Genomic DNA, 130,258 nt, shown 5'->3' on the forward strand with positions numbered 1-130,258 from the left:
GGTCTCATGTTTTATAGATGAACTTAAATTATAGCTCGCATTCTGTATTCCTTGTTCCTCTAGTGCGCATCATTTTAATACTGATTTAAGTATTAAAATGATGCGCACTAGTGGCTTCAAGTGAAGACTGACAATGGGAGGCAAACCTGAGCAAAGCAGTCGAATTAATAAGCCGATAACGTGTTACAGTAAAGACTGACATGATACCTTCTCATTTCCCACAGAGATGGCTACTTGAAGATGCGTGTTTTTATCGCCCTCTAGTGGTTACAATGAATGACTAAATTCGTCAAGCCAAAGGTGAGAGCACGTGGACACTTCCAATGACTACCTCCAAAATACAACGACAAAAATCGAGGAAATAAACAAATACGGGAACCTGTCAGCGTGCCTGCTCATTTCGAGGTTTCTTGTGCACCCACACGTCCAGCCGATACATTACGATTTAAAAAAAGAAGAAGAAGCTTATTTAAGCTTCCTGTACCAAAAAAAAAAATCTTATTTTTTCTTTTTTTAAATTATTAAATCACAATACGTAGATATCGATTCATAGAAATTTGTTACAAAATTGCTGAAAACAATATTTTTTTTATGCTAATTGCTCTTTCAAAAGTACAATAAAGTACACACTTTCTTCTTCTTTCCCTGTCATGGATTCTATATCATTTAGTACAATCCATGTATAAATGCTATAAAAAAATTCAGAGGCACAATAAATTCACAGCTCTATGCAGTATAATGCGTTAGTGGTGATTTTTCACCAGCAGGTGGCATACTCACTACATCAGACTCTGATTAGTCTGACTGCTCTAAGCAGGTTCAGCAGTAACTTCCAGATTCTCCCTTAAGCCACAGTTATATTGTATTTTATTATTAAACAAAACAGTGCGATGTGATTAAAGCTAAGCGTGTTTTAATAATACAAAAAAACCTGTCTAATGTAACTGACCATTTTCTAAGAAAAACAAGTTTACAGTGTTCTTGTTTGTTTATATTGTATGAATTCTGATCTGTTACTGTCACAGAGACTCAAGTTAAGATCTGTCCTTCTCCTGTCCAGCCTCGTGAAAACATCCAGGTTCCTATCCCCACCTCTGAGAAAATCTCCCTACACCTCTCGAGGTCCCTCCAAATTCCTGGCCAAATGAGGCCTTTTCTTTGACGAGCGACGCGAGGGCATTCCTCATCAGGGGGACACAATACCCCCTTTCACCGTGGCCTGGCTCTGAAATTTCACAGGTGATGGGAGGAACGGCGGACACTCGATCCTCCCTCCCCTCTCCAGTGTAACACATCAGCCTGAGGAAGCGGGAATGTGGCTGCTGCATGGAGAAAGAGAAAAAATGCGGAGTGTGGAGCACTGACTCAGTATCTGTTGACTGTGCTGAGAGCATTATTTCAGGGACTAAAGATGCAGATTGTTAATAATTTGTGATGAAATCGTGATGTTTGACATATCAGAGGTGGCTCAATCGCACCGTTAATAAAATGCAAGCCCCACCCTACATATGGGTTTTAAGGAAAGAGGTGAAAAGCAGGGCATGGACTACTAAAACTGTAAAAGAGTTTCAGGTAGTGAGAGAGATGAAGATGAAAGGCTGTGGCTGCCTCTGTAAGAAATCTGAGGAAATGACACAATTAGAAAAAGGCCCCTGTCTTTCTCAGTAGGACATTTTAAATGCAGAGAGGCCCCCGTGGGAGATATTGATGCTCCTACTTGTCATTTAGCCAATCCTCTCATCCAGACACACTTACAGCTTTGGGATGCAGAGTAAGATTCTCATTTCAGCCCAAAAGAAAAAAAGCTTAGCAGCCTTTCAGTGATTTATTGGAAAATCAAACAGAGTCATTTGGAGACGTTAAGGCTCAATATAGAAGCAGCATGCTCCTTTTAAGTGGAGGTGTTAGATCTATTATTTTTATTTCCATCACTGCTGCACTGCTTCTCTGTCTCTCTCAGAAAACACAGTATTACTGTTTGTTCTATTTCCAAAGCTCATTTTGATAGTTTTTATGCCTGCTAACTCGACATTTGTTACTACAGCCAGGAAACTGGTTGGTGGAAGCAGTAGAAAGCAATAACAATCATGGCACATGAGCTGAGTTGATCTGGATAGTATATGTCAACTGTATTTCAGTATTTAAAAAAAAAAAAAAAAAAAAAAAAAAAAGCATTGCATATATGAAGGTGTCCACTTAAAGTAACATCCTCTGGAAAAGTGTATGTAAGTTCTTACTGCTGTGCCATCAGTGTGGTATTAAAACATGACAACAAACAACAACAACAAGCCTGTAAATCTCCCAGACTTAATCTGTAGTCTTCTGATTTCCTCTACTTCATGAAATTTCTTGTAGACTTGGCACAAGGTGGGCTCGCTCCCCCCTCCTGCCACACAACAACAACAACAATGCGTTTTGGTCTTTGCACAGAAAAAACTATAAATGCTTTTGTCAGTGCTGAGCAGGACAGGCAGGTGAGGTCTGGTGATGAACAGTGTTGTGGAAATGGTGTTTGACGTGTGATTAAGGCATGAACAAGACCAGAGGCAGGGGTTTTCTATTTGTAATCACTGATATTAAATCCTAAGGAGATATCCTGATTTGGGTAGTTAGCTGAGGCTAAATGAGGCTAATGCGGGATTTGTGGTACTGCGTTTGTGTAGGTATTTGTCAGAATGACCTTTGCAGATGTACTTTTGAGCAGTCCCCCCCCAAAAAAACACGGTGAGTGTCAGGTGTAAGGATTGTGACCAAGATGCCCAAACAGGTGTGTGAAACCTCTTGAGATCTGTAAGTCACGTGACAGTGATCCTGGCTTAGAAAGAGACACGGTGACAGTTTACTGCAAGTTTTTGTTGTTTTTAATACTTTCTTCCTCTTCACTATAAAATAATTCTTTGTATATTCTTCCTTCACTTCATCAGCGGCTGAGCTAAAACACCAACAACAGCAAAAATGTGAAGAAGAGCAGTTTTTGACTCTAAACCCAGTGGTCACAGTGTTGGTCTGCAAAGCTGTGTGTAGGCTTTTTAAGGGACCAGCACACAACCGTGCTGTTCCTGGTACTCAGCTGTGTTGTCAACAGCGGACCAAGAGTTAGGAAGTTCTGGCCTAGTGCCAGTTACCAGATTATGGTTAGGTTTGAGGTGTGAAGATCTGGGCCTGTTTGGGCAAAGAATTAGCACTTTTATCCTTATTTATGGACCAAATATGACCTGAACTGAGCAAAAATGAAATTTTGAAAAATTCGCTAAATTGCTGCTTTACTTAGTCAGATGTTACAATAATAGTTTATAATGCGATATGAAGTGACCTTGCTTAGGTGTTTGTGTTGAATTAATTATGTTTTATGTTGATGTTAATCTACCAGACACAGTTTCTCTCCTGGCTATTTAAAGTGAAGGCACAAGGATTTAGGGGAATGCTTGCAATTCTACTTGCCTCTTCAGTATTGCATCTTTTTTCCCCGAGTTTGCCCACCAAAATACTTTCCTGCGTGGTTCTACCCACACAAGAAAAATACTGGAAACTACACACACCGACTCCTGTTTGTGAGTTTGAGGGACAACCTGAAAAAACAAAAAAAGAAAGAACCTTACAGCATTTCAGCTGGAAGAGCGATCCGAATAAATTCAAATAAACCTATAAGAAAACGCACGCTTCCTTCATATGTGATGAGTGTTTTTGCCCAGAAATTCAAACTAATTTGGGAGCAAAATAATCTCTTCAGGCTCTGCACCTTCAACAGGGTCCTACAGTCCTCATCAACTCCCCATGACCAGTTTTCCCTGACTGGACACACAAGGATTTAGGCTAATACCCCTTAGACAGTAAACTCAGGTCATGCCCAGCCTCTGATGCTTTAAATGGACTCTTTCATGGTTGGGGGCAATGTACAGGGCAAAAGGGGGCTCTGTGGTGGGATAGTGTGTATTTCCAGAACCCATCATGGAAACAGCATTGAAGAACTTAGACTCCACTATAACATGCCTCTATTGTGCTTGTACAAATATGTCACATCAGACTTGGTGGTGCTGATTGAGACATGTCTGTTTGTTTGTTTTTTGAAATTTCCTTTTATACATATTTTTTAAATAGTCTTTGTTACTTTAGTATAGACAGACCTAGTTACCCGTTTCCCAACCCTGGGTTAAAGTATTCTAACTGACTGTCTGCTCTGGCTTCACAATGAAGATGTGACAGATAACTTAACATATTTGCCCAAACGTCAAACTATTCCTTTCACAGTGAGTGCACCTAGCTTTCATTTTGCTAGTTGCATGCAGAGCAGGCAGCTGAATCCCTTCCTCTTCCTGTCTGTCTGTTTGAAACTTTGCATGTGTGTGTTTGACAAAGGCCATCTCTCGGATTGGTGTGGAATGCAAGCACACAGTCTTCGCTCTCCTCTCTCTTAGAGCAGCAATCTTTCGCTCCGGTCATTCATGGTTATAGAAGTGTAGAAGCCACAGTAAATATTCAAACAACAAACATTCACTATTTATATATTTGTGTGTTGTAAGTCGTGACTTTCACAGAGGCACCTGCCAGTAACTAGGACTGATTGTTACTAGAATTTAACTATTGTGTGAAATGGTAATCGCTGAAATAAATAAATAGCAATTTATTATTGCCTGTTAGTCAATACACATTAAACAGACTTCCATGGGACTAAACACGCCTCATGATTCAACAGCTTGTAGAACAACGCTTAACAGTGATATTTATTGCATGTTATCAGTCTCTCACATTGTTGTGGAGGAATTCGGCCACCTGCTCTTTACGGCGTTGCTTCAGTTCATTGAGGTTTGAGAGCATTCATTTGTGCACAGCGCTCTTAAGATCCCACCGCTGCTTTTCAATCAGGTTGAAGTTTGGACTTTTTTCTCTTTCAGCTGTTCTGTAGCAGATTTGTTGCTCATTGTCCTGCTGGATGATTTGAGACAAGCTTTAGTTGTCAGACAGATGGTCTCAACTCTGGAATCCTTTGGTGTACAGTCATCAAGTTAACTCGATGACTGCAAGGTTGCCAGGTCATGTGGACGCAAAACAAGCCCCAATCATCACCCCTCCACCACCATGCCTGACGGCGAGTATGAGGTGTTTGTGCTGATGTTTGAGTTGTTCATTAGCTTTAACAAGTTTAACAAAGTTCCAAAGTTTTTTTCTTTTATAGAGGCGCTCACATTTGCTGATGATCACTGACCAAATACTTGTGATTAATCGCACCTGACTGCTACTTACCCTCTTAATTGCTGTGGAAACAGTAAGGATGTACTTAGTTTTACACATGACTGCACACAGTAACTCTTTTTCACATGACTTTATATTGGTACAGTGGTGGATGCCCTTTAACCATGGCCAAGATTTTCAAATAAAAGGGTCAAATTATGCCCAAGTAAGGCCTGTAAGCCAAAAACTCGGCCTAAAAAATCAGTAAAAAGTTCTGCACAGTGTATCAATGTATTCTTTTAAAATTAAGGAATTTTTTGTAATAATATCCATCCATCCATCCATTTTCTTCCGCTTATCCGGGGCTGGGTCACGGGGGCAGCAGCCCAAGCAGAGAAGCCCAGACCTCCCTCTCCCCAGCCACCTCCTCCAGCTTATCCGGGGGAATACCAAGGCGTTCCCAGGCCTGGGTCTGCCCCGGGAGGATTATTATTAGGATTAGGATTATTTTTGTAATAATAATAATGATAATTACAGACTAATGTAAAGACAGAAAATATTTTCCTTTTCTTTTACCTTAAAAAATATTTTATTTTGTTTTTAGCTTTCATTTTACAGTGGATCACTTTCGGCGAACAAATCTGGTTGTGAACACAGCCTAGAAACAGAAACCAAGGTCCAATATACAGAAGTTTTGAACTGTAAATTATGCAAAACTACTCTAGTAGAGTCCATAGCTGGAAACTAGTATTGTAGTTTCAGCTAACAGAATCATACCAAATCCTTTCATTTTAAAGCATCTGCTAAGTAGTTGCTTACTGCAAACCAGCAATGCTGGTGGTTGCTTCTGCTAGATTCAGTTTCCTTGTGTTTAAGTCATTTAACAAGACAGTCTGTCTTTTGAGACGCCATAAAAACATCCCACAGACATATGAATGATGAACTGAATGTCCCAAGCTGACACTGCATATAAATTATGTTTCAGCCAGTCACAACAGGCACCACATGCTGTTTGTGTTGCGTTTAATTTGTGTCAGAGTGGATTACAAAGTCATTGTGCTGACAGATATAGTGGATCAAGCCATGTGAAAACTGAAGATTCATGTGGCCTGCAGATGTTCCATATTGGAGGTACTATGAAGTTATAATTTGAATGTCATTATAAGTTACGCAACAGTTACTATAGTTTGAGTCTCTTTGTAAGAAATATTCTAGCATAATGTCTGTTTTCCCCTTGAGCCTAAACAATGCTTAGAAAAAGGAGATGTGGCATGTGATATTTAAAGATGCACATTGTGGATCTGGATAGCGCAAGTTGGTAATCATGGCATAGAGTGGTTCTCGGGTACTGAGCTAACCTCTCATTCTCAGGAGTCCTTGCAGCTTATCGGAGTCCGGGCAAAGATGGAAATAACATGAACTGGAGAGCTGTTGTTTAAACAGCATTTCCCAACAAGCATTTGATGGGTGGTGATGGAGAGGAAATGGTAAAGTTCAGCCTACTAGGTTTTACATGATAAGCAGTTTCAGAATCAGCCCAAACATGAGCTTTAAAGTCACAACGATGTAGTGTAACTGTGTGTTAAAACACACCAAAATCACTTTGCCAAAAAGTAAAGCTGCAGTCGTAAAATCTTTCTTTTCTTCTGTTCTGCAGACAGAAGATACTGAAGAACAAATCCCCCTGATTTAGAATCGTGTAAACAGGCTACTTGAGAGATCATTTATGTCTGGCCAGTCCACACACCACTCCAGCCCTCAGCTGTGCTCTGCGATTAATGATAGTACAGGCTGCACTGTCATTGGATAGGCTTAAACAAGCTCACGAGTTTCCTTTTGTCTTCCTGACTATGCAGGGAAAGCCTTGATGAAAGAAGGCAAGAAGCGAGCAGGGGATCAAACACCGCGTCACCCACCGTGGAAGAAGACTGCAAGGGGTGAAGGGAGGTCAGGAATCCAGGGTTGAGGCAGAATGTGAGGAATGTTCCCTCCAGACCTGAACAGTGAAAACCAGCAGCCATAGAGAGATGCTATCTAAGGATTTGCAGAGCAGCAGCAAAGGGGTCAAAGTTAAAGGCTGAGCTATATTAGTGAGGGTCCAGCCCAAATGCATGAAGTCGTGTGAAGGAAGGGCCGTTTGCACCGATGAAGGGCTGCACCTTTTTCAGCAAGTAAAATGAAAACAAGCTGTGCATGACTTTCATGTCCAGGTCACCAATAACTACCACTTAGCAAATTATTATTTCACATTAAAGCACGTAACTCAAAACACGTGCAGTAACATGTCAGTTGAAGCATTTTCTTCCTCCTAGTGGCGTGCTTCGACACCATTACATGATCTTCATCCATGCTGAGGTTTGAGGAAACCACAGAGGGCTCTGGGCATAAGGCTGTTAAGCTGTGGTTTATGCTAGCGCTAGTCAGCTGGTATGGTGACGGATTCTCTTAGCCTGGAATATGACTCGATCAATACAATGAAGACGTGAAAAGTTTTCAAGAAGAAAAGCTGCAATAATGATTTGAATTCCTTTTAAAGTCTACATGATAGTTTTACCCTTCGTTTGAACAGGACTGAGAGTTTATTTATTTATTGCCTCTGTCAGGAAGTAGTTAGTCACAGCAGTGCTTTGAGCGAGTCACTAATGGCAGAATGTTCACAACAACAATGCTGAGATCTGATCTTTAGCAGATGTTTAACACGTTCAACATGATGTTTGTGTTAACATGTTTGCATTCACTGATTAGTGTCAAATACATACAGCTGAGGTTGAATAGCCTTTCTTTAAATCAGGGAGTTACTTTAAAAAATCATTAGAATTGCATATATTAAACTTTAATAATGAAAACATATCAAATGTCACTGATACATTTGGGTCAGGAGATTTCCTCTCCATTGTCACTAAGTGCTTACTCGAGGGAGAAATGTCTCTAAAATACTGTAAGGTCTTTCCCTTGTCATGTAAAATGATCCCATTGCACGATAGTCTCCAGTATACCTTCACCAGCCACTTTTCGATGCAGCTGTTCAACTGCTTGTTAACACAAATATCTAATCAGCCAATCACGGGGCATCAGCTCCAAACATTTAGGCTTGGAGATCTGGTCACAATGACCTGCTGAAGTGTGAACGGAGCATCAGTGATTTAAATGACTTTTAATTTGATGTTCATAGTCACTTAAATCACTGCTGATAGGATTTTCCCACAGAACCATCTGTACGGTTTAAAGAGAATGATCTGAAAAAGATTTATTTATTTTGGGTAAAAATTCCTTGTTGATGCCAGAAGTCTGGAAAATCGTTTTCAACTGGTCTGAGGTGAAAAGCAACAATAACTGACCCCACAAAGCTCGAATGATTTCAGAATCATGGACATGCAGCCAGCAAATCTGCAGCAACTGTGTGATGCTGTCATGTCAATGTGGACCAAAATCTCTGAGGAATGCTTCGAGCATCTTGCTGAATCTATGCGATGGAGATATAAGGCAGTTCAAGGAGGGAGAAGCAACATGTACGTGCACTCAAGTGTCTGGTGAATGCATTACAAGTATATTTGTGCTCTCTGTCACTCAAAATAGGAACCAAAGAAAATAATCCTTAAAATGTCCAATGTTAGCAAATGGTGGGAGCACTTTCTGAATAGAAACCAAAATGTAAACTAGGCCACAGCACTTTGCTCAGCTCAAAGGTCCTTTATTGACAATTTTAGTAAAAAGGTCTTTTACCCTGTATTTTGCTTTGCCATCCTGTTTGATATTTTGTCAGGCCACATCATCCCAATCTGCCCGTTCAGCCTGCGCCCACCCCAAACTGCTAATTATCTCTCTAATGCAAGGGCACCTCCCAGAGTCTGACTGGACCACATTGAGACTGTAAGCGACAGCTGGATTAAAGCAGGCATCTTCCACTTTCTGCAGGCATTTCATGTCCCTTAAAGGTTGTTTCAGCCACAGATTTGTGTCTCGGCGATTGTGTTTCTTTTTTATGTAAAAAGAAACAGTTGTTTTTTTTTATGTAACACAATAATTGAGCATGATTTTATCTTTACTTCACTCTGACATTACCTCAAAGGCTTTTCCCTAAAAAATCAGATTGTCAACACTAGAAAACAGAGAAAAATTTTTGAAAACAGCGATTTCAGTCCCATCAAAAAACTATTTTCCAGAAAGAAAAAAAGAAAAGAAAACAAGAAAAGAAAAGAGCAAAAACCCTCCACATTGATCTGACATAATTTAAACACCTCACAAAATATACCAAGTGAGACTTCCGTGGCATTGGGAACAAAAGGCACATACGGAGACCATTCACAAATCTGATAGATTCCAGATACGGCCTCGCAGCTGTGCTCAAAACCACTGCTGCAGAAAACAGGCGTTGATTTAATGGTAGTACACACACATCTTTCTTCTCATAACATGATCATTTTTTGCTTTGGGACGTTAGACTCATTGTTAAGCTTCAAATGGTCTTATACATTAGCTCTTTTCATGCACTAAAATGCTCTATGCAGCCACGTGTGGGATTGCTGGGATTCACAATCCATAACAGTACTGAAGTGATATGGAAGAGATTTCCCATGCAGTTAAAGTCACAGGGCTATTTAAGGACAGCCGTAATGTGGGAAGGATGGAGAAAGATTCCCACCTCTTTACATGTCGTGCCTGCTAGTCTCCACTAACTCTCTTGTCAGGCTGGAATTCTCCAACTCATAGCTGTTGAAATCCAAATCCAATTTATTTATATAGCACATGTAAAACAGAGGTTGGAGTGGGCACAGTAAAAAGAGTGTCAGTCAACTCGGAAAAAAATCCTGTAAATGATAATCTTTTAAATATCCTGTGATGACTCATCAACCTTACATTACTTATTAGTTTACATAAAATCTTAGATATAAATAAGAGATAATAATAATGATCATTCTCTGCCAGAGAGATATAGTGTACTGTAAAGGGTGACAGAATGAGCGAAAGATTTCTTTTATGCGTCCTCAGCAGAGCTGAATCAGGCTGTTTCAGACTGCTGCCTGTTCAGTAAGTGGTGCAACAGCTGGTCAGGATTCTCCATAAACTAACAGCTTGTCAGTGACCTCCTCTCAATCACAGCTTCAGAAGTGTCCAGTTTGCCACCAATCACAGGGTCAGCCTTTCTGATCATTTATTCAGTCCATCTGATGCTGCTCCCCCAGCAGACCACAGCAAAGTACACTTCCCTCATAACAACTGAATACTAGAAAATCTTAATCATTTTGCGGCACACACTGAAGGACCCGCTCCTCCTCTTTCAGCCTGCTATCAGTGCCCAGGCACCCCATCCATCCATATCCTGTCTCAGGATTAACACAGACTGTGTGGTTATTCTCTTCCCTCTGAAATTAATCATCTCTTTGTTCTTATTCACAGAGGATTTCTTTCAGATCACTTAGTGTTTTTAGTATAATGTGATCACTGTTTTTGTCCTTGTCACATGATCTGTAAATAGTGTCTCTGCATGTTTTTACTAACTTGTGTTTAACACCAACCTGCCAGAGGGTCTGCAGGTGGAAATTAGCCCAAGGCTATAATCTGGCATATTTACATTTGTTAAGATGTTCATTAATATGTATTGCCCCTCTTTCTAAAGAAAATAAATAAAATAAATGTCACAAAATCATCCACTTGTGCTCATACTCCTCCTCCTGCCCATCATTAATGCATCCAACCACTGCAGAATCATCTGAGTATTTCTAAAGATAGCATGATCCGGACTTGTGCTCAAAGTTTAAGGTGTTCCAGGTGAACAGGAATTGAGCTCTCCCTGCTTCTTTACTGCACATCACAAAATCAGGCAGAGCACTTCCTACTTCCACTTATACATCCTGTCTGTCAGGCAGTCAGTGATCCACGAGATAGTGGATGTGTTTAGCTCTCAGTTGCTGCTGGATCATGTTAAATGCATTTGTGAAATCAAAGAAAGCCATTCTCACCATTCACCTGTCACTTTATAGATGGAAAGAAGCTCTTTGCAGCAGGTTGATGGTCATCCACTCTCAGATTTGGTCTGTATGCAAACTATAGAGTGTTGAAAGGTGTTTTTCAACTGTGGTCTCAGGACTAGTCAAGGCTAGTCTCTCCAGCACCTTCTTCACATGTGATAAAAAATGATGGTCCAGGATCAGCATTGAAACTGAGCAGCCACTGAGCTTATGCTAATTAAATCTGGCTAGCAAACTAACATGAGTAACTTATATTGGCTCAATATTTTACCTCAGTTACACTCAAGAGAATGCATATGTAACCGGTGTGTTCCTGCGTTATGTCTGACAATGAAAGGTAAAAGAAAGAAAGACCTCCAAGTAATTAACTTGCCCGCTCCAGCTCCTCTCCCACAGGGGAATTGTAGAAAAGGGCTGCATTTATTTTTACATTTAACATAAAGTACGAACTTGCATGGAACATTTGATATAAGTTTAAAAAAGGACACCAACACGAAATCAGACATAACTGACAATGAAAGGTAAAAGAAAGAAAGACCTCCAAGTAATTAACTTGCCCGCTCCAGCTTCTACAACCAAATACAAACAGTAGGGAAGAGGATTAGCTCAACCCACCACAACTTCCAAGCTAGCCAGAATTATCTATTCATGCTAGCGTTAACTGTGCCTATAACACAGACGCGGCACATACGTACTACACATTTACAGGATCTAGGAAAGACAGGCATAATGATGATAAAATTGAACTAAAAACACAACCAGAAATTTCAGGGTTGCTAAATATACAGTATGTGTGTTTTACAGTGTTGGAAAAGAAATTACACCAACCTCTCCCACAGGGGAAGTGTAGAAAAGGGGAGAGGCCAAAGGGGTACCCTGTATTTATAGGGTTGCACCAAAGAAGAAGAAGAAGAATGAGGAGGGGCTCTAACTGATAATGAACACAACTACACGCTTGGAGGTCCTAAAAGTCAGGTTTAAAAGGAATGGTTTGGGGTCACATTTTGTTTAATTATAACAATATGTAATTTATGACCCAGTTACACATATGTCCACAGTGGATACCTCCAAAGCTAGGCAGTTCACGCTAAAATAACCAAGAAGAATACATTTATATAAATCAGATTTTTCTGACATACTTTTTGCAGCATACCTGAACACTGAAGTGCAGTTGAAGTTTACTCCAAGCTTACCTTGGGGCCCTGTGTTGGATAACTTGCACAGACCCAACAGGGTAAAAGAACGTACAAAACAGACAGCTCTGGTTGGGGTTCAGGATTTGATGACTTGTTTTGATTTTGGGACTTCTTCATCAAACTCTCAGAGGGGTTAAAGGCTAAACAAAACAGGGCAACTAAACATAAAAGCAGCATGATACCTAACATTTCCATCCAACCCTTTTTCATTCAGTTCCTGACAATGAGCTAATAAGTTTGCTGGCCAAAATCACAATTGATTGCCAGGATGACAAATTCAACTCATGGACACTCATTCACCCTCTGAGCTATGATGTAGTCAATAGTTACTTTGTAAAAAAATGTTTTTACATTCATATTTTTTTTTTCAAATTCATGCCAAAATGAAAAAGTAAACATTCAATGCACAGTCCAAATACTGTTCATGCATATACTAAGTAATGTCTTTATTTATTATTTAAAGCATTTGTCGGCATTTGTGTTTTATTGTATTTATTTTAGTTTAAGACTTTTTCTAAAGTGTGCTTTGAATTTGCTGTGATTCCTGTGTTTTCAGCAGCAGCTGGTCACAAGTCATGACTGAGTGGTATGAGCACCAGCTTGCAGAAACGTGCAAGCTGCTTGACATGTCATCCATCACAGTGAAATACAGTGAATGCTCACACTTACTTTACTCTTGGTGTTATCACTGCATTGAAATGTTGATGCCTGAAAGGAGTCGTAGGATTTTCCAGCTGCCTGTGTAACTCGCTACATGGCAACTGCAACGTACGGAAAAAAGACTTTTTATTTGGAATGTAGCATCGAGTGAGTTAGTAGTGGGATAATTATGTGGTCAGTTAACTAGCAGAGGGGTTTTGATCACTTTCTGCTGCTTTGGTGTTAATGAAATAACAACAGGTGCACTAGAGGGCCAACAATGAGACAACCCCCCAAAACAGGAATGGTTTAACAGTTGGAGGCCTCTGACATTTTGTCCCTTGTCATCTTTTCTCAATGTTTTTCGCCTAGTTTCATTTGGCTAATGTCAGTGTCTACTGGCAGAATGAGTTGATACCTGGACCCTAAAGACGTTGCACAGATATTCCAGCTCTTCCAGAATGGCACATCAATACATACCATTGCCAGAGGGTTTGCTGTGACTAACAGCACAGTCTCAAGAGTACGATGGAGATTCCAGAAGACAGGCTGTAGAAGACCCTTAAGCAATCCGGAGGACTTGTATCTCCTTTGTGCAAGGAGGAACAGGATGAACACTGCCAAGGAACAATGAGCAAGTAGTGTGCAGTTAAAATGTCATTTTTTTATCCTCAAATCTCCCATTTTTAAGTAAGATCATTGAAAAAGCAGTTTCTCAACAGCTCAGTTACTTCTTAAAACAGAATAACTGCTACGATGCCTTCCAGTCAGGTTTTAGACAGAACCACAGCACTGAAACTGCTCTGACCAAAGTGTTTAATGACATATGTCTGAATACAGACGGTGGAAAAATGTCAGTCTTAGTTTTACTGGATCTCAGTGCAGCATTTGATACAGTTGACCACAACATATTACTCAAACGACTGGAGAACTGGGCAGGTCTTTCAGGAACTGTACTAAACTGGTTCAAAACATACTTAGAAAACAGGAAATACTTTGTATCAATAGGTAACTTCACATCCGAGCAGACAAGTATCACATGTGGAGTTCCCCAAGGTTCCATCTTGGGACCCCCTCTGTTTAACATTTACATGCTCCCACTGGCACAGATTATAAAGAACAACAAAATAAACTATCATAGCTATGCAGATGACACACAAATATATATCACAATGTCACCAGGAGACCGAGGCCCTGTACAGGCTCTTGGTAAATGCATTGAGGAAATTAATGACTGGTTGTGCCACAATTTTCTCCAACTAAACAAAAACAAAACTGAAGTAATAGTCTTTGGCGCCAAAGAAAAACGATTACAGGTCACCAGAGAACTTCAATCTATACATCTAAAAACCACAAACCAGGCGAGAAATTTGGGTGTAGTGATGGATGCAGACCTAAACTTAGAAAAACACATTAAGGCAATAACAAAGTCAGCTTACTATCACCTCAAGAATATATCAAGGATAAAAGATCTGATGTCTCAACAGGACCTGGAAAAACTAGTCCATGCATTCATCTTTAGTAGGCTTGATTACTGTAACAGCATCTTTACAGGTCTACCTAAAAAATCAGTCAGACAACTACAGCTCATTCAGAACTCTGCTGCTCGAGTCCTCACTAAGACCAAAAAAGTGGACCACATCAGTCCAGCTCTGAGGTCTTTACACTGGCTGCCTGTCCGTCAGAGGATAGACTTTAAAGTTCTGATGCTGGTCTATAAAGCTCTGAATGGTTTAGGACCAAAATACATCAGTGACCTCCTGACCCAGTATGAACCTTCCAGATCCCTCAGGTCATCTGGATCCGGTCTTTTATCAGTTCCCAGAGTCAGAACCAGACACGGAGAAGCTGCATTCAGCTTTTATGCTCCTTATATCTGGAACAAACTCCCAGAAAGCCTCAGATCAGCTGAAACACTCAGTTTATTTAAATCCAGGTTGAAGACTCACCTGTTCTCAGCTGCATTTGAATAAAGCACCAAATCCACACTTTTAAGCTTAAATTTCAAAACTTACACTAACTACTGATTTTATCTACTGTTCTGATTTTATCTGTTTTGATTTTATATACTGTTTTGTTTGTTTGTTTGTTTGTTAAGTGGGTTTAGAGCTCTGGGTAGCTCCCCAACTGGGTCTAGACTGGGTCTAGAGAGTATTTTAAATTCAGGGAATTTAAAATAGAAAGTAGCTCGTCCACAGAAGGACTGGTAGCTCCCCTTACGATAAGGGTTCAGATCGCGCGAACAGGTGTGAAATGTGTGTGTTTAGTTAGTTTGTTTGTTTGCTTGTTTTAATCAATTTTAAATCATGCTTTTTATTTGTTTTTGTTTCTAATGTCTCTGTAAAGCACTTTGAATCACCTTGTTGTTGAATTGTGCTATACAAATAAATTTGCCTTGCCTTGCCTTGCCTCTAAAATGGGCAGAGTGAGTCAGTCATCAGCTTGGTTATTTTTGGTTGATCACTGTTGAACATTTTCCAGAACATCTTTGGGCTTAGCTAAATAACTGAGTTACTCGTGTTTTCTTTAAGTTCATTTTGACAGTTTAAAAAAAATATTCCCATTCCAAAATGTTATGTGACAATCTCATTGGCTTACAGACTGATGATGTCACAAAGACATCATGAAGGATCTTAGACCCTTTGCATGCAGAAAGGAGAGTAGGAATCAGCAATTTTTAGTCAGTTTGTTCACAGCAGTTGTGCTCGTAGCCTTCAAACGTTTGACCAGAGATACATTTGGAAACCTGTGTACAGACTCCAACATGTATCCACAAAAACGCCAACAAAGAAGAAAAGATTACGCCGTCTCTCCTTCCTGGCGTGGCCAGCAAATTAATCATTCAAAGGGCATTACAAAAAAGTAGGAAGGAAAACTACGACCTACAGAACAAAATTAATCAACTAGAGGAGAAGTGCAGACGAATGGAAGCACAAAATAAAGAGCTGGAAGAAAAACAACAATGCCAGCCAGACATAAAAAGAAAACAAGAAAAAGAGTGCTTCAAGACAGAAACGCTACTATTGAGGTGATCCAATGGGATCTCCAAGACATGGAGCAAAACAATCAGATGCTCAGAGGAAAGCTCTATGAAGCGCTGGAAAAAAAATAAAGAAATCCTCCAACAGAAGGAAGAAAAGGACATAAAGCAGAGAGAAATGGAGCGTTAATTCAAAGGCATGGAGGAAGAAAACAGAGTGCTGAAAGCCAGACTTGGTCAAACACTGCGCAACAATGAAGAGCTTCTTCGAGAAAAAGAGCAACAGAAGGAAAGACAGGAAGAAGAAAAACGTATTCTGCAGGACTTTAAGAGGAAAAACCTGCAACTGCAACAATTCTGTGATAAAATGAAGGGCAAAACAAATGAACTTGAAGGAGAAAAGGAAAGACTGGAAAAACGATCCTCAGAGATGCAGCATAGGATCAGTGGAATAGCAAGAAACAACTCACAGCACATTAAGGTGATGTTGTTGAACTACAATGACTTGAAGCGTGAAAACACAGAAATGCAGGCACAAAAGCAACAGCAAGAGAAAATGAATGAAGACCTGCAGCGTACGCTTCAAGAAGTCCAAAGAAGAAATGAGCAGTTGCAAAACGAAGGACACGAGGCAAAATCGAAAGAACTGAAAGAAAAGCTTGAAGAAACACAAGCAGCGTTAGAAGTGAAGCAAAGATACCAGAAACTCGAGAAGCAAAATGCTGAAACAATCGATGAGTTGAAAATCCTCATTCTGGAGAAAAAAGTGTCTGAAAAAGAAGGAAAAAGCGCTTGCACTTGTTCCAAAGGAAAGACATCTCACCCCCAACCAGTCCTGGCAGTTGACTGCCCCCTCCTGAGCCTGGTTCTGCTGGAGGTTTCTGTTTAAAGGCACTTTTTCCTCCCCACTGTCCCCAAGTCTTGCTCAGAGGGGATCGTTGGGGTTTTCTCTCCTCTGTCTTGTTTCTTTATTTACTCGTTTAACTTTTTTTGCTCTTCGTATGTAACAAAATAATAAACCGACTGAATTGCTCCTTTGATTATTTTTCATCTATTCATTACAGAATTTTTCCAAAACAATTTCAAACATTCAGATCTGTCTTTTTTTCCCTGTTGAAGCCTCATAAATGGTGAACTAAAAACACTGGAATTGTTTCAATTGAAACCGGCAAAGTCATACGTACGTGTGTGTGTGTGTGTGTGTGTGTGTGTGTGTGTGTGTGTGTGTGTGTGTGTGTGTGTGTGTGTGTGTAAAAAGAAAGAGAGAGAGACATCATAAGGCCACAGAACTCTTACCCCTGCAAGAACCAAGTTTAGTAGACATGACTGAATATGTTTGGCATAGAAGCTGACTGGCTTGCTTTAAACCCTGACCTTAACCCCATCGAGCACCATTGTGATGGACCGGAATGGAGATTGCAAACATCCAACATCGGTGTCTGACCTAACAAACACTCTTCTGAATGGGCAAAAACAACAACAAAAAATGAAGAAAAAAAAAATCCACAGACACTTTAAAAAATCTTGTAGAAATCCTTGGCTGACAAACGTAAGCCATTAAAGCTGGCAATGGGTGGAGGGGATAAAGAACGTGACATCATGCTGTAGGTGTAATGTGTAGGTGGCCCAATACATGTCTGTAGAACGTATCAAAAAAATGAGTCCATTTAATGTAAGTAAGGGAAAGTCTCTCTTAATGTGCATGTATCAAATTAAAGAGAGTATGGTTACAGTGTTTTGTACCACCCAAAAATTAAATGAGTATACTGAACATTTGCCTGTATAAACATCTGTGATTGTAAGTAGCCCAACCCATCATTTTAAATCTCTTGACAGTATGGGTACAAGTGAACTTGTATAAACTCAATATTTGGGTCTTTTTAGTTTGGGGTGAATTCTTAAGAAGTTCTTCGGAACTTTTAGGAAATGGATAACCATGTACGCAAACTGTGTATTAGCATAAGTGGGGTGGTCATGTTTATATGTGAAAGAAGCTGATAAAACAAACGCTAATGCTCATAAACTCTTTTACAATCATATGGTGGTTGCAGACAGACTTGGATCAAACACTGCATCCAAACTCCACCACATCAAATGCGTATGGTAATGCACACACCCTGTCATTTTGTAACATGAATAGCAAACTATAGTTTACCTCCTACAATTCATCACTCAGCCAGTCTTCCTCATGGGCTTCCATTTAGAGGCTGCAGTATTTTCAGTGCCACCCCTGTGGGTGCGCTCAGTTACAGGGTGGGAGGAGAGAGACATAGTGCATGAAAAGGAGCTCTATGAATGAAGCCTGACTCCAGCTGCCCACAGAGCAAACCCGGAAACACGAGGAAGAATATTTTAGTTGATGCCTGCTAAGAAACCTCTGCTTTGTATTGGTGACATGTGTGCAGCTAAGGCACTTGATGAGCTTCTTATAACTTCATTATTACAGGATTATTACTACTGTTCAGTTAACTCACTCCGGTCTTCACATATTATTACATAGTGATAGATGGTGGCTTCCTCACTGACCTATAAAAATGTTTGTTGCTTACAAACACAAAAAACGCTAGCTAGTTGTGGGCCATCCTCCATTACTTCACAGTAGAGTTGCTATCTTGTGATTCAGCCACAGTGTTCACCTGCTTTCTTCACTCATACTCCAGTCAGTCCAAGTTTGCTTCAATCCTTTGTAAAATGTTCTTCTTTATTCAACTGTTTCGCGTTAGTGTCACAGCACACCTTGCTCCTAGTGTCATGATCTTCACCTTAACACCTGTAAGAAGAATGATGTGCAGTATGTTTTTCCACAGACTTTTACACGCCACGTTTGTGCAACTCTTCTAATCCTCCATTGTCCTGAGGGCTCACTTTGGAAGCGCCCTGATCAGTTGGTGGAAAAATGTGCAGCTCTCTTTTGATTGGCTGAATGTAGCGCTTCTTTTCAGTGAAGGAAACTGTTCAAACTGTCCATCAATATATTAAATGAAGTTATTCTGATGTGCTCTGGTATGTTTTATGGTACGGCTGAAATTTGAAAATGATTTTCTTTCTTTTTTTTTTTTTCTTACTATGGCTCTCTGCGCTTTATGAGCAAAAAGTAGAACAGTATTCTTAAATCACAGGGCTAGCACACTAGAAATGCTGACTACATTTCCGCTCTGTCTTGTGAGACAAACTTACCCGAGATCTGGATCTGAGCTGTTATTACCTGTGGCTCATATAGCATACATAAAATAGTAATTATTAAGCCATCTGAGTTGTGAATATCACAGCACCCTTGAAATTATACTTTTATCAACCGAAGCCATCATTTTAGATGCCTCTTAGCTACAGCGTGCTCAGACGGAAAGACATTCCTGACTTTCTGAGACACATAAATGGCTTGTTGCATGTCTGGCTGCAAAATTGCTGCTTTCTTTCTCTTATGTGCTGTAGCATTGAGTTGCTTCCCATTAAGAACACCTGTAGACCAGGCCAGACTGACTGCAGTTCATTTCTTTTTCTCTTGGCCCAAAATAGTTGACACAGATTTGTGTTTTTTATCCATATAAACAATAGAGGCATGTTTGGAGGAGTTTTTATCTCAGGCCTGCTTAAAACAGAATGTTAAATTTAATAAGCAACACAAACCCCATATAAATAGTTCTCTTGTGCCCAAGAATATCCTTTAGCCAGATTTTTTGTTAATTATTTGTGTGTGTGTGAGAGCGAGAGAGAGAGAAAGTCGTAAAAGATACATATGTTTATATAAATAGAAAGATACATATCTTTATATTTACTGTGCAAAAGTCTTGAGTCGTCTATCATTTCTTCATTTTTGCTTCGAAGGAACCATATGTTCTTGTTCTTTTTTCAAAGTGGTCTTGAGGAATAGTTCTCCAAGCTTTCTAAAGGTCCCTCAGAGTTTTCTTTGGATATTGGCCTGATCATTTTCAGAGGAATGTTTTTTTAAGCCAATTAACACTGACCCATGAATCATTCAACCATAAAAAGGCACCTAACTGGTGAGACAAACCAATATTGTGTCTTTAGGCACATAACAGAAAATTTAGCAAAGAAGTCATTTTAGATTGTGTTTCAAGAGACTTTGTTACTAGCAGCCTGTTGTAAAATCATGTAAAATGCCAAACATAATATAGTTTGATTGGCACAAGATGGCATTTTTTAACCAATAAGATGATTCCCAGACTGCTATTAGCCAAAACTTGGCAAAGCTTGGATTTATTCTGAAAACAAACTATCTATACTAACATATGAACGGTATCTGAACAGCCCACCCTTAAGAAAAAGACAAAAAAAACACCTGACACACGACCTCAGAGGTACATACGCCCCTTCTGTTGATCTACTGTTCACTGAAGCCTAATCAGAAAAGGTCGCTGTGAAAGGGTTGCAGGGACAAAAAAGCCAAATTATACAACAACTGGACTGAAAATCAGTTTCAACAGGTCTTATGAAGCTATGAATCCAAATGTAACATTTTTTCATGTTGTATGTACAAGAGGGAGGACCAACAGTGACTGTCTAAAGCCCTAAGTTAAACACACTGAAGGCTCCATCATGGTTTGAAGTTCCTTTTCAGCCATTGGTGTTGAGGGTTGAAAGTGATGAGTCAGTTTTTCATCATCCAATATCAGCTTGAAACATCTAATTGTCAACAGTTCAATTTTTCAGCATAACAATGACCCCAAACACACTGCCAATGTGGTAAAAGCTCAACTGGATAGAAAAACACAGTACAGACCTTAAAAATGATGGTAGCAGTGTGGAATCATCTCGACAAAGCGCAGAAAAGGCAGAAACCTCCAAAGAAGAGCTTTGAATGTCCTTCAAGAAGCCTGGAGAACTATTCCTGAAGACTACTTAGAGACATTACAAGAAAGCTGTGTAAGAGAGTTCAGGCTGTGATACCACCAAATATTGACTTTCAAGCAAATTAGACTTCAACTTTTGCTTTATATACTGTATTTCCTTATGTTTGCAAAAGTTTCAATAAACTTCCTTCCTTTTCCTAGAAAATAGAAGCTAATGATTGTTGGCTCAAGACTTTTGCACAGTACTATATATATCATTTGCAATACAGTAACAGCCAAAAATAATATTACTGAAGTCAGGGAACCTTTTCTTACTTGTTTTAGACAGAGGACTAGAGTGAGTGTGGAGAAAGAGCTCTTTATACTCGCCTCTGTGCAGTGTGTAAACAGTGACAGACAGTGGCTGGAGGGTGGCTCAAGTTTGCCTGTGAAAAGTGCTTGTGTTTCAATACCATGTCAGGTAAAAGTCAAAGCAGGTTAAAGAACTCTAATTTTTACACTTCTGCTTATATAGTATTTTTATTGCAGGTCTATTTTGCGTTAGAAGGGTTCTGTGTTTTGTGCTTGAAATATCACTGACTGCTGTTCCATATGTTTAAATTAAGGTTTTGACAAATGGCAAAATAGTTGCAAATGATTTGCAATCCTTAACATAGATTTGCATATTTGCCACTTTAGCACATTAACACACAAGCTTGCTTTTATGCAGACTGATTTTTATTCTGACCTTCATTGTATCAACAACACACACAATTTCTTTTATGTCTCTTAACACTCTTAGTTATAAAATAGATTTTTTCCTCACATGAATGAATAAATTATAAATCCCTTTATGTGTTACTCGGTCAAATGTGTCGAAATAGTGATAAATTGCTATCAGTTTGCAATTGAATGCGGTCAAGTTGGCAAATGCATCACATCAGTTTGTAATAATACAGTGAATAACTTTGATAAATAACTTTGATAAATCAACAAAAATTGCAAAATTTCAAATTAAACAAAACCTTATAGATCTGAGACAAAATTCAGAAATTCCTCCACCTTTAGTGACACAGCAGCATGGTGATTGAACTGCATAATGACAGAGGCACTTGGGAACCTTGCTTTTACATACGAATAAAACCAGTATACTGCAAACAGCTGAGTTAAGTCTCCAATTTCAGCGAGACGATTCACAGATGTGTTGCATTCTTTGTTGCAACCTGACAAAACTGGTTGCAACATGCTGGAAATCTGTTTGCATTTTTAAGTTAATATATTTGCAAGCCTTACCAGTCTCGGGGTGATTACTAGAGGTTGCCTTCCTACAGGTGACCTTGGCGACCATGCAGTCACCTAGGAACTGAAAGCAAGGTTGAGAGGGTTGCACGTTCAACCGCTGGACAATCAGCTGCTCACCTCAATAACTTGCAACTGGTTAACAAATACAAAGAAAAATCAGCGCAGTCATCAAGCAACCATCAATTCTTCCTAGCTGCAAGGAGGTTACCGACCTATTATAACTCTATTGTGACTGAGCCATAACACAGCATGCTTGAACTAAACCAGTATTAACTCCTCCTACACTTTTCCTACTGTGACCAAATAATAACTAATAAAAGCATTCTCAGCAGTTTCTGGATATACATGTAATAATGAATATTGAATTGTATAACTGTAAATACCATAACCCCAAAGTTGTAGCAGAGCACTACCCAAACTCTTGTGCAGTTATAGTCTTCATACAGCAATATATACTAATTTTGGCTGTAAGACATAAACACTTATTTACAAGTTGCTGAACAGAATCAGTAATCATTACTGTGGAAATAGTAAGAGACTAAAGCAGATAGCCAGAGAGATTATTCATCACTTCTCTGGCAGCAGTTAGTTGGCTTTGGTTCTTTTGGTTTTAGGGCCATCTCATTAGTGGAGATGGTAATAATTTTGAACAAAGGCTGATTGTTCTAATATTCACAGCTGATAACAGCTACATACACACGCTGGCAGTAATTACGGGAGAATATCTGAGACAGACTATATATCACACTGAAAGAGTTTTTATTTTATAAATAGGGACCATGAAACAGTTAAAACGTCATTAAATGGATGTCAACTCTAAAGTCCACCTCTAATGTGTCACTTTAACTATACATGCATTTTGCATACATTACACCCAACAGATTAGGCACATAAAGCTTTCTGGCACTACTTGTATTTAGCTATCTAATATTTATAACAACATAAATAATCACTAAGTACAATTATTTGGTTGCGCCCTATTTCTAAAACACAGGGGAGAATTTGCTTTACTTATTGTCCAACAGGAAATCAAACCAGCCTTAAGTGTGCCTCAATGTCCCCGGGGCTACCATCTGCTGCTGCTGTCACCCTGGCATCTTTGAACTGTACTGTAGCTGATTCACTCACCCCAACTTTATCTCCTTTGAAGTGCACTTCTGACTCTAAAGCAATAAAAATAAGTGAAAATACACACAAAAATAAGATTCTTTGCCCTGAAAGACTTGCCAATCATGCAAATTTCATTTGACCAGATGTTTTATTAGACCAATGTAGCAAAGTTACGTGCATGATTTACATCTGATCAGGAAAATAACAATAAAAACAGTTAAGATCCTACAAGCTAGATACATTGACACCAAATGTGTCTTAAATTTTTAACTGGAACAATTTCTTATGAACCAAAAAATAAAATTACACTCAGGATTAAGCAGACCTCCAAAAGAACCCATGGACGTCACTGGAGCCCACTTTTCTTGAATGACTGCCCCTGCTCTGTGAACCATGCTAGGATGAGATGTAGTATGAAACCATCTCTGACCAGACAGCTATTCTTCCCAGCCATGGATTCGGTCACTGGGCACTGGGACTAGCATCTGATACGATTTGGCTGGGAGCTGGCTGGGCTGGCCTGGGAGGATGAGCTGGCTGAAAAGACAGAGGCTGATCAGAGCTCTTGCCATCAGTGGAGTGAGCCAAAAGACATACAGATCTGACTCCTAAATCCTGGAATGCTTCAACTTCATTCAATTACAAGTTAAAGTTGTTTAAAAGAAAAAAAAAAACAAAAGAAGGTAACTTGCCTTAGTGTGTTGTGGTCCAAGAAATTGAGGAAGTAACTCTCTGTCTTTCTGTCTTTTTTTTCTTTCCTTTAAAAAAACTTTAAAAGCAAAATGACCTAATCACTGATCTAGAAAGCACAACATAAGGTTTATTGGCTTTGAATAAGAGCATGGTGTAAGTATAAAAAAGCGATAACATTAGCAAATAAAATGAAATGTATCTTCAGGTTTTGTTGTTATTTCTTTTTTTAGTTTAACTACACATCAGGAGAACATTACCCTTCATGACCAAAAACAAACAAACAAACAAACAAATAATATTCTGTTAGCTTGTTGAAGGTCAGTGTATGACTAAAATATTCCGTAGGTCTAGTTGGTCTGGATGTTTATGAGGCATAACATCAAAACATTTATTGATCTCTCATACCCCAAAGCAAAACATCTGCATTCCTCTAATTTATTCAAGTGTTTTCTTTCATTCCACACCCGCAGGACCTTTCAGGATCGGTTTTCTTTTCCTTTTTCATGTTTCTGTCCACGGAAAATCCTGTTGATTAGTATTTGTAGTGATGTAAAATATTGAATCCTCAGTGACTCTGTAGCACTGTCTGGTGTTTTGTTTGATTCAATGGTGCATTATAATTCACTACTATTATTTTTGAATGGTGTATAAGAAAACATTGTGGATAACAAATGATGTAGTCTCTGGTGAATTGTAGATATTATCAATGTTACCGAACATCCTGCGTGCACAGTTTTCCCAGGTCATTATGAGCTGTGTCAGAGTTTTCTTTCATGAAAAGCGCTCTGAAGAGACTTCGGGGGGCGCACAACAAAGCCAATGGGTGGACCCGAAGGAGAATTTCCAGCCCCGTGATTTGCTAATCGGGGGCTGGTTCACTTGTCATTTCCCTGTAATCCTTGCTCTGGTTTGTGGAGCTCGCCCAGCCCTCCTGTCCGTGGACGCACCAAGTGTACCGATTGCACTCTTTGCGTTTTGGATAAAGCCCGACTACCTTCACTGTGAAGGCTGGGCACGGTACAGGAGGATCAGGGCCTCGTTGTGGCTGAGAGAAGAGGCTTAAATTCGTCACATATGGCTTTTTTGTAGGACAGTATCTATCATTACTTGGGATTGTGGAAGGGACGTCAGTAAAAATCACTTAAGTCGCCCAGAAGTTTTATACACTTGTGGGCGCGCGACCATGGAGATGCAAAGGTGGTCCACAAGGTGGAAAACGAAAAGGTGGCTTATGGATTCCACTGTAACCGGATTCATCACTATAACCTTGGTTCTACAGGCTGCTAATGTCAGAGCAGGTAAGATTACTAGGTCCCAAACGCCTCTAATAAACTTTGTATTGCCGAAAAGGGGACGGTGTACGGAACGCCGACTGGATGGCAAACCTAGGTAACTGATGATGGAGATTGGGGGGTGGGGGTGTAACATACTTACCTGGAGAAGGCAGCGTTATGCTCGCATCGCAATTAGACGTGTTTTCCCGTTTCACAAACAAACGAGTCACAATAAGGTGAGACTGCCCCATATTTAGAAGCCGATGAAAGCCGAACCAAAGGCACCGCAAAGGTGTGCCCTGTTACTGCCACTGTGAGAAGAACCGTTAAATACTTTGAGACAGGCGGCGCAGGTAGTGCTCGTGAGGAATCGCTTGAAATGCGTGTATTAGTTGATCAAAATCCCGTTAATTAAAGCAAATTTTACCTCGTGCTACTTTTACGCATGAATGAAAAGCGTCTGCGGCAAATATGAAACACATGGCCTAATTAAATTCATCCTAAGCCGCTGGTATGCACTTATAAAGATCAGGAAACAGAGCATGGTGCTTTTTCTCTCTCTTTTTTGTAAGATTCACTTGGGCAAAAAGAAACCTCTTTGTTTGAACTGTGGTCCCCTAGGTGGATTGGAACACGGTTAGCAGGGTGGGCTTTTCCAGCCAGATGGCACTGGACATTTGTCGGACCCTGGACTTTGTTCACTTGTTTCTTACAACTGTTTAACTGCACCACTCATATCAGAATGCAGTTCTTTACTTCATGCCTGGCTGAAGATATATTCAACAGTGGATTGGTGTTTAACTTTGGCCGTGATCTGATTGCCAGTCTCATATTATACAGTGGGTGAAATTCTAACGTGTGAACGTGTGGAAAGATATTTAATTGAAGGTTCTTGGGCACAAACATTTTGACGTGAAAGTTGTGGTTTGCGGAACAGCAGCAATCGTTTCATGAAATCCGCTTTTATGAAAGGTCTCAGTGGATCTCCGACCTGTCAGAGCAGAGTGCAAATCAACTGTCGGTGTGGGTGCTAATGTGGTCATGCAGGTTCACCCTATCTCCACACTGCCCTGGTCCACACCAAAGCCCAAAAACTGGCCTGTGCATCCCCCCTCCCCCTTGCCACCCACCAACTTTGCACTTAAAGGTTTGGTCAGCTGCAGGACAAGGCTGTGTTGTGTCCGTGGTGGGAATGCTTCCTCTCTAAGTATTGAGCAGTTATTTGATGATGGTCCTTTTTGAGCTTCCCTATGATTTAAGAGCCTTCAAAGAGCAGACCTGCGTATGGGCCTAGCCTACCATTACAGCCATAAGTGACATGGTTCAGGATTACATGGGTCTCACATCTTGGCCGACAACTCTGTAAGGACTCCTTGTTTAAAAAAAGGCTGTTGGAGATAAACATGAACTTCATAGTGATATTTATCCAATACCTGCAGTTTGTCTAGTGGGTTTTCAGTGGTAGACTGAAAGCGTGTTCTGCAAAACAAGAAATAAATGCAGTTTAATTGTTTCACTTGATGTTGTGCAAATGCAGGGGTTCATGATTACGTTGTTGTGCATTTATCTACTTCACACAGCATTTTGGTATCATTTGTTGTGTTAAAGTACTACAGAACCTGTTAAATTTGATGAAAATTACTGAATTTATGGTCTAAATTGAAAATGTACCGTTTAATAACTAAACAACTAGAGACATTTTTATACAATTTAAATATCCTCCTGCAGACTTTGTGCTCTATGGTCCTAATTTCTTCGCCACTCTTTATGGCAGTAGGAGCTGTTCCTGCAGGGTGCCCTCTCCATCTAGCAGTGTACAGACACGTTTTCTCAGCCCCTGGGGCGTAGGCTCAGATGTGCATTCCAGCAGACAAAGCTAGCATTTCCAGAGTCTTCTCCTTAAAATGCCCAACTGTGAACAAGAGCTAATCAGCTCCTTGCTGGACCTTTGTCTGCTGAAGCTGTCACACATTTATTGTTATTGTCAGTTCATTTAGAGATTTAAACACAATGGGGCAAACAAACCCATATTTCCATATGGAGGCATAGTGTGAGGAAAAGTAAAGTGAAGGAAGAGGAGTGGGGGGAAATGCTTTGAAAACTGGGTTGGTCTCAGTGAAGTTTCTTTGGTATGACAGCAGCATAAAGCCGTCTTGTTTTAGCCGGCAGCGTGGTGGAAGTTAAAGGAAGCAGAGAGGGAGAGTGGGGGAGAGGGGCTATATATATAGAAAGAGAGAGAGAGGGAGAGAGACACTCTGAAGATGTTATTAGAGTCTCAGGGAGCTGCAGGTGAAAAGGTCCTCTTCTATTTACCAGCCAATTTTACATTTCTTTACCTTAAAAGACAAAAATGCTGAAAATGAGAAAGTGAGTGTGGGATTTATTATAGGAGTGTTATGTACAGTTTAGTTAGAGTTGAGAGTATTTGGCCTCAGATGTGAATGATGATATCTTTTGGAACATGCAGTTTACAATGATGTACACTTGTGAACATGACAAATAAATTAAATCTGTCCATTTTGATGTCTTATGGCAACAAAGCTTTATATTGCTCCTCCCATTCTCCTCTTTCTCTATAGTTTGCATTATCATCCACGCAAGGAGTGATGGAACAACAGAGTATTTAGCAGCTCAGGTACTGGTTCCTCCTCCACACTAAGGAAGGTCCATCCTGAGTTCTTCTCACAGCTATGTGGCCTATTTACTTAGCCTTGAGGGCAAACACACCAGCTCATCAGATGCACTCTTTTAAAATCTGTGCACACTCATTTGGCCACCTTGATGGATTGGCCAGTATTGACGTTTTCACAGCACCACTGTATGAGGGTCGTAGCCTGGCCAAATTGGCACATCTGGAACATATGAGTCCTGGAGTCTGAACTGAAAGCGACTCTGCGGGAACTCACAATAAGCTCCTCAGTTCACGCTCCAAAATAAGTAGTTGCTTCATCCTCACAAGCTACAAAAATGACCATGTTGTCCTTAGTGAGGGTATTCCCACAGTCACGGCTGATAATGCTCTCAACTTCGCATTTATTTAAGATGTTTTTAGATACTTTGCCTTATCTTCCTTTGAGCGTTTTGTTGAAATGCGAGTGAGTTAATCAGCCAACACAGATTTTTCTTAGAGGGATCTATTAGCGGTTGGTGTTTGTGAACGGCCTTGTGACTTCTTCAGATTTCAAAGTTCAAAGTGCACCAAGTTTAAGGAGATCAGCTCTCTGCTAGCATTTTGACCTGTTGTGACTATCTAATGATCTTATACAAGCCTTCTGTATGAGAGCTGCTAGTGGCACATTCAGTATTCAGTTGTAGATGTTAAGACAGGAGCTTGTTCCCAGAGCACATGCTTCTCCGAATGAATGAAACATGCTCTTTCTTTTCTTTTCCTTGCCATTGCTGGAATGTTAACCAGAAAGTGTTGAGATCGACATCAGTGACTTTTTTTTAACATCCTCTTGTGTCAAGAAGTTAGAGAAATACAAGAGTTATTTGACCTCAACATGCCAACCATAACAGCGGCTTGAGAGCGATCAGAAGAGGCTTACTGATGCTTTCAGGCACCTTTGCATGCTTCCGCTCCAGAAAAACACATTAGTGTTATTACATCCAGCAGTCTGCAGTTGTATTGCCTGATTTATTCAGATACCGCTGTCTGCTTCATGGAGTAAACTGAGCAACTGTCATTTGAGCATATTCAGGAGTTAAACTCATTTGTCTATAAATAACGCTTGCTGAATTTATCCATCAAATATTTCACATTTTTATCAGACCTTGGGCAGGAAAAAAAAATCTTCCAGCTGCTAATGGCCTATATGGCCAATGTTGGTATATATACATATGGTATATGTTGCAGTTGATGTTTTCCCAACCTAATGTTTTATGATGAGACAGTGGTCTGAATAGAAGGCATAATTACAATGCTTTCCCATGGGAGTCCATTTGCACCCACATAGGCTCCTTTATGTAAAGCACATCAGATTGAAGAGTCTTATCAAGGTAAACCTATCCAGGTGTTATAGAGCTCGAATTCTGTTGGTGCATTGTTCATTGGTATGCTTGGCTTAGACATTTCCTGTCAGATGAGATTGTAGAGCCTGGGCAAGGCCACATTTCCTAATTTAACTATTTATTGTAAGAAACTGAACTCCACATTTAACCAGCATAACACACATATTTTTGATAAAAAGCCATAATTTATAAAAATTTAATTTAACATTAGGTAGAAGTCCTGTTAGTGCCCTGCATTTATTTACAAGCACAATGACATGTTTATTTATATAAAAAAAAAATGTTAAAAGCCCCAACACTCATCATTGTTCCCTTAATATCTTTGGACTTTGTTGAGAATGCACCTTCACTTTAGCATACTATCTTGATGGACTGCGTTTTATGTTTCCAACCTGAATCGTTCATGAGGTGGTTATGAAAAGGAAGCGCACCTTCATGTTGCCCACAGAAATTGCTGCAATAACCTGATGTTTTCTTTGCCTTTTAAACAGCAGAGCCAGTGGATGTCCTAAAAGTATTAGCATTTGAAAATTACCCCAAAGGAGTGACAAAAACAACAGGATTTTGCGCAAACCGAAGAGCATCGACGCCAGATACAGCTTACAGAGTTGCCAAGGAGGTCCAGATCAGTGCCCCCACCACACAGCTATTCCCTGGTAAGTACCTTTAACCTTAGACTGCTATGTGCAAACTGCTAGTGACTGCTTTTATCACGACATTAGGTGAGCATGAGAAAAACATACCATGCAGATATGTGTAGATTTCCATGCGCCTTAATATTTTACCAAAATTAAAAGCGAGTAATGTCGCATCATTATAGTGTTATTATTATTGTAATTCACTGTGATAAAATGAGTATTTACTGAGAACGTACTAAAAATATTTATTGGTAGTTATTTATTACTTTTGAAAAGAAAAGTGATGCTGGGCGAAATTAAATTTTATTTATTAGATCATCTCAGTCACATTAACTTTTCTGTTTTGACCATGCAGGTGGTGTTTTTCCTGAGGATTTCGCCATCCTAGCCACAGTGCGTCCCAAATCTGGCATCCAGTCCTTCTTGCTGTCCATTTACAACGAGCAAGGAGTCCAGCAGCTGGGCGTGGAGGTTGGACGCTCACCTATCTTCCTGTATGAGGATCATAATGGCAAGCCAGTCCCAGAGGAATACCCCCTGTTTGATGGTCTTAACCTTGCTGACGGAAAGTACGTCAGATCTCGAACATTCACTCACGTAGTCACGTATTCGAACACATGCACAGGACCTCAGAGGGAATGGGTGTGGAGAGTGAAGGGTGTTAAAATGCAACATGGGGCAAAGGAAACATGCCAGTGCTTTGGCATTTTGCAGCACTGAATAGTTTTGAACAAAGTGATCCAGCATTTATTTATTGGTGCCAGTTTTGCTGGACTATGCGTTCCTATAATGCATTGAATGCTATTTTAATCAGCCTAAAAATAGTTTAATGACCATGTAAAGCTAAATATTTTCTGATTCCCACTGACTTGTTCTTTTTAATAAAAGTGAGAAAACAACCCAGATCTTCCCCTTGTTGCGCTGCAGGTGCTCATCACCGGATTAGCCATCTCATCAGGGGTCTGTGGGCATAGAGACAGGTCAGAGACAGACACTGGATTATTGGGGCACAGCAGGACTGCTATGGACAACCTGACCTCATCTATGAACTCACTGCCTCTGCTATTTTAGAGACAGAGGCAAGGGGCAGTACCAGAAATACAGGCCTCTTAACATTTAGCATAAACCTGATTATCTTCTCCCATGTTCAAAAATCACAAAATGCTCAGTGGGAGTTTTTAGGTCACTGTCAAGAGTCCATGTGCAGGGACAGGCTGGGGATAAATAATCAGAAAGGATGCTGTGCTTTACAGTTTCTTCCAGTGTTATTAAAGGATTTTGCACTTGCTGAACATGCTGAACTTTAGAAGGAAGTCAGAACCCAGTCACAATATTTTTGTGCTCTAAATTGGCTTAAGATGAGTTATAGTATATATGCTGTTATCATAATAGAAATAAGCTTGACAAATCCTTGAAAAGTCAGCAATAATGCTGCTTCGTGAGCATTTTTCAGCAAATGAAAGATACTCTGAGCCGGCTTTGTGCTAGTCTTGTAGGCGGTTTTGCCCATTATGTGCTACTTGCTTTGTTAGAGAGTGCACTGTTTTTGGTGGAGGACTTTCCAGCTCAAGGTCTTCAGTGGCTATAGCTGCATGCATGGATGGATTCACTGGTACTAGCAAGCAGACACTCAGGCTGAATAGGGAGGTACAATGATCTGCTATTAATGAGGTAAAAAGGAGCATTCTTTTATTTAGAAAAATGGATAAGATATGATGCAACTTAGTTTTGCCATAATTACACTTTTTAAATATGATTTATATAATAATATGCTATTTCAAATATAATCTTACCCCTCCGATCAATATGCACTTAAAGTCTGAGAAAACTGACTGAAGTCAACGATTGCTTTTCTGCCACATAAGGTGACAAATAGTCCTTTGTGCCGTAGTGCTTATCCCAGAGAGTGTTGCACATTTATTTTTCTCCAAGCTCCATTTCCTGCCCTGGAATGTGTCTGTATGACTTAGCTGATATTCAAAGACACATTTTCACTTTTGGTAACACAATTGACCACGCAGATAAATGAATTATCAGAAACAGTTATATCTGTGATTAAAAAAAAGGTCTTTGATTGCTATCTTAAGTTAAGATGTTGTCAGGTCTCATCTTCCACCTGTGAACAATGTTTTGACTGTCTGTCTCCTGCTCTGGCAAGGCAAGCCTTCCTGGATCTTGACACACACTTTCCACAATGTTCACAACGTCTGTCATGCTAAGTAACCCAGAAGGAGGATTAAGTTTGGAGTTTAATGAGTGTAATCCCGTGTTAAACAGGGCCAAAGTGTGGGGGCAAGAATGTGGTCCAGTGCTGCCTGGTATGCAATAGCCCTCAAGTGCAGCGCAAATGGTGCAGAGGCAAGGAAGGTGTCAGACTCACGTGTGACCCCAGTTAACCCATTGCATCGATGGCGGTTGCCGATCAAAATATACCATAAACACTGGAGCATGTATTGTAATGAGTATTGTGAATTTCTTTCTCCTTGAGTTGTGTTGTGAAGCAGTCAAAGTGGACTACATACTGTTAAAGTGCTGATGTTGTTTTAGATTATGATTAAATTAAATTAAATTAGATATCCTAATTTGTACTTGACACCTATAATAATATTTTTTAGCAGCTATCTGCTGTGTCAAGGCCTTTTTATTATGTGAGAATTCCCACAGCAACAACATGCAACAACATTTCAAAAATGATTAAATAACAAGCAGTTAACTTATTGAACTTTATAGATGTTTCCTTTTTTTCATTTATTGCTTTTCTCCTTGTGTGTGTCCTTGATTAGGTGGCATCGTGTAGCCATCAGTGTGGAGAACAAAGTGGCCACTATCATTGTAGACTGTAAGAACAAGGTCACCAAAAACCTCCCCAGGAGTGACCATGCCTCCGTCAGCACCGATGGCATTACTGTGTTCGGCACCAGGATACTGGATCAGGAGGGTTTCCAGGTAAGGTTGTCAACGTGGTGGATTGCATATGTACAGTGTTTGTGATTGAGTTTTCTAATCTGCATTTTGACACATTTGCTTTGTATTTTGGCACATTGTTTAGGAACCATGCATCTGCCATCTGTGACTGAAAAAGTAGAAGTTTAATCCATTACTGTGTGTATTAAATGCATTTTTCCCTTGTTTAATTTGAAAGAGTATTTACTGTCTACCCAGTTTTGAAAGTGCGTTGTTTAGTAGGTTATAGTTTAAATCCCGCTGGCACAGATCCTTGTGATCCTGACAACATGCGTATCAGATATGAGATATCTGAGACCATTTGAGCTTTGTCGCTTCTCATTTTCAGTAAAGCTACCTTGTGGCAACTTTAACATTTGCTGTTTTATTTGATCTTCCCACAGAAGAATTTTCCATAACTAAGGGATATTGAATATAAATCGAATACAAATCTGCTTTGTTCTGCTTCAAACTCCCAGACTGTATGAGTAACTGTCTGGGAGTTTGGGTTTGTTACCATTTGTTCGTTCAGTGTGATGTTTGTTCTGCTTTGAGGCGCAGGTCATCCAGAGGTTGATGGTGGCAGTGGGTCAGGCAGACGTAAATAATGACAAACAGAGGCTGAATTGTCATGATATTTATGGTGAAACATAAAGGTCACTGGGTGGCTGCATGAGAACTATTTTGGACTGAGGTTTGCCTAAGTGGTACAGACTAGATTTACTGCCTACTTTTACTTTTATTTAAAAAAGTAACCATTGCAGGTGTATATTAAAGCATATATTTATGTGGATGATTCACTTATGTATTTTAATATATTCCACAAAGATGAGAAAAGATAAAACAAAGACATCAGTGTCTAATATATAAATCCAACATTAAAGACCTTTAAAAGCTCAAATCAGACACAAAGACATAGACAGCACAAACAGTCACACCACTTCATGTTATGAGAACATGTTTGCTTATCCTGTTTACGTTTATAAAGCATTATTTTGCTTTTTATGTTGTATATCCTGATTATTTTTGTGAGAGCCCCTTAAAAAGGATTGTTCATCTCAAGTGAATAATCTTTCTAAAAACATCTAAAAAATGTTTATCAGCTGACAAAACCAGATTGTAGTTTATGATCTATGATGGCCGACTTATTCCTATTTGTTGTACTATTTTTTTAAACGTTTATAAGCAGATTTGCTTTCACATATCCTGTCAGTTTTGATTAGATTTATGGGGGGGGGGGCACTGAGGCCCGTGTTTGTATCAAACAGTGTGTCTAGTCAGAGGCTGGCAGTGGAAGGGCTGAAAATATGAGCCATAAGTCACCTAACAGGATCTTCTCTGTGTAGTTTTTGGAACAGGTCTCCTGTCTGTTCTCTGTCCTTGCGCTCTTCAGATATCCTCAGTGCCCATTGCATGCTGGGATGTACAGTAGAGGGGAAGGAAATACCTCGACCTTTTACATTCATGCCAATTTTTTTATAATGAGAGATGATGTCAGACCTCCCCCTGATGTTTTGATCTTTTTTTTTTTTTGTAAAATTGGTCATTGCTCGAGTTTTATGAGATTTGACCTGGTAAAAATATAACTATGTATAAGAAAATTTAAAAAATGTTTTGAAATGTAAGAAATACAAAATTGCCAGTTTGTCCAAAAGTTTTACTTCTCTGTTAAATGAGTAGTGTTCGATTTATAGGGTTAGATAGCACACATTGCTGTTATGTGTTTCTTTACTCAAATTTTGGAATTTATTTTCCCAACTTCACCTGCATTTTTCATAAATGTCTATTCATGCAGTACCTGCCTCAGGTTTGAGGCGACCACCATGGCAAAGGGATCTGGCTTAGATGAATGGGAGTCTTTCATTGAGCCTTCAGGCCTTCTTAGTTGCTCATCTCCTCCCCTCCCTGCATACTCACCCATGCTCACCACCCCCTCCTCCCACTGTATCCTCCCTAGGTTCAGGCCTCCCTACTGTGTTAAACGAGACTGTCTATTCATGCCTGGTGAAAACACTCACACATATACACACACATATATATATATGTATAAATGCACAGATATATCACTTTGCCTTTTGAGTTCTTTTTCTTACTTGCACATTCTAGTGTTTACTAGGATTATAAATCACATATTGTTGTAATTGTTGTATGAGGCTGTCTAATTACAGCTGACTGTGGTTAGACTTAAAGGTATGTTGCCTTTGGCTACAGTATGTCAAAGGACACATGCTGATGATAAATTTGGCCAGTGATAACTTGCCTCTGTATTTAGAACTTGAAGTAGGACTTTAACTGAGAGAGAAAAACAAACAAATAGCTAACTGTCACAGAAAAAGGTGACATTGCTGCATGCTAATGGTTCAAAAAATAGATGTTATTTCAATATACCTCTCGATTCCAACAATTTTACTATGCGTGGACCTCTTCCATGTTTATTTATATCCCAAGATGCCTTGTGGTTAGGATGAGGTAGAATGTAAAAAAAGATATATGTCAGAATTTGCCCTTTGCAGATCACAAATATGATTATTTTCCAGGTTTATTTCTGTCACTTTGTGCTACATAAAGTATAAGACAGATGCAGTTTTTCCAAAAAAAACAAACATAACTTTTTATTAGCGACTCCTTGACTTAACTAGTACATGTTAACAACGATCCGTGAAATAAACAAAGACATGTTTCAGATAATAATGTAATAACTGGTAAATTTATTTGAAAATTATAATAATGTTCTTCGTAACTGCTTTGACCCTGCTTATCCTGATTAACTAAAATTAGCATAGCTTTAATTTTAGTTACTTTTCCCTTGTTAGATTCTTTAACAGATCCATTGGATGTGTGGGTGAGGGTGATTTAAGTGTCTGATTACATTTGTTATGGTATTTGTTTTTGTGACAACAGATGCGGTTTACATTGGCAAACTTTGTGTCTGCACACACAGTGAAGAGCTTCCATGCTAACGACATGTTAGCATGTGGCTGTGAGTGCTGTGAGCGTGCACACGTGTGGATGTTGCGCATGCCTGAAACAGACCGCCTTGAACAATTTGGAAATCAGTTGATTGTGGTCCCTGGCTGGTTGATCAGTGCATCTCCGTTTCTTAGTCTTGTATTTTGCTTTAACTTCTTTGCCAAAGCCCTTTGTGAAAGTGGATTTTTTTCAAAGGCATTACATAACTTTACTATTTTGGTAGCATGGGATGCTTCACAAGGTGGATAAAGCAGGTATAGAGTAGCAAACTGATTTCTACAAGGACTGACAAGTATCAGCTGTTGATCTTAGTCCCACTGCTCTTATTCATGCCCTCCCTTTTCTTATTGACCTCTAACAGTGCAGTCATTAATGTATAACCTCATGGGCTTGCTTCCATGCTGCACAGATGTATTCTGTAGCCAGGAGGGGCATATTTTGGAGTTCTGGCTTTACTCCAAGTTGCTTTGGCTTTTTTCACCCCTTTTTTTCTCAGCAGTCCACATTAGAAGACAGGCTTAGAACTGTGGTGTAACTCTTCCCAGGTGTTTCCCAGTACAAAACATCTTTTACCATCCCAGCTGCTCTCTCTAAATCCCCGTCTGTCTCTGGAGCCCTCATGGTGTTACTTTCCAGATTTAATATTAGTTTCTCTCTTACCTTGTCTTGGTTTTGTGGTTTGGCTCTTGTTTGTAATGCAGGTCTGCAGCAGTCTTATTATTTACTGGAAAGACATTTTAATGAACCGTTAAAGGAAGAAGCTGTCTGTGGGATTTCGGTTTATACCTGAGAGATGAAAGAAGAACTTGGCAGGTATATTGATGATGAGATGATTCATATAGATTTGCTTCAACATTTATCATCCCAGCAGTCTCCAAGAATAAAATCTTAAATTTAATTTAAAATGTTTTTATCTATTAAAACTTTACTGGTGTTCTTGATTGTGAATGCCCATCTTTGATCATTTTTTTTCTAATTATAACTATTGTTGAATATGTTGGTCATGACGCAGTCAGAAGTTTACTAATTGTGCTGAGCTGGTTTTGAGTGAGAACACCATGTCTCCACAACCTATTTGTGTGCAGAAGGGTGGCTCTCAGACGTGGACTAATTACAGCTGACTCAAATCAGGGTTCAAGCATTCACTGTTGGTCTTATGGTGACACATGTGAGGTAATACATGTCAGCTTGATTCAGGAGAAAGCTTGATCTTACCTTTTTTTATTGAGTCCCCTCCCCCAAAACACTTGGACTGAGGCACACACAAATCTCTTTCCAGGCTTGATTTATAGCTGTTCAATGATCATTATACAAGTAAAATTTTGATTTAATGAACAATATGGCAAATGTCTTCAAATGATAACACAAGTTAATTTTTTATTTGTAAATGTATACACAGACAGGTATGTTAAATCAAACTAAACAAAAAGACATCACCCTTAAGCTTTATAAATGTGTGTTTGGGCTCTGTGTCTGGCATTTTGCTGCTATTGTTTGTCTCCATTTGTGTCCTTAGAGGGAAGAGACCGGACCTTGGTACTGAGTGGTTACTAAAAGCTTAGTTGTGTGGTATCTTTCAGACACTGTGGGTACAGCTATTTAATTGTCCCACTGTGCGATCCAAGAGTGTGGCTACTAAAATGTAATATATGTAGTGTAATGACTTGGCATGAGCAGAAATGTTGTGACTAGCCTAATAAAACAGAAAGTTTGAATTAGGCATGACAGATAAGATCAGATGTTTGGCAGTCCAAGGAATGGAGCAACTGCAGTAGCTAGAAGAACCAGAGACAGAGAAGATGCTTTCTATGGTACATCAGATAGACTTTTGTGTGCAGTTGCAGTGTGTTTAACTTTAAACTGACAGTATGAGGTTTAATTTTTACAAATGCATTCCTACATTCAGAAACATAGGCAGGATTCTCTGGACTGCCAAAGTGATGCAGTCAAACACGATGCGGATGGATCGTTATACACGGAGCAAGCCCTAACACATTGATGTTTATTCTGAGGTACATGTCAAGGATCCATAGATCTGTTTTTTTAACAAAAGGAGAGTTCATGCATGCACACACAAACGTGCACACAGACACACAAACACATTCTCCTGCCAAGTTTCAGCTTCCTTGATTCCTCTTCTGTCTGACTTCCAATACTCTGTTCTGCTCTTCGACCTATAGTGCCTCTGCTGACACAGATATGTTGGGATTGTACCTGTGAGCTGCCTCAGATCCAACACCCTTCACCCAGCCATTGGTTCAGTGGTGGTGTAGCGTGTAGATGCACAAAGTCAGTCTGCAGAGACTCAGTTCAAGCAGTTCTAGACGCCAAAGAAAAAAACTGTTTGATTTGGCTATAAGACCAAGGGCTTGGCAGTGCTGGAGTGGTGTCAAGCGTTGCGGTATCCGGTCACACAGTAAACATTCATAAATCATGTTTGAAATCTACCTTTGTTTGTGTTTTAGGAACTTAAAACTGTGTGCAATACAAATTTTGCTTAATTGGTTGTCTTTATTTAGCGGTCAGCTGAGCTGTAACACAATTGCCTTTCGACACTCACTACAATCGACTTTATGGGTAAACATGTCGTCTTGTGGGTTTGCTAGGCAAATCAGAAAATACTGAGTTTGAGTCAGATAGCTGGCTGACTTGTGAACAAGGATTCGAGGGGAAACAAAGATTCTTGTGTTTGCTTTTTACGTACCCAAAATTTTTGGCAAATATGTTTTTTATTTTTTGAAGTGGTGTAAAAAAGCTGTGTGCTGTGGCAGGATATGAAGTTAGAATTAAATGATCAAAACCACAAATGACACTTAAATTTTATTTTTCTCAATGTATATTCCCTGTGCACATGTGATAAGGCATATGTGGGATAAAAACAGAAATACTGCATTGCCAGGATTGTTTGCATTTCATTTTCTTATCTTTCGTTCACTATAGTTGTTGTACTGAGTATAAAGTCTTTTATATTTATAGTAAAACACACGACTACACCAGGTGTTTCTTGTGTCTTGATGATACTCGTTTATTTATTTTTCCTGAGGTAAAATCCAGTGCTGATAACAATAATTTCCCAGTGTCTGAACTCGGTTTCCTCCCTGCGCCTTGTCGGTGTGGATTCTGTGGTCTGTGCTTCAAGCTGTTTAATCATACAAGACTCTACTCTGCCAGACTCTATAAGTGTCTATAATTTAAGATTTTCATTTATTCCACTTTACACAGTGTGTGTGGATGTTGTGTGAGTCTGTGAGCAAGATGAGGCATGACCCTCATGCCAGTAGGCCTGGGTACAGCATTGCCTTGTCAGGGAGGTAGTGATCAGGTTTCATAATCCTTTAGGGAGTTGTCAGTACTAGTAATATTCATGCAAATTAACATGCAACGAAATAAGGATTTCAGATGTTGACTGTATATTTTTAAAGCTGGCAAAGAAATTCATGTGTGGTAGAAATTTGCTTATTTTTTCTGTTTTTCTGTTTTCTGCAGGGGGACATCCAGCAGCTTCTGATTGTAGAGGATCCCAAAGCAGCATACGACTACTGTGAACATTACAGCCCAGACTGTGACACTGCCCTCAGCGATTCTTTGCAGGCACAGGAGCCAGAAGAGGTCAGGCAACCACCAGGGAGGGTGGTGGAGATTCCACAAATCAACCATAGTAGCTAACATAAAAATAGGAATATAAACTAAACTGTGACAGAGGAGGGGCTTAGATGTTTTAAAGCCTTAATTACCCTTCTTTTTATATTTTAATGTATTAAAATAAATTCGATATTGGGAAATACTCCCCAGGGTAAAGTGCAATGCTTTGACTTGATCTTTCACTGTTTCACAAACCTAAAGGTTTATGATCCTGGAGAATCAGTTCATCATTTGCACTAGAGTGATGCATGCTGACATACCGACAGACATGCAAAGCTGTTAGGATTTAATAATCATGACTAAAACTTCTACTACTACTGCAATGTTGTATTTTTGTTGCAGACTATACAAATAAGGAGTAAAAGAGTACTGATTGGCTGATTTTCCATTTGTGTTCAGTACAATACAGATATATTTATCCAACACATCCATGAATTCTCGGTTATCTGGAGCTGTCCAAAACCTGCCCTTTATTTTTTCACATACTCAGAAAGATGCCATAAATTGCACTATTGATTATTCATTGGTGAATACACAGTCATGTCAGAAGCTGCTGTACATCTGGCCACAGCGATGTCCTGGAAGGTGTATTTGTACCTTAAGGGCCAATATAAGTGTGATCTACCTGTTTTTGATCAATTAGTAACTGCTAAAAGAAATTCTACCTGCCTTAATATTTTAATCATTTAACCATGAAGGCATCATGTTGAGACTGCAAATTAAAGTTCAAAAGTCACCATCACTCCTTAATAAGGAACTGCTATATAATAGTTCCACTTTTATTTTTTTTAATCAGACCAGGTATTCCAGCTGATCTTAGAAGTCCTGTCGTGTATAATTTACATGACTTCTGTGAGAAATTTCTATTACGATGTCCCTGAAATGCTGCTTGTAATTTAGTCTCTGTTGTTTTTCTCTGTTTTATGAGATTTGACACCATCCCCACCTGTTTGCTTGTAGGTCAAACCTGTATTGCTAGATTCAGTATTAGTTTCCTAAAATAAGACTACTATTTAATTTAGCAACTCATTGTTATTTGAAGAGACCATCATAAAAAATATTAGCTATAAAATATACATATAATTTTCATGCATACACTATAATGGAATATAACATTGCATTACATTGTGTGTCTTGTAGCAGTTCAGATAATGCTTAATGTAGTTGAACTGTCAACACCTTACCTCAAGCATATTTTCTAACTGTTTGCTGTTTAAACACATCGGATGATGAAGCTGATTTAAATTATGTGTGTCATTTTCTTGTTGAAAGAAGTTGAAAGAAGATGTGTCTTGCTATTGCTAACATGAAAACCTCTCTCCCTCCTCTGTCATCCTCTCCAGTACACTACTGATGATTTAGATTACTCTGTGTTTGATGAGTATTCAGAGGGAACGACAGAAACCAGTCCAACCTATGATGATTTTGAGCCGCAGGTAAATGGAAAAAGCGAAGGACAAGATGTTTTTGCGCTGTCTCATTTAGATTTTGGTTCTTTCGTGTATTGTCTCCGTGTCCCACTGTTATGTTTACATTCATGTCAAAGCTAAAAAGGTCGACTTGCCCTGCGACATGAAAATATTGAGATCATGCCCTTAGTGTGCAGTACTGCAGGTGTAAATTTGAATGTGGATGCAAACATACACAGTGTGCTAGTCCCGTCTTGTCTGTCTACAGCCTTCTCTTGGAATGCCATCTGCTTTAAGTGAATTTCCAGCATATCTTTGAAAGTACTGTATACACTGTGGAATATCAGCAACTCTGTACTCTTCTGTGGATTTCATATCTATGCATTTATTTATTTGTTTTTTGTGCGCTTGTGCCTGACTGTGTCCTAAAATCGTTCCTGTGTGTCACATGAACAGCTCAGTCCTTGATTGTTGTACAGCACCCTGTTCTACCCAACTGTCACGCAGTAGTATTAACATGATCAGGGCTCCAGTTGCAGCCCTTTTTAGTTGATCTGCATGAACAATATGTAAAGTGATACGTGCAGACCAAGTACTGTGTATCCAGCTGCTTCTGGAAACACAATTGTATTGAAAAAATACTGTACATCAATCAAGGAGTGTGGCTTCAAATCATTTCCATTTTCCATTTTCCATGTTTGGTATTATTTATCACCGTCACCTCTTCCAGAGAAAGAAACGTAGTCTGTCCTCGAAAAAGAAGATGACCAGAAAGCCCCCCAGTAAAACTAAGCCCAAGCCCTTAAAAGCTAAAAAGTATTCCACTAAGAAGAAACATCAGATGCCTGGCTACCAGGCTACAGCACCGGAGCAACACCGAGGCGATATTAGGGTAAAAATTCATTTCGAGATTAGAGAACATCCCATCAAGATCTTCCCGCCCTGAATTCAGAAGGGAAAATCTGTGATGGCAGATTTCAGCCTCGCTAACCTTCTCAGTGTAGAGGTAGCAGCGACTTCAGTCAGCTTGAGAAGACCTCAGCAAATAACCTCTAGTCTGAGCTTTTATGCTAACCTTTATTCTTCTTTGCTTTTTTCAACATGACTCAGATAAACAATTTAGAAGGAGATTACAATACAGACATTGACTACGGAACTGTAGATGGTACTCACACTCAGTCCCCCTTTGCCACGAGTGGACCCTATGAGGTAATTTTCAACTCACTTCTGTGTTAGTTATTTTGGGGAGTATGAACCAGGATTTTACCCAAGGAAGTGCCTGGTATGATATGACAAAGACATGGAGATTCAAGTCAGTGAATCTCTGTCTTTTGACCTTTGAATTGATGGACAGAGGATAATTTTAAATGCTTAAAAACAAAAATACACACACACAAACATATATATACATATATATTAGTGCTGTCAGTGTTGATCTCATAAAAATTACGCTGTAACCGCATTAACGCGGCAAATCTCCATTAGCGAGGATTGCCCCGTTTGTGGGGCTGCACGGCATCAACGGGTTAGCTTAGTTAGCTCGTATATATACATATGTGTGTGTGTGTGTGTGTGTATATATATATATATATATACATATGTGTGTGTGTGTGTGTGTATATATATATATATATACATATGTGTGTGTGTTTGTATGGCAGAAGCTGTGTCATCCAAAAATACTGATTGTAAATTATTTAGCAGAGATTATCTGCTAAACAAAAAATAAAATTTCCTGTTGTCCATCACAACATGAGCCTTGTGTTGGTCACTATTTGTTCTTATTACCTTGAAAAGAACTATGATCAAAAGGCTTAACGCTCACAGCCAGCTATGACTGTGCATTGTATACTGCAGTTTTTGACAAAGTTGATGTGATTATTTTAATGCTTAATTTGCCTAAATGTCCACAGCAAGTGTAATTGCATCCACTTTGTCTTGCTCTAGAACTAAATCCACAGCGATCACCACTGTGTTTGAAAAGCACTATTGTGCCAGGTAATCGTGGTTGTGGTGAAAATCGCTGTGGCTAAAACATTTTAATAGAAATTGATTTGCTAATTTTGATTTTATTTGCGTTTCAGTTACTTCACTTCAAATAATTTGATGTTTTTGCAAGTTGCTGATGTCTTTAGTGACATCTGTTTGAGCCTTTCTTTGCTTTTTGCATCAGTATGCCATTTACAGAACGGCCATACGATGAGAGAGAAAAGCAGGCTCGGATAACATCAAGCCTTTCTTTATATCTATGATTGCCAAACTGATAATGATTATGTTTTGTTATCATGGTAACACTTTATTTATTCCTTTTTTTCTGGTATAACAAGTCAATTTATTGAAATACATATATCACAGTACTTGGCTGTAATGGAGTGATATATTGAAGAGTGAAAAGAGTGTAGTTGTTTTTCTCACATTAAAGATAATCTAAGATTGACAATATGGTATTCAAAATAAGTGAAGTGTTACCATTTCTTTTCTTTTCTGCATTTCCTGTTGAATGAACTTGCAATTTTCTTTAATAACATCTTAAAATGGATTATTTTACCTCAGTCGCTTAACTAACATTGTCATTTCCTTGGTTGCTCACTATTATCCCCACCCCCTTGGCTTGGTTAACACATGAAAGGCTGAGGAGGAAGATGTTGTCGGTGCATATGTCACCGAGGCCACTCACGTTGCTCCAGAGCCCACCGTTGTTGCAGAAGCACAGGACACCTTGGATACTGGTGCGGACGCATATGACTTTAAGGAGTATGACCTAAACCAGTATGACTTGGGCGAGGTTGACAGCAGGTTGTATGATTATGGGGCGTATGATGAGTATGGCACAGCCCTGCCTAAACCTGAGGCGACCTACGATGATGAGGTGGGGCCTGGGGTCGCTGCTGAAACCGATGTTTCGGAGAGTACTGTAAGTATCACACCCGGACCTGGTGACTGACGGGTGTGCGCATGAACAGCATGCATTAGAGACTCTGTGTGTCGTGGTTTCACTTAGTCCTTCAGTGCACGTCTTCTTTGTTTGTTGCTTGGCATGGGAAATGCGTCATTGACACGTTAAGTGTGGAATCAGGTGATCTGCTGCTGTTTCAACAGTGTGTGTCTGGTGATTCAGCGGTCATAGGGACTATGCATGCATCTATTTCGCTATAGTTTTTGTTATTAAGGTGGATTTCTATTTAACATAGCACAGACACTTATTCCATACACATCTTTTAATCAGTGTATGCTGACCCAGCCTACACCCACTGATACCAAACAAGGCCTATTGCACCTCCCTACCCACCTCATCTTTCAGCAGCTGGCTGTGATCCCTCCCTCTGCTCGTCTCACTGTGGACTGCAATTAGCCTATAAATCGTAGGCAGCTGTCTGCATAGTGCACCCACACAGTTGTAAAGAACATGCAGACTTTACTAATCAACAGTTTGTCACAGTATGTTATTTAGTCAGTATAAAGACCATATAAATTAACATAACTCCTCATTTTGTGTCTATGTTGGAAAATTTGGCCCCAACTTTGTGCTAAATGTACACAACCAGACTCCATTAAGTGCATTATGTGTCTGTGCGCCTTTGGGTATTGATACTGTAGAATGTTAAGATGAGGCCTTATATGCCTTTTACTACCCATCTCACACACAGCTCACCCAGACTTGCACCTTCTAATCTCACCACACCTTCTCCACCTCCATAAGGAAGAACTTACTCATATTATACATTTGTTATGTTCAGCTACTCATGTGTATTTGCTAAATTGCAATGTTGGAAAAATAATGGGAAATAAAATATACTAAATTTACATAGATAACCGCTGGTATGTTATATTGGGTGATCATTTATTAACCACACTGCTCAGTGACGATGCAATGACAGCACGACTCCATTTCAAGCATGCAGAGGTCCGTTGTCGCTCATGAGGATTACCCTTCTTCTTTGTTAGTGTTTGTTAATGTCTCGCTTTGTATTATCCATGATTTACTTAGTCTAGTGCTATTTGTACCTGTGGAGAATAACTGCTCCATGGTTTAGCTTTACATTTATAAAACTGCCTCCACTTTTCTTGCTTAACTGCAGGTCGCTGGTTCCGTAGCAGGCTTTGGACAGAAGGGAGAGAAGGGCGAGCCGGCTGTGATTGAACCTGTAAGCTCCAAAAAGTCGATAATTGTCCAAATATTATGACTTATTATCACTTTCCTGGTACACATATTTTTTAGAAAAATGTTATTCTCAGAGCGAGCAGTCTCACTTTTATTAGAACTTTAAATCATATTAAACCCAAACGAAATAGTGACAAACCCAAACCACAGTTTTATTTATATACTTCTTTAAAGATCCCATTGCAGTGCTATCTAAACATCTCCAGAACACAATTTTTTCCTATTATTATCTAATCTGGAACTTATCTATGATACTGCTTTTGCATATCCCACTATTTGTGGTGATAAACACTTTGCTTGTATTTTAAGGGCATGCTAATTGAAGGACCACCAGGACCCCCCGGCCCAGCAGTGAGTATATTTTTTTGGGAAAAAAAGAGACCTAATTATGCGAAATTATCAACTCTTGTCAGAATTTCCTGAGTTGACACTCCGTTGGTCTGCTAACTTTGTTTTGCTTATTCAGGGTCTTCCAGGACCAGCAGGCCTACAAGGACCCCCAGGCACCTCTGGAGATCCTGGGGACAGGGTAGGTTTATCATTTATGTCTCCAAGCTCATAGTTTTTTATGTGGATTTACTCTGAATTCTGAATTCATCTATGTTCTTTCCGGTTATACTCTTTCAGAAAATGAATGTCTGGACAGCTTAATAGACACTCCGAATTAGTGAAATTATTTTGTTATAGGTTCATTTATTGGTAGACTTCATTTACGCGTTGAAGAATAACGATCTGTGTCAGTGTTTTATATGTGAAAGGAAGGCAGTGTGAGGAATAGAAATTTTATAGCACACTAATTGCATTGAAAACTGCATTGAGAATAATACTGAATGAACTGTGTGTAGCTTACCATTAAAAGTTAATATGAATATCAAACACTAGTGATCTTGGGGGCATTACTTGTGCTACACACAGTTCACTGAAATTAAACTTCTTGTTGTAAGAATGGTTAAAAGCAAGTTTTAGCACATTCAAACTCTGACAGTCATTCATTTCTACAATAGTGCACTTGAAAGTGTATTAATAGATTATTGTCAGTAGACAGAAATAGTCTTGAGCTGTTATTTTCACTTCCTTGCTGCTCATCATTAGCATAAGCAGCAATAGCCAAGGTGAGTGAGACTATACCTGAGATGTAAAGTATTGTTATAAAAGTCTTAAAACCAACTGTTCCACAGTTCTGCTGCACGCTCACACATGTGCACAAATACGGCTAAAAAGAAAAGATGGAAAAAAGGTTGTTAGTTTTGGATTGCAGATGGTTGTGTTGCTCACCGATGGACACTCCTAGTATCTGTGCAATTAAGCATTTATGTTAATGATATGAATAGAAATAGCACAATATAAGATTAAAACTTAAACTAAAAAGGAGCAAAAAAAGTAATAAATCACCTGAGTAGAGATTCAGTAGTTTTGTGTGTCCAACATCAAACTAGTCTATATATATTGTAAAGTTGCCATCTTCTTGTTGCCATCTATACACCTAAACAGTGTCCCGAATGTAAATAGTATAGTTTTGATGCTGTCATGACACAGCCTGTCTACAGACATATGGACAAACAAACACGCAGCAAATTGCTGTGAATCCTGGTATAGCAGGTATCTGCGCGTCTGCCTTTTTGCCGTGATGACACACACATACACAGACACATGATTACAGCCACACTAGCTACATCAGTGTGTCGGGTAAAAATTGTAATTTTGTAGCTCAGATAAAGATACTTATTATGTAGTTACAGATGGACAGAAAATGTAAAAAATGTCAAACAGGGCTGTAATCTGGGAAGAGGAAAAAAAGTACTCAGTGAGGGTCAGTGTAACCCATCTTTGACCAGAGCCTTAATCTGAACATGAACTATGCAGTTTAGTTAAAATCTATAGATCGACAGAGAGATATATAAACACCCAGCAAATTAGTAAAGGCAATCATTTTGTTTAAGTGTCAACACACACACATACAGAGTCACAGGGTGCACTGATGAAAGTGCAGAGCATATAGATAATTATGTTTTTACATTTTGTATAAATTTGCTTTCCACCCCCTCGTGTTTGAGTCATTTTAGCGATCTGTACCATCATAAATTCTTGAATTCAGCCAAAATATAAATGGTAGTACATACAAAGATTCAATTCCATTCAATTCAATTTTATTTCTATAGCGCCAAATCACAACAAAAGTCGCTTCAAGGCGCTTTATATTTTTCCAGTAGATCGCACAATAATAGATACAGAGAAAAACCCAACAATCCTATGACCCCCTATGAGCAAGCACTTTGGCGACAGTGGCAACAAAGATGTGACAAAGTCCACAGGAAACTGCCAGAGAGCTTTTGCCACAACTGATTTGCTAATGGTTAGATGTTATAAACATAACCAGCTATGGAAATGTATTTTTTACACTTTTTTCACGTGCCATAATTTGTTTTCAATGTTGATGCTATTAATAATTTTTTGCCTCTTCTGTATCACAGGGTCCTCCTGGACGCCCTGGTCTGCCTGGTGCTGACGGTTTGCCGGGGCCCCCTGGTACCATGCTGATGCTTCCAGTAAGTGCTCATACAGCAGAACTACATTCCATCCAAACTTATCATATATCCATAACCAAGATCATTTTTAGGATATTGCGTAGTGATGACAGAGTGAGCTGAACAAAATGCGCTGTCTGTGTGTGTCCAACAGTTCCGTTTCGGCGGGGATGGTGAGAAGGGTCCAGTGGTGTCGGCCCAAGAAGCCCAGGCGCAGGCGATCCTTTCACAGGCTAGAGTAAGTAGAAACAACATTTTAAAAGCCACAGGGAAACCAAAAGGCTGTGGACAAACCCCTACCCCCTCTTGCTGGCTACATAGAGCTGTAGGGGGAAAGGAGGGGAAGGAAGACAGAGACAGCATTTTGGTGAGGAGGGGTTGTGCTGCATTTTGTTGTCCTTGTGGGGCTAAAAGGAGACATGCCGAGTGGGCTAAAGAGCAACAGCATGAAAAGGCCACTTTGAACAGGTGGACAGGCAGGAGAGACTGTTAAAAATACTTCAGGGGCTCAGCGTCTGTGGGTGGGCTAAGAAACAGGTGTAGTCTTTGCATCTTTGTGGAAGAGGAGATGGGCACTTAGAAAAAGAGACAATTCACTTTAGACCCAATAACTGAACAGGTAAACCGAATAATTGCTAAATCTGATTATTAAATGTTAAAGTCATCACAATGAGACAGCAACTGGAGGATGATAAAGAATGTTTACTGCAGTCCAGATGAGAGGCATCTCAGAATAGGATGTAGTGATCATGTAGTGTGAGCAGCGCCACAACTTTCTTAACCAAGACCAAAAAAAAAAGGATTATTAAGTGCAGACATGCCAGGATACTAGAAAACAGACTATCAAAATATGTAAAATGGGAAGGAAAATTCTGAAAAATGCATAAAGATATGCGTCATGTGCTGTTTATGCAGTTTGCAAAAAGTATTATGAATGTTTTTTTTGCCTCAGTGAAATTTGACCTTGCTCTTGTCTGTGCCCATACCTGCAGCTGGCTATGAGAGGACCCCCTGGGCCAATGGGTTTGACGGGAAGATCGGGGCCAGTGGTGAGTGAGAATTTATCCTGTGGAATTTATGCTGCAACACAGCTCTTCAATCTCTAAATATGTTTATTATTCATAGTTTTGTGTTTATTGTATTCATTAAAGTTGTCATTTACAGCCATTGTATATATCTGGAACAAGTATTCAAGATCAAGTTAATCAAATGCATATTTTTAAAAATGCAGTGTTTTATTAGATTGAATTATAAAATATCTTCTTTTGTTGCTTGTGCATTTTTCTTTGTACTGTTGGTACTAGAAGAAAGTACAATCAAATACAGAGTAGTACGTTTTTTTTGTTGCTCAGTGAAACAGAGGAAAAACACACATGTTAACAGCTGCTTTACATATTGCAACTGGGCAAACTTTTTTTTTCTTGGGCTTGTTGATACAAGATCCACAGCTTATCTCCAGGAAAAGACCCTACAAAAGACTTGCCCAGAGATGAATGCCAGATAAAACACCGATCTATCACTGTACCTGTATGTGTAATCTTAGGCCTCTGGTGCCAGCTAGACCTGGAGCTATCAGGCTAGTCTTGCAAATAAGTTTGAACTCTAACTTGGCACAAAGCGTTTAGAAGCTGATTGTTTGCAGCAAATAAAGATCAGCGTTTAAGCCAGGTGGATATAATCCATGATTCAAAAATCTGATAGGAGTGTCTTGCAGTTTATAATATCATATGTGCCAATTTGTGCTTAAAAATAATCGGTGCAGTGATGTTTATTTTGATGAGCATTGGTATATGGTTTGAGTGCTGTAAAATGTCGCCATCTGCTGTTTTTTTAAAGAACTGTTTTCCATAATCTTTCCTGAAGGAAACTGTGAAAAAAGCTTGAAAAGATGTGTATATATAAGCATGCTTGGTTTGTGTTCTCTTACTTTAGGGTCCACCTGGCATTTCTGGATTGAAAGGTGAAAGTGGAGACCCTGGTCCTCAGGTGAGGGATAAGTTATGACTTAATGAATGAGTGAAAACATTTCACACAAACTGAGAAACAAATAGTGCTGCTGATCACCAAACTGGTCCTCATGTGCTTTTACAGGGTCCTCGTGGCACCCAAGGTCCCCCAGGGCAGCCTGGCAAGGCAGGCAAGCGGGTGAGTGAACTCACTCACCTCCAGCACTCGCACTGCAGTGTGTGTGTGTGTGTGTGTGTGCTTGCATGCCTCTGTGTTTGTTGTGTGGTTGTTTGTACTTGTCGTCTCTCCTCAGTAGCTGAGAAGCTTATTTCCACTCCAACAAACAATTGCTTGAGATGTGCTTAAAGGCCTGTGGTCCCTCCAATCCTCGGATCAATGGCTGGGCAGTTAATCTGTCTGAAAATGCCAAAACATTAACACTGACTATGAATGTAGGGTGCAATTAGTGTCACGGTTCAGTCCCTCTGCAGGGCCAAACATCGTGACCTAATTGGATACTAATAAACATAAACCAGTCATTTGCAAGTTAGTAATACAAGCTTAATTAAAATGCAGGACCTTAGCTGATTTTAATGTCACAAAATGTGATTAAATATTGCTTAATTAAATAAACAGTATGCAAGCTAGTTATGTATGGATGCAGTGGATGAAATGTATCTTGCACTGTCATTTCTAACGTTTTCCCTAAAAACTAGTGAGGCAAGGAGGAGATAGAGTTAATAAGAGAAATGTAAGCTGCACTTCAAAAATGAGTCAAATCTGAAAAATAAACATATTCTTTGGTTTTAATTCATTATTTACTGATTATAACAACCAAACAAATACTCATTTTCTTCATCTATCGGTAAGAATTTGCAACATCCAGGAAGCCAACTGGTTCACAGGAAGAGTAAATCTAAATGAAAAAACAAATATTGACATTTTATCTGATGATATAAATAGAACGTAGTCGCTGGTAGTTTTCTACAGAAATGAAAAAGGAGACTGATACTAAAATACAAAATAGAAAAGTGCGTGTTTTTAAAGCAGATATAACAAAAAAAAATATTATCTTACTTATCTAGAATCCCATAGTTATGTTCTGAACGTCTCCGCGGTATCAAAATCTGTGTTCATATTTTTAATCTCGCTTCTGTTTTAAGGGTCGTGCTGGAGCTGATGGTGCCCGTGGGATGCCTGGAGAATCAGGTTCTAAGGTACAAATGCTGCTACATAACATTTAAAGTTTATTTCACTAGAAAAGAGCAAATAGTGGAAGTGCTCTTGTCCATATAAAGATTGCTTTTGTAATATTGCGTACTGTTTCCTTACAGGGTGACAGAGGATTTGATGGACTTCCTGGGCTGCCTGGTGAAAAAGGACACAGGGTGAGCATAATATGGCACTTCATACGTTAAATCATGTGCAGTCTGCTCCTTTTGCAGAGCTCTCTGATTTAGAATAGCTGTGAGATTTATCCACTGAGAGTAAATATAAAACAGAGCATCGTTTGCCCAAGAAACAACTCTAGATGTTTTTGAGCAGGTGAACAAAACACTGCTTCCTCGTGTGATAAGTCACAAAACTGGCATTAAAACAAACTCTCTCAGTTATACAGGATTAGCCGTCTTAGATTACAATAATAACCAAAGGTTTGGATATCTTGGATCTCTTTTAGTTGGCTGTAGTGGGTGATGTAGTTTGGAATTTCAGTATCTTTCTAAGATCATGTTGAGTAACATCCTTAAATTTCAGTGTGCTGAGTGAAGAACTGTTATGCCAAGAGGGGAAAATGGATTAACAATTTATAATTTGCTACATGGCTTCCACTAATGTACCTGCATTAATCACGCACTGAAGCTCGGTAATTGGTTTGTACATTGAAAAATTACCAATGAAATCACTGTCGAATACGACATCCTGCCTGTCACCTGGTTATTCGAAATCTGTGTTATGATGTCGTATTTGTTTCATTCCGAGCAATGGTTTATAGCATCAAAGGTTTGGTATGAAGGCTTTTACAGTATAGTGAGATGCAGCAGGAAGTGAAAACATAATGTGTTTAGTATGCAAGGATGAAGAAACAAAAAAGTAACCAGTGTTTGAAAGGACACTAATGTAGTTTTCAAATTAAAAGCTCCAACTAGAAAATTCTACAAAATAAATAAAAGAACATCATAATGTGAGATATTAACCTCAACCTGTGTGTCTTTCTGATCTCTTTCTTCTTTTTCTTAGGGAGAACCAGGACCAATGGGACCCCCAGGTGCCCCTGGAGAGGATGGACAGAGAGTAAATGCTTCCTCTTTTATCTCACAAATACCTGCACTCAGCTGAGATGCATCACCAACATACTTATTTAGATCAGATGTGCTTCACCAGCTCAGCCCTCAGGCAGCAGCAGCTGGGTTGAGACTGGGAACTGGGAACGAGGGGAGGTTGTGTCTAACCTTTTCTTCTTATGAAACTACCTTAACCAACTCCTGGCTGTTGGTGCATTCAGTTATGTTTGCAGTGGTTTAACATAAGCTGTAACTGATAGAGGATTTTGAGCACCTAAAATTAAAAGTGATGATTACTAATATATAATGCAAGATGCCACTGTTTACTTCCTGGTCTGGTTTATTTGAATTAATATGATAAACGCTAAAAGTTCAGTAAAGATCATTATATTTCATTTTCTCTGATTATGTCTGTTTCTTCCCTCAGGGCGAGGATGGAGAGATTGGGCCTCGAGGATTAGCTGGAGAGAGTGTAAGGCTCCTGGTTTTATTATATCATGCCATCCCAGATCTATGAAATTACAACAAGCTGCAACATGATCTTCCTTAAGTCATTTAAAAAAGATAACACAAGCATCCAGCAGGGGCAGTAGTGCCCCTCTGACAATTATTCATGAATATTATGACCATAAAACAATTCTCAGTTTACTTGAACTCGTTTGTTCCTCATAGGGTCCAAGAGGTTTGCTGGGACCTCGTGGTCCTCCAGGACCCCCTGGATCACCTGTACGTACTCTGACTTTTACCATGTCCCCATGTAGTATCACTGCCTGCAATTAATATGATCGGTCACGAGTCTTGTTTAATGTGTCCTCTGCAGGGTGTTGCTGGAGTTGATGGTCCTCAAGGTCCAAAAGGAAACATGGTACAAACACAGCTTCCTCATTATTATAGTCACCAACATGTGACCATATCAGCTTTTAGTGCTGCAGATCTTCAGACCCTGGGCTGAACTATACAGATGCTTTTACTCAGTGCGCATTGTTAAAGTTAACTTTTAGGTTGTAGAATGCACAGCTGTGAGATCAAAGGTTCAGTGCTCAGTTGTGAGTCTGCTGTGATCATTATATCTTAAAGATGTGTTAAAAGTTACATTATGTTAAGATAAATATATATAAATAACAACAACTTACAGAAATGTGTTATTAATAAGTTTTGCTGCTTTTGAGAATTAAATGTCCACCAAGAGTATAGCCTCTCTTTCATTTATTTCTGTCCTGGACTCCTAAGTAAACATGCTGCGGTATTTTAGTAAAGAGTGGAATTTTTTGGACTTTGCTTTTGTAACCAAAGTAAAATACATTAAGCTCAGTAAAAAGGCAGCTATATTCCAGATTGGAGTATATGAAGCAGATTGGGAAAAGTAGGCATACCAAAATATTTCAATTAGTTAATTAAACTCTTCTGTAACTTATCCCCTGAGATATCATTGTTTTTTCTTTGTGATCTGGAGAGTAAATAGTCCTGGCGACAGAGCACACCTGTTAACAGTGCCACACTGGGTGTAATTCAACTGCACTGTATTTGTGAGAGTTGCTCCGGGAATAATGTTTCTTGTCTAGTTTTGACAGTCTTCTTTTTTTTTCAGGGACCTCAAGGAGAGCCAGGCCCACCCGGGCAGCAGGGAATCCCTGGGACACAGGTGAACGAATCAATCACGAGGTGTCATCTCTGCACCTGAAACAAGCAAAGACAAGTGCAGTGCAGGGATATTTTCCATGGACTTATCTTAGGAGAAAAACTATTTGTTTGGTTTGGTTTTCATTGTCTTTGTGTTGGTTTAATTCCTGCAAAGCTTCTACAACTGTTGCTTCAAGCTGACACACACCCACACATACACACACATAAATATATAAGCACATATCAGATAGTGTTATGTTGTGCTTCAGTGGAAAACATTATGAGGTCAAAGAAAAGTGTGAGGCAGAATTCATAAGGACCTAGGAAAAGAGAAGTGCAGCGGTCAGAGAATCTCAGACAGCTTAATAATGTGGCAGCGGATGTTGTTGATGTGGTGAAACAGTGTCTCAAAGATGGACTACACAAAATACATCTTAGATGCCTCATGCAGTGTTACTGTGCTGTTACATGCAGGTCTTATGAAAGAGAGAAATCAGTGAAAAATATCACTTTGTTACAAAGGACGGAATTCGGACTCATCATTAAATACAAATAACGTTCACCGGAGAGGTCACCTCTCATTGAAGGTTCAAATTTTATCAGCACGTTTTGGCATCAAATAGAAACGGCACTACTAATGAACATTTAACTGTCACATGTCAGTGATGCTCATTGCAGTTAATGATGTTCATGTATTATGTCGCTATGAATAATGGGAGGGCATTATCTCCTTTCACTTCATAAAAGGATTGGTCTGGTCTATCTACTGCTGAAGGAGGGGATGAAAGAATCACTGGAGCACCTTTCCTTAGTCATTAGAAAATTCATCCAGTTTTTATTAAGGGTTATTATGGCTGCCACTAAGAGAGATTCTGTGTCACTTCCCTCTGTTAGGATTCTTCCTAAGCAAGTTTGACAGTTTGCTTGTAGCCTCTGTATACACTGAGCATTGGTTTAAAAAATGACACACAAGTGGGGAAAAGGGCACATGGGCCGACTGTCAGGCATAGAAGGCAAAGGAGCAAAGGTGGGAAGTAAAAATACAAGACAAATGGGAAGACGAACTTTCACAGTACAACGGAAAGTAACCAAAAGATAAATAACTAATGCTGAAAGACATGAAGACAAAAGCATGGGAAACAAGGACAGAAACACAACCAAACCAACAAATATAAAGGGCAATGGCAGGTAGGGACTCAGAAATGCATATATGGGAGCACATAAACAAATATTTAAGGATTTGCAAGAATGCTAAGGACCAATATACCCCACTTAGAAAGAACAAGCACACTTAAACACACAGGCTTAACATTTCTTTACCAGCTAAACTATTTACAGCTCCAACAAATGCTTCAGTTTATCCAGCTTGCGCATGTGTTTGAGCATGCCTGTTGTTGCTATATCGACTCTCATCTCTATCTGTCTCTTGTTTTGCAGGGTCTTCCTGGTCCTCAAGGCTCCATTGGACCACCTGGAGAAAAAGTGTGTTTATTTCTGTCTTCATTATTTGAAAGCTTATTATTAAAGCATTACGGTTTGTACCTGGTGAATGAAATGTTTGTTGGTACAAAAAAACGTAGTCTTGTGCGAGGAATTATTAAGTTGCCGAATCAGTAAACTGTATTTGATATAAGATATAAAGACCCATGATTTGATGTAACTTTTGCATTATTTGGCAAAATAAGGCAAATTTGGTATCTGCAGGTTAGCAAGATTCATGCTAAGTATGCTATGTACTGCATGCTTCTTTGTCATGTCTCTTTGTTAAGGAAGCTTAGTTGCATTTATCTAACTACAATTTAAAATTTAAATTCAGTTTATTTATTTTTTGTTTATGATAGAATTTCTTTTTCCTTGAGTTTTCTTTCATCAAAACTAAGAATCTATGCTAAAGTCAAAAAGTTGCATTTAGCTTATTTGAACCTGCACGTGACCTTCATAAGAATCCTGGACGTTTTTTAAAATCTGTCTTTTTCTTTTCCTCATGCAGGGACCTCAGGGCAGGTCGGGGTTGCCTGGATTACCTGGAGCTGATGGGCCCCCTGTGAGTGCTCTTGTGACCTAAACACATGCATACTGTATATCAATATTACATACATACATATCCCACAAAAAAGATAATCTAACACCACTTTACTCATTTAATATTCACTAAAATTGTGGGTGCTATTTTTTACTTTTTATTTTGTACTAGTATTAGTAGTAGTTTAGTACTGCCGTTTAAATATGGGGAAATTGTGCACTTTTATATAACCACCAAGTTCAAAGATAGCTGCACAGCTAAAGTACTTACGAGATCATTGAGGATTAGCGAAACAATAGACATGCAAAGTTTAGTTTGTGGACAATCCACTTTGAGAGCCTTTCCTTTATTTGTTTTGCAAAAATAAAGGGAAGTTTTAGTTCCCATAGATTAAGAATTTAACTATGGGTGCTGAGTAGATGAAATGGACATTTTGCTAAAAAATTGTTCTTAAGTATGCAAACAAAAAGTGCAGTCATTAATAAAAAATCAAACCAAAACCCAAGTTAAATTAGTTACATGCTTCCCCTTAAAAGTCAGGAACCATGTCTGGAACATTGTAAAATTGTGGTGGCCATAACTCACACAGATTGAAAATTTACATGTGGAGGTGGTTTTGAGAATATTCGTCTCACACGTCTCACCTGCAAGTTATCAGAAGTTGTGAAAGCAGAAAAAATAAAAAGCTTATACCGTAAAATAAGAACCATTCATTCAAATGACCTGAAACAACAGTATTCTCTATTGAATCCTCTGCATAAACCCACCAAGTGGAAAGTAGATTGCTAAGAAAACAGACAGCGCACACACAGATGCACACATATACAGTGACTCCTTGACTTATTTGTGTTATACCTTCAGTCTGTTGGTAATGATTTTTGGAAATGGCCCGATTTTTTGTTTGTTTGTTTTTCTTGAAATATCTCATATGCATTTGAGACTATAAATGAAGTTGTTGTGCAAGCTATGTGCTTCAAAAAATGCACATGGACAATATTTTGATTTTTATTTAATCCTTTTTGTGCAACATGGCAGAACTGTACCTCAGACATCTCTCGTGGCATTTTCCATCACCAGAAATTTGATAAATAGCCTACGGGATTTGTTATTTCGACCCGTAGTTGTTCATGTCATACCTCCTTCACTGCCCTTACTTGGAGAGGTGTGTAAGTTCAACAGGCAGACAGCCTTAGCTGGCCTCAGGCGCCAGAGCCTGGTGATTTACAGCCCTCTACCTCAATGTCACACTTCAGATCGGGATGTCAGAGGCCAAAGGATCCATTATGTTTGTGGGCAACCTGTCTGTCTGTACGATAAACCTTACTTCATCAGTGGCCATCACACAAATATCTAATTTAATATTATTACTAGAAAAACTTGTACTTGTAGTATATCTGCTAATATACTATGCTATTGTTTGCAAAAAAGCACCATAGAGCACACAAGTTTACCCTTATAATTAATGCAGCATTGTGTGAATGCACTACAATTCAGCTTTGCTCTGAAATAGTAACTCTTTTGTTGGTTTGCCATGTGTTTGAAGGACAACACAAAAGCTAGAAATTGATCTTAATATGAATTCAGAAAGAAACGCTGGGGTTCTTTTTTGTGAAGTTGCTTCAACATCATAAACGGTTGCATCACGTAGCTCAGTGACACACATTAGGTCACAGCATTCACTAAGTTCAATAGTTTTGCAAGTTTTAACCATGTTGTGATGTCTTTGTTTTGTTTTGCAGGGTCATCCTGGTAAGGAGGGGCCACCTGGAGAGAAAGGAGCCCAAGTAGGTGTTTTGAAGTCACAGAATTTTATCTTATTTTTATTTATTTTTTTATTTTTTTCATTTGTTCATTTATTCATTCATTCACTTTTTAATTGTTATTCATATTCAGATCACATAACCTTTTGTTAACTGAGCTTATGTTGTGCCAGTATTTAATATTACAGTTTAGCTTGGTTCAATAATTGACCAACACTGATTGTTTACGATGCAATTGTAATGGCGAACCATCTTAAATTGACACTAATCGGGTATTTAAATATGTAATTACAAGTTATTATTAATGCCATCTGCATTTATCTGCTAAGCGTTAGCCCCAGTAATCATAAACTCTTTCTTTGCTCCAGGGTCCATCAGGTCCACAGGGTCCCATTGGTTATCCTGGTCCTCGTGGTGTTAAGGTATGATGTTTGATGAGGCATGTATTTGATTGTCCAAACGCTTTTTATTATTCTACAGGAGTTTGTCCTGCTAGACATCATTGTCATCATTCTAATCTCTGGCTTCTGTCCTGCAGGGTGCAGATGGTGTCCGTGGTCTCAAGGGATCAAAGGGAGAGAAGGTATATATGTCTTTTTAAAATATATATATTATTTTACACAATTTTTTTTATATAAAATATAAACAAAAATAGCTTAATAATTATACATAATGTATTGCTAAAGTCAAAGTAAAGAACCAAATGGGAGTCAGTTCAATGGGATAACTCCCTTGGTTTCTGTTAAGGAAGTTGGCATAGTGAATTGCAGACTGTCAGTCTAAACTTCATCTTGTGATAAAACTGAAGGCATCAAAAATAATGTTTGGGAACAGCTAGTAGATAGTTGAACGTCACAGGCAGGACCTCTCCAACAGTGGCTGTTTACCAGCACTCCCAGCTTTGGTTTGAGTCCTTTGAGCTGGAGTGGACAGCTGCTGGAGCCTGAATGTAGAGGTCAGTCGATAGCCTTCTTCAGCAAAGACGGAGACTTTCTTAAAGTGACCCTCGATCCACTGTTGAATGTAAAGCTGTCATGCTCTAGAATATTTTTGAAAGCCCACTACAATCAACTCCAAGCAGTTTCTGAAGTGTTGAACTGTGCATGTATCCATGTAGAATTTAAACTAATATTTTTTATATATAGATAGGCATAACTTTTATTCAAGATCAATACAGCTGTGTCACTGTAAAAAAAATCCATTATCTGACTGAGAGATGTTGTTCTTACTACAATGACAGGTATTCATATCATTTTTTATTGAATTATTTATAGCAAGAGATCCAAAAGCCAAAACCTCGAGGAGAAAGCGTTTGTTATGAATAAAGGATGTGCTTTTCTTGAGGTGTGTGCGTGTGGTCTTTGCGATGCGAGTTGGTGGCAACAGACGTGCTCAGTACTGCATTATGCATCAGAGAGTTGAAAACATGGACAAGTGAAAGTTTCAAAGAAAAGGGTAATAAGTTTGGATGAACTCAATCGTGTCCTTCAGTCCATTTATTCACAAAGTCAATAAACCCGAGCATCATTCGGTGTATTGTAGATATACTGAGTGTCTTGTGTCTTTAAAACTAGAGCAAATTATATAATGTTTTCTAATTTGGTACATCGGTATATAAACAGTCACAAATAAAAGTGAATGGGCACTGCTGCAAATGTAGAGGATGAAAATGTCAACAGCTTTACGTTTCCATGCAGGTGCTATTCCACTATCTGACCAGCAGATAGCACTGTCAATCCTGTGATTTACACAGTGAACCTAAGAAGGCTGAAGCTTTAAAAGATTTTCAAAAAATAACTTTTAAAAAAAAGTTTCAGGGAGTTTCTTAGAAAAAATAATCAATTTCAGACAGTTAAACAATGCTTTTAGCAAGAATATAGTAAATTAACCCCAAAAATGCCAGAAAATTCACTAACTTCTCTCATTTCAGGGTGAGGACGGTTTCCCGGGTTTCAAGGGGGACATGGGAATCAAAGGAGACCGGGTGAGGAGCTTGACTGAAATAAAAACACTGATGACTCAACATTTAGTTGAATCTTTACTATTTGGATGGAAAATTAAGATATGTTGTTATATATTTGTTGATTGTAGGGTGAAATTGGTTTGATTGGGTCCCGTGGAGAGGATGGTCCTGAGGGTCCTAAAGGCAGAGCTGGGCCCCCTGGTGAATCTGGTCCTCTTGGTCTTGCTGGAGAAAAGGTAACATAGCTCTGACTGCAGTTGTGCTAAAATTGTATTCCTGTGCTTACTTGTGGTGTTAATGTCTCTCAGGGTAAACTGGGTGTCCCAGGATTGCCAGGTTATCCTGGAAGACAAGGACCTAAGGTACGTTTGTAAAAATCAAGTTTTTTTGTTGGTGTTTTTCTTGGATAATAATAGATAACAAATATTAAATGGTGGTTTACTTTGTTGGCTGTGGTACTTCAAGTCATCGGGTTTGCCAGGTTACTCGGAAATAACGCAGCTGACAAACATCCCATATTATAGCACGCTGGTTATTTTAATTTTTTTTAGTTATTTTTCAAAAAAATATTTTAAAAAAATTGGCATCACTTTTTAATAAGGTGTCACTAACAAGGCTATAATTCCCTAAATGAGTAAACAACACAGCTTTATTTTGGCAGTGCAAAATTTTAGTGTTATTGCTTTACGGAGGTAAAGTTTGCCATGGATTCAATTTTTGTTGAATGTCCCCAATGCAACATTTGAGGCTCTGCAGAATAGGTAAGCTTTTTAAAAAAAAATCCCCCTGTTCACAGTATGATTACAGAAAATGTCACTTTGTCTCGTGTTTAAAGATATTTTGTGCCATGTTGTAAAGTTTCCCTCTTCTTGTTTCAGTGTGTCAATTATTTTATATGGACTGAGAAAATGTTCTTTAACAAGAAGTATAGTGCAGTATAGATAAGGAACAGCTTTTTTTAACCCCCTTATGTTTCAAACTCTAGATTCAGGCTATTTGACAGGAGCGTGGGGTTAACAGTGTAAAAGTAACTGAAGATGACATGCAACAGCAGTGCAGATAAATACAGGATGAGCTTTAATTATTATGCATGTGCTGACCCTCACAGCTTCTCTTGTGTTTCTGTACTTTCCCTCCACGACATATCTACCTCCTGTCGACAGGGCTCAAGCGGTTTCCCTGGATTCCCCGGAGCCAATGGCGAGAAAGGAGGCAGGGTAAGAAAACACATGCATTAAGTTTTTGTGTATGAAAATCACCACGACATCACGGTCCAGCACAAAAGAAAATTGATTCCCATTACAAAGCATCTGCATGGTGACTCGGCACAAAAATAAATAAATAAATAAATAACAGCAGTGAAATCAATGTCAGGGAGAGAACAAAAGGTGCGGAAACAATTGTGCTTTCATTGAGCCCATGGCCTCATTTCTTGGCTTGAAAAAGAGTTGCACTCACGCAGTTTTGGAGAGTTGCTGAGATGCTGTTTGAGTTTTCATATTTGCACGTTCACCACTGACGTGTGCAGTAAGCCAGATATCCCCAGCTCAACACCATTCGTTTTATTAAAGGTGGAGGTAGTGGGAGAGAGTATTAGTTTGAAATCCACTTTAATATAAAGATTATTAAAAGTATAAAAAGTTATTAAATAAATTGGCTTAAAAATCTTTTATTAAGTGGATACTTTAAACTGTATTATTTGACCAAAGCCAGGTCCATCTAACAGCTTTATTTGGCACACAGAGGTTATTTTGTGAAATAAAGCAATCCAGCCAAAGTCAAAATTTCTCTTCTGATGTGAGAAGCCAAATAGTTACTTAAAAATTCTTTGCTTTCAATGAACATAACTCCTGTACTCTTTATTTATATTTCCATATGAGCCGTTTACATTTATTAATGGGATCACAGTTTAAATTCAAGGTTTTCTTAGTAGGCCCATACAGGTAAATGACATTGCACTGTGTCCTGTAATTACAAATTATTGTTTATTTATCAGTTAAAAGGAAATAATGAGTCACTACAGTGTGTTCCCTGCTTGAACAGGGAACACACTGTTCTCTGGTTGTTGCTCGATGTAGAAGAGATGCTTTGTGTGGAACACATGTTAATGGGGTTTCATATGTTAAGTGGATTAATGCTGGATGAGGACAGACGAGCAGAATCTGTGCTTAAGCCTTTTTTAATTTTTTTGTTACCTAACAGGGCACTGCTGGCAAATCTGGTCCGCGAGGACAAAGAGGTCCGACGGTAGGTCCTGTTCACGCCATATTTTTTGTGATTAATGGGCTATTAGTGTAAACATTGTTGAATCGTTTAAATTATTCTTCCAGTCAAATTATGTGCATATATTATAGCTGTTGATCTAGACTGTTGTTGCCATAAAGTCGTGTGCTTAACATGACTTTGTCTCTCTCTCTCTTTAGGGTCCCAGGGGCGCTCGAGGAGCCAGAGGTCCAACAGGAAAACCTGGACCCAAGGTCCTGATGCTATAGCCGTTACAACAAAACACTACTCACAAAGAGTCAAGACTTTTCAATTAAATTGCTACTTTGTCACATAATTAAATAGAGCTGCTTTTTTTTTTTAATTTGAGCTGATGATGATTTGTTTTTGTGTGCTGAAGGGCACAGCAGGCAACGACGGTCCTCCTGGCCCACCTGGTGAGAGAGTAAGTCCAACACACTGAGCCTGCAGTAGCTGTTATGCATTTTAAAAGCACACAAGGTTTAGGTCCATACCAGTTTGTTTTTGTTGTCCTTGCATTAGAAATATACTTGTAATTGTTGGTATTAGGTCTATCTCATCAAACTGGATTCTAAGCATTAAAGATAAATAGTAAGAAAAGATGCTAACCTATATGCTTTTTTTCTTCCCAGTAGATCTCTAGCATCTACTAAAATGATGGCTGTGCCTTACTTTTACTTTTCTAGTTCAACAGGAGGATAAATAATAATTAAGAAATTAGTTAATCAATCGATAAATCGTTTGTTTCATTTTTAATGAGGGGTAATTCAGGCATCATATAATATTATAATAAGACTTCTGTTCTATACGTTGTTGTCAGCTGGGATTTTGCCTTAATGCTATATCACTGTTCCTACAGACAGCAGCATTTTTGTTTTGTGTTTTTTCACCCTATCACTTGGCTCCCAGCATTGCAATAAAGTAAATTGCTCCTTTGCTGCATTTCAAACTGACACTCCGAAAGGAAAGGAGGAAAGAAAGGAAAGAAAGCGCTTCAAAACTAGATGTTTAGTGCTGGGTGGCTTACTCAGCAAAACAAAGGAAAGGAAACAGTGTGCAGTTGCTGCACAAAAAGAGATTCCCAGCAGTGACACCTTATTTAATAACTTTCATTAGATTTTGTTAGGTTTCTAGTGCCGTTTTAGTGGAATTTGATTTTGTTGTGTATCAAAGAAATGAGAAACATTGGCTTGATTTAGTGAAGGCCTGAAAGAAGGAAGGCTGTTAAGCACCTGCAGCAAATGCTCTGTTTCCATTAGCATTTACCTACCAGCACTATTTGTACTGACACAGTGTGATGAATTTTAGTTGATCGGGAAAACTGAGCCTCTTTCCTGAAAGTTGAAAGTTGGTAACAACAGAAATGAAATAATGGCACATGTTGCTCCTACTTGTCCTCGGCTAGGTACAGGGATTTCATCATTAATCAGTCATAAAATCGTTTTTTCAGTCTCAAAGGTAAATGTTTATCATAGATATGCTTTCACAGACTTAAAGTTTTCTTTTTTACTGATCTAATACAGTAATGGCACAGTGATTGAAGCAGATATTAATGGACTGCTGTCAACAGTTCTTTGATATTTAAGCTATCTGAGATGTAGTGTCATGAACTCTGTAACAGTATGAACATCCTCTTTTGTTAAACTCCTATGAACATGGACAAGTGAGGTGAAATAAATTTGAATCTGATGAATAAGGATGATTAAAAGATAACCTTAAATGATGGAGTCAGCTTTGAAGCTTTTATTAGACTGCAGAAAATTAAACTTGTATTAGATGTTTCATCGATTTATGTTTAATCTCCTTAAATAAAACACTTGTTACCTCAATAATGTAAAGTAACTGAAATCCTTCTTTAGCATATTTGACTCTACAGACTCGGATACACAACCCCACAATATGAATGTCTCTATTTGTAACATTGTGGGTGGCCAAGACACTTTTCCCCCCTTAAGTAATTAAGATACTATTTGTATAACAGCTTTTAGTCATTACCCTGATTTTTTTAACATGCAGTTTAGCTTTCAGCTGGTTTCAACCCCTCATTAATTATATAAGCTGAGGTCCCCCTGGTCTTTTCTACAACAATGAAAAGTAATATATTAGGATACAACAAAGTTTATTTGGAGTTAATGTTTATGTTGATGAACTTGGAGAATTCAAAAGGTATTTTTGGCTTATTATTATTGCCATGATTATAATCCTCCCTGTGATGTTGTCTGCTTGATTTAGTCAGATCAGATAGGGACTTTTTTTGAAGTTATCTTTATAACAATATAATATTGGATTTCAAAAAAATATCCATGCTACTGAAATTTTAAGGTTAGCTGGACAAATAAATCATTGCAAAGAAAAACTCCAGATACACTTTTACTCTCACTACTTTTCTGTGTGGTTAGAAAGTGAGGCGAGTCTTACCAGTAGTCACATCATATCATTTATGACCTGAGGCACAGTTACTTACCTCAGGGTGAGGCTAGTTTTTCAATTCGAAAAGCTCCACTTCTCCAACCTTGTTTCGAAATTAGCCATAAGCAATCCCAGAGCCTGACACTTTTTCACTTTTAGGTTTTGTTTTGCCTTTTTGCATAATGTCATAACCTTAATTTGACCGTGTGTTGATTGCAGGGACCTCAAGGACCACAGGGACCAGTAGGTTTCCCTGGACCAAAAGGCCCCCCTGTAAGTATTTCTCCATCCTTGGAACAGAAGAAAGCCACTTGGCCTCTCAGACTAAAAAAGCATCTACACTGAGGCTTTGTGGTTTTGCAAGGCTCTGTGTCTAATCTCTTACTTTATTTACCCTTCCTCGGTGTTGCAATAGCAAAATAGCCTGTTTTCAAACATTAGAAGTCACAATTGATTCAATTTGAAGAATTCATAGGGTGTAGTAATACATAGCAATATCCCTAATTCTGTTCAGAGGTCATTACTCTAACTGTTATTGAAGCAGAGCTCATTTTCTCACTACCCAGTCAAGGCAGGAGACAAGTGGTAATTTCCACCTATTGATTCCGGTTACATTCATAGCTGGCTCTCACGTCTCAGCCCGTAACGATGTTTATTTCACACAAAAATAAACAAAAAAACTCTAGCCCTGAGCCTATTTTCATGCCATTCAACTACTTCGAGATATTCAAGGGTTTTTCCTTTCTCAATATTATGTTTACACTGCCCACAAACCATTTGCACAAAATTGTAGTAATAAAACTTGTTGCTTAGAAAAAAAACTTTGAATGAAAAAACTGGTGAATGTATGTCTTGTTTTCTACCTGACAGGGACCACCTGGCAAGGATGGGCTGCCCGGACACCCTGGCCAGCGCGGAGAAACAGTGAGTAATTGCAATATCTTGTATGAACGTTACAGACCTCACGTTGAACTTAAACCCAGCATGATCTAAGAATTATACATATTGGCTTTTTTTTAGCTTTCTACATTTAAACTACTTCAAAACAAGACTTATTATTATACATAAGCATATGTATAGTGCTTTCATATGCAGTAGATAACGATGAAATCGTTGGCACAACATCTCAGTGGGATGCCAGAGGTGCAGACCCATTTCGTAAAGCAAACTCTAAAAGAGAAAGCCCTTGTGAATACTGCCTGAGTCTGCTGCTCAGCTGGTCTTTATTCACACAGACAGAATACACACAGACACCGTCGAGGTAAAGCCATCCACTTCTGATGGAGTTTCTATCTTATTGTTACTTTGGCATATTTGCAAATATCCAATGAATAGATGCTAAGCCTTGACTGTTTAGTTCCACTAAGGTTTACTTGTGTATCACTGCCTACTGTCTAACAATAACACCTTACAGATAACTAAGCCAGCATAATATTTGTTGCAGCAGGATAAAACAGTTTGTTGCTTTTTTATTTGTATTGTTTGTTTATTGTTCCAAAATGTGCATGAGCTAAATGAAAAATGGCTGAATTGGCACATAGATAACAACAATAAAAAAACAAAGCGGAGTAAGATTCGATCAAATGAAGTTAGAATCCCCCGCTTTTCGATTCCTCTGCGCTTGGTATGCATCAGTGCACCATGGTTTGACGAGGCTCGGAGGACAATGATTCTACTAAAAGCTTGACTTTGCCTTTATCAAAGCTTCCTTTTCCATCTGCCTCTTTCCCTTAGATAATATAATACAACACACACAAGTGCTTCCCTGCCTTTTCTGTAATTCAGGCCCCAATAGTAGTCTTCATTAAGGTGTTTATGTGCTGATGAGTGGGCTCCAAACAGCAATAAAGATGCTCATAGATGCACATCATCAGAAATGCAAGTTACATTTAAGTAAGTGCAAATAAAGATTTGAGCCGGTGTCTCTAAGCCGATGCTGCAGCAGCCTGGCTTGAGGGCTTCCTTTAAAAAATACATCATCATAAATCACAGCACATAGTGATCAATAGGCCTGGAGTCATAAGTCTTTCAGTACTGACTTTGTAAGAAGTTTGCATTTGAAACTTTGTTTAGTTATAGGATAATAAGTTGCAAATCAAATGTGCTGCGATTGTAATACCTCAGTGTGTACAGGTTATAGAAAAGGCCAGAGAATGAGGGATCCAATAGAAAAAGCTGATTTCATCTAACGCTCCTCTTGTGTTGATCCTGGGGTTGTACTTGTTTGCTTCTCAGTAACTCTCAGGAAGCTTAATTAAGCTGTACACTGTTCACTGTCTACAAGTGTGTAGCCTTATTACAGCTGTGATACAGGTAGAAGATACCATTCTTTATCTGCTTGTATCAGTACACTTAATAGTGTGTTTTAAGAAAACTGTTTAATTAGTATTTCAGGAATATACTGGAGTGCACTTGGACTCTGGTCAATGTGGATTGGATTGTTCCTCTCCCTGAAGACAGAAGTTCATCGGATTTGTACTGCACTGTTGGATTCAATGCTCGGGAATTCTGAACTTGGATCTTTTTTGGCACGTCCTGTTTTGCTGTTTAAATGTGCTTAAACGTATCCACAGGGAGTACTTCAATGCAAATCAGCCATATGCTGTGAATGTAAACTTAGAAGTTAACTACAACTAACTGGTCTGTATTCTCCCAGAGAACATATAACTTAATGGTGACTTGTACACTTAACGCTGTATGCAGTAGTAGTAGAGCAGCTACACTATTATACTGCTGGCTTTGAAGTTGGCTAGTTACACATTGATACACAACATGACAGGAGTTTTATGTCACCTCAATGACATAAAGTCAGTATTTTATTAAAGATTTCAAATTAAATTCAAGAAAAACCCCAACAATCAGATGAGTTGGTGCTTGCTCAAGGGACCATAGGAGGTCCCTTTTAACAGAAAGAAACCTTTATCGGAATCAGGCTCAGGGAGGGGCAGCTATCTGCTCTGACCAGTAGGGGTGAGGGGAGGAAGACAGGACAATAGATACACTGTGGAAGAGAGCCAGAGATTAATAATAACTAATGATTAAATGCAGCGTATATAACTAAGGGATGTTTAAGGGTAACTATATGCAAAATCGAAAAGGGAAAGTTTGAAGCCTAATCTTAAAAGTGCAGGGTGTGGCTGTCTCCTAAGTCCAGACTAGGAGCTGGTTCCACAGAAGAGGGGCATGAAAGTTGAAGGCTTTTATATACACTATGAACCACGAGTTAGCCTGCAGTCTAAGAGTGACGTGTTCTGTTAGCGACCAAAGCCCAGTGTAAGAAGAAGGACAGGACTTAGAAGCCAAAATGTTCATAATTTTGCACATTTTTATTCCTCATGTAGAAATCCATCACTCTCATAGCAAACAAATGAAAACGTCATGTCAAATCTGTTGTCTGTTGTTGTGTTATTTTCAAATCTTAATTACAGCATCCAAGTACAGGTACCCCACTTTATTGTCTGAGTGTCTTTATTGCCTGGTTTGGTTTAAAGAAGAGGCGTATGTTGTGTGACCCTTCCTTTTCATGTCTACTTTGGACTGCAAGCAAAAAAAGCTGTAAAGCTTATTGCATAGACTTAATGTCCACATAGACATTAAGATATACAACATATTAAACAACTGTACATATAACTCTAGTTATTTACTACCCTGCACTGTATTGCAAAACAATATATCCTTGACTGTAGATAGAAGCTGAAAAACTCTTGTTCCAGAATCAAGGCAACGTCAGACCCAAACATATAGTAAATCCCTGCTCATCATCATAAATAATATCACAGTAATTGCTGCACATGGGCTTGAATAGATACGATTTATGTCTCCAATGCTGCTGTAACTTGTATAAATAAGGTTTCATACTCTCTCTCTTTTCTTTTTTCAGGGTTTCCAAGGAAAGACCGGTCCTCCAGGACCAGGAGGTGTTGTTGGGCCCCAGGTAAGAGGAGATACACAGAAGAGGCAAATACATATATTACTAAACAAACAGCAAAGCAGAAGGTGATATAAAGTAAGTGCTGTATTCGCAGTGCTGTGGATCAAATTCTTCTATTTTACAATTTTATTCCAACAAGAAGTACTGTGGGCAATTAAAAGAAAACACATAATTGCTCATATACAGTAGATAGGTCATCATTTACTCAGTTGGATCTTGGACACCTACTGGCTTTGAGCTCTACTGTACTGGCGTAAATTATAAGTGAAAACTGATAAGCTTTATTTATATGGCACATTTTAAAGAAGGATACGAAAATAGAAAAGTTAAAAAACAGCTGTGAAATTCAACCTTTCATTACTTATTTTCTAAATGTAACTTACTGATTTGTGGTCATTTTCATACGTTGACCTGTAAATCCAAATGCGTGATAACATCTTAGGGACCCACAGGAGAAACTGGTCCCGTCGGTGAGAGAGGCCACCCTGGACCTCCTGGCCCACCTGGAGAGCAGGGTCTTCCAGGTGCTGCTGGCAAAGAGGGAGCCAAGGTATGCATATTGGATTCCCTTTAATTTTACTTTTCCAATTTATTTTAGATATAGTATAATAGCAAACTATGCTTTTCTAGCAGCTAACACTTTTACACACTAACCTTCTGAAAACACTCAAAAACAAACAAGAAAAGTGGCCTTGGCTTTTCTTGTAAACTGAAGAAGAGGATGCTCATGACATTGATAGGAAGTTCAAGAGGGTATAAACGGGCTGCAAATTAAACCTACACATTGTTCTACATGATTTGATTTTGCAGACTGAGCCAGCTGTCCTCATAAACACTTATACTTTTGGGGGGCATACAATGCTTGATAGATTACATATTCCTTTGATAACAGTGTGGGATGTGTTTCGCAGCAATCACCCGACTATCACCATTGCTCTCTATGCTAGACAGTGCAAAATTGAAGGAAGTGACTGCTGAAGATACAGAGGATGAGATTTGAGCAGTGTCTGGCTACGTTCTCTCACTGGGCCTCCCTGCTCGAGAAGTGAGTTCCCATTAGGAGCAGACAGCAGGCATTTTGTAGACGTATGGGCTGCTCCTAACCAACCCCCTGATTCCTAGGGCCACTCAGCATACCCTGCTCCTCAACCCCCACAACCCTCAAATCCTCATGTGTTCTTCTTTCATTTTCTTCCTGTCTTCCCCAAGCAGACAGTTTAATCAAGCCTGTCGGCTAACTCCAAACCCTGTGCCAGTCAGGTCTACTCCGTTCAGACCTGCGCATCAGTATGCCAGGGACACTTTGAAGAGACCTTGGCAGCAGAGCCCAAATCCTCTTATACTTCTCAAGCCTACTCTTCTCTGCCTCCCTGTTTGCAGATAAAGTCAGCCTGCCAGCACTAAAGAAGAGAAGACGAAGCCAGAAGTTACTTTTTCTGAAGTCAAATGTCCTTGTTTTAGAATTGCACCATATAAAAGAAAAAGAAAAACAAACAAACCAGAATAAAAATCTGTACTCAGTGAGGATGCAGTACAAAGTTTTTTTTTTCTTGTAGGCAGAACACAAAAGAACTTCTGAAGGAGATGTCTTATGTTAGGGAAGGGTTGAGTTTGTGCAACCCTTCCCTAACATAAGACAGAAGGATGTGAACTTTGTGTTTTTTTCTCTGTTTTTTGGGTTTTTGTTTTGCTTCATTGCAGCAAGAAACTGGCTGCTGGAGTGGAGCACTCTTGATTTTTGATTTTCTTTTTAAAATTTGACTGAAGTCTTTATGTTTCATATTGTGCCTGATGATGCAAAAGCAATACTGCATTGGTATTAAGAGTTATTTATTGACTGTGTAATGACAGTACTAATGAATCCACAGGAAACATGTGTCTGTAAAACTAATTGCATCTAATAGCTCATGATGGCTGTCAGTTTTGAAACAGGTTCACTCCTGTCCCTGCCGGGGAGTTCAGAGGCATTAGTACACATATTTGCTCATTTTCCCAGTACTATGTATCTCTCCCTCTCTCTCTCTCTGCCTCCTGCTACTCAGCAGCCAGCACTGCAGTATAGTCCTTTTTTAAATACATAAATGGCTGCAATGCATATTCCACCAGTGGGATGAGAATCATTAAGTGACTTGGTCATTTCATAAGTTTCTCAATTTCAAGGTTTTCTTTGTAGTGCAACTAAAAATCCTTTGGTTTTTTTTTCACATGTGTTGCATCTCCAAACCCATACTAACATCATCAGTTCCTATGCAGTAAAGTTACGTTAGCAGTTGTTATGTAGATGATGTCGTTTTGTGTAAAAATCTCTCTATATATATCAAACATACCAAAACAGTAGTTGTAAGTCTAAGACCTTTTCAGACTGAGACTATACGAAGAGTGAAGCTATTCAATACTTTTCTATGGAAAGTGAGCTTTTGTTATTCAGCAACAGTGCCTGAATTAATCTTTGTGAATGGTGACAGATGATTCATCTTTTATAACAGTCTTAATGTAAAGAATTAGTATGGTACAGGAAAGTTTCAAATGACACATTTGTAGTTATACTCAAAAATTAATGCAACATTTTGAATTATAGTAAGTCCAATTAAACACATGTTATTGCTTGTGTAGGGTGATCCTGGGCCACAGGGATCCCCTGGTAAAGACGGTCCCCCTGGTCTTCGTGGCTTCCCTGGAGAGAGAGGTTTACCCGGTGCCCCGGTAAGTGCTCCATTTCACCTGCATCTATTCATCATCATCAGTTTTCCTTTACACGTGTTTGCTAGTAGAAAGTGACAGAACATAGCTACATAATAAATGAACCAGCATCTATCTAGAGCAAGTCACTTTATTACCGACTCCGGCCCCGGAATTCACACCAAGTGATCAATCCGATGCAGAGGAAATCCAAAGCGACATTTTACAAATGAACAGGCGTGCCTCGGCATTGCTCTGCTGCCACCGACGGCGCTGTTTTAACAGCCGCAATGGATCTTGGGCCTGTATTACAGAATTGGGAATTGTTGATTAGGGATTCATTTGTAAAAGTTTAACCCAAACATTTTTTCTTGTGGGGAGGGCAAAGTTATGTGCTGTTTCTATATGCATTATTTACCTAATAAATTATTAAGTGAGAAATGTTGGCAATTAGACTGGGTTATCTGGGAATGGATATACTGCAGGGAGAGGAAGTGTTGTGCTTCCTCCATCCTCAAGGTCAGTCGGGCTCTGCAGGACAGCAGCACCACTGATTGTTTTCTGCCATTGTAATTTACTCCAGCAAACAGCCAGAGCCAGCAAAAACTCATTACCCATACTGCTATGTGTTCTTTTGTGGCCCACTGGGGAGCTGCACATGCACATGATGGGAACTGACAAATATATAAAACAGCACACATGCGTCTAGCCTATTATGCACACCCCTGCATGAGCAAAACTGAATTTACAAGCTTGCATATGCAGAACAAGATGGAGAAAATTGTATGCACCCATACAATCGCTTGCAACTTTAAGCAGCCATCTATCTGCAAAAGAATCCCACTACACTTTCCCTGCAGTATTCACAACAACACAATTATAGATGAAATGTGTTTTTTGAAGTGTTGTATATTGTGACTGAGATATGTATTACAGATATTAGATTTACAATACACTAGCAATCTATAGCTTTGGCCTTTGATTTGTGTTTACTAGGATGAAAATCTCAGCGCTCAGCTGTAGTGGAGATTGGCTTGGTTAAATGCAATTAAAACACAAAGTTCAACAGCTGTGTGAAGGTATTTATGTCTCTTGTTCCATCTTCACCTCAGGGCCCTGCTGGTCTGAAGGGAGGAGAGGGTCCCCAGGGTCCACCTGGTCCTGTTGTAAGTACAGTACTGAGAGCTATGTAAAGATAACTGTTTTTATGCTCTCTGGATTGTGTTGGTTTGCATGCCATTTATATTATCATCTTAGATTCTTCTAGATAGTTATTCTAGATAGTTCCACTCTATGCATTTGAAGTATTATTAAGACTTGAATATTCAAATACTACTTTAATTCAGATATTTGTTTGTTGTGTCATCATGACACTTGCGCAACACAGTACTGGCTAAATAGAATATAAACCAGATTTAAGTTTTTATTATTTATTTACATATTTAGGGTTATTGTTATGTTGAACGTTGTAGTGTTTTAAGTTTGATTAGTGTAGTTTTAATCAATTTTAAATCATGCTTTTTATTTGTTCTTGTTTCTAATGTCTCTGTAAAGCACTTTGAATCACCTTGTTGTTGAATTGTGCTATACAAATAAACTTGCCTTGCCTTGCCTTGCCTAGAACAGCCTCAGTAAGCCAAAACTACCAGTCGTTTGTATGAATTTATCATTTAAAAAAAGAAGATGCATCCCTGTCTCTACATAAAGCATTTGTTCAATAAAAACAGAGTCTAAATGATCTGTTTGGCTTTTATACTCAGAGTTTTTATCTTGTGTTTCTGTAACCAAAATTAGTGTGTATGCAGGTTGGTTCACTGCATCAATAATATAAAACAAAAAGTGCTGAGTGTCATTCATAATCATGTTTTATGGATTGAGCTGAACACTGAGTAGTATAATATATATGCAACAGAAGTCTGCTTCATTTTGTAATGCAGCTGCAGGTGAGAGTTGCTCAGGGCTTGGAGAACCACTAAGACATCGGCTCCCTGACAGGAGATAATGCTGACTACTTTCAATGAGCTTTGCTCTCTTTTAGAACTTGAAAGCCACCTGATACTGCATGTTTCTGCTAATGTTTTCACACTTTCCATTTTAAAAAGAGGGTTTTGTGTGTAGCTGTGTATCTATTGATATATTATTAACAGAAAGACACAGTGGGGTCTTTGTTTGCCATCTTCCTAATGTCCTCGGTGTTTGTTCAGTGCAACCAGGCCAACAAAACTGAAATCTTTAAAAAATCCTTCTGCCCTTGTTTTTCATTAATATTGTCCGTATTGTGCTCATGCTTACAGGGTTCTCCTGGTGAGAGAGGTGCTGCTGGCCCAGGAGGTCCAATTGGCCCATCTGGTAGACCTGGCCCTCAGGGTCCCCCAGGTCCCGCTGGGGAGAAGGGAGCACCTGTAAGTGTTACTTTGCTCCTAAAGCTTCATTCTTCTTGTCCTTTCTTTGGTTACCAATTTTCAGAATATAATTAAAAGACATTTCTGTCTTCTTATAGGGTGAGAAGGGGCCTCAAGGTCCAGCTGGTCGTGATGGTGTCCAGGGTCCTGTAGGTCTGCCTGGACCTGCTGGACCCCAGGGCCCACCTGGTGAGGATGGTGACAAGGTCAGTTACCTACATTCAGCACCACCAATTTCATCCTGTTACAGCTGCTTGTGTTCCCTAAGTGGGGCATGTGGGTAAATCAATCATTTTCCCATATTAATCTGCAACAAAAATATATTCCTCTTTTTCTAACTGTTGCTTATCCATCTTCATAAACAGATGTAACAGAAAGCACAATTGCAGGAGATGCTGTTGCATCATTCATTTCTTGTAATTATTATGGCCTTTAGGGTTACTATCAGACATTCTATAAAAGCTGCCAAACAAATGCTCATGCAGAGATTTGCAGTGCATTAACTTTGACTGACAAAATACATTTCTGTACTTGTATATACATAGCGTGAACTCTCGGGAAATAAAGTACGTAATTGCACCTTGACAGGAAGCACTTATTTTCTTCTTGAACCTCATTCTTCCATTACACAAAATTAGATTAAGAATGAAACTTGTCACCGTGTATTAAATGCTGTAATTTATCTTTAATTGAAACTGGGAATGAAAACAATATTCAGCCTAACCTAACCATTTTCTGATATTCCACCTTAATATCGAGAACAAATATTATACATATGCATACCTTTATGGCCCTCAGAAAGGTTGACATAGGTCTAAAAATTAGTCCCAGGAGTGCATTTGTGCAGACTGTGTCGGTATACCCTCTCACCATTACAGTTATAGATAATGTATATTTCTGTTAAGCTGAGGTTTTCAATGATTTTGCAATAACAGAATGTAGTATTGTGCTCATTTAGAAGTCTTAAATCCTACATTTGGTGTTTGGGCTTGAATTTGCAAATATGCAGAGAAGAAGAATATCAGCACTAGCTGATAACTATTATTGTTGTTGTTTATTGTTGGGTTTGGGACATGTTTTGTTTATTAGTCAAGTCATTTTTCATTATCTCAAAAACTGACTGTGTGTTTGTTTCTTTACCAGGGAGAAGTTGGAGAACCAGGTCAGAAAGGAAGCAAAGCTGACAAGGGAGAACAGGTAGGTGATACAGAACATTTATATCCATCCTTCTTCAAAATAAAAAATAGCCCGTTAGACTTCTACTCAGGAAGTGATTCGTGGGTGCTTGGATTTGTCTTTGACTCTGTGGGGATGTGCATTTTGGTGGCATTATTTTCACTGTATGTTTCAGGGTCCTCCTGGTCCAGCCGGTCTCCAAGGTCCTGTAGGCGCTCCTGGTCCTGCTGTAAGTACTGACAAAGAATGAGAAGTTAAACCTGAGCAGGAGGTCACAGCAGTGCTGTTCAAATCTTTGCTTTTGTTTGTTGTTAATAAGGGAGGTGATGGAGAGCCTGGTCCCAGAGGACAACAGGGCATGTTCGGACAGAAGGGAGATGAGGGCTCCAGAGGTTTCCCTGGACCTCCTGGTCCTATTGGTCTGCAGGTTTGTGCCATAACTATGAATACAAATTGTAATATATAGCTGTCACACAGGATAATATTCACGTTATTTTTTTCCATTCTGTCTGCCTGCAATAGTGTGTCTAATGATGTCACACGTTATAGTCAGAAACACTCATTTACCTTTTTTAACTACACTGTGACCTTCAGGTTACAAGCTACGGTGGAAAAATGGTAGACACAAACAAATTCATATTTACACTATTGCTTAAGCACTTTAATTGGATCTGGAATGTCACGTCCAGTAAACTTGCTTTGACCTGCAACGATTGCACCTCTCACCTCCATTCAACGGCAAAATCCTTTTTTCATCACGGCCTGGCTTCTCTGTGCAGTGCCAGTCTCAGCCCCCGCAAAGAATTCACAAAAACCAACGAGGCCTGCCAGTGCGTGTATTGCAAAATAGATTATTATCAGTGGCGTACTTTTCTTTTCTATGTATTCATTGGTGAGGGTTATTCATCCAAGGAAATACTTGAGGCCAGACTAAAGTTATTGGGTGCATTTTAAAAACCCAACACTTTGACACAAAAAGATACACATAAACTTTAATGATGTTTTCCTGAACTATGATAATATTCTAACGAGGTAGGACCTTTCCCATAGATAGACCTCATTTCTTTGTAATTATCTGTTTATTAGTAATCAACTTCTTAAGCTAGACGTGTTGGGCATTTACTGCAGAGATTGGGGTCATTGTCTTGATCAAATTACATAGACTGCTATTTATCAATCCGAGGTGCTATCCTGTCTCTGCAGGATTTTATTCAATGGACTTTTAATTGGGAGTAATTCACTTCCCATCACGATTCCATTAATTGCATGGACTAACCCACTCCAATAGCCTGGCCTCATTGAGCACATTTACTATTCTACATAATGAGTAGCACTGCTAATGATCTTAGACTAGACGGGACCTTTACACAGATTATATTACTCAGCACAGGAGACATTAGCATGCATCCACACACCGTTTTTTCAGCACCCAGCAAGCACACACATGCTGAGACGCATGCATGCATAAGCTCAAAACAGTCAGCACAGGGTCTTTGTTTTCATTGTGTGTCCTCAGTGTAATGTGGGGAGAAATAAATTCTTCGATCTCCCCCAGCAAACCTCCACCACTCACTCACGATCAACTCCTAAATCACACAGAAGCAAAGCAACCTTCAGCAGTGATATCGTGGCAATTACTGGTAGAAATGTCACAGATCAAAAACACATGTGAGGTCTGGACCACGCAGCTTATTTTACAAGAATTAGTGAGCAGGATTTATGCCTGCACCTTGGAATAAGGATGTACAAGTTACTGACTGCAAAAGGGAGAAAGAAATAATAGATTAGTGCTCTCTTACATGTCTGCAGAGCTGCAGGAAGAATTGTAGAATAAAAACATGACACCTTCACCGAAGAATTCATAAGGGAGCTTAACCCCCCCCCCCCCCCCCCCCCCCCCCCGTTTTGCTCAGGCAACAAGTACATAACATAGAGTCTAACAAATTCAACCTTTCAGGGCAGCAGTTTTCCTTGACCTTACTGATCATACTCACTGGATGTTTAATTGAACACGGACAGCAGGTGAAACATGAATTCAAGTAATTCATTTGTGCACATTTGGCTCACAGATACATTTAATATTTTACAGCATCACTGCATCAGTAGTATCAGCCGTTGTGACTACAGTTAACAACTCTAGTAAAATGATTGTTTTCTTTTCTAATAACATGATCATTTATTCATTTTATTTGTCCACAGGGGCTTCCAGGACCTCCTGGGGAAAAGGGTGAGAACGGCGATGTTGGACCTATGGTAAGAGAGAAACCACTCGATATTTGTTAGTACTTATAAAAGTTTGTTAAATACACTGTAACACTCTCTGACTCTTTCCTGCAGGGCCCCCCTGGTCCACCTGGTCCCAGAGGTCCTCAGGGTCCTAGTGGAGCTGATGTACGTACAAATAGTTGTTAACAACTGTACTAAGTACAACTATACTCATATGCATACTAGACTGTGACTTTTTTTTTTTACTTCTATCAACTTACATTGTGAGGCCTTTATATCATTACTTGTCCGTCCCTGTAGTGATTGATGATGATTTATCTCTTTCTTATGTCCTGCTGCAGGGTCCACAAGGTCCTCCAGGTGGTGTGGGCCCCATGGGATCTGTAGGTGAGAAGGTAAGAATCAAAACTTGGCACCCCAGTGTTTTGTGCCTGCACTGAAGGATGTTAGGCACTGAGACTGAATTAGAGTCTGTTACACCTTCCAGCCAACTTCAGACAACCCAGTCACCTTCTTGTTTTTTAACACCGTGTGTTCATTTCAGTATGTTTTTTATGACTTAGAGCTTGGACACAATGTCGTTTTAAAAAAAAAAAAAAAAATTATAGCACTTCCAGGACTAGGACTACGAATACTTTGAATATAGTAGCACATTATTAGTCAGCTACAGTTATAGACTTAATAGAGTTAACTGTTAGTAATATCATTATTTATTCTGACAATAATACTTATTCTCATGTATGACTTACGTAGTTATGGCTCAATTTCAGATATCATATCTGAATTTGGAAAAAAAAAAAGTGTGATATTGAAGATTTATTTGTTTTGACATTGACATTTGTCTAACCACAGGGTGAGCAAGGTGAGGCTGGAAACCCAGGACCACCTGGAGAGTCTGGAACTAAGGTAAGTAAGCTCTTGTTTTTGTTTTCTGTCAAGCTAAATATGTGTTGCTAATGTATATTTGTGTCACTGTGTTACATGTTAGATGTTTACACACTGGACCATGCTTATCGACATACATTCAGTATTTTACTGTAGATTCTAGCACTGTAGCATGATTGAAGGGCCCGTCTTTAAAATGGATAAACTCACTTTGTGCACACCATTGCAATTGAATCGTGACAAGGAAAAAAAACAAGACTCACTAACTTTTGGTATATTTACCACTAACTCCAACCTAATGAGGAGGTGTTTTTGTTTGTTTTTTGTAAGTGACACTGTGTATTCATCACCATGATAGTAATTGTTCCTCACATTTAACAGAAGAAGAGTCATCTCAGCATGACTCTTCTGCTTTGCACCCTGGATCCACATAACCCGCCAAGCTGAGTCTATTCCTCTTAAGATGCAGCCTAATTAGCAGGAGGATCTGCACACTGCTTCTGACCTTATGAACAATGATTGCAGCAACCCTGAAGCAAGTTGCCTTTAAAACATCAGACATCCGTGTTAATGCAGCTTAAGTTGTGATTTGTCCTCCTTGATAGTTACATTGGGGCTGTTGCACAAGAAATCGGAAGTGCTCTTCAGTGCCATACTTGTTTGGAGTTACTTCTAAAAGCTTTAAACTCATTAACGTACTGCAGTCATACACTTGACCTTGCTGTTGTCGAAGAAAAACACCCATCAGTGTTTGCTTTTTAGCTCTTAATTTATCATTATTGAGGTACAACAGCAGATTGAAAAGTTGTAAAAAAAAGTGTGATTATAGGTGTCTGTATGCCCTCTATTAGTTCCTCTTTGAATTGCTGGTGTGACAGTTTCAGAGTTAGGGTGAAGTTTACATTCCTATCATAAGCAATAGTGTTGGTACCGTATAGTTTAGTTAGTATAAAATAAATCTAAATCTAGCTGTCATCCTATTTGCTTACACGCATGAACCTTTACATGCTGTACATCAGATTCAGACACAATAAATTAATTAATAATACAAATATTAAGAAATGAAACAGTAGTGGACTACATGAGTTTCTAGTTTTCTGTTTCTTTGCTTGTTTCCACATCTTAACTGAACTGTGAATCATCTTACTTTAAGAAATGTTGCAGAAACCAAGGACATTAATTACCAACTCGTACGCTCAAAGACTTGATTTTTCACCCACATAAACATGAAGCAAAAAGTAAAAATAGCCTGAAATGTGTAAAAGTAAAGATTTATTTACTCAAATTATTGATCAGTAAGGATCTTTGTATAAACTGACTATATACTGACCAGATTCCATTAAAGTTACAATCAAATTACTTTAAAGTCAGAATTTTCAGAATAAAAGATTTTTTCGCATGTATCCAAATCTTCTCCTGATTTCTCACCAAATCAGCTTTAATCCTTTACAACACTTAACAGCTGGACTTGCAAATAATAGACACGGTTTGAAAACTTGAAAATCATAACCAGCATATTTTTTCATCAGGGAGGTTTTAAAATATATTTTATTTATCTATATAATTTAAATAAGGCTTTTAAAAATATATATGTTGCACCTCATTTCACATCAGTGTTTTTGACCATCCAGGGTTGCTGTGCTCTGTTACCAACACTGGGATGATCTTTGGATCCAGTGTCTCTCAGCAGCCTCTGACTGCTTGTCTGTTTTTATCACCCCATCCTGTTCAGTGTCAGCCTTGGAAGAAAAAAATGCTCCCTCTTGTGGAATTGATGTAATGAATGCCCTCCCTTGCCCCCCATCACTACAGGGACCTAAAGGTGAGAGGGGAGAGAAAGGAGAAGCTGGCCCACCTGGAGCTGCTGGACCTGCTGGTGCCAAAGGACCCCCTGGAGATGATGGCCCCAAGGGCAACCCTGTACGTCTGGCACATACTCTCAATATCTCTATAAGAGTTTTTTAGGATTGACTCAGACAAGCTTAAATTTACTGCTCCAAAGGAAATATCTCTTGCAGCCATAAGGCAGGCAATTTTAGCCTAGAACATATTCATGAGCTAAAAAGCCTTTTTATTGATGGAGATTATATTTTATGCCTGCATAGAAATGGGATGCAGTGAAGCCTTTTCTCAAAGATTTGCAACATTATCATTAAGTCCATCATATTTCCTTCAGAGGCTGTAACCAAGTACACCAAGTCTAAATCACTGTCGAAATTACTAACCATGTCCTTAATGCTTGAAGCCAGGAAAATTATGTCTTTTTTTAAACACGGATGCATCTCATCATCTTATTTCTTTCTTCCAAAGGGTCCTGTTGGATTCCCTGGAGACCCTGGCCCTCCTGGAGAGCCAGGTGTAGCTGTAAGTATGAAACCCTTATGTTAGCCCTATATAGAGTACAGAGTACGTATAACTCTGTTCCAGGTGGATCATGTTTAATGCAAGAATTAAAGAGTATGGTCCTAATGGATATTCCAGTGTCAGACTAATCTCTAATGTCTTTTTTGCAGGGCACTGATGGCGAACCAGGAGAGAAAGGAGAGGATGGAGAGGCTGGCCAACCGGTAAGTTGACACTTTTTTATAATTTGGAATGAAGAAATGACTGCATGACCTTATATCACGTATAACATTTGGTACACTTGGTGCAAGCACATCATATGAGGACATCAGCTTAATAGTCAGTTTCTCTGTCAAAGTGCTTTTATTAATTTTTTAGTTTTATATTAGACTTTAGTACTCCACCACAAGTTTGCCACTAAATGCTCTAATTATATTTAGTGAGTAAATAATTTACACTGCGGCATTTTAATTCATGCTAGTTACCTCATAGGTATGGGTGTAGGGTAAATGGACTTATCTGCTTTGTAGATTCATTAAGTATAATTAGAAATAAAATCCACGTATTAATGTGCTGGCCCTGTGTAAAGTGCAACGAATGACAACTCTGAATATTTATGGATGTAAATAAGCCTTTATCATTGCCAGAGAAAAACTCGACCGATGTTACATATTCTGTTTTTTTTGTTTATTTGTTTATGAAGCCGGTTTGCATCTTTGAATGCTGCAGTGAAATATGTTGATTTAGAAGGTATATTAATACATAATGTGAACTTCATATGATGGCTTCCCCTTCTTTGAAATCAGATCTACACACAATGACTTTTGTATTTATATGTCACTGTGCAGTCATCCCAAAAATGAGCTGATTAACACTGTGAATATTTACCAGTTTGAATGTTTAAAAAAAAACACTCTGATTGTCTGCAATTAACTCAGAGATAATTGGATGAAAGTATCTCAGGGAACACAGTGTGTATTATTTCAAGCAGTGCTGTGCACCATCCAACTTTGGGTCTGGGTGTAACTCTTACAGACTATGGAGGGGTTTAGCATTCCCAAAATGTGTATTCGGCCTCTGTGTTATTATCCTTCTGGCAGACAGAAGACGAATGCTGTGCTTTCATAAAAAATCATAATCAGTACAGATTTACTTGTTTATGCAAACTGTTAATAGTGTTTCTCTGTTTTCTTTTGTTTTTTGGCTTGCTTCTTTTAGGGACCTCCAGGTCCATCAGGAGAAGCCGGCCCACCTGGACCACCTGGCAAGAGAGTAAGCCTGAGGCAGTTAAAACTCATTTCAAACTGTTTGCATCACTGGTATGGTTCCATCTACAATCCACAATCGACCAATCGGATGGTCCCATTGTTACAGTTGTCATTGCTGACTAACGCTTTTATCAGCTACAACATCTTAACTTATTATGCTCATTTGAGATGTGTATTAGGTCGTTTTTAAAATAGATAAAGGAGGTGGGATTTCTGTTGGCACTGTACAAAGCCTCTTTAGCCAGCGGGCGAGTGTTCTTCCTCGCTTTGCGACAACTCCTCCTCGACAGCTCAATTTTGGCAGTAAAGCCCGGAGAGACTCATTTTCATTAAAAGTAGAATGGGGACAACAAAGTGGGAGATTTAAGGGGTCGAGGCGTTACGCTGTCTGCGAAGAGAAGCCACCTTAAAGCCTACTGAGAGATGAACGTCAGGATGTGAAAATCATGAATCAATTTTTTTTTTCATAGCAAGAAATTGGAAAGGCTTACCGAAAAAATTGCTGGTAAGAGGAGAAAAAAAGCGAGAATCTGTGGGTTCCAAACTCATTTAGGTCCATATGGCAGAAAGAGCAAAAGCGAGAGAGAGATATAGCGAGTCTGACACACTATTGATCCATGGGTGCTAGACTGACAGGCAGAGCAAAACAAAAACATGGACATGGAAAAATTGCTAGGATGTTATTAAAAGAGAAGAGCTGAGTGATGTCAAGGCCAGGACAGTGCACAGCAACCAGTCAAAGTATGTGTGACAGCTGAGATTTGTCACCACTGCGGTTTTGGCTGCCATAATAGAGGATTTCAACGTTGGGAGAATCTTCTCAAGGTTGCAGGCCTGATTTAAAATGTAAAAAACAAAAAAAAAGCATATAGCCACACTAAAAGACAACGTGAGTAAAGCAGATGTCCTTCATATACTTCATGAGGCTGAGATTTCGGTGAAAAATATCAAAGAAAATAAATTGCTGAACAGAATGTGCAGGTCAAGGATTGAACATTAACATATTTTCAATCCCACATGAAATTCAAAGTCCACATGAAAATGAGCAGCTATTCTCCCAAATTTGAATGAAAAGTTACAATCGTGAGTGCCTCACTGCATTTCAAAGAAAAGCACTGGGCTTCGGTCCAATGGGATAAAAAAACATGTTGTGCATTTATAAACCAGGGTTGATTGCTTTTCTAATGTCTCCAGTCAAATTTATATTCTGAGTCTTTAGCATGGTATCAGCATATGCTGCACCTTAATGTCCTAGGGATTATAGTTAGGATAAGGGCCATTTTTCCCTCCACGCAGATCCTTGGTAGTCCATGCCCGGTCGCTCATACATAACTCCTCCTAACACTTTTTTGTAATTTCTCTGCATTTGGCCTTTTAAAAATCTGTAACCGTCCTTAAATCGTTGTCTGCTTCAGCCTGTGATTCTTAATTAGTCGGTTGAGCCTGTCCACAAATTTAGCTTCATTTATTCTTATAATGCGTTAATGCTGGAAATTTATTCACCTATGCTCCCTGAAAAAAGAGAGGTGGGAAAACGTATTAACCCCGTCTGGCTTTAATTCTTTTTATTTGGGTACAGGCCACAGCTTTTCTTTCTTTTTTCTTTTTTTTTAACTGGAACACTAATAATCTCTGTCCTAAACACATGGCATATGTCAAGGTGCTTTAGAAACCTTGACATAAACCTACTTATTGACTCTAGCTGCTGTATATTGTGCCACAACTGAAATGGTTCTTTGTGCTGATCAAGAGCCTGCCTCTTCATCACCAGTAAGAGGTGGACATCAGGAGAAGATGAAAGCGCCAAGACAGGAGGCAAGCTCACATTATAGGCTCTCAGTCAATAGCACTCAGGCTGCAGTCGGCCAGATCAGAGTGGAATTTGGATGGAGAGTGGATTTGAAGAGGGTGGAGTTGAAAGAAATCATTGTGGGCCTCGAAGAGCCTGACCAGAAAGATAAGAGGATCCAACAACTGTTGGCTCTGACCGAAGACGCCTGTGTTTCTTAAATGTGATTTTTTCTGTTTTTAACATGGCTGATTGCAAATTATTGAAGGCAGACATAGAAGAGTCATTCAGATAGATCTTTGCATAATAGACCTGTTGTACTTCACAATGGATGATAGAGAAAGATCCACCCTGTTTGAAGAAAATATCCACCAAGAATTTAATTAGAAAGACAACTGACAAAAATTTCCAGCGATTCCCCTTTTGAGACCAAAATATGCATGATGCAGAGTTGCATGTAACTTGAAAAAATGAGCCAACAGACAAAGTAACAACTTCTGTGAATAACTCTGGTGTTCATTTCCTGTACGCGTTTGTGCAGTCTTCTTGTACAGTTGGCTTGTGCTGATGTTATGTCGGAATGCTGAAGCAGTGTACTATCATCCTCCTCAGGGACCTCCGGGGGCTGCTGGTGCAGAGGGCAGGCAAGGAGAGAAGGGCGCTAAGGTAGGAAAATCAATTCTTCCTTTGCAAAGTAGAGCCGTCTCAGCAAGTCCCTCGGACTTCCTCCTCCCTCACTGCGCCCACATTGTGGAATTAAAATCGCAAAAAAAGCGCTGAAGTCATTTAATTTCCATCGCAGATTAGATGGAAATTTATGAACACAGTCTATTTGAGTAAAACCAAGATTCACTTGTTTCTCCTATTGTTCTGTGGCTTAATTTCGAGGCCTACAAAGGAAGTCAAGGCTATTTGCGTATAGCCCTCAGGTATTCTTCAGTTATCGTGCGTTTCTCTTTTTTGTGCTCGCTGAAATTCCTCTTGAGTTTGCACTTGTTGTAAGCCAATTTCTTTGTTTCATCATTGTCTAAATGTACACACATACTCTGCTGCTTTGTGCATAGGCAAAATCATTTAACACCAGATGCTGCTTGCAACAAGATGCCTCTCTGTTTATGGATAACAGGGAGGATGTGGATGTTAACCTGAAGAAAATAATATTTTTTAATGCCAGTAGTGTTGCACACTTTGCATACATGTTTGATAATCACTGTTAATGAATGACACTCTACGGTGTTCTTAAAACAGAGATTTGGCCTTAACTATCTGATTCCTGATCGAAAACATTGCATATGTCATACACAGTGGTCATAATAAATTCAGTAAAGTTGTTCTGACAGCTTTGCAATAAGCCTTTAATCTGTAAGTGCCTTGCAGCTCAGACATGGTTTATTTCCATGTGCTCTGTTTGCATAATGCTGTGTTTCAGATTACAGCTTGTCAGTATTCAGCTGTAGAACATGAGGACTTTATGTTCTCATGAGCTTTTTATTAAAACATGGCCAGAGTAACTTCCATCTATTGGGCCAATTTTCAACCCTGTGTAAAGCAGCAGCAACATAACTTTGAAAACTCAGGATCTTTTTAATTTTATTCATTTATTTATATATGAATTTTTTACTGGCCCCCATTTACCCAGTCTAAAGACGAGATACTTTCTCGGCATAATTTAAAACTCAAAGCAGCCTGCAGTTGAAATTAGTCTGTAGTGCTGAGTCGCTTCAGAAAAATACTTAATAAGCTAATAAGGTTGTGTGTGTGTGTTGCAGATCTCAAACGCCACACACAGTTTTTAATCTATCCCATTATATTACACACTGCTATTACACATTAAGACTTTTATGAATAACCAGCTATATACCACTGGTTTTGAATCTGTGGTGAGTGCTTGCAGGCTATGCTTTCCTAAAAACCGTGTGCATGTTGATTTATTTGTTTGTTTTACTGCTTGTAGGCTCCAGGACACATTTCCTAAATTTCTTCAATGACTGAACACTTTGGACTAGCTACTTTAAAACCTGCATTTGCTCAACTGTACAAAACTTTGCTTAAGTTATACCATTAGATCATTTGTATGTCCACATACAGGGTGAGTCAGGTGTGGAGGGTCCAGCAGGTAAAACAGGACCAGTTGGCCCCCAGGGACCTCCAGGAAAACCTGGTCCAGAGGGTCTGCGTGGAATCCCTGGCCCTGTTGTAAGTTGAAGCTTCAGCAATGATGCCTTCCTGTTCATACGATATACTCCAGAGAGATACGCATGCTTAAACTAAGACTCACACTCAAAGTGCACACACGTTTTTTCTAAAAAAAAAAAACTACGGCTAAGGCATGATGATAGACTTCATGGAATAATCAATACTCCCATTTGGCTTATACTTTAGTTTCGCTTGTTTATTCCAGCACACTTTTCTTCCCTGTTTGGGCTATTAATCATCATGCTGGGCACAGAAAATCAATGGCAGACCAGAGAAAATACAGCAGCCTATAATGCTCACTACAATTGAATGGTTTTTCACAGGGTGAACAAGGAATGCCCGGCTCCCCAGGACAAGATGGTCCACCAGGTCCTATGGTTAGTATGCATAGCGTCCCCTACACTCTCCTGCCTTCTACCCTTGGCATTTACCTGTCTAACTAGATCTGGTGCTGTTGGAAGGGGGTGTTTTTGAAACAGTCTTGCTTCCAGACTTGCAGAGGTTAACTCACATTAGACTTGTTCCAGATTTGGTTGTTTAACAAAACCATAGCCTATCCCCTTAAATAATGTCTCAATTGAAAGTGTTTTCATCTTTTGTGTTGTTTCTTTGCTTCCCTCTCTGTGAAACGTGTGATTTTTGAGTCACTTATTTTGTTCCCTCTCATTTTGACACTCCAAGTTCTCTCTTACTGTCTTCTCTTTCTTTCTCTTTATTGCCTCATTTAAAAAAAATCAAGTCTTGTAACTTTACAGTTTTGCTTGTACTGTCATGAGTTCTTTTCTCTTTTTTTTTTTTTTTGTTCGTCTCTGTGAAAATTGATTTTTAACTTCAGTTATTGTTCTTCAGGGTCCTCCCGGTCTTCCTGGCCTGAAAGGTGACCCGGGTTCTAAAGGTGAAAAGGTGAGCGTAGCACTTTCTTCTTCGTCTGATTGCAGACTGGTTTCATTTCTCATTTTTGATATAGGAGATAACCCTATAATTAGAGAGAGGAACTCTGGGGCAGAAGTGAGTCAAGACTACAACTTCTACCCAGCTTCCATGCCTTTTGGAAATTATCAAAAGCAACAGATTTAATTAAGAAGACAACTATACCCTTAAATTAAAATGAACCAAAATGAGTTCTGTCATACTTTCTGTAAGGAAAAATGCCTTAAAGTGATTGAATATGCAGTTGAATGTGATGTATCACTGTAAATCTGTCTAAACTAAACACTGTCAAATTTGCTGATGAAATATAACTGCAGAGGATATTCAGACAGCACACATTGCTAAGCTAAATTGCCTCCCACCCACTGACAGGGTCGGCTTGGGAGTGAGCAGTTTAAAAGTGCACAATTTAGGCACCGTGTTGCATGTTGTCAATTTAGCGGGCCCGGTTAGAACTCACCAGTTTCTCAGTAATCACGTACTTGTGAATTGGCCTGGCTCATGTTTGATTTTCAGAGAAGTTCTTCGGTGTGTGCTGTAAGAAAAGCATTCCAGTTTTAATCCCTGAGGATTTGTACTGTAATGAAACTTCACCCTTTGCAGCCTCCCACGTGCATTTCATTTTTGCGGATAAAGAAATAACTTCACCTTTGTCAGGAGATATGAACATTTTTTTATGGTAGAGTTCACAAGTGACATTTGTTTTCATCCTGCAGGGTCACCCAGGTTTGATTGGTCTGATTGGACCCCCTGGCGAGCAAGGAGAGAAGGGAGACCGAGGTTTGCCCGGGCCTCAAGGTTCTCCTGGTGGCAAGGGCGACGGTGTAAGTGATTGATGACTCTATTCCCACACTGGTCCACAGGCCACTTGCCCTGCACCTCTTGCCATTTTTAGCCCATTTGCCCTTCTACTGTGGCCACAGATCTTGCCACAGTCACTTGTTTTTGACTACAGCTTTTTACTAGAGCTCTGCAATGCACTGCACATCTCTTCTCTTGCTGTATCCAAAACATTTGTCTCATTGGATTACTGATGCAAATTGCTTAAAATGTGTAGAGAAAACTGTATAATTATGGCTGTGAGGTGTTTAAACCAAACTCTTTAGTTGACACTGCTTTAGCATGTAGAATATCAACATCATGGAAACGAGCAGTTCAAGTATATGAGCATCAACACTAGTATAGATGTTCGTTGACGACTCATTAACACCGTGGTCAGTTGTTCCTATGTGTGTGTGACACTGCTGTTATAATATCACACTGTGTGATGTGAAAAACTGCTTTCATTCTGAGCCACATCATTAAAAATCAGACCGCTTTTATTCTGTCTTTTCCACTTAAATAAGAAGCAGTACTGAAAGGAGGACATGACAGCCTTCATCCATTAAAAACACACACACACTGCAGGATCACTGAATATGTTACATTTGTAACACATTCTGCTGTAGTCTTCAGCCTGCCTTCGTTTAGTGATTTAAGGTGGTGTGCTGGTTATCTATCCATGTGATACTACACTGCCTCCTTTTATCAAAGCTAAAGAATGTAAACATTTTTATTCAGATTCGTATGTTTACTTTAAGGCCTGAGAAGCAACAGGCCTGTCACAAGTGCAGTGTTTGGCCACTTTTGATAGTTTTCTTTGAATGTCACTGGTTCTCTTATCGTATTTTTTTTTATGTCACCAATTATTCAAGCTTGACAGTAATTCTGTTCCCTGCAATGTTTTTTGTTGTTGTTTTGTTTTTCTTCTCAAATATATGTACCTTCTACTTCGATCTGATCTCATAACAGGGTATCGCTGGAGCCAGCGGTCCTCTTGGTCCCCCAGGCCCACCTGGTTTGCCCGTATGTTTGTTACTTATTCTACTTATATATTAATGTCATAACAGAATGACTTTGCTAAATTGCTGTACTGTGTTCTTTGTCATACAGGGTCCTCAAGGTCCCAAAGGAGCCAAGGGTTCAAGTGTGAGTACAAACCCATGTTTCTAATAATGCATTGCTGCTGCGACAATCAGCATTTACTTTAAATGGAGCTTTAATAACATGTTTGTAAACTTTAAAGGGTCCTGCTGGTCCAAAAGGAGACACTGGTGCAATTGGTCCTCCTGGCCCTCCTGTGAGTCTTTCAAACTACTGTTTTCATTGTTTCCTGTACAAAGTCTGTTGTATATTTTTATATTGTATGAAATCTAAAACACCTTACAGGGCCCACCAGGTGAAGCTATCCAGCCTCTGCCAATTCAGTCACCAAAGAAGACAAAGCGCTCCAGTGATATCCAGTCAGATGGTACCATCATGGATTATGGCGAGGGTATGGAGGACATTTTTGGCTCCCTCAACAACCTCAAGCAAGATATTGAACGCATGAAATACCCCATGGGCACCCAAAACAACCCCGCCAGGACATGTAAAGATCTGCAGCTCTGCCACCCAGAGTTTGCCGATGGTAAGTTGAAGCCCAGCAAGACTTCAGCCTGAAAGGAAAACACACCCATGTTGTTGTCATGTTTCATTGTATCAGCAGAGAGAAGCAGCCACCAGAGATTCTCCTCATGTTTTCAGATACTAATGCTCATCCTAACAGCCATTATTGTGACAAATGGATTCTCTATTGAAAAAAATAAAACCGGTATAACAGTGATTGGCAGACCTGCTCTGAAAGAATTAAATTCATTAGTGAGCATTAGTGTTTGTTTGATAGCTCTTTGTATATCTCCTTTTTAAACCTTTGTGCCCTGTCTTTGCCTTATAATTAATGCATGAATTTTAGGCCGTCTCTCCTCTCGGTACAATGTGGGATTATCTGCTTCTAAAGTCTATAACCATAGCTGTTGCTGCGCAGTAGGTTTATTACTGCTGCTTTACTTCCTTTGAGGAATAAAATGTACCTTGGCTCAGGCATAAAAACATCATTTAATCCAGCTGTGTGTGAGCCATGAAAATGAGCAACAAATTTTTACTTAAGGTAAAGAAATCAAGCACACTAACGTTTGAAACTGAGCTTTCTGCAATTTTCTGTCGATGTAAGTTGAAGAGAAATTTTGGCTGTTCTTGGTTCTCTTCAGGTGAGTACTGGATTGACCCGAATCAAGGCTGCTCAGGGGATTCCTTCAAAGTCTACTGTAACTTCACTGCCGGAGGCGAAACCTGCATTTATCCAGATAAGAAGTCCAGTGGAGTAAGTAACTTAGGTTTTTACGAGTTATTTCAAACTGACTATTGTTAATCATCCTTTCTAAATTACTATTAAGCCATTATGCTAAGACAATGACGCAACAGAAGGCACATCACAAGGCTGCCATTGTTTATAAGAACTTGTTTGATCTGCTGCAGGTAGAAACCTGTTCAGATCTGATTTTGTGCAAGCACCTCAAACACCACCGACAGGCAAACACTACACACAACTCAAGAAGTTTGTGAAAATGTTCTCTCGGAGATATAAGTTTTATCTTCTTTCCCAGATGATAAACTTTGATGCTATGCTTGAGGCATTGCTGTATACAGCAGAAATGTTCACATATTATGCCTGTGGTAATCTAAAATATTAATAAACTTTGTCTTTTTATTTTCCAAAGGTCAGAATATCTTCGTGGCCCAAAGAAGTCCCAGGATCATGGTTTAGTGAATTTAAGCGTGGTAAAATAGTAAGTTTTCTTTTTGTTTTCATCTCTCATCCATCTCTTAGAGATCTAACATAGACTGAAACATATTTAGTCAGCTGTTGGTTCAACAATATGATTCAGCACCTATTAAAAAAAAAAAAAAAAGAAGCTTAGTTTGAATTTGGCTGCAAACTCTTTCAAAGTTGTCTCTTTGAGCAGTCCTGCTAGGTTTCAGTCACTCAGTCAAAGTCCCATTTTCACTTGGAAGTGTTCATTTATCCCAATTGCTGGATCAACTCCAGTGTGTCAAAACAGGGGCAAATACTCCAGGCGGTGTCCCATCATTGTGTTGTTTTAGCAAAAACTTCAATAAAAAAAATGCAAAAACCTGTTACCAGTTTTTTCTTTTGGGCAAGATTCACAGTTGTAATTGTAAAAAAAATATTTTTTTTTTAAAGAAAGAAAGAAAGAAAGAAAGAAAGAAAGAAAGAAAGAAAGAAAGAAAGAAAGATCGATCTGATCTAATGCACTTTCTCCTGACTTGGAGGCCCAAACTGCAACATAAGTAGGGATGGGTATTGATAAGATTTTCACGATTCCGATTCCATTTTCGATTCTGTTTAACGATTCGATTCTTTATCGATTCTCTTATCGATTCTTTATAAGAAAGGAGAACACTAAGGTCGATTAGCTTGGAACTTCGTTTTATATCTTCTCTTTGAACAAGATAGAAATTTAGGAGTAACATGGCCTTACAAACCCAACAGTGAGATCTTAAGAGATCCACAGCCTACGGCTCTTCAATGGGGTGTCACAGGGTCCCCAGGAAAAAAATTTGTAAATGTAAAATAATAAAATAAATATTCTTCTGTAGCAATAACAAAATATAACATAAATTATTCAATAGCAATTATACAAGAATATCCAGTAATGTCCCTGCCTACAATTAAACACATTCACTTACCTAAAATCGGGGGCATCTTCTGTGGCAAATGGGTGCAAGCCTTTGACCACAAACTTAGACACTGCTGGGTGACATTCGTCTATCCTGGCCTGAAAGGAGACGCTACCGGTAGACTGCAGCGAGAACTGCCAGCATCTGAGCCAGACTCTGTCTGTCTCTCTCATCATGATCACCTAAACGCACAGTAATGGCAGGTTTTGTAATAAGGCAGATCGCGCTAACATAATATGCACTGTTAGTTGATTATTTACCTGCCGCATTAACGGGAGAGGACGTGCAAACGTTACCGCTGCTGCTGGGTTGAGATTCACGAGTCCGGAGCGGAATTAAAAACACGACATTCATTTAAGGTTATCACGTGTTTTCTGAGCAAATGCTTTTGCATATTCGTAGTGTTTCCTCCCTTAAATGAAATCTCTACTTTGCAAGTATTGCAAGTTGCCCTGTTGTCATCCGTTCTTGTAAAGTGTAACCAAACTTTTGAGCGTTTGAGCCGCTTACGCGCCGTGTTTCCTGCCAGGTAAATGATGTTCCGCACCGTGGTGACGTCATTCGGGGCGACTGGAATCGATAAGGGAATCGTTTGCAAAAATGGCAAACAATTCCAAGGAATTGAAACAGTGGGAACCGGTTCTCAACAAGAACCGGTTTTCGATACCCATCCCTAAACATAAGTTTCAGTCAGTTTGACACAGAAGTTGATCTCTGCCAAACCTGAGATCAAGATAATATCACAAATGCAAGAAGTCAAGGAGTCAAAAATGGACTCTTAGTGAGTAATGTAAATGTAACAGAGGTGCTGGAAGCACTGCACTGCTTTACAAGAAGATGACCTTGAGAGTGAAAGCAATCACATTTAAAGCAGGTATGGATTTGCTTTTTATGGGTGCATACACTGAAGTTTTTCATTGAACTTCAAAAACTTGCTTAGACAGTAACACCACACATAAATGGTTACTGTTGAAACATTTCTGTAACCAGACTTTGCCATATACAGAAGAAAGTATCACTAAAATATCAGAGTGAAGCCGAGGAGAATTCTTCAGGATGTTAGCATTCCAGCTGTCCTCCTTCTGTCCCTGGACGGTGAAAATCTCTCTCTAAACGTCATCTATTTACTGTATTCACCAATGAAAGAAACAGGTTTGTCCCGCTCCATCAAACTGGTGTCATGGTTCATTCCACAACAGCACAAAGGCTGGCTGTGACAGAAAATGACACGACTTTGAGGCATTTCCTGACTTTGGATAGTGAGTGCTTTTAATGCACATGTTCAGACATGAGTTACACAAAGTATCTGTCAGAACTGTGTCGTGTCTAAAGGTCTTGTTTCTCTTGAAGCTTTCCAAGACTGTGCATGTGTATGGATGCAGAGCATCCATACACATGCATTACTATCCACATGCATTACTATCCACATGAGTCCTTCAACTTAAAGTATTTAGGGATCTGAAATTATTTTGCACTGTTTTTCACATAGTTTGTACGATCTTGCATGGAGAGACAGAACATTTTGTTCTTGTTAAATAAGATCAGGTATCAGTCATCACATTTATTTAGATTTATTTCACAAACATTTGGTAATTGCTGCTCATTCTCTCTCTTTCCATCTCTGTCCAGTTTTCCTATGTCGACGCAGATGGGAACGCAATAAACATGGTACAAATGACCTTCCTCAGACTACTGACAGCCTCAGCCAGGCAAAACTTCACCTACAGCTGCCACCAGTCTGTGGCGTGGTACGACGCCTCTAGCGACAGCTACAACAAGGCACTGCGTTTCTTGGGTGCCAATGATGAGGAGATGTCCTACGACAACAACCCTTACATCAAGGCCATCTCAGATGGATGCGAGGTAAGCTTGACCGCCTAAATAAGAATGTTTATTGCGGTGTATTAAATTAAAGATAAAGAGCAGTCCTGTTCTGAATGGCTATAATCTCTGTTTGTTATCTAATTCACATTTGTTGAATAGAGCTATTTTAAGTATTTCATTTACTTAAAAGAGACAATGCAGTTTGACATGGTTCCAATGCTGGGCTTTGTTGGGCTTTTACATCTACAGTTGAATGATCTAAATCACAATTTAAATCATTCAACTGATTCCAAACCTTCATACAATATGAAAAATGAGAAAATATCAGAGAATGGATAAAAAATTGAGCTGCTGGCACCTTTAATTACTTTAATTACAACTTTTATTACTCATGCAATTAAAGTTATCAGTTGGTAACATCTTCCTTCAAACAGAGTTTTTCCAGTAGCTTTTTTCTCTAAGATATAAATGAAATGGCTTTATGATGAGCTTACAGATTGAGCACACAGCTGAAGGTCCCGGTTTATTTTCCTGATCATTTCTCATCTGACTGCTTGTTTTTAATGTGTTCCTCTCTCTCTTGTTGCAGACGAGGAAGGGCTACGGAAAGACTGTGATGGAGATTAATACTCCCAAAATTGATCAGGTTCCAATTATCGATGTCATGTTGACTGACTTTGGGGATCCGAACCAGAAGTTTGGGTTTGAAGTTGGGCCTGTCTGCTTCCTTGGCTAAATACAAATGAAAAAGTCAAATAAAAAAATAAAAAATAAAAAAAAGGACTTGATGGGGCCAACAAAGAAAGTCAAGTTGAGACATTCTGGGTACTACCAAACCCCATTTTTAGCCCCCCACCCTTTTCCATGCCACATGCAAGTTTTGAATAAGAGATGGTGTAGCAAACATGTCTTTCCATGTATGTATGTGTAACCCAGGAAAATACTTGTTGCCCTTGTGGGGCTCGAACCACATGACTTAACCACGTCACGGAGCAAAGGTGAAGGACAATCGAATCGTGTGGCAGAGGAGGGTGAATCGGACATAACCGAGGGGGGTGACACGCGTCTCCTCTCTGGACTCTCCAGGTGCTGTATGAAAACAACAATGGTGCTTGTTCAAAACACACACAAAGTCTAAAAGAGGTGCTACAAAAGAAGGTGTATTTTGCTAATTATAAAATACTGTAATTATTATTTTGTACAAAACTTTTATTTCTAAATCCACTTTCAAAACTTGCATGTGTATCAGATTTCACTTTTGGCTCTTTCATTTCAACACTGGTTTAAAGACATACCGTGTAAGTTAAAGGCATCATTAAGTCAAGTCAATTTATAATTCTGTCTTTTTGTTCCAACACTTACTGTGTACATGTCATGAAGAAAATAAAAGTGAGCATTCAAACAGTTCTCTATTGCTAAATTAGACTGTATGCCCTTTGTATATATTGACAGTCCAAAGCTTGAGGTTACTTGCTGTTTTGCCCTTGTGACCGTAGGTGAAACAACTGGAAGTATTACACCTGCACGTATATGACAACATCTCCCACTAATGTTGTGATCCCGTGCTAGTAGGAAGCAATCATGGCATTCATCTTCTTTTATTTAATTCTATTTTTCTTTTGTTTTGTTTCTTTGTTTTTTCCATTTTCTGACAGGCTTTCATTTTGGTTGGATACCTCAAACTTTCTTGATAACCTTTAAGATGCAAGGTTGCCATGCCCTGTATATACCTTGGTTAAGCAATTAAGTTTATATATATTTGGGTGGGGATTTTTTAAAAGAGAGAAATACATTAACTGTTAGAGATCCACTGTTCAGATCCCTCTGTGAATGCATTGAGAATCCCTTTCGGTGACCCATTTTTGTAACTAAGATGTTTTAATGTGCTTTTTATAGTTCATTTAAATATTAAAAACCGGATTCTAAACAACAGTGAACTGAATGTCTCAACAGTTTGTGTAAGATGATTTTGGAGAAGATCTACCTACTGTACATGTGAAATGCTTTAAATCAAGGATATGTTCATTCAACTAAGACTCTGGGCTGGTGCAATTCCATCTCTTGAAACCAATAAAGTACCATCTTACACTAATTTACGTTCATTTGGAGTACATGAATGGAAACATAAAATGTTTTTTATTTGCCATGGAATGGATGAAAGAGACTTACCTGCCTTCATTTTTAAATGTTTCAGTATCTGCTGCTTATTTACCCCTGATCAGCCTGTGAAATACATGCTGTATTTCACTATGATGCCTATTTGAGAAGCATGCGCACACAATAACACTTAATTCCAGGGAATACACTTTATTTCATTCAGTTGGTGGAAAAAAAACTGGGCGTATACAGAAAAGGATGTAAAGACTGCAGCAAGTGGGGTTAGAGTATTATTCTTTGCATATAGATGTTACATGCTGGGCGCAATTTACTTGAGGGGTTTTCCCCCACTCATCTATGTATCCTTGCCTCTCCTGAAATATTTTTAGCCCTGGTGGGGGAGGGACCTTCACATTAATAGTACTTTAAAAATAGATATACCAAGATATGCTGTGACCTTTCAGTGTGGTGCCAAGCACAGCTACCTAAACGAAAAGGATTTAGAGCAGCAGATATTCCTATTTTACAGCACTCTTACAAAATAAAGTGGAATTTATAACTGCTGAGAATGAGGTTACAATCTCATTCTACAGTATCATTAAAGCATTTTTATCCTTTTTTTTCTATCTGATAAGTAAGAATACAATCGTAAAAAGAAAGTTTTCATAGCACTCTGCAAACCTGTGAGAAACTGCATATGCCGCATGATTCAGTTGCTCGTAGAGCTACCATCAGCAGCAGGGACTATCAGTAATAGCACTTTGGTCAGGTTTATGTCTGGTCTCAGACTGGGCCACTGCAACACTTCGATTTTTTTTCTTTTTTAGCCATTCTGTTGTGGTTGCTGCTGTGCTTGGGATCATTTTCCTGTTGCATGAGCCAATTTGGACCAAGCTTCAGCTGTTGGACAGATGGCTTCACATCTGATTCTAGAATGTTTTGGTGCACTGACTAGGTCACAGTTGGCATGGCAACTGCAAGGTTCCCAGACCCTGTGTCTACAAAATAAGCCCTAATCATCACACCTCCACCACTGTGCTTGACAGATGGCATAAGGTATTTGAGCTGATGTGTTGTGTTTGGTTTCTTGACTGTGGCACTGCACATTTGGGCCAAATACCTCCACTTTGGTCTCATCTGTCATTGTTCCAGAGGTCTTGTTGTTTGTACAACTTGCAACTCTTCCAAACAAGCCAAACTACAGTACTTCAGCCTTCTTTCTAATGGCACTGACATGAACTTTAACATTTCACATGCTAACTGAGTCTCAGATGTAGAGCTTGGATTTTTTTGCAATTTCTCTGCAAAGTGCACACTTTGACCTTGTAGTGAATTTGCTGGGTGGTCCATTCCTGGTGAGATTCTGGTGAACACTCCAGACCACCAAACTGCTAAGCTTAATCAAGTGCATATGATTAACAGCACATGGCTACTACTAGCAATACTTTGTCATCAAATCGCTAATTCATTTTTTTTTAAACAGAGGAAAATTGTGAGTACAGTGGTTAAGTTCAAGTTAGAATTGGAGAGCTAAGGCCTGTTTTAACTCCTACAATCCATAATGTGTATAGACCATAAAGATGAAATGCCACCATCAAGTGTTGTAAATATGAGCCAGAAGGCTAGCTAGCTAGCTTTGCTTAACAGAATAACTGAAAATATGCAATCATAATGAACTATCCTGGCTGTGTCCACGAGCAATAAAATTCCCAAAAACAAATTACATCAAACCTGACCATTTAATTTGCTCAATGTTTGTGTCAGAGAGTAATAGAAACACTTTGCTGGTTAATGTAATGACCAGTTAACGCAATGAACAGCTAGCTTGGTCTGCCTCTGCGCAAAGGTAGCAAAATCAAATCAGGAGCATATTAAAAGTGCAATAATTAATAATTAAATATTAAAATTGCTATCGAAATATAATCATGGAAACAGTATTTGCAAAATACCACATAATCACTAACTCTGGTGCATAAAACATTTTCAGAGTGTAATCAAAAAGAGAAAATCCAGTTTCTGAGTACATCTTTGGTGCACTGAGAGAAGGAAAAGTTTGGCTAGTTTTATCATTGTTTAATAGAGACATGAGTTTAAATTAGCCTTTGAGGTCATTAGAATATAGCTGATCTCCACAGGTTTGTTCTAGAGTTGAAAGTTCTTGGTACTTGGCCTTGCTTTTTTATCAGTAACTTGAAAAAGCTGAATGAAAGCGTGTATGGCAAGTATACAGTGTTGTGTGTCTTTGCTGATTCCTCTTGGACTCCACAGTAACTAGACGTGATTGTATTAACGAAAACAGAGACAGGCCTCATCTATCTAATGAGAAATCAAATAAATGCATTTCAAATGTAAAACTATTGCTCTACAGTCTTAAGTCATCCTGAAAGTGCCCATTGTCTTTCTAATAAATGTAATTCCATTACAGTTGTGTAGGTTGTTCCAGCCAAATCACTGCAGTTCTGCAGCTCCTCTTCTCTCCTTGAAATTATGAGGGGCAAAACAGGCCTAATTAGTATTCAGTCCTCCTGTGCCTTCTTGAAACAAATGTTAGCAATGGCCTGTGTCACTTCAAAGGACTGACCACCGCTAAACCTTTTATTTTCTCCTTGAAAGGTGTAGAAGAAATCCTCATAATAACAACTGACATGTCTGTGCTAGGCAGCAAAAGAAATGGACTTTGCATTTTCTTTTATCTTTTTTTTCCCCTTTAGATAGTGGGTCTTTGTAGGGAAGCGACCAAAGAGAATACTCATGTGGAACTGCACACAAGCAAAACAATCAAGAAATGCTCCCCGTGGGTTCAGAAGCAAATTCAGCTCCACAACTCACGCTACCTTCTTTATAGTCCTTTAGCAAATACCACGTTTGTCTCAAGAGATTGCTCACACCCTTAATAGCTCTTTTTAAATATTCAATTCACAGAGTTTATTCAAATGAAGCAATCAAACTTCCTCGAGTTGTTGTGAAAGATAGTTGTAATAATAATCTCCTACATTACCATATAAATGTCAGTTTTGCTGCATTTGCTGTCGTACACTGTGAGGTGAACAAGATCTCAAAGAGTCCCGCTGACAGAACATCATTCTTTATTAACAGGAGATCAATGGGCAAAACAAGCTGCAATTGCACTGCATGAATGATTGATGATTAGTGAGTAGCGCGGCTCAAAAGCATCACAAAAATAGCTTGTTAACAACAAAGCAAAGATACACTAAGCTGCGCAACTTGAAAGAAGCCAAATGTCAAGTGGGGGAAACCCTCAAATTTCAGCGAAAACACAATATTCTGGTTGTCCCTAACACAAGATCATGTTTCCAGCAGCTTTTTAATAACATAAATCTTTATTTCATGTCCCTAACTGGATATGATAAAGATCGCTTTGGAATAAGATATCCAAAACCTAAAACCACAGCACTTTTATAAGCTGTTGATGGGTCTAGTTTGTTTCTAAACTCATTCATAGACCTAATCAAGTCCGGTTTTACTGACTCCAGCAAATGTTTGTGTTGGTTCAGTGTATACAGAAGGTAAATAATTACAAGGACACCACTCACAGGGAACATTAAGTCTTCAGTTGCTTCAGCAGAGAGGTAGGAAAAGCATTTGGCTGTCCAAATTACTGCTCTATTCCTCTGGATCAGTGGATATGAAAAGATTACACGGCACCCCAAGGATCACACAGGGACTTCACAGTCACAGCAAGAACTAAGTGTGGCTAAGATACTCTAGTGAGTCAAGAAAGCGGTAATTCTTAATCAAAATCACCTTGAACTGTAGCATACAGCTCCTTTTTAATGAAAACAAGACAGGATTGATTTAGCAAGCTCATATACAGCAAGCTAATATGCCTGACACCGTGGCATGAAAATGAGGAACATGTTATTTATTTGGAGATTGGGGTGTAGACTTTCCAACAGTTTCTCATACAATTATAATACAAGGGAACCTCATACCACTAAAAACAGAAAACATATAGTATTGAAAGCAAAAGATATTTAGAATAAATGGAAATAAGATTAAATGTTTTCAACGGAACAAACCCTTTCTGGGGATTACAAAACTTCTCAGGATTTACTAAAGTTGTTAAAGGTGTGTGATGGAAAGGCGTGGGCTTCCCCTTTCAAACAGCTACATTTAGGGGTTAAATTTAATCATACAGGCTTTACAGTCACACAATCATACAACTTTGCTTTGGTCAATTTCCTGCTTATATCATTGTAGACTTAAAAACAGCATGTCAACCAATTTCTACTTGATGTGGCTTCATTTGCAGGTGGTGGGAGGAAGTAGTAAAAAAAGAGAGAGAGAGATTAAAAGCTATAGCTGGCTGCCTGTAACTAGGTGTCACAACAGCAGGTAGCTCCACATATTTGATTTGTCAGAGTTTTGCTTACTAAGTGAATGTGTACACCACAAAACAGTCGAGCTATCAGAGAGAGAGAGAGTCGTTTAATAGAAAAGTAAGATATATTCAATTATCAGAACTTATCAGTTGCTAAGAAAGATTATTCCAAATTTATAATAAGAATTATGCAATGCCCTCGGTCACAAAACGTCTTGAAACTCTTTTTTTGTTTTTGTGTGTTTCTGTGTTTGCTGCCTCTCCTTTTTAAGAGCTCAAGCAGGGCTCTAACAACTCTTTCACAAGCATTGTAAGGTCATGTCGTGCCTACAGTACACGTCTAGACAACATTTTTAAAAAGGGGAAATTCATGGGCTATTAAGCTGAAGAGTTGAACTATTTTTTCTTTTTCTTTGTTTTAAATGGCTTTAGGATCCTGGATGGATGTTGGTGGATGATTTTGGTTAAGAAAAAAAATCCTACAGATGCTGGTCAGGCCTACAGCAGCTTTGACTGATAAGCTCGTGTTATCTTGTGCAATGTACTTTGTCCGCATTCTTCACATGCATTTGCGGGCATGCTGTGTTACAGATGTCCTTTTTGCTGGCAGGTTAGGTTTTGCCATGTACAGTGGGGCAAAAAAGTATTTAGTCAGCCACCGATTGTGGAAGTTCCCCCACCTAAAATGATGACAGAGGTCAGTAATTTGCACCAGAGGTACACTTCAACTGTGAGAGACAGAATGTGAAAAAAAAATCCATGAATCCACATGGTAGGATTTGTAAAGAATTTATTCGTAAATCAGGGTGGAAAATAAGTATTTGGTCAATAACAAAAATACAACTCAGTACTTTGTAACATAACCTTTGTTGGCAATAACAGAGGTCAAACGTTTACTATAGGTCTTTACCAGGTTTGCACACACAGTAGCTGTGTCATGGTCTACGGTGGGTGGCTGGAGTTTCCATTAGGCTCCTGTACTGACCTGGGATCCGCCCCTGGGCAGGGCCAACTCCAGCTCCTGCACACCTGGAGCCTATTGCAGGCTATCAAGCCAGAGGGATTTAAACCACACATCGATGTTCACTCACTGCCAGTTCGTCATCAACCCATTTGCTGTACCCACCCTGGCTCACTCCACCTCCGGACTTGGAATACCTAGTGATCATTTTGGAAATCCCTCTGTGCCTCACCTGCCTGCCCTCCTGCCATCACACTCCATCTGGAGCCCCGGATCTCAGGTCAGCCTTTCCACGCCACTCAGCCTCCCCTGGATCTTCATCATCCCCCTCTCAAACACTCCAGGTCCCTAACTGCAATGTGACTGTTCCCCACTCAGCTCCGTTCCACTTCTCAGGCCTCGTTCCCTCGCCCTAGCCACGTTCCCCTGGGCACGCCACACCAAGGCTCCACGTCTCGTCATTTTCTGTCTTTGCCACGTTTCCCTTTTTTTTGTTCCCCTTGCACTTAACCGTAATAAACTATTAAATCATCTACTGTCTCCGCTCTGGGTTTCTGCACCTGAGTCCTATTCAGTACCGGCCATCCGTCGCCGTGACAAGCTGGTATTTTGGCCCATTCCTCCATGCAGATCTTTTCGAGAGCAGTGATGCCGAGCAACACGGACTTTCAACTCCCGCCACAGATTTTCTATGGGGTTGAGGTCTGGAGACTGGCTAGGCCACTCCAGGACTTTCAAATGCTTCTTACGGAGCCACTCCTTTGTTGCCCGGGCGGTGTGTTTTGGATCATTGTCATGTTGGAAGACCCAGCCTCGTTTCATCTTCAAAGTTCTCACTGATGGAAGGAGGTTTTGGCTCAAAATCTCACGATACATGGCCCCATTCATTCTGTCCTTAACACGGATCAGTCGTCCTGTCCCCTTGGCAGAAAAACAGCCCCATAGCATGATGTTTCCACCCCCATGCTTCACAGTAGGTATGGTGTTCTTGGGATGCAACTCAGTATTCTTCGTCCTCCAAACACGACGAGTTGAGTTTATACCAAAAAGTTCTACTTTGGTTTCATCTGACCACATGACATTCTCCCAATCCTCTGCTGTATCATCCATGTGCTCTCTGGCAAACTTCAGACGGGCCTGGACATGCACTGGCTTCAGCAGCGGAACACGTCTGGCACTGCGGGATTTGATTCCCTGCCGTTGTAGTGTGTTACTGATGGTGACCTTTGTTACTTTGGTCCCAGCTCTCTGCAGGTCATTCACCAGGTCCCCCCGTGTGGTTCTGGGATCTTTGCTCACCGTTCTCATGATCATTTTGACCCCACGGGATGAGATCTTGCGTGGAGCCCCAGATCGAGGGAGATTATCAGTGGTCTTGTATGTCTTCCATTTTCTGATGATTGCTCCCACAGTTGATTTTTTCACACCAAGCTGCTTGCCTATTGTAGATTCACTCTTCCCAGTCTGGTGCAGGTCTACAATACTTTTCCTGGTGTCCTTCGAAAGCTCTTTGGTCTTGGCCATGGCGGAGTTTGGAGTCTGACTGTTTGAGGCTGTGGACAGGTGTCTTTTATACAGATGATGAGTTCAAACAGGTGCCATTCATACAGGTAACGAGTGGGGGACAGAAAAGCTTCTTACAGAAGACGTTACAGGTCTGTGAGAGCCAGAGATTTTCCTTGTTTGAGGTGACCAAATACTTATTTTCCACCCTAATTTAGGTATAAATTCTTTACAAATCCTACCATGTGGATTCATGGATTTTTTTTCACATTCTGTCTCTCACAGTTGAAGTGTACCTCTGGTGCAAATTACTGACCTCTGTCATCATTTTAGGTGGGGGAACTTGCACAATCGGTGGCTGACTAAATACTTTTTTGCCCCACTGTATTTGATCAATTCCTCCACTAACGTTAGTTATTCCACACCGAGCAGTTCCTCTGCTTGTTCTGTAAAATAAAAACATGTATAAAACCTGTACTTATTTTTAGTCATCACTCACACCATTTTGTGGTCTGCTTGATTGCAAAACAATACGGAAATGATAAAGGTGAGTCTGTTCTCATACATTCAAACGCCGTCAGTAGATCACACAAATACATTTCTAAGTCTGGTAATGTCTGCCGGTGTGATTACCTCTCCAGATCTTGCTTTGTCAGTATAATTACAGAGCTCTTTGTTGCGCAGGCTTGGCTGCTTTTGGCTGTAAAGTAGTTTAGCAAATCACGTTCTTCTGCAGGGAACTTGTGCGTCAATGCCAGTGTGCCTTGTGTTGGAGTGAGATCATTCATCTACTGCATCCTGCTGATTCAAACTGCATTTTTGAATGACGTTATTACCATTTTGGTACTTTGATGTTACCTTTGCAGGAGGTAATTTTGTCATTTTGTCAATACACACAGCCTGAAAGGCTAAATCACGAGGGCTGATGGCTTACTGAGTCACATCATGTTTTCCATTACTTAATTATCATTATTTTATTTTCAATGTTATGTTTCACAAAAAAAAGTGCAATTTACTTAAAATGACTTAAATCGAATGCAATTTGAAAATAGGGAGTTGTCAGTGCCACAATAGTAGGCTCTGATTGGCTGAAAGCAACAGAAGCTTCATGGTTCAAATGAGGTAAACTAGCTAAGCGGAGACTCTCGAGCTTTAATGCAAACTGAATTTTCTAGCGGCAATCGGGACCGGTGTTATTCACTTCAAATCTGACCAGACAGTTTGTGGTTTCAGTGTTCAAAGACAGACTTCAACTGTTATTATGGAATTAAAATTGGCTAATCCTCAAACTATAAATGATTACAGCAGAAATTTCCCCCAAATGAAAGAAATAACAGCAAAGCTCAGCTCTGAACGGCTATTTCTCTCCCTTCCAAATTTCCTCTCACTCTCTTTTCTGTTCAGGACATCTCTACATGACAGCTGGGTTGTCGCCAGATGTGCACTTCTTCATTTTTACTACTCCTATATGACTCTGCAACTAAAAACAGTGCATCACACATGCTGGCTGATTGCTCAGTCAGCACAGAACGTGAGTGGCAATCATCTGAATGCACCAGCCTGGATTTCTGCTCAATGCAATAGTCAAAAATAAGGAAACACAAGACACTGGCTGGGAAACTCAAGGAAATGATCTCCTGACAGTCACTATCACATTCAAACATGGACAACTTTATGTGTGTTTGTGTGTGCTCTAAGCAATTTTTGTGTTTGAATTAATTAGCATCCTCATTCCCACATGTTACTGTATTGTCTAAAGAAGATGAAAGGGCTGAAGGAAGCCGGTGAGCTGAAATTACATCGATAACAACTAGCAGTTACATGGGACTTTTTAAACATTTTTTTAAAAATGTTTTACAAGCTTGTCTGTAATCAGCTGAAAGACTTTGAAAATATGCTTTACACGTTATTTAAAAAACTAATTTCAGTACAAAAGCAAACAAAAAAGAAGATGAAGAAATGTGAAATAAAATGACAAAAACACTAGATTGTCATCTAAATATTTGTGTCACATTCTAGAGATATCAGCAGCAAGGCAGTGGATAAAAATGTGTCATCAACAAAGATATTTGGGTCTTTCAAAGGATATAAGAGGAAACATGTTTTGGATGAAACAGTGTACTACTTGGTGCATCAAATGCCTGATATGTATTTTAAAATCTGATTTTAAACACCATCAGACTTTGGCAAAACATAAATGAACCTGTAATTCCAGGGAACGTCCAAAGAAGACTGTGATGGCCAAACCCATGGCCACACTCTAGAGTTGGTAACTCTTGTGTATTTTTATTTCTTCACTTGAACACAATAACACATTTTAGTTTCCAGTAAGTTTATTTATTGGTTTAGGTACATTTGTTCTATTTGCAAGCATGCACATTTAGTTTACTTATGTCTTCATACCAGTTTATTACTTTGTTTGATTTTTGACTAACCTTTGTTTCTTTACTTGCTTCTTACCTGCCATGATCCCTGGGGGTTGCCAGACAAAAGGTGGTTTGAAGCCTTTAATACAAAGAGGGATAATTGGACCACACCACCACTTCCTGCTGAAGGGGAGAACGTGTATTTTAGAATAGAATTCAACTTTATTGTCATTGCACATGCACAGGTACAGGGCAACGAAATGCAGTTTGCATCCATCCAGAAGTGCTTTAGTGATATAGATATATTACAATATATATTAGCAATAATATAGATATGTGAGTATATTACAGAAATGGGTCTATTATGGTATGTTATAATGTACACGGTATGAAGTATGTTGTGAATATTCTATAACTATAAGTATGTACAGGCTGTAGTGAGTACAAGCTATGTACAGGCTATGAACAGGATATAAATATGAAAAACTATACAGAATATGAAATAAATAACTTTACAGAAATCTGAGATATACAGCTATACAGAAATGGGAACTATGCAAGTTGTAAACAGTAGGATTAAAAATGATCAAATGTACAGAACGATTATTTAAACAGAGCTATTCAGTAGTGCAGTTAAGATAAGTGAGATATAATTCCTACAGAGGCTATATAAAGTGCTAGTGGTTGTGAGTGGTGGTTCAGTCCATGTTATTATTGTGTGTTTGAGGGTTTGAAGACATAGCCACAAGACACAAGTGCATTTTAGCATGGCATTTTAAAACGGTGGTGTCATGGTCCGTGGTCCTGTGTCTGTGGAATGCGTGATGCTCGGGTAGCCACACACTGGGCCATCACCGGCACACCTGCTCTCCATCACGGTGACTACACGAGGATCTACTTAACCCGGCGCTGACGGATGCTCCACGCCAGTCCGTAGTCACCCCCACAGTGGTAACTAGACTTCCACGAAAGCGTGCATTCACTTCTGGTTGGAACTGTGTTTAATCCGCCTACTTGTGTCCAGGTTTCGACTCGGCGTCTGCCACCTGCCTGTCCTCCGGCTCAACTGGATCACTCGGTGCATCTTCTGGCCCATTCGCTATCCCCACGGACTTCCTGCTCACGGACTGCCACACTTCCCTCCCGAGCTCCCACGGTCCCGTTCTATCGTAAGCCCCTACTCTAACTCCGTCCTGATGTGTTTTCCCCGCTTCCCGGCTCCCTAGTAATCATTTCCCCTTTCTATTGCAGCCTCCCACGGTCCCGATCCCGGCTTCCTCGTGTCATTGTTTCCCCGGGTTTTTAGTTTCTTGTTTTGCTCCCTAGTTTTCCCAGGTCGCCTTTCGTTATTACAATAAAGTGTCTTTTGTTAGCGCGGAGTCTGCGTCTGGATCCTTTTGTGCACGCGCGCCGCGGCGCATGACAGGTGGAAACATTTACATTTGGGGGAATTCCTTACCTGGGTGATTGAGCATGCATCAAGACATTGCCTCTCACAGTTGCACATTCTTGGTTCCAATTAAAAGAAAATCTCAGTCTCAGTACTCCCATATTTACTGTGCACTGCTGGGCATTTGGGAAATAATTCCATTATTAGGTAAATAGGCATTTTGGGGGGGCTCGACTGTCTTGACAAGTATATCGGAGTAAGCAATTAGGGTCACTCACTAGTGTTGCATGCTCACTGATTTGATTTAATTATGATTTAATGACTGTCATTATGTCAACAGGCAGCACATTTTCTTTGGTTCTTTGTCTACAGGGAGTGCAGAATTATTAGGCAAATGAGTATTTTGTCCACATCATCCTCTTCATGCATGTTGTCTTACTCCAAGCTGTATAGGCTCGAAAGCCTACTACCAATTAAGCATATTAGGTGATGTGCATCTCTGTAATGAGAAGGGGTGTGGTCCAATGACATCAACACCCTATATCAGATGTGCATAATTATTAGGCAACGTCCTTTCCTTTGGCAAAATGGGTCAAAAGAAGGACTTGACAGGCTCAGAAAAGTCAAAAATAGTGAGATATCTTGCAGAGGGATGCAGCAGTCTCAAAATTGCAAAGCTTCTGAAGCGTGATCATCGAACAATCAAGCGTTTCATTCAAAATAGTCGACAGGGTCGCAAGAAGCGTGTGGAAAAACCAAGGCGCAAAATAACTGCCCATGAACTGAGAAAAGTCAAGCGTGCAGCTGCCAAGATGCCACTTGCCACCAGTTTGGCCATATTTCAGAGCTGCAACATCACTGGAGTGCCCAAAAGCACAAGGTGTGCAATACTCAGAGACATGGCCAAGATAAGAAAGGCTGAAAGACGACCACCACTGAACAAGACACACAAGCTGAAACGTCAAGACTGGGCCAAGAAATATCTCAAGACTGATTTTTCTAAGGTTTTATGGACTGATGAAATTAGAGTGAGTCTTGATGGGCCAGATGGATGGGCCCGTGGCTGGATTGGTAAAGGGCAGAGAGCTCCAGTCCGACTCAGACGCCAGCAAGGTGGAGGTGGAGTACTGGTTTGGGCTGGTATCATCAAAGATGAGCTTGTGGGGCCTTTTCGGGTTGAGGATGGAGTCAAGCTCAACTCCCAGTCCTACTGCCAGTTTCTGGAAGACACCTTCTTCAAGCAGTGGTACAGGAAGAAGTCTGCATCCTTCAAGAAAAACATGATGTTCATGCAGGACAATGCTCCATCACACGCGTCCAAGTACTCCACAGCGTGGCTGGCAAGAAAGGGTATAAAAGAAGGAAAACTAATGACATGGCCTCCTTGTTCACCTGATCTGAACCCCATTGAGAACCTGTGGTCCATCATCAAATGTGAGATTTACAAGGAGGGAAACAGTACACCTCTCTGAACAGTGTCTGGGAGGCTGTGGTTGCTGCTGCACGCAATGTTGATGGTGAACAGATCAAAACACTGACAGAATCCATGGATGGCAGGCTTTTGAGTGTCCTTGCAAAGAAAGGTGGCTATATTGGTCGCTGATTTGTTTTTGTTTTGTTTTTGAATGTCAGAAATGTATATTTGTGAATGTGGAGATGTTATATTGGTTTCACTGGTAAAAATAAATAATTGAAATGGGTATATATTTGTTTTTTGTTAAGTTGCCTAATAATTATGCATAGTAATAGTCACCTGCACACACAGATATCCCCCTAAAATAGCTAAAACTAAAAACAAACTAAAAACTACTTCCAAAAACATTCAGCTTTGATATTAATGAGTTTTTTGGGTTCATTGAGAACATGGTTGTTGTTCAATAATAACATTATTCCTCAAGAATACAACTTGCCTAATAATTCTGCACTCCCTGTAATTAAACTGACAGACCTCGAGGGGAGTCCAGTATCAGGTTTTTTAATAAGTAGCTGTTTATTTTCCTAATAATTTCACATTTTTAAAAGACTTCAAATTTAGGCCCTTAAAGGTTTGTACAATTCGATTTTTTTCTGTACTTCACCACAGTGGGCTTTAAATAAAACAATCAACTTGTGGCTGAAGTGCAGACTTACAACTTTAATTCAAAAGGTTTACCACAAGCTGGTGATGTATGCTCCCTCGTTATTGTTCCTTCATTATTATTGATCTGGAGTTGAGTCTAGATTTTGAGAACCATGACTGTTGTCCAATGGTAATGTGTACTTTTCACTGAGAACTAGAGAATCCAGAGAAGATGTACACTAAGACTTCATTTTTTATGTAAGTGGCCTCTCTAACTCCCTGCTCAAACCAGTGTCCCTCCCTTCACGGATCATGTACATCCTGTTCATTGAAAGAGTGGTCACTGGGCTATGGATGTAAATGCAAAGTTCGGGTCTAAGGTAGTTCTTCTGTGTTGAGCCATCCACTTAGGTAAAGGTTGTTTGAGTGTATAATTCATGTAAATCCTCTTGGCACTTAACTACGTGTGCTACGTTGGTCTGTTTGTGCCGGGGGATCCGATTCGTAGGGTGGACTGATTTCTAGTATAGAGTGTTTTGGGGTTTAGAAGTCACAAGACTTTTTTCAATATGCATCTGAGCTGTTCCAACAACACTCCAGACACACAAGGGCTCAGTGTCGTTTCAATTCAGTTTCTTTAAGAAGAAAGCAACAGACATACTTATTATATGTTAATATTATGCCCTCTTGATTGTTAATCAGTGGAATGCTTTCTTCTTGCTGAACATCATCAGGTATGTCTCAAGGTCTGCAGTCTTAATCATGTCATAGACTGACTGCAAAGACAGAACCATGTAGGAGTTTTCTGGATGAGTTTAAGGAGTCCGAGTGGACAGACTGGTATCAGTCACTCTCAGAACATCCTTGGAGAAAAACCTTGGACTGTTATCAGTGATTCATTGAATAAAATGGCCTGAATTGGTAGCTAGTGTATTTGTTCTTGTTCTATATTTGCCTTTTAAAATCCTCTAGTGGACTTCAAGGTCACAATTAAAAAGAAGGGTATAAAGAAGCAGAGGGAGTGATCAGAGAAGCACCCGAAGTGATTGTGAATAAGCCCTAAGGCAAATGCCAAGGCTCCCCTCGTTAGAAAACCTGAGACTGTCAACGGCACATCCACTGGGAACCATAACAAAGCTCACCCCATGCAATGCTTCAAAGACACACTCTCATTTGAATAAGTTTAGATGAGTTCTGCGCTCCACCCTCTCATTCTATGCACCGGGTGCTGCAGCCGGTGCGTGGCCATGAATCTCGAACAGGACAGCAGGCTCTCTGACCTCACTACCAATAAATTTTAGTACATCTCCTGGGAAGTAGTGAGCCGATACGCTCTTAAATAGCAGGTAAGGGACAAGCGTGAAGATTGTGTTTACCAGCCAAGGACACGGGATTCAAATACCCCAGGCTGGGGGAAGACAGGGCAGGCGGAATAGATCTTGGCAGCACCTGTTAAAACATTTAACAAGTCGACTTTTCAAAAGTAATTTCTTTACTTGAAAGGGCAGGAATACATCTGAGGAAACAAAGGGGCGATACAGAGAGGGAATTGGGGCTCTGCATTTACATTTAATTATAAAGTTGTAATAAAGCTGATGTCAGACAAACAATACCTCAAAGTAAACAAGTTCAGCAAAAACCTGCATAGTCTGAGTGTATTATAAGCATCTTGAGTGAAGTCTGTGGTCTGTCTCTAGGATTACATCAAATATTAACTCTCTGAAAATGCTGCAGTTACTTCTGCTTACTTGGTCAGTTTGTGTGTGTGTATGCGCGTGTGTGTGTTTGTGTGTGTGTGTGTTTACTATACTGTGTCATTAAAACTCACACTACATTATTCCCATCCCTGCTGCATCTCCCTCCCTTCATCTTTGTTCTCTTACTTGGAGCTTTTAACATTCTTTTTTTTCACCTGTTTTTTCAGATTGTTTCCACCTGCTTCCACATATCCTCCCCCCTTTTCTTTATGCTAACTTACACAACTTCTCTCATCCTGTGATCTGGAAAATCATCCTCCATCATCATCATCATGGATAAGCTTTCAGTTTTTTAATTGAACTTCAAGGTGAAAGTAAAGAGGCAGCTTTTGGAGGAGCTTAGAGAATGGGAACACATTTGTATTCTACAGAGATTTGTTATCAAGTGGTGCGCCATGTGACAAAAAGCCACGCCTCCTCAGTCTTGTGACTGGCTGAAGAGCCAAAGTCATTTGGCAGCTTTGGCTTTTCATCTCTTCCTTCTCCTGATTCCAGCTCTCACTCACATATTGGCTAGAAAGAGTTCAAAACTGGAGATGAGAGTCGAGTGAAAAGATTATGTAGACATGTTAGCTGAATTAAAGGCACCCTTCTGCTTAACTGTCTGTGTGTCCTGCATCCTTTCTGAGTGTCTCTTTGTGCCGTCACATTGTCCCCTGGGGGTTTGCTGTGTAGGAGTTACCTAAACCCTAACCCAGCAACTCATCAGCCACCTGTTGTTATTTCACTGTCAACCTTTGTTAGCTTCTCCCACAGACTTTATCCAAGTACCTTTGGTTTATTCTACCTCACTGACTGCTGTTCATCTTTGCAATCAGGTCCTTTTTACTGAACTCACAACAGCAGTTTGTGTAGCAGAATAATACATAATGATACTTTTTTCCCCCCCGGTCTAACAAATCATTTTACTCCCCTTCATATATAATTAAATATTGCATTAAAATATTATTTTTAAACTGACTGTCCATTTTTTTGCATGCTTATCAAACATCTGTGTTAACTTTATATGCATTTAATTTGCATATTAACTACTGTTTTTCAGTATGTACTTGAGTGTATTTCTAACAAATTTCCTGATATTATACTTGGTCCTTTCACTTTTTTTTTAATTGAAGAAAAAGGTCTGAATAGTTCTTCAGTCACAGGATGGCTGGAAAATAAGAGAAAGCCATGAAACTCTGACAGGATTCACTTTCACATTCACTGCTTCCTTCTGCAAAGAATGCCGTTTGCTTTTCACAGGTAAGAATGTTCTACACAAGGTCGCACATATCCACCCACCACTGATGGATCTGATCTTTAGCGTGCACCTCCTCGACAGCCTTATTAACATCACGACCACTTGAAGTCCTGACGTCCAAAATAGTCTACCTGAAAGACTGACATTTTCATTTGGGCATAAACTATACGCCACTGAGATGCTGTCATCCTTTCAGAGCCAGCTGCTTTCTTTGTTTGTCAATATGGCTGTAGATGGTTAGCCTGTTGGGTTCCTATCACTATTTTTTCTTTTATCATTGTTATTGAAATTGTGTTGCTGAATGGTGATGACCTTCAAATGACTAACAACTTTCTGACTCATTAAAATTGGTTTAGAAATCTACAGAAAATCACCCTGGTAAATATCACTGTGTGTTCAACCTGCAATGAAAAACTTGTTTTGAACCAAATCTCTTAATTGAGCCAAAAATTGATGATGTTTCACATCAACAGTCTGAACCTTTGACCTGAGAACCCCCTCCATGGCTGCACAACGTGGACTATATTGTCCTACTTGACAATGCCTTTATGTTTATTAAGTGTCCGCTCTTATCCCTTATGTATTCCTTACATACATTAACACAGAGGTTGTTTTCTGATTTTAAACAGGCCCTCGGTGCAGTAAATGACATGATGGAATGCGGCTGTCCTCATTCAGCCTTCACATAACATAACAATTTTTCCACAACATTCAGCACAGATTGTGTGAGGAGAAAAAAAACCACTGGAGTAGAGGACATTAATGTTCTTGGATATGAAAGCATTTGTTCCTGCATTCAAATGCTGATAGAATTTCATTTTATGTCCATGCAAAGTTCAAAATTAAAGACATCAACCTTGTTCACACATTGCAAATTTCATTTAACAGCCTCATCACCTCAACGGATGTTGATTAAAGGTGGTTGTAAAGAGAGGCAGAGGTTTCAGCCTCTCACTATTACTGCATTTATTGACAATAAATTAAAGTAGATGAAGACCAAAGACAGGAGTAAAGGATATTCTTGCATTTAAATGTGAAAAACTTGGGAGGCATTTTTCCCACTGACACTTGAAATTAAGACCCTCGGGAATGGAGGTGAATTGAAAGCAATCATTGCTCATTTGACCGCGATCCATCTGGCCTGACATTTTAATGATACATCTCCAGAGCAGTTTCATCTCTGTGTAGCCTGAGCAACAAAAAAAAGTGTCACAGCATTTCTCTTCTCAGGAGGCCGAAGAAAATGAACTGATCTTCACCTTAATCTCACAAACACTTACACATAGGAGAAGATCGTGGATGCTGGAACCTTTGAGATAGGGCATGTTGACATGGAGCCTGACATTTTACCTGGAAAATTACATCTATGAAGCACGCTATTCTGTTCCCTGTAGAAGACAGAAGGGGGGGGGGAAACGAATCATTTCTGTGACTGTAGCTCAGGTGGTAGAGCAGGTCACCTACTAATCAGAAGGTTGATGGTTCAATCCCTGTCTACTCCAGTCTGCATGACACTTAAAGTTTCGCTCAGAGCGTGAATGTTAGATAAAAGTGCTTCTGTGAATGAGGCAAGTTGTGTAAAGTGCTTTAAAAGCCCAGTTAGAGTAGAAAAGCACTGTACAAGAACCAGCAGTCTTTTATTGTAGTTTAGAACTAATTAGTCATAAAATTAATTAGGTTGCAAAACAATTAGGAGACAGGTAATTTATAAAAATGTAGAAAGCAAATTCATGATTTCTTGCTTGATGTCTCTACTCTGTTAAATCACAGTGAAACAATAATCACAGCTATTAAGAATACTCAAAAGACGGCAGCTGTTGTTAACACAATGAATATGTGCTAAGAATAAGGTGAAAAATCGTTGCCTTGTTGATGCCACTCAGTTCTCTTCAAACGAACTTTAAGGGGATTTTTTAAAAATGCATGCCTAAAAATTGTATGGGTCTTAGCTTAAACATTCACACACATTTAGCTTTAATACTTAGGAGTTTGTGTGATGAAAAATGTCTAAATTTACTCTGCTGTTTTAGCCCCTTTCAGTTTACTTCCTTCACTAAACCTCTTTTTCCAGAAGGACTTTGAACAATCCCCTAAGAAAAGTCCTTGTGGAATCCAAATTTTGGTTAATAGTACAGCTGGAAAGGAGTGCAGGAGTCATTCACAAGTAAAGGAGTGTGGCAAGATGTGCTCTTCACAGCCGCACAATGGGTCCACATGTTTCTGACAATGCTCTCGAACATTTTGCATTAGATGGAAGCAATTGATACTGAAGATGGGTTAGTGCTGGACTAATAAGCAGTGTTGGGGTGTTTACTCATAAAAAATAATTTGTTGCACATTACTTGTTACTTTTCTAAAAAGTGTTGCATTAAATTACTCAGTTACTCACTGGAGAAAGTACTACTCATTAGATTATATTCGTATTACTCCATAAAAAGCTACAGTCCCAAACACCAATACAGATCCTCCTCCTAATAATAATAATAACAACAACGTATACTTTATTGATCACCGTGGGGAAATTCCTCTCTGTATTTAACCCATTCACTCAGTGAAGCAGTGGGTAGCTATTGGGCACCTGGGGAGCAGTGTGTAGGGACGTAAGTATCAGCTGATGAGCTGATACTTACAGAAAAAAAAATTAAGTGAACTTACAACAAAATTGTAACTGTAATTTGATTACTGATTTTAGTGCTCTATCACGTTAAATTACTTCATTACTAAAAGATATGATGTCATTACAATACTTGGTGTGCCAAGGTGTACCGTGTACAAAGTAACGGGGTACACTGGACTTTTAACTGCTGCCAGTGTCCCCTGTGTGAAGGCCAACAGCAGCTTTGGTCCATATTTTTATTGTTAATTTTGCTGAATTGTAATCCACACTGATTCAGCAGTGTTTCAGCATGAGCAAGCTGACATTTCCCCAAGACTTGCCAGTCATGCAGCAAGAGTAGTGAAATTACTTGTCCACGCATCTCAGTAGTATACAATATTTCATGTCAAAACAGAAGAAGAAAAAACACAGAGATCTGAAAAGTGGGCTGAAAAGAGGAGAGGATATAGAAAACAAACTAATTATATTTGCAGCAAGGATCCAGGCCACTGTGAATCATTCAGAATCTGGTGAGTAACAGTGGGAATAAATCAATGGAATAATTCACCCATGTCATCAGATATACTCAGGGTGTTCTTTATAAGCGCGATATTAAACTTAAGAGTTCTAGTTGGCATCAAAAAATTGATAGTAGATTCTTATATCCAGACATAAGTCTGCACTAATATTCATAGAGTGTACATATTTTAGTGTTTATTAGCAGTGCTTTGTGATCTCTGTCTCAGGGTTTGGTCTCTCTTCCAAACAGAAAAGCAGCTCTCTTAAAGAAGTGAGTGAGCAGAGATCCACGCCTTTGGTATGTTGAAAGTGAGGCTGCATTGTGTTAGCAGGACTTTTCTTAATATTTACCTGATACCACTATGAATATGTAGGCTATGCTTATTCACTGGGGTTGAATTATTAGACATTACTACCATTTTGGTGGGTGGCCAGTTAGGATCAAATAACAATACAAATAATCCGTTACCATGCACAAGTATTTAGCCACCCCTCATTTTATGGTTTTGAGTAAAGAACCTATATTAAATAGTACGTTTTGGCACTTTGTTGCTGGCGATCTGTTACAAAAACATATCATTTGTTCCCATTTCTTTAGCTGAATCTATTAAAAATGCCAGTGATAACAAACAAGGTGATTAACCAGTTATATGCCAAAAAACTTGGTATGGTGTGCTCTGTGCTCATGAACATTTTAAGGAAATGAGAAAAGTGGGTGACAAAATAAGTAGTAGGTAGATCTAAAACTGTATATGGTAGAAGAACCTATGAATCTGAAAGTCCCTAGGAAATAGGAAAAAAATACAATAAAGACCTGACACAGGTCCTGAGAGACGCAACTGGCTCTTCAGTTGATCTGAAATGGCCTCAATGGAAGGGCAGCTGTTTTGTTCTTATGTCAGTAAGTAGTAAAGTTTAATTTTATAGAGCTTTTCAAGAACAAAAGTCACAAAACGTGTTACAATATAAAATGAGATACAACCATTAAGTATGAATAGACAAAACTAAATTAAAAAACTAAAGCACACATGTGCAGGTAAATCTTGGGCTTCTTTTAAAGGTATCAACAGCGGCCACAGAAAGTGCAATGGAAGCAAGGTCCACAACCTGGGAGTCACAACCTTTAAGTCTCCTTGTCTCCACAGTCTTCTTGTGTCCTTAACTTGGACCTGGGCAGCACCAACAACCATTGATGAGCTGACCTTAGACATGGGACCTTTTAGATGACCTGGTGAGAAGCCTTGCAGCAGCATTCTGTAAGTGATCCAGGGATGTTTTCCTTAGGCAAAGGAATAATGGATTGGAATAATCGATGCATGATCAGGTAAAAGCATATATAATCATAATGATAATCTTGGCTGTTTTTTAGAAACTTGTACAAAACAGCCAAGATGCTTATCAAAGCTGAATACTGATCAAAACACCCACAGGATGAAATGAGTCCATGGGAAAAAAAGCTAAGAGAGACAAAAATGATTTTTTTAAAGAGAAATAATTAGCTGCCATCCAGTTCTTTAGAACATTTTTGTATATTCTGCATGATTTATATAGATGGATATCATCTGTGTAACAGTGGTATGTCATGTCCTTAAAATCATTCAGGATGTCCAAGTGGAAGCACGGGAGTGACAGGGAGAGAATCAATTCAGCGCTAACCCAAAGATGCTGGCAGAAGAAAGACCTAAAAGTACAGGAGCAGAATATTAAACTCTTTGCATTAAATCACCCAAAATTGATTCTGTTCATCTGGATGTAGCGTTTCCAGTGGGAGGAACGTTTTGTCACTCATCCAAGTGACTTCTCCAGTCTCTATGCATTAAAATATATATAAAAATTCCCCACTCGCCCCTGTGGGCGGTCAATCCTTCAAGCTCGGGTCCTCTACCAGAGGCCTGGGAGCTTGAGGATCCTGCGCAGTATCTTAGCTGTTCCCAGGACTGCGCTCTTCTGGACAGAGATCTCCGATGTTGTTCCCGGGATCTGCTGGAGCCACTCGCCTAGTTTGGGAGTCACTGCACCTAGTGCTCCGATTACCACTGGGACCACTGTCACCTTCACCTTCCACATCTTCTGGAGCTCTTCTCTGAGCCCTTGGTATTTCTCAAGCTTCTCGTGTTCCTTCTTCCTGATGTTGCTGTCATTCGGAACCGCTACATCGATCACTACGGCCGTCTTCCTCTGTTTGTCTACCACCACCATGTCCGGTAGGTTAGCCACCACCATTTTGTCCGTCTATATCTGGAAGTCCCACAGGATCATATATACATACATACATACATACATACGTACGTACGTATGTATGTATTGTCACGGTCGCAGAGAGTGTGGAGAGTGTGGAGGACTCAGGTGCAGACACAGGCGTGGACACGAAAACTGAGGTCGAACGAAAAGCGAGCCTTTATTGTGGCTGAAGACAAGGAGTGCAAACAAGGCAGAAGCGCAGTGACAAAACTAAACTATAACTAAACTGGGGAAGTGATACCAGGATAAACTATGAAGACACAGGAAACCATAACTATGAATTCAAAAGACTGGCTGTGACAACATGGAGAGTGGGAACACAGACGACGCGACACAGACTACATGAAACACAGAGACTAAATACACATGAGGGATGATCAGGGGAAGTGGCCACACATGGGAGCACAGCTGACACACATGAACCTAACGACAGGACAGGACATTTTTGCACATGTCGAGGAGCGTGTCAGGCTACATTTCACTGTGTGTTATACTTGTATAACTATGCATGTGACAAATAATAAAGAACCTTGAACCTTGAACCTTGAGAGGTGAAACTGAATACACTGACATTGAATACAGACTTTCAAAGTAAAACACGAAACATGGAGATTAGACATGACATGAACTAAACATAACCACGCAGACATGACGCATGAACCAGGGAGACTTAGTACAGGGGGAGATGACATAAACAACTAAGGAACAAGACTAAACAGCAATCTAGAAATTAACTAGGTGAACTAAGCTAGGCACAAATGAATACAAAAGATACATAAAACTCAAACACTGGGTCGCTCGTGATTAAAACAGTGTAGGAGTTCTCTTAGATAATGATGTTTAAGATGAACCTGGAGCTTTCTGGATTTCCACAAATGCTCCACTTTTTGTCAGCTACACTTGAAACAGTCAATACTTTCATTCATCCAGGGTAAGGATTTAGCAGAAGGGCCATTTCTGGTTTTAAAAGGAGTTGCTTCGTTTAAAACAGATAACCTGTAATCATTAAATGACTGGACCATGAAATTTGCATAATTGTTCAGGAAAACAAAAAAGGATAATTGAGGTTAAATACAGCAGAAAATGTATCTACTTAAAGATGATGCGAGAGATAAATAGATGGTAGGATGAGTCAGATCTGAGGAGGAATTAAAAAGAATACATGTGTGTTCAGATATAAAAATAGTCCGTGTTCAGGCCCAGAGAAAAACATGCTCTAAAACATGTTCCTTGTTATGAGTGTGGCCTGCTGCTTGCTGAGTCAGATTAAAAGATTCCATCGAATTAACGATTTTTGCTGTAGATTTATCTGTAGCATCAAATATGTGGGAACTGAGGAGGTCAGGACAGAGGTAAAGCAATGAGTGTTTATAGGTGCCTGTAAGACACAGTGGTGGTGTTGGGGATTTTGTCAAAATGGACTGGGAATGCTTATGCATTCCCAGTCCATTTTGCACTTTTTTATAAAAGTGTGGTCAGATTTTAGTCCAGCATGCAGTGTTATCTGGAACGTCTTTTTCTGTATGTCAATTATCCCAAACACACTGCCAATGCAGTAAAATCACACCTGGTTAGAAAAACACAATATGGATCAGTAACAGGCATGGACTGACATCCCCAGACCCCGCACCTCAACATTATCAAAGAAGTGTTGATTACCTCGACAGAGAACCGAACCAAAGGCAGTCAACATCCAAAGCAAATCTCTGGATGTATTTGAAGAAGCTGGGAAAAACTATTCCTGAAGACTGCTTAAAGAAATACAAGAAAGCTTGACTAAGAGAGTTCAGGCTGTGTTGAAGAATAAAGATGACTTGGTTTTTTCCCTATATGCTGCATTTACATTTTTGTTTGTGCATGTTTGAATAAATCAATAAAGAAATGAGAGACACAGCAAAACTGAATAACTTACTGTCTGTGTCATAATGAGCAAAGTGCTTACTCTAATTTTATTGTGCATTACTACTCTATAAGTACCACACAGTATACCTTTCTATAATGTCAAATGCGTACATAGTAACCTTTAACCTCAGCATCTGTGGGAAATCCAGACAGAGAATCCTGCATTTCTTTCCCTAAATGCACAGCTATTGGTAAATTAGCTTTAAGTATAATGGAGAAATATATATTCCCTAATAAAATTGGTTTTCAGCTAATCGAACTAATCCTTTGGCTAAATTAGCATAATCTTGTAAATACCAGATACAGGGGCAGAATGCATTACACTCTTAAGTTTGATCTTAACTGTCTTAAATATCAAATCTGACTAACAAGCGAAAACCTATTTTATTATCGTGAGTAATAAAGAGATCTTTATTTGGCTCAAACAAAGGAGGAGTCATACTCAAGAGGCCACTCAACTTCCAGCATTCAAGAGCCAATTATCCAAGTATAAGCTAATTGGCACACTATACATTGTAATTAGCTATGCGCAGTAGGATCAGTGTGTTACTGAAGGTTCTTGAGCTTCATTTGAATAGAAAACACCATTTCAATGAGTCTATTTTATCTCTCACCATGAAAATTTATCAAAACTTCCTTTCATAAAGCCAAGAATGCTAATCAGAGCAGAGAAGAGGTCAAATAAAACATGTTTGAACTTTATTCTCACATAGTGGGTTAACATTAATCTGCAAAATAATGAGCTTTTGATTTTCAAAAAAATAATAAATAAAATATGACAACTATTTCCTATTAATGACATCATCTGAAGCAAAATTAATGACTCACAGTGATAAGGTACACTAATACAGTCCTAGCTTTGCAGCTAAATGCTATTCACTGAGCAGTTATTTCTGCAAATGGACTTTTTTCAGCCTGACATATGAAAGTGGAAGTTTTGTTAATAAAGTCAAACTGCATTAACAAGTAAAAGACTAGCATAGCTATAGCAATGCCACACATCTGTTTTTGATTTGATTTTGATTACAGGAGTGGATTTATTTTTAAGACTGTATGCACGCACAGTGTATGACAGAGCAGTCTACAGGATACACCTTGCTATCCAAGCTAGGCAGCATTTTCGGCTGACGTTGCACTCTTGTCCAAGTATCATCACCTCTTGCTGCTATAAAACAATAGTTTCATACTGTTGTTTTCAAATGATGTCACATAATTAAGGGAAAATACAGCTGAAAGGCAAAATGAGCTCCTATTTGTGCTTTCTAGCTTTTTTATCAGGACTGTCTAGCCAAAATGCTAACAACTGACCACTCAGTCTTTGCACAACAGCTAGGAAAACATAGGGTAAGCCTCTGAATGTGAACACACTGCTAATGCTGTCATGCAAATGCTGTGGCCAAATTCCACAATCCCTCCTCCATAGTATAACAGCCAAGGCTGTTAGTATGTCATTTATTCGTGTTTTGACTAGGTTCATGTCATACAGGGAGTGCAGAATTATTAGGCAAATGAGTATTTTGTCCACATCATCCTCTTCATGCATGTTGTCTTACTCCAAGCTGTATAGGCTCGAAAGCCTACTACCAATTAAGCATATTAGGTGATGTGCATCTCTGTAATGAGAAGGGGTGTGGTCTAATGACATCAACACCCTATATCAGGTGTGCATAATTATTAGGCAACGTCCTTCCCTTTGTCAAAATGGGTCAAAAGAAGGACTTGACAGGCTCAGAAAAGTCAAAAATAGTGAGATATCTTGCAGAGGGATGCAGCAGTCTCAAAATTGCAAAGCTTCTGAAGCGTGATCATCGAACAATCAAGCGTTTCATTCAAAATAGTCAACAGGGTCGTCAAGAAGCGTGTGGAAAAACCAAGGCGCAAAATAACTGCCCATGAACTGAGAAAAGTCAAGCGTGCAGCTGCCAAGATGCCACTTGCCACCAGTTTGGCCATATTTCAGAGCTGCAACATCACTGGAGTGCCCAAAAGCACAAGGAGTGCAATACTCAGAGACATGGCCAAGGTAAGAAAGGCTGAAAGACGACCACCACTGAACAAGACACACAAGCTGAAACGTCAAGACTGGGCCAAGAAATATCTCAAGACTGATTTTTCTAAGGTTTTATGGACTGATGAAATGAGAGTGAGTCTTGATGGGCCAGATGGATGGGCCCGTGGCTGGATTGGTAAAGGGCAGAGAGCTCCAGTCCGACTCAGACGCCAGCAAGGTGGAGGTGGAGTACTGGTTTGGGCTGGTATCATCAAAGATGAGCTTGTGGGGCCTTTTCGGGTTGAGGATGGAGTCAAGCTCAACTCCCAGTCCTACTGCCAGTTTCTGGAAGACACCTTCTTCAAGCAGTGGTACAGGAAGAAGTCTGCATCCTTCAAGAAAAACATGATTTTCATGCAGGACAATGCTCCATCACACGCGTCCAAGTACTCCACAGCGTGGCTGGCAAGAAAGGGTATAAAAGAAGTAAAATTAATGACATGGCCACCTTGTTCACCTGATCTGAACCCCATTGAGAACCTGTGGTCCATCATCAAATGTGAGATTTACAAGGAGGGAAAACAGTACACCTCTCTGAACAGTGTCTGGGAGGCTGTGGTTGCTGCTGCACGCAATGTTGATGGTAAACAGATCAAAACACTGACAGAATCCATGGATGGCAGGCTTTTGAGTGTCCTTGCAAAGAAAGGTGGCTATATTGGTCGCTGATTTGTTTTTGTTTTGTTTTTGAATGTCAGAAATGTATATTTGTGAATGTGGAGATGTTATATTGGTTTCACTGGTAAAAATAAATAATTGAAATGGGTATACATTTGTTTTTTGTTAAGTTGCCTAATAATTATGCACAGTAATAGTCACCTGCACACACAGATATCCCCCTAAAATAGCTAAAACTAAAAACAAACTAAAAACTACTTCCAAAAACATTCAGCTTTGATATTAATGAGTTTTTTGGGTTCATTGAGAACATGGTTGTTGTTCAATAATAAAATTATTCCTCACAAATACAACTTGCCTAATAATTCTGCACTCCCTGTATAACCTTCTCATTTGTCATTATTGCCCCAGAATTCTGAGTAATTTTGATGTTAGTCCTGAGAACTAATCCTGATAATGCTGAACTGTTTATTAACTTACATTAGCTAGTTAACTGGCAACTTTGGCCTGAAAATGAAGAAATTCCTCATCCACGTTACTGACACATCCTGATGTGATACATATAACTGCATATACTTTTGTACACTTTGATGACAGAGTAACCGGAGAGACTTTAAAAGATGTGGCATATATAAACATCGCCAAAGTGGAAATCTGGCAGGCATGTCACTGTTTTTAGTGGTTAAAATACTGCAACAGTCCCAGAGGTGAATTTACAAGTGAATATTGTCAGTGTGCAATTAATAAACTCTATAAAGAATTTGCAGTTTGTTCTCACATATGTGTTGGAACAGTGGATTGCCCACCAGGGCTCCACACTGGAACTGCAGTTGTGACTTTAAAATAACCTTGTATGATGTCACAGTGGCTTCATCCACCACTTTAATACTATACTCATATTCACAGCCTTCACTGTATCCATTGTATATGTATACATATATTGGCAGATCACTGGTAAAGTTATTGTCTCATCAAGAATGTGGTTTTGGCATCATCCCATAAAACCCAGTATTGTACGGTGGATAACTGCCACAAACTGGTGCTGTAGTAATGTGCACTCCTGTATTAACAGTGTGCTTGTCACTCATTGCACATCAGAAGAAAGGTTATACTTAAATGTACACATCAAATAAATAAATTCAATATTTATTTCATTTTCTAAGTTTTGAAATAATAACTAGCAAAATGTTTAATCGCTAAAAGACAGCCTCGGTATAACTCCACTCAAAGTTATTTGCTTTTTGGACCCTGCAGCTCTGCAAAATGAAAAAAGACCCCTCACAATGAACTGCTGTTTCTGCCTCACTATTTTTTCCTGTACCAACAAATACCACTTGATGTTGCTGAGCAACTAATGCCAGAAAAGAGGAAGCAAGCATATGAAAAAGGAATAGCACAGCAGAGGGAATGACAGTAAAAGGATAGCAAAGCAATAGCATATAAGGTTTTTAGATGAGCACAGCAAAAGGAATGCAATTCCTGCAAAATGGTAGGGTGAGAACAGAAGAAAGGGGAAATAGAGGAAGGAGTAAAAGAACAATTTGGGGAAAAAAAGGATATTGGTCTATTAAGCTTTGGCATGAAAAACACAATTCACATGCATACTCACTTTTTGTAGCTTTCAGAGCTATGGATGGTGCACTAATGTCTGCCTGTGTGATGTTTCTGGTAAGAAAAGAAGAGAGTCTTGACAAACTGAAGAGGATGTAAGAAGCATTGTAAGTTTTAATGCTTTTCTCAAATAGGGTATAGAGCACCAAATGCTAAACATGCAGTGCTGAGCAAGTCTTGAGCTAACCTATTTTCTTTATATTTTTATAGAGTTTGCATGTTTTATAATGAGCTTGAAAGTCAACTTTCTTCTTCAACACATCCTGGATTCTCCTAGGCAAGCTTTCTTGTACTCTCTTTAAGTAGTCTTCAGGAATAGCTCTCCAACATAGAAGGACAACCGAACCTCTTTTGTGCCTTTTGTTCTATTCTCTGTCGAGATTATCCCACATTGCTTCAACAATTACAAGATCCAGGCTCAAGTTTTCAGGTTATGGGTCTTCAGGAATTACCTTGTTGGCGAAAAACTGCTATTTTATGCCTGTTAACTGTGTTAGTTTTGATATATTTCATATATATCTAACATATATTAGTATTAACTGTACACACACTTAAGTAGCATCTTTATTGTGGAAAGTTATTTAAAGAAAATCAGTTTATTCCTTATTTCCTCTGATTGGAGATAAACACCTTTAATCAGCTTACAGTGTTTATGCTTGTGTGACATCAATCATGTTACAGAAAAGAACTTCAGCAATTCAAGTGTAAAACTAAAACTAAAGTGTAAAACAGAGTGCCCCCTGGTGACTCAGATGTCCCCCTGATTTGCACAAGTGCTGCTCTTGTGTTACCTTTCACTAAAAGAACACAAGACCCCTATAGATAGAGTTGGATGTCTCGAGACCGGTCTTGGTCTCGGTCTTGGTCTCGGTCTCGTCTCGACTTGGTCTTGGTGTTGTCTTGGTCTCGATACCCTCTGGTCTTGGTCTTGTCTTGGTCTCGATACCCTCTGGTCTTGGTCTTGTCTTGGTCTCGGATTAGGCGGTCTTGACTACAAGTCTACCTATAGCTCTATGAGATATCTCGAAACATTTTTATTTTTCATTAATGTGAACAAACACTTTTTTCTGACAGACACTTGTCATGGACAGGCTGTCTACGTCTTTTAAACCAGACTGGAGAAATCCATGGAGGCACATTGTTTTTATGGTATAAATTGGATGCAAAGCACTTTTTTTCAAATATTATGTCACTGTTGCCACTATGATGACAACAAGTTAAAATGTTGCATTGCACAGTAGAACTCTATAACTCCTTTGCATGAAGCAGCACATCATGCTTCGTGGTATGCTTCATCTCTCATGGGTGACTCAGTTTAACAACCACTCATTGATTTCTTGAAAACACATTCACAGGTTCACAGGTGATGAATCCTACAGCCTTTACTGCTCTGCTGACCTTTCCTTTGGCTTCACCATGAGCTTTATGTTATCAGTGGATTAAAGTTACTTATTTCAATTATTAGTCATGTTCATATGGAATCCACACATCGCTTTTGGTGCTTTTTTCAAACTTTTTGTATAAACTGTAATGAAACTTGCCTTGATGAGTAACGAACCTATCTCAAACATATCTTTCACAATTCTTTCACTGCAGTAGAGATCTGGTGCCATGAAATATCAGACACAAAGGATCTATAAAACTGCGGCTCTTATTGTCTGTGTACCATTATATACTTTACATGCCCCGATCATACCGCTGTGCCCTGCTTTGGAGTGTCTGATTTTTGGAAGTGAGACTGGCAGCTTCAGCTTGAACAAGGTAAGTACTAAACAGTTAAAAACACCGTCGACATCAGTGTTTAACTAACAGCCATGCTGCTACTTCAAATATCTGGAGGCTTTACAGATACCTAGTACCTCAGAAAAAACAGTCCATGCTGGAGTGAAAACGTGCCCATACTAAGATGTGTCCATGTGAAGTGCTCACACTTCCTTTGGACTTGGTGTGTTCTTATCATCCACGGCTTAACTATCTTTAAAAGTCGGCCCTTCCATGCTGAGCTAAAGCTCAAGAGTCCCCTTCTGAACAAAACCACTGGGAAAACAAAACAAAAAAACCCACTGTGGCTGCTGGTAAATCTTGTTTACTGAGACTCTGACTGGCCAGCTCCCCAGACTACTTATTAGATGCCCTACAAAGAAAACTAATGTAGATGAACATACACACACACACACACGCATTCACACACAAACATTTATCCCTCAGTGATGCATTAACCTTTAACCTCAGCTTACATCTGGTAAGCACACAGACATATGTGCAAACATTTCAGCTAATGTGAAATAACACTAATGGTGTCTCATACACCAGCTAAACGGCTGATACATTATGGACGTCTGTACTTCTGTGTTTTGCTGATGACCTTTGATAAGTCCAAAATAGAACTGAAGACCACAGGGAGATGAGAAGCAAAGAGAGTGTGAGACTGAGCTGTTTCAAGGTGTAAAAAACAGCGATCGGATGGAAGCTTTAAATTAGCAAAACAAATAGCACTATTCAGAGATGGAGCAATGAATGACGCAAAAGCATTGTACATAGATGTGTGTTAACAGCTTTGCACATGACAAACAGCAGAGCCTGGAGTTCCCAAACACAATCTTCTTAAAGAATATAGAAATAAGCCCATTGCTCTCCGAGCAGTAGCAGGTCTGTTTAATTTTAATTACTCGAACTTAACCGTCTGAACCGGCTCTGTTCTTGCTCCATTAAGACTCCATTATACTGGTGGGAACAGGCATCGCATCACTTCTGGTATTTCTTTTCTGTTCAACTACAGATTTAATTCCTTTAATTGTCCCAGGAAAAAAAAACTAGAGGTCGCATTTAATTAAGATGCAAACACGGATGCAAGCTGCTTTTCCTTTCACTGTCAGTGTTTCTTCATTTAAAAAAGAAGGGCTGAGAAAGTCTTTGTGGGGCTCATTGGTAAGCAGTGTTTATGGTGGTGTAGAGAAAACTGCTTCACTCCCCATTGCTGTAAAACTATGACCAACATTTCTGTCTGCTACTGAAGAAACACTGTGCTGCAGTCTGAATACAGCAAACCACCGGGAACAGCAGACTGCTGAAAAACATCCTTTAAGGAACTCTAAGGAATTAGAAGTAAAATATGAGGGGGTGAATAAGCAAAGGCCACAAAGCACAATGCTAATCTGATCTCACCTGGTGTAATCTAATTGGTTTGGTGGGGAAAACATGATCCAGACTTGTTCATGGTAAAGGTTTTACACATTTATTCTAAGAGCATTTGGGGGCATCACGAGTGAACCAGACACAAGCTTAGTGTCCACCTATGGTGTGTCCTAACTGTTTTGTTTTAAAAGCTTTATAAAGAGTCAATTAATATTTAACCTTTCATATTCCCGATGTTTGCACTTGATGAAGGTGGTTTCAGTTAGTATGGACTTCTCACTTCTTTGAACTACCTTCAAACTACCCTCAAATTACTATATTCCCCTGGAGATCTCAATGCTTTATTGCCTTTTTACCTTTTTTGGGTGCTATCTGTTTAAGTTGTCCTGTTGCTTTTGTCTGCTCAGTGTGTTTTATAAAGGTTTTTCTTTCTTTCTTTCAGGTAAAACTTCTGAAAACTAGAGTTTAATTTTAATGACACTGCCTCAGAGTATAAAAATGTAATATTTACAGCTTAAAATTAGATTTTTTGTTTTGTCTTGTCTTTTAAGCACGTTTAATAATATAATTCAGAAGTAAAACTATTTTTTCTGGTATTTTTGAAATCTCACTTTGGCATGAGGATAAGGAAACTAAAGTGTGTCTTATTCAGAGAGCTCAAGATTTTGCTTGAATGTTACTGTTGACTAAATCTGGGGGTGTTTTTTCCAGGTGAAAATAACAATAATAACTTTTTTAAGGCTTAGAGCTTGGGAAGTGAATGAAGAATGTTTTCTTCTTTTTATAGACCTCCTTCTATATATGTAAATACATATTAAGATGGGTGAAAGAAAGATAAGGTTGAATTGCATGTCTGTTTGATCTGTGTAGCAAATGAATCAAAATGACCTTATTTTAATCATCATGTACATTAGCCATAATCCTCTGCACAATTCTACTTAGCTACCCCGTAATTTGTAGCAGCATGAATAATAATAACACGATATTGGATGTGGCTTATTTGAATGAATTTCAGAATTAAACATTTCATCAGCTACACCAGCATCTACTGAACTGCATTCTGAGTAGGACAAACTGGAGATTTAAGTTAATTTTTTAAGGATTGACTGACCTTGTACGGATGAAGAGGAAAGGTGACCAATCAAAGTTGGCTGGGATCAACATTTCTAGCACAGAAATAATGTTGAGGCATCAACCAATCATAAGTCCCTGTGTTTACACAGTGTAACACTGCGCATCATTGCACAGTGGCAACAGTGTCACTGGTGACACTTTGTCTTTACTGTATGTCACTTTTTCTATTGTGCTTTCATCCTGGCGGCTCTTTGATGCTCAAAGCGAGCATGTCAGCATGCTTATGTTACATCATCTCTAATTTATATAGATAGCTATAAGATTATATCCCATTATATTTATCATCCCACTTTCGAGTGTTAGCACACCAAGAGGAGTCAATTACCTCTAATTACATAGTGATGTGAATGCCATTTTTATGCCATAAAACTGTGATGCTGCTAATAATTATACATGGCTGAAGTTATTACAATTTTTCTAGAGGCAATATGCAAATTCTGTGTGAATGCAATGTAATGCTTTTCTAGTCTTACTCTCTACTCAAATTGTTTTAGATCACAAGTCTAGACGCTATACACTAGGACTTTATCCACCTCTCATCCATTACCTAACAGGAGTCACTGTTTACCCTTTCCGTGTCTTTGGACTGTAGGAGGAAACCCATATAAACAACTAGAAACAGGTAGAAAATGCTGACTACACACAGAGAGGACAATTGAAACTGGAAGCTCATTGCTATGAGGTCAAAGTGCTAACCACTGCACCACCGTTACAATGCCCAGAAGTCTGTAATACTTTGTCTAATCTAAAGATAACATGGACGTGAAGGTTAAACCAAAGCAAAAGCCAGGCTATCACTAAAGTATTTAGCATTCATCACATGTGGACCATGAATGTTTGTGCAAGATTTCATGGAAATCCATCCACGAAATACGTATTAAGATCGGTCTAAGAAAGATAAGGTTGAATTGCATGTCTGTTTGATCTGTGTTGCAGCTGAATCAAAATAACCTTATTTTAATCATCATGTGCATGTACATTAGCCATAATCCTCCTTATTTAAAGGTTAAAGTTTGTACAAGTTCAAGTACAAATGTATTAAAGCATCGAACTGATGACCCTGTGAAGAACATTTTACTGATTTATGCTTTTAGTTTGCTTCAAAGTATGCTTCAGCATTCTCACCATGATCTCCAATTCATAAAATAGCAAGGATGAACTTTTCACTTTTAGTGCTTTGCTTTTTGAAATATTTATCTTAACGTGGGGAGCTGCAAACGTAGAAAGTGAGTGTGTGTAGCTGCTTCAATAAAAAAATAAGAAATTTAGAAATTTGAGAACAGAGCTCAAAAGCTTTCAAACATCCTGAAGAATAAAGGATACTCGTAACAACCGGCTTGTTGTCTAGAAACATAGATCAGTGTAAGACAGTGAAGAGCGAGAGAAGCAGTCTGGATAGACTGAGACTGACAGAACTCAACGAGAACCCCCAACACAGTGTCACAAACCAGATGACCAGATCATCAACAGCCCTGCTGACTACCACTGCCAGCATGGCATTATATTGCTGCTTTCCTCTCATCACTGTACCCTGCACCAGCATCTCATCTCCCTACTGCTGCTTCAGTTATGAATATCTCAGACATGATATATTCGTGGAACTATATGAATGTAACCACAGAGCTGTGCAGTAACCAACTTTGTAAATAAAAATCTCTCAGCCCAGGTTTTAAATAAGAGTCATAAAGAAACAGAGGCCCTCATCTTCTCAAGAAAATGTAAGGAACCACAGTCTATTCTCAATGATGGCTTTTTATTATTACAAAGCCTGTTTTGCATCTGCTATTTCCTCCCCTAAAGTTTAGTATATCATATAAATGCATGAGGTGGGAGAAAAACACCTTCTTAGGCCGGAAAAGCTATTTTGCATCAAGTAGATATACTCTTTTAGCAAAGTCTGAGCCACAGTCTTACAGCCAACACAATACATATCTATTCCAGCATGATTTTTTATACATATATTTTAAGTGTGTGAGTCCCAGCTCTCAAGTATGATACCTGAACCAAAAGAACAGAAGTAGACAGTATGGACCAATACTAAGCTTCTCTTTATATATAAAAATAATTTGCATTATTATTTGTCCTGATGGCATTTAGGTAACCAGTATGGAGACATACTGGTGATACTGGTTAGTACTCATAAACAAATTCTCTGATGTTAGGTAAAATGAGTGTTTCAAAAAACTGTTTCTCTTTCTTTTTTTTTCTTTTTTTCTCAAAAAAAAACTGTTTCTCTTAAAACACTGTTTCAAGTCAAATTAAATGGGTATTTTCTCATTGAAATCGCTCTTGCTCAAGAGCTATTTTCTAGTAAATCTCCCATTTTACTTTTCTAGTAAAGTGGGAATTTGTTATTTGAACATACAGTTATGTGAAAAAGAAAGTTTTCACAGGAGTTTTATGCATTATTGTGAAAAAGTAAATGCACCCTTGCTCTTTCCATAGTAATTAAAAGTCGCATCAAGTTGCAACCAGGTTCTGTTAATTAAATGCATTTGATTATTTGATCATCAGCAAGTGTGAGCACCTTTTGTTCATTGGTCTGGAGCATGGAGTGTGTTAAAACAACACCACAATGTTCCCAGGAGTGGACATGCCAGCAATTCTAGCCCAAAGTCAGACCGTGTAGTGTTCTAAATTCAAGAGCTACAGCTCAGATGCTACAGGCATCAGTTAGCATGTTAAACATTAAAGATCATGACAAAAATATTAGAAAAAGACTGAATGGCTTGCTTAGGAGGGTTTCCATGTGAAAGCTTCTTCTTTCTAACAAGAGGATTGTAGGTTTGCAAAGTTACATCTGAACAACCCACAAAAGAATGACCTTTGGACAGACCAGACCAAAGCAGAGATGTTTAGCCGTAATGCATAGCACCATAATTACATATTACACAAACACCCAGCACCAAGTGCCACACACCAGGTAAAGGGTTGATCATTTGGGTGTGTTTTTGCAGCTGCAGGACCCAGGTACTCTGCAGCCATTGAGTTGACCAGAAACTTCTTTTTATGTCAAAGTATTCTAGTGTCAAATGTGAAGCCATCTGTCCAACAGCTAAAGCTTAGCCCAAATTGGGTCATGCTACAGGAAAATGATTCCAAGCACAGTATCTACACAAAAATGGCTGCAAAGGAGAACTGAGGTGCTGCAATGTCCCAATGCTCAATAATGTTGTAAAGAACAGTGGACCAAAATCCCCCCACAATGATGATATAGACAATGATTACTTAAAGCTGTTGTTGCTATGAGTGATTCTAAATCATGGGGTGTACTTAGATTCTCACAGGACTTCACGGAGTCCAGTAAAAACTTTATTTTTCACTCATAATCCTCCATCCACTATATCCACAGATCTCTAGCTGAACCACATGTGTACAGATTCAGTGCACTGTACCTGAAATATTTAGATATTCAACATGGACAGATTTCTCCATTTACTATTAAAGCTTCTCTCTCTTTCTCATCAGTTCAGTCGTGCATCTGCACTGCTTTCCTCAGCTTTTTATTTTTATTTAATTTCGCGTTTTTCCTTTCAACAAGTGCGCTGTGCACCACAACTGCATTTCCATATATACAGTGGGGCAAAAAAGTATTTAGTCAGCCACCGATTGTGCAAGTTCCCCCACTTAAAATGATGACAGAGGTCAGTAATGTGCACCAGAGGTACACTTCAACTGTGAGAGACAGAATGTGAAAAAAAAATCCATGAATCCACATGGTAGGATTTGTAAAGAATTTATTCGTAAGTTAGGGTGGAAAATAAGTATTTGGTCACCTCAAACAAGGAAAATCTCTGGCTCTCACAGACCTGTAACGTCTTCTGGAAGAAGCTTTTCTGTCCCCCACTCGTTACCTGTATGAATGGCACCTGTTTGAACTCATCATCTGTATAAAAGACACCTGTCCACAGCCTCAAACAGTCAGACTCCAAACTCCGCCATGGCCAAGACCAAAGAGCTTTCGAAGGACACCAGGAAAAGTATTGTAGACCTGCACCAGACTGGGAAGAGTGAATCTACAATAGGCAAGCAGCTTGGTGTGAAAAAATCAACTGTGGGAGCAATCATCAGAAAATGGAAGACATACAAGACCACTGATAATCTCCCTCGATCTGGGGCTCCACGCAAGATCTCATCCCGTGGGGTCAAAATGAGCATGAGAACGGTGAGCAAAGATCCCAGAACCACACGGGGGGACCTGGTGAATGACCTGCAGAGAGCTGGGACCAAAGTAACAAAGGTCACCATCAGTAACACACTACAACGGCAGGGAATCAAATCCCGCAGTGCCAGACGTGTTCCGCTGCTGAAGCCAGTGCATGTCCAGGCCCGTCTGAAGTTTGCCAGAGAGCACATGGATGATACAGCAGAGGATTGGGAGAATGTCATGTGGTCAGATGAAACCAAAGTAGAACTTTTTGGTATAAACTCAACTCGTCGTGTTTGGAGGAAGAAGAATACTGAGTTGCATCCCAAGAACACCATACCTACTGTGAAGCATGGGGGTGGAAACATCATGCTATGGGGCTGTTTTTCTGCCAAGGGGACAGGACGACTGATCCGTGTTAAGGACTGAATGAATGGGGCCATGTATCGTGAGATTTTGAGCCAAAACCTCCTTCCATCAGTGAGAACTTTGAAGATGAAACGAGGCTGGGTCTTCCAACATGACAATGATCCAAAACACACCGCCCGGGCAACAAAGGAGTGGCTCCGTAAGAAGCATTTGAAAGTCCTGGAGTGGCCTAGCCAGTCTCCAGACCTCAACCCCATAGAAAATCTGTGGCGGGAGTTGAAAGTCCGTGTTGCTCGGCGACAGCCCCAAAACATCACTGCTCTCGAGAAGATCTGCATGGAG

At 39.3% G+C, this 130,258-nt stretch overlaps 1 protein-coding gene across 3 annotated transcripts; it reads left to right on the forward strand.

The window, feature by feature from the left end:
- The first annotated feature begins 24,750 nt into the window (after positions 1-24,750).
- col11a1a (collagen, type XI, alpha 1a) lies at positions 24,751-93,971 on the forward strand. 3 transcript variants are annotated; one of them, XM_004569518.5, is made up of 67 exons: positions 24,751-25,146; positions 29,625-29,789; positions 30,127-30,340; positions 32,555-32,717; positions 39,171-39,293; positions 40,670-40,762; positions 41,846-41,944; positions 43,365-43,649; positions 44,815-44,880; positions 45,207-45,248; positions 45,364-45,426; positions 47,369-47,443; positions 47,577-47,660; positions 48,415-48,471; positions 49,355-49,408; positions 49,514-49,567; positions 50,533-50,586; positions 50,704-50,757; positions 51,608-51,661; positions 52,079-52,123; positions 52,324-52,377; positions 52,472-52,516; positions 53,240-53,293; positions 54,709-54,753; positions 55,262-55,315; positions 57,034-57,078; positions 57,423-57,476; positions 57,593-57,637; positions 58,985-59,038; positions 59,146-59,253; positions 59,326-59,379; positions 60,181-60,234; positions 61,220-61,264; positions 61,441-61,494; positions 61,641-61,685; positions 63,890-63,943; positions 64,541-64,594; positions 67,551-67,604; positions 68,044-68,151; positions 70,215-70,304; positions 71,393-71,446; positions 72,575-72,682; positions 72,781-72,888; positions 73,826-73,879; positions 74,034-74,087; positions 74,178-74,285; positions 76,058-76,111; positions 76,196-76,249; positions 76,426-76,479; positions 76,937-76,990; positions 78,782-78,889; positions 79,280-79,333; positions 79,483-79,536; positions 80,531-80,584; positions 82,982-83,035; positions 84,458-84,565; positions 84,889-84,942; positions 85,415-85,468; positions 86,212-86,319; positions 87,287-87,340; positions 87,428-87,463; positions 87,561-87,614; positions 87,704-87,944; positions 88,564-88,676; positions 89,074-89,142; positions 91,685-91,918; positions 92,469-93,971. In XM_004569518.5, the coding sequence occupies exons 1-67, from the start codon at positions 25,032-25,034 to the stop codon at positions 92,613-92,615; spliced, it is 5,427 nt and encodes a 1,808-aa protein (XP_004569575.1). In that variant the 5' UTR covers positions 24,751-25,031; the 3' UTR covers positions 92,616-93,971. The 3 variants fall into 3 exon arrangements, with proteins under 3 accessions (XP_004569575.1, XP_004569576.1, XP_004569577.1); XM_004569519.5 differs by lacking the exons at positions 41,846-41,944; positions 43,365-43,649 and adding an exon at positions 41,466-41,627; XM_004569520.5 differs by lacking the exons at positions 41,846-41,944; positions 43,365-43,649.
- Positions 93,972-130,258: the final 36,287 nt, after the last annotated feature.

Source organism: Maylandia zebra, linkage group LG9 (genome assembly GCF_041146795.1).
Source record: "Maylandia zebra isolate NMK-2024a linkage group LG9, Mzebra_GT3a, whole genome shotgun sequence".
NCBI lineage: Eukaryota > Metazoa > Chordata > Actinopteri > Cichliformes > Cichlidae > Maylandia > Maylandia zebra.

Excerpts from the sequence above, each read along its gene's own strand:
- col11a1a (XM_004569518.5), top strand. The coding sequence starts at position 25,032 with ATGGAGATGCAAAGGTGGTCCACAAGGTGGAAAACGAAAAGGTGGCTT. Across the intron at positions 52,124-52,323 it reads GAGGATTAGCTGGAGAGAGT|GGTCCAAGAGGTTTGCTGGG; the intron begins GTAAGGCTCCTG and ends TGTTCCTCATAG. Across the intron at positions 74,286-76,057 it reads CTGGTCCTATTGGTCTGCAG|GGGCTTCCAGGACCTCCTGG; the intron begins GTTTGTGCCATA and ends ATTTGTCCACAG.